General features: G+C 44.8%; 16 protein-coding genes across 27 annotated transcripts in view; 9 read left to right on the top strand and 7 right to left on the bottom strand.

Moving 5' to 3' along the window:
• LOC142893603 (chymotrypsin-like protease CTRL-1) overlaps positions 1 to 5,980 on the bottom strand; it is a 6,050-nt gene extending 70 nt beyond the window's left edge. The window contains exons 1-6 of the mRNA XM_076034358.1: positions 5,871 to 5,980; positions 3,196 to 3,210; positions 2,675 to 2,852; positions 1,828 to 2,096; positions 818 to 966; positions 1 to 600 (exon numbers count right to left, since the gene is read on the bottom strand). The exon at positions 1 to 600 is cut by the window's left edge and continues 70 nt beyond it. Coding sequence (XP_075890473.1) covers positions 292 to 600; positions 818 to 966; positions 1,828 to 2,096; positions 2,675 to 2,852; positions 3,196 to 3,210; positions 5,871 to 5,937 — 987 coding nt within the window. The 5' untranslated portion in view covers positions 5,938 to 5,980 and the 3' untranslated portion in view covers positions 1 to 291. The remainder of the gene's footprint in view (positions 601 to 817; positions 967 to 1,827; positions 2,097 to 2,674; positions 2,853 to 3,195; positions 3,211 to 5,870) is intronic.
• A 2,797-nt stretch (positions 5,981 to 8,777) lies between these two features.
• On the bottom strand, positions 8,778 to 10,904 carry LOC142894302 (testisin-like). The gene is made up of 4 exons (XM_076035565.1): positions 10,720 to 10,904; positions 9,717 to 9,997; positions 8,997 to 9,123; positions 8,778 to 8,847 (listed from the first exon to the last, which is right to left on the bottom strand). The coding sequence occupies exons 1-4, from the start codon at positions 10,902 to 10,904 to the stop codon at positions 8,778 to 8,780; spliced, it is 663 nt and encodes a 220-aa protein (XP_075891680.1).
• Positions 10,905 to 12,871: 1,967 nt separating this feature from the next.
• Positions 12,872 to 21,814, top strand: LOC142893601 (uncharacterized). 4 transcript variants are annotated; one of them, XM_076034353.1, is made up of 13 exons: positions 12,872 to 13,088; positions 15,264 to 15,575; positions 15,681 to 15,977; positions 16,188 to 16,493; positions 16,683 to 16,793; positions 17,237 to 17,398; positions 18,285 to 18,599; positions 18,683 to 18,733; positions 18,815 to 19,069; positions 19,177 to 19,536; positions 19,680 to 19,949; positions 20,335 to 20,610; positions 21,498 to 21,814. In XM_076034353.1, the coding sequence occupies exons 1-13, from the start codon at positions 13,037 to 13,039 to the stop codon at positions 21,527 to 21,529; spliced, it is 2,799 nt and encodes a 932-aa protein (XP_075890468.1). In that variant the 5' UTR covers positions 12,872 to 13,036; the 3' UTR covers positions 21,530 to 21,814. The 4 variants fall into 4 exon arrangements, with proteins under 4 accessions (XP_075890468.1, XP_075890467.1, XP_075890470.1 ...); XM_076034352.1 differs by having other exon boundaries at positions 12,873 to 13,088; positions 16,680 to 16,793; XM_076034355.1 differs by having other exon boundaries at positions 12,874 to 13,088; positions 18,369 to 18,599.
• A 1,158-nt stretch (positions 21,815 to 22,972) lies between these two features.
• On the top strand, positions 22,973 to 29,727 carry LOC142893599 (uncharacterized). The gene is made up of 6 exons (XM_076034351.1): positions 22,973 to 23,288; positions 25,541 to 28,798; positions 28,893 to 29,082; positions 29,194 to 29,237; positions 29,321 to 29,415; positions 29,504 to 29,727. Exons 1-6 carry the CDS (start codon positions 23,235 to 23,237, stop codon positions 29,565 to 29,567), a joined length of 3,705 nt encoding a protein of 1,234 aa, XP_075890466.1. The 5' UTR covers positions 22,973 to 23,234; the 3' UTR covers positions 29,568 to 29,727.
• A 1,422-nt stretch (positions 29,728 to 31,149) lies between these two features.
• LOC142893595 (uncharacterized) lies at positions 31,150 to 36,475 on the top strand. Of its 3 annotated transcripts, XM_076034345.1 has the most exons (9): positions 31,152 to 31,310; positions 31,747 to 34,608; positions 34,704 to 34,746; positions 34,918 to 35,067; positions 35,200 to 35,289; positions 35,412 to 35,525; positions 35,613 to 35,729; positions 35,985 to 36,053; positions 36,195 to 36,475. In XM_076034345.1, exons 2-9 carry the CDS (start codon positions 31,840 to 31,842, stop codon positions 36,227 to 36,229), a joined length of 3,387 nt encoding a protein of 1,128 aa, XP_075890460.1. In that variant the 5' UTR covers positions 31,152 to 31,310; positions 31,747 to 31,839; the 3' UTR covers positions 36,230 to 36,475. The 3 variants fall into 3 exon arrangements, with proteins under 3 accessions (XP_075890461.1, XP_075890460.1, XP_075890459.1); XM_076034344.1 differs by having other exon boundaries at positions 31,152 to 34,608; XM_076034346.1 differs by lacking the exon at positions 35,985 to 36,053 and having other exon boundaries at positions 31,150 to 34,608.
• Positions 36,476 to 36,696: 221 nt separating this feature from the next.
• eif3c (eukaryotic translation initiation factor 3, subunit C) lies at positions 36,697 to 45,457 on the top strand. 2 transcript variants are annotated; one of them, XM_076034347.1, is made up of 23 exons: positions 36,697 to 36,857; positions 37,940 to 38,057; positions 38,150 to 38,215; positions 38,296 to 38,485; positions 38,585 to 38,710; positions 38,970 to 39,021; positions 39,120 to 39,235; positions 39,342 to 39,469; positions 39,687 to 39,837; positions 39,999 to 40,102; positions 40,229 to 40,370; positions 40,450 to 40,575; positions 40,742 to 40,835; positions 41,934 to 42,121; positions 42,233 to 42,457; positions 42,547 to 42,738; positions 43,341 to 43,512; positions 43,601 to 43,760; positions 43,893 to 43,958; positions 44,069 to 44,156; positions 44,258 to 44,423; positions 44,561 to 44,602; positions 45,053 to 45,457. In XM_076034347.1, exons 2-23 carry the CDS (start codon positions 37,960 to 37,962, stop codon positions 45,151 to 45,153), a joined length of 2,793 nt encoding a protein of 930 aa, XP_075890462.1. In that variant the 5' UTR covers positions 36,697 to 36,857; positions 37,940 to 37,959; the 3' UTR covers positions 45,154 to 45,457. The 2 variants fall into 2 exon arrangements, with proteins under 2 accessions (XP_075890462.1, XP_075890463.1); XM_076034348.1 differs by having other exon boundaries at positions 36,698 to 36,853.
• On the bottom strand, positions 45,455 to 50,392 carry prodh2 (proline dehydrogenase 2). Its single transcript, XM_076034350.1, has 10 exons — positions 50,158 to 50,392; positions 48,907 to 49,097; positions 48,541 to 48,667; positions 48,218 to 48,289; positions 48,046 to 48,126; positions 47,797 to 47,940; positions 47,510 to 47,676; positions 46,996 to 47,106; positions 46,486 to 46,574; positions 45,455 to 46,335 (listed from the first exon to the last, which is right to left on the bottom strand). Exons 1-10 carry the CDS (start codon positions 50,383 to 50,385, stop codon positions 46,160 to 46,162), a joined length of 1,386 nt encoding a protein of 461 aa, XP_075890465.1. The 5' UTR covers positions 50,386 to 50,392; the 3' UTR covers positions 45,455 to 46,159.
• Positions 50,393 to 51,648: 1,256 nt separating this feature from the next.
• On the bottom strand, positions 51,649 to 55,939 carry tbx6 (T-box transcription factor 6). The gene is made up of 8 exons (XM_076034349.1): positions 55,448 to 55,939; positions 55,006 to 55,228; positions 54,599 to 54,866; positions 54,360 to 54,503; positions 54,169 to 54,239; positions 54,036 to 54,094; positions 53,617 to 53,917; positions 51,649 to 53,083 (listed from the first exon to the last, which is right to left on the bottom strand). The coding sequence occupies exons 1-8, from the start codon at positions 55,515 to 55,517 to the stop codon at positions 51,877 to 51,879; spliced, it is 2,343 nt and encodes a 780-aa protein (XP_075890464.1). The 5' UTR covers positions 55,518 to 55,939; the 3' UTR covers positions 51,649 to 51,876.
• A 2,343-nt stretch (positions 55,940 to 58,282) lies between these two features.
• On the bottom strand, positions 58,283 to 61,517 carry nif3l1 (NIF3 NGG1 interacting factor 3-like 1 (S. cerevisiae)). Its single transcript, XM_076034342.1, has 6 exons — positions 60,912 to 61,517; positions 60,566 to 60,722; positions 59,944 to 60,067; positions 59,592 to 59,730; positions 59,235 to 59,318; positions 58,283 to 58,703 (listed from the first exon to the last, which is right to left on the bottom strand). Exons 1-6 carry the CDS (start codon positions 61,507 to 61,509, stop codon positions 58,519 to 58,521), a joined length of 1,287 nt encoding a protein of 428 aa, XP_075890457.1. The 5' UTR covers positions 61,510 to 61,517; the 3' UTR covers positions 58,283 to 58,518.
• A 2,486-nt stretch (positions 61,518 to 64,003) lies between these two features.
• cabp5a (calcium binding protein 5a) lies at positions 64,004 to 67,026 on the bottom strand. The gene is made up of 7 exons (XM_076035505.1): positions 66,753 to 67,026; positions 66,018 to 66,067; positions 65,693 to 65,723; positions 65,420 to 65,563; positions 65,193 to 65,302; positions 64,924 to 65,071; positions 64,004 to 64,831 (listed from the first exon to the last, which is right to left on the bottom strand). The coding sequence occupies exons 2-7, from the start codon at positions 66,063 to 66,065 to the stop codon at positions 64,803 to 64,805; spliced, it is 510 nt and encodes a 169-aa protein (XP_075891620.1). The 5' UTR covers positions 66,066 to 66,067; positions 66,753 to 67,026; the 3' UTR covers positions 64,004 to 64,802.
• A 1,875-nt stretch (positions 67,027 to 68,901) lies between these two features.
• On the top strand, positions 68,902 to 94,798 carry taok2b (TAO kinase 2b). 3 transcript variants are annotated; one of them, XM_076034341.1, is made up of 20 exons: positions 68,902 to 69,536; positions 72,714 to 72,854; positions 73,323 to 73,394; positions 73,481 to 73,582; positions 74,537 to 74,582; positions 74,667 to 74,763; positions 75,089 to 75,202; positions 76,992 to 77,083; positions 77,272 to 77,365; positions 78,210 to 78,291; positions 79,506 to 79,673; positions 81,637 to 81,843; positions 82,666 to 82,874; positions 83,039 to 83,216; positions 83,794 to 83,922; positions 84,045 to 84,248; positions 84,833 to 85,072; positions 90,203 to 90,415; positions 92,489 to 92,671; positions 93,675 to 94,798. In XM_076034341.1, the coding sequence occupies exons 2-20, from the start codon at positions 72,723 to 72,725 to the stop codon at positions 94,635 to 94,637; spliced, it is 3,525 nt and encodes a 1,174-aa protein (XP_075890456.1). In that variant the 5' UTR covers positions 68,902 to 69,536; positions 72,714 to 72,722; the 3' UTR covers positions 94,638 to 94,798. The 3 variants fall into 3 exon arrangements, 2 of the variants coding, with proteins under 2 accessions (XP_075890456.1, XP_075890455.1); XR_012927723.1 differs by lacking the exons at positions 90,203 to 90,415; positions 92,489 to 92,671; positions 93,675 to 94,798 and adding an exon at positions 86,724 to 88,749 and having other exon boundaries at positions 68,912 to 69,536; positions 84,833 to 86,691; XM_076034340.1 differs by lacking the exons at positions 90,203 to 90,415; positions 92,489 to 92,671; positions 93,675 to 94,798 and having other exon boundaries at positions 68,913 to 69,536; positions 84,833 to 88,749.
• A 3,668-nt stretch (positions 94,799 to 98,466) lies between these two features.
• On the top strand, positions 98,467 to 106,625 carry mazb (MYC-associated zinc finger protein b (purine-binding transcription factor)). 2 transcript variants are annotated; one of them, XM_076034338.1, is made up of 7 exons: positions 98,467 to 99,668; positions 99,882 to 100,032; positions 100,682 to 101,088; positions 101,585 to 101,832; positions 103,414 to 103,477; positions 103,638 to 103,809; positions 104,326 to 106,625. In XM_076034338.1, the coding sequence occupies exons 1-7, from the start codon at positions 99,636 to 99,638 to the stop codon at positions 104,673 to 104,675; spliced, it is 1,425 nt and encodes a 474-aa protein (XP_075890453.1). In that variant the 5' UTR covers positions 98,467 to 99,635; the 3' UTR covers positions 104,676 to 106,625. The 2 variants fall into 2 exon arrangements, with proteins under 2 accessions (XP_075890453.1, XP_075890454.1); XM_076034339.1 differs by having other exon boundaries at positions 98,473 to 99,668; positions 100,682 to 100,788.
• A 4,254-nt stretch (positions 106,626 to 110,879) lies between these two features.
• tlcd3bb (TLC domain containing 3Bb) lies at positions 110,880 to 118,344 on the top strand. 2 transcript variants are annotated; one of them, XM_076034336.1, is made up of 7 exons: positions 110,880 to 111,357; positions 112,856 to 113,055; positions 113,250 to 113,333; positions 114,074 to 114,299; positions 114,796 to 114,891; positions 115,920 to 116,029; positions 116,211 to 118,344. In XM_076034336.1, the coding sequence occupies exons 2-7, from the start codon at positions 112,931 to 112,933 to the stop codon at positions 116,488 to 116,490; spliced, it is 921 nt and encodes a 306-aa protein (XP_075890451.1). In that variant the 5' UTR covers positions 110,880 to 111,357; positions 112,856 to 112,930; the 3' UTR covers positions 116,491 to 118,344. The 2 variants fall into 2 exon arrangements, with proteins under 2 accessions (XP_075890451.1, XP_075890452.1); XM_076034337.1 differs by lacking the exon at positions 110,880 to 111,357 and having other exon boundaries at positions 111,375 to 113,055.
• A 570-nt stretch (positions 118,345 to 118,914) lies between these two features.
• On the bottom strand, positions 118,915 to 121,870 carry pagr1 (PAXIP1 associated glutamate-rich protein 1). The gene is made up of 5 exons (XM_076034334.1): positions 121,717 to 121,870; positions 121,150 to 121,392; positions 120,296 to 120,629; positions 120,109 to 120,191; positions 118,915 to 119,463 (listed from the first exon to the last, which is right to left on the bottom strand). The coding sequence occupies exons 2-5, from the start codon at positions 121,352 to 121,354 to the stop codon at positions 119,228 to 119,230; spliced, it is 858 nt and encodes a 285-aa protein (XP_075890449.1). The 5' UTR covers positions 121,355 to 121,392; positions 121,717 to 121,870; the 3' UTR covers positions 118,915 to 119,227.
• A 123-nt stretch (positions 121,871 to 121,993) lies between these two features.
• Positions 121,994 to 128,971, top strand: kif22 (kinesin family member 22). 2 transcript variants are annotated; one of them, XM_076034333.1, is made up of 13 exons: positions 121,994 to 122,016; positions 122,808 to 123,003; positions 123,093 to 123,220; positions 123,336 to 123,487; positions 123,636 to 123,845; positions 124,193 to 124,589; positions 125,045 to 125,165; positions 126,175 to 126,292; positions 126,415 to 126,592; positions 127,036 to 127,130; positions 128,087 to 128,287; positions 128,374 to 128,433; positions 128,797 to 128,971. In XM_076034333.1, the coding sequence occupies exons 2-13, from the start codon at positions 122,816 to 122,818 to the stop codon at positions 128,824 to 128,826; spliced, it is 1,878 nt and encodes a 625-aa protein (XP_075890448.1). In that variant the 5' UTR covers positions 121,994 to 122,016; positions 122,808 to 122,815; the 3' UTR covers positions 128,827 to 128,971. The 2 variants fall into 2 exon arrangements, with proteins under 2 accessions (XP_075890448.1, XP_075890447.1); XM_076034332.1 differs by lacking the exon at positions 121,994 to 122,016 and adding an exon at positions 122,423 to 122,582.
• A 500-nt stretch (positions 128,972 to 129,471) lies between these two features.
• LOC142893589 (trafficking regulator of GLUT4 1-like) lies at positions 129,472 to 133,877 on the top strand. Its single transcript, XM_076034335.1, has 5 exons — positions 129,472 to 129,646; positions 131,358 to 131,646; positions 131,754 to 132,049; positions 132,147 to 132,276; positions 133,643 to 133,877. The coding sequence occupies exons 2-5, from the start codon at positions 131,415 to 131,417 to the stop codon at positions 133,657 to 133,659; spliced, it is 675 nt and encodes a 224-aa protein (XP_075890450.1). The 5' UTR covers positions 129,472 to 129,646; positions 131,358 to 131,414; the 3' UTR covers positions 133,660 to 133,877.
• The last annotated feature ends 244 nt before the right edge of the window (positions 133,878 to 134,121 follow it).

The raw sequence follows: 134,121 nt of genomic DNA, 5'->3' as shown, positions 1-134,121 counted from the left end.
AACAGCGAGGAAGTCAGGTGAGCGAATATGTTTCATTGATAGACCATTTGGACTGTATGGACTGAAAAATCTAAAATAAAGCAAAAAAATCTCACAACTTTCAAACATTCCTTCACATGTACAGTATCTTGATTTGACATGACGCAGCCTCAGTTTGCAGGAACTGAACTTCAGTGAGTCACTGCGCTGAGTTTCCAATTGTGACTATGTGACGTGTACGATTATGACATATTATCTCTTTACCTGATTGTGTTTGTAAGAATCAACTGATCATTTCAGACAAGTTCATTGCTACAGCAGCAAAACATGGTGCAGGAGCAGTGTGGCCAGCACGACAGCAGACACCAGCAGATTTGAAGTGTTTGCTGGTGAGGAGTTGAGACACACAAAGCTGCTGTCCGGATCGGTGCCAGTCGAGTTGAAGGTCACAAAGTTAACTGTTGTCGCGCTCACTTGATCAGTGATCCACTTCTGGTACTCAGACACTCGAGCATAGACTTCAGGGTGATTGGCCGTGGCACAAGGTATTCCGAAACTGGTTATGCCAGCTTGGATCCACGTCGAGCCTTGTTTGCATTGCAGCGGCCCACCTGAGTCACCCTGCGTTTGTTAAAAGAAAAGAAAAATTGCACGTGATGTAAGCCTGAGGCGTCATGCAAGGAATTTGATTTTCATCCCTGAACATTAAGCTTTGTTAAGGCTGGATAAAGGGCGGACAAGAACTTTCAACCTCTGCGGTTTCGTTTGAACGTTTGTTTGAGGAGAGAAAAAGTCTTCAGTGCAACTTAACTCCAGTGACAACGGGATTCGTCCTTACCTGACATGCTCCCTTGTTCTCTTGGCCTGCGCAAATCATGTTGTTTGTGATATCTGCATTTTCCACCAAGAAATATTTGCAGCTGCACTGCCGGTTGCCGATGACAGGAACTTGAACCTCTTGCAGTGGGACAGCGTTTGGCAAAGAGACTGTGGAGAGTGAAAATTAGAATCCATGTGCCCCAGGAGAAATCAAAGTGTGTATATACAAGGGTAATTATGTCTTAACAGGAGCTACAAATCATAAGGCCTTAAAGATAATGTAACCTACTAAGTATATAGTGGTCAAGCCAGGGTCATGGTGTGTAAAAGTACAAATGCAGAATATATGCAGAAATGTAAAAAGCAGATGTAAAAGACATTTTGAGTACCGGAAGGATAAGTTAGTATTAGTTAGTTTGCTGGTCAGTTCGCTGGTTAGTTAGGTTTAGTTTGCAGTGCACCACCTGATCCATGGCTGAAACTGCTCCTGTGAGGTTTGTGTGAAGTTCGATTTAGATTGAAGTTTGACTTGCAAAGTTTCTTTCTTTTCTTTTTTTTTTTCTTGAAATGCAAGCACACGTAAAAGCACACTGTTAAGCCCCCAAACAATGATGTTGCTGTTAGAAGCACATTGTTAAGTGGTCATGCTCGGGCTTGGTGCTGAATACAAAAATTATGCAAGATATTTGGTGTTAACCAATGATGCCGTGATGGGATGCCATTTAACTGTGTATGACGGTATGACAGTGTAGTACCACTTCCGACGAGTACAAGTGGAGCATTAAATCTACAAAAAAAAGTATTTATTTTTAGTTTGGGTGTGTGTGTGGGTGTGTGTGTGTGTGTGTGTGTGTGTGTGTGTGTGTGTGCTACCAAAAAACGTACCAGTGTTTATTTTTGTTTGTTTTTTTGTTTTTTTGTTTGTTTTATTTTGCTTGGCTTTCTGCTGCATTCCGTGCCAGTACGTCCCTTGAAATGTATGTATTTGGAAATTTAATAATCACATGGCCTTAGATAAAAGACACTCACCATTCTTATTGGTGTCTCCCCATCCGCTGGCCCAACAGGTAGTGGCGTTGTTGAACAAGCTGGAGCTGCTCGCCAGGCAGATGGGTCTGATGTAGTCGTTGTAATTGACGGCGCTGCTGAGCTTCATCAGCGCGATGTCGTTGTTGAAGGAGATGTCATTGTAGTTGGGATGGACGATGACCTGGCTCACAGTGCGAACTACTTCGTTTGGATTGGGACCACTCTGAGTCTGCCGTCCTAGGTAAATGGTCCATTCACCTGCATTGGTTCTAGATTGTGTAGCAGAACATAAAATAAAATTTGCCTTCAGATAGGCATAACAGGTTCAATTTTGATGCACCACTGTCAAAAACATTTCTGTTGTATTAGCAAGTGACCAATTGGTTGCATTCATAAAGTTCAAAAAGTTACTTAATGTTCTTATCAAATGATTTAAAAAAAAACACCTTCAACAGCAGTGAAGCTCTGTAGCTGAAGCTCTCACTTATTACTCATTCATTCATTTCCATTTTTGGACGGCTGCTCACAAATGTATTTATAGGTCTCTTGATTTTGGTATTCAATACTATAAGATATTAGTTTTTGTATTAGTGTCACATATTTTGGTTTAGAAGATGGATTATATGAATTTAAATTGAGTCTGCAGCCTTGTGAAAGCTTACAATATTTTATCTTTTGAAAATGTAAACATAGTGTGATTTTGTTTTGACAATGTTAAAAATGAAAAAATAAAGTAAGCAGAAATAATGGATTTACCAGCATCCTTTGCCAACAATGTAGTTCTGTGGACACTTACTGATTTATGTTTGTAGTAGTAACGTAATGAAATTACATGACTGTTCCTTACGTCAGTATGCAGTGAGCTGCCGTAAGGATCCATTCAGTATTGATCAGCGTTCCTCCACAGATGTGAAACTGAGCGGGATTGTAGTGTATGCTGGCCTGCCAGGGCCACGAGCCTGCTGTGGCGTTGGAACCGCCCACTATCCGTCCCTCCCGATTGTTGAGAGGTGCCACACCACAATCTGGCATCGCACAGAAAGCCGCATGTCAGCACATAATGAGTTCATCTGCTCGTTTTAAGCCCCAACAGTAATCCCTGCCCTCTTGCTTGAAATCTCGTCTTTCTTGCGTGACTTGTGATGTCACCTCGTCTCCTCACAAGTGGACAAATTCTTTTTCAGGGAACTATAAATGTCTATGATCAGACAATGAAAACACATAAACAGTATTTTATTTTTCTTCTCATAATAACAACCTGAAGAGTATGTATATATTTGTTTTTAGTGCTGATCGAGATCTCTTAAATGACACAAGCTGAGCCTTTTATCTGAATCCCCTCAAACATGGAATAGAAAATGTCCTTACCCTGAGCATCAGCCCCTGTGGGATAGAAAGAGAGGGAATAGTTAATAATGTAATTAAGTAAGTAAGTACATTTCATTGATATAGCACTTCTCACAGAGAGGGCTAAGAAAGTGTCATTTCAAATGCAGAATAAGAAGGAAAAAAACGAACATACAAAAACATAGTCAATCCACCGAGACAATAAAAGGATACAGCAACACACATGATAATATATCATTGCTGGAACGCAAGCCTAAACAAATGGGTTTTTAACTGCTTTTTAAAAATGTCAACTGCAGAGGCAGCTCTCAGCTCATGAGGCAGAGTGTTCCACCATTTTGGCGCAACAGCCATAAAGGCTTTATCACCCTTTGTCTTCCACCTTGTGTGTGGAGCAGTGAGAAAAATGCCTTCAGCCGACGGTAAAAGGACGCAAGCCCTGTCAAGTATGCGGGTGCCTGATCATGGAGGGCTCCTTTAGGTGGTGGTTGAAATGTTGTACTGTATCCTGAAATGAATAGGAAGCCAGTGCATGGATGCTAGGACTGGGGTGATATGAGTGAATTTATGAGATCTGGACAAGTTGGAGGCGGTCTAGTGAACATTTGTTGAGACAGGTGAAGAGAGAATTATAATAATCGAGACGTGAGGAAATAAAAGCATGGATAATCATTTCCAGCTCGGAATGGGATAATACGGATCTGAGTTTGGAGATGTTTTTGAGGTGGAAAAAGCAGGAGCAAGTGACACTTTTGTTATGTTTGTCAAAAAGCATTTCCTGATCAAATGTGACCCCAAATTTCGTGACTTAGGAGGCACATTAGCACGAAGGGACCATCACAAGCCGGCCACTTTGGACACTGAGACGACAATTTGATTGATGTTGATGCTATCCGGGTTAAAAGAAAGATATAACTGGAGTTCATCTGCATACATGTGGTATGAGAGACCTTTAAAATTGCTGATGACATCTCTGAGAGGGAGCTTGTACAACGCAAAGAGGACTGGCCCAAGCACGACCCCTGTTTTTATTGTTTCTTGTATTGTTTCTTTTTTTTGCACTGACGGTTTTAGCACTTCAATTAGGTCACTTTATTGTGACCAGGTGAATACAATAAGGTTACAATGACAATATAATATATCTAGTATCTGTTATCTATGAACATAAAGACTGGATGATTTACACAACTTGGGGAACTCTACAAGAAAGGCGGACAGACTCTGAAATATGAAGGCCAACAGCCACAGAAAATGATCAGATTGATAGGATTTAAACCAATCGAGGGCGGTCCCTCCCTAACCTGCCTCTTAGCCTATTGAGAAGGATGTGGTGAACCACAGCGTTAAAGGTGTGTGTGTGTGTGTGTGTGTGTGTGTGTGTGTGTGTGGGCGTTGCTTTTTTATACCTGGCTGGTACAAGGGTTCCTTCTGGCTGTAGACTTATGCACAGTGGGAAGAGCTAAACATTTGTCCACCAGCTGCCAAAAAACGCAAGCCAAAGACAGTTTTTTTTCCCCATTAGTTTGTTTTTTAAAAACTACACTTTAATCTTTGTTTGTTCAGGAACTGTACATGTTATTTCTATAACCCTGCTATTACACACAATATACAACATATAATTGTCTTCTTGCTGCTGGTTACATTAGGAGGTTTACAACACTGCTTCTTTGTTCCATGCAGTGAAGTCGTTGATGATGTCATCCCTGCTATCTGTCACGTGTATGTGATATTTTGACAAATGAGAAGTTGCTCATGACTAATCTCTGAATGTTCAAAAGGAAATTGATGTCCTGATAGTTTTATTATTATTCTCGCAGCATTTGTCATATTACCATTTGAAAATAAAAACTCCAAAAAGTGTGAGTGTGTATATGCTAACTTCTTTGATTTAGATTAAATCGGGAAACACTTTTAAAAGTCCCTAAAGAAAAATTATTTTCTCATATACCCTATTGACAATCAAAGATTTAAGTTGAATATTTCAAAGAGTGTCTTGTAATAGTTAACGTTTTTAGAAACAACATTTGATTTCTTTTCCTAGTTAAGTTAGGCACTTAGTTTATTACTTACTTTCTAGACAATACGTAACTGGTACATTTTCCCTTCCTCTCCCCTCTTTATTAAGGAAGAGTCAAAGTGATTGTTATACTCACAGTATTGATTATTATTTGCTGTGGAACAAAGAGATACTTCATATTTTTACCTTAAAATCAAATGACCACGCTTTATGGTAATTTTAAATCTCCGTTGTTGTTTTTTTAACGGTCAGTATTTGTGTTGTAAAAACAAAATTTAGCAAAAGATTAATGTCTATTAAAACATGTTTGTTTTTTTTATTCTACCAGCTTGTGCGTGTGTTTGCAGAATAGTTTGAGAACAATGAAGGTTTATCAGGAAAATCCAAAATGTATATTATTTGAATGTACAATACAATAGAATAACATTTAGTGAATGAATAACAATTTATCATCAAAGTAAGTAATCTTTGTCAATGACCAGCTCAGTTTCTAATTTGTCTTGCTGGAGAAAAAGAAAAACCTTTCACTTTGCGGCCCAGGTTCCAACACCTCTTTCCAAGTCCTTTAAACCTGTTCCACTGCATAACCCATAACAAACTAAAAATAGATTCTTCTTTTCTTTGTCACTCAGACGCCATTTCTCTGTAACCCAGCCGACTGCAAAAGCAAAAAGCTCACCTTCTCCAAGGAGACTGACACACACCAGGAGAACACACGCTGTCCAGGATTCCATCTTCAGTGCCATCACCAAGTTCACACACAGCCTCAGAGAACAAACACGTTGGCGTTCAAACCCAACCCAACTTGTTTGTCTTGAAACCTCAGGCAACCTTTGATCCTCATGCTCGTTAAGAACGAGCACGTTGCCGACATTAATCAGTCAATTGACTAGTAGCACACCCAGTATCAGACGGTCTTATCTTACTGGTTGACAGTGAGTCATGGTAATAAATTAGATTTTTCTAAAGGACTAATGTCGCGAATCGCCAATTGCGATATGTGGACCTTGCTTGCTCAGATATGTATTAGAGTCCTTCTAGGAGGGGTCACCAACGTGATGACCGCAGGTAGCCACCAAGGACCACATGCAGGGGCGGCGTTTGCGGACAGGCAAGCCAGGCAGTTGCTTGGGGCCCCGGCCACTAGGGGGCCCCCTAGGGCTGCCAAAATGTACACCACAGCAACGACAACAATGCGCAATTTGCAATGACATGACACCGCAGCAGCAGACCACTACCCCCCCCCCCCCCCCCCCCCCCCTTGTAGGACCCCGCCCCATCTGCCTTCAGCCTGCACCTGAACACGTACCGCGCGACAAGCGATACTGGTCACGTCACACTTTTGGTTACAGTTTGCAAACTTGCCAAAACTTGCTTCTGCAGACAACACGAAGAGGAGTTATTGTGGGAAATAGCGCCGAAGTCCCGCGGACCCGCCGAAGTATCTTCGCGACTCTGTCTCTCCATGCGATGCAGGCAAACTACCTTCGCGATCGACCGGTAGATCGCGTAATTTATGACTGCCTCACGCGGGCTGGAAAGGGACACAAAGCGGGCCATACTTTGCCCAGGTCTGCTGTAGGGGCTAACACAGCTAACTAAGGTAACAATTAAGCCATGATGAATCCTATGAAGGCAGGCAGACTGACAGTCAAAGAATAATAATAATAGCCTAATGATAATAATCCTAATAAATTGCTTGTATGAAAAGCTATACATTTTTTTTTATTTCATATGACAATATTTATTTCCACTATTTTATTTCCACCATTTAAATGTTTTATATTATATATTGTGGCATTTTTTTTCTTTTGATTTGACCTGAACTATTCTATTTACTCAGGTTAGCATTTTTTTTGTATTTAAAGTTCAGATAATTTGCATTGCACTTTTGTAATTAAAAAAAATAATCATATTTTATATGTGTGTGTGTGTGTGTGTGTGTGTGTGTGTGTATATATATATATATATATATATATATATATATATATATATATATATATATATATATGTATATATATATATATATGTATATATATGTATACATATATATATATATATATATATATATATATATATATATATATATATATATATATATATATACATATATAAAAATAATATATATATATATATATATATATATATATATATATATATATATACACACACACATATATATATATATATATATATATATATATATATAAAACAACAATAGGCATAGACTTTTGGGCTTTCTGTGGTCCTTGGACCTCAAATGTATTCATTCATTCATTCATTCATTTTCTATACCTGCTTCTTCCCGAGCTCAGGATCACGGGGGTCTGCTGGAGCCTATGCCAGCTGTCTTAGGGCGAAGGCAGGGTGACACCCTGGACAAGTCGCCAGTTCATCGCAGGGCCACATACAGTCAAACAGCCATTCACACTCACATGCACACCTACGGACAATTTAGAATGTTCAATGCACATGCATGTTTTCCAAAAAACGTGGGACTGTGGGCCCACAGTCCCATTTGAGAAATATGAGAAATTTCAGACTCACTTATTTCTGGGACATTTGAGAAATTTATCTCAAATGTCCCAGAAATTGTGCGTTTAGTTGTGTAAAAATCTATTTTTTCGGCGTGCACTGGTAAGGTGGGGCCCCAAGGTAACTTCTTGCTTGGAGCCCCAAGAGACCCCAAGAGAGATTCTACGATGTCTTTGTGCAACTGTTACGTACCCAGCTTGAGTGAACAGAAAGGGCCAAGTTGAGTTCTGTCAAATCAATAAACAAATATAACCAAAAGAGGACACCCCCACCACCACCACCACCACCTCCCCACCCACCCACCTCAAAAAAAGGAGCTAGGTCGCACGTTGTGATTAACACAAATATAGTCTCTAAGCAAAAGAAACCTACTCTAACGAGAAACTGAAATACAGGGCGATCAGCCGTCTTAAACCCAAGTGTGAGCTAACAAAGGGAAAACTAACAGTGTGTGAAAACGAAAATCTGTATTTTAACTCTTACCCTTCTCAAGCCCAAATCTGGACACAAGCACTAAGACCGAACACAGGTTTTCAACAAACTGGTACAAGTGGTGAACAAAGGTGTCTGCCAGCGTCTGCAGAGCACTAATGCCTTTTGTACTTGGCTCCCAGGCAGGCGCTCTCTGATTGGCTGATCCCCGCCCAATCAGCTTCCAGGGATTTTCACGTGTGTCGGCAGGGCCCATCAGTGGGGCAGGAATGGGCAATAATAAAGACAATAAAAAGAAGTGTGTGTGTGTGTGTGTGTGTGTGTGTGTGTGTGTGTGCGTGTGTGTGTGTGTGTGTGATTATCGTGGTTACCCGTGAAAAGTCGTGCTACAATGCAAAAACTACTGAAAGTACAAAAGCACTGCACAGTGCATCAAACAGTGCATTTGCAGTGTTTGCTTCTGCCGAGCTTGAACACACAAAGCTGCTGTCCGGGTCGGTGCCGCTGGAAGTGAATGTGACAAAGCTAACATCTGCTGTGGTCACTTGATCAGTGATCCACCGCTGGAACTCAGACACGCGGGTGTAGGTTTCAGGGAAATCAACCAGGGCACACAATGCTACAAAATTAATTCCAGCCTGGATCCACACTGAGCCTTGTTTACATTGCAGGGGTCCACCAGTGTCGCCCTGTAGAAGGAAAACAAAACACAATCAGACAGTGTGCATCAAAATTGGTTGTGTCTCCAAATTTGAGTGAGAAAATCTGCCATGCAAATCTAAATTAGCACAATAGTATGTTAACCAGGCATAGTTCTCTGCCATCTTGTTGTGCACACATCATTTCGTCTGTGATCTGGGTATTGTTCAGTAGTGCGACGACAGGCGTATATTGGCAGCGGCACTGGTTTTGTCCGATCACGGCAATCTCAGCCTCCTGCAGTGGGTACGAGGCTGGCAGAATCTCTGTGGGAGAGACATGAGAGGAGAACATGCACCAAGTGAGAGTAGGCCATGTGATCATTATGGATCCACAGAGGCAAAATGCTGATGCAAACAGGGGAGACAAGCTATTTAGTTGGCCCTGATTTTTTTTTTTTTTTTTAAATCTATTGAAATTTTTCTTTTCTTTGTTTTTTTTTAAATTACCATCCATGATTGTCGATGACTCCCACCCCATGAGGACATTCTAACTACACTGCAGAGCTCCTTCAGCGACACATTGCTTCACCCAAAGTGTGTGAAGGAACGCTATCGCAGGTCCTTCCTTCTTGCAGCCGTCAGACTCTACAACAAGCAGTGCCCCCAGTAGACCACACAATCTGCCCACGCACTTTAAATTGTTCATATCTTCATATTTTAAATTTGATATATTTGATTATAAGCATAAAGTTGGCAGTGGGCGACACGGTGGCGCAGTGGTCATCGCTGTCGTCTCACACCAAGAAGGTTGAGGGTTCGATTCCGAGCTTGGGGCCTTTCTGTGTGGAGTTTGAGTTAGACTCGTGAAGCGCATACTGTATGTGGCGTATGTGATGAAAGGCCTGCACCATACTCACCAGTAAAATTAAGTCTCCCCCAGCCAGTGGCCCAGCAGAGGGTGTTGTTGCTGAAGCGGCTGGAGCTGCTCGCCAGGCAGATGGGTCTGATGTAGTCGCTGTAAGTGACGGGGCTGCTGAGCTTCATCAACGCAACGTCCTTGTTCCAGAGTGTGTCCTGATAGTCGGGATGGACGATGATCTGGGCCACGTTGCATTCCACTTCGTTTGGATTGGGACCACCCTGAGTCTGCCGTCCCAGGTAAACGGTAAATTCTGATGGTGAGGAATCCAGTGCTGCACTGTAGGAAAAAAAAAACAAAAAAACAATAACAATGGTTTGAATCAGTGGCTACATTGTTTTAAGTGACCAAGTTTAAAATTAAGTTTAAACTGAGATTAAATTAATTTTTGTGGTGACTGCCAAGATGTTTTTTACGAACTATATTACCTCAGTAATTTTTCTATCAATATATTTAACTAATATTTTTTTATGGTAAATTATCCTAAACTATAATATCATTCATTCATTCATTTTCCATACCCGCTTAGTCCTGAGCTCAGGGTCACGGGGGTCTGCTGGAGCCTATCCCAGCTGTCTTAGGGCGAAGGCAGGGTGACACCCTGGACAAGTCACCAGTTCATCGCAGGGCCACATAGAGACAAACAACCATTCACACTCACATGCACACCTACGGACAATTTAGAACGTTCATTTGACCTCACATGCATGTTTTTGGACTGTGGGAGGAAGCCGGAGAACCCGGAGAGAACCCATGCAGACACAGGGAGAACATGCAAACTCCACACAGAAAGGTCCCAGGCTCGGGCCCCGGAATCGAACTCACGGTGGCAGCACTAACCACTGCGCCACCGTGTCCTAAACTATAATATTCTGCACAATTTTGTTTGTAAGGATTTTACTTCTTTTGTTTTTTCTACTTTTTTGACACCTGAAAAAGCTTCTTTGTCTTTATTTCTTAAAAATGATTTTAAAACTGAATAGTTGATGACTGTTCCTTACTTCTCTATGCACCATCCTGCCGTAAGGATCCATTCACTGCTGATCAGTGTTCCTCCACAGATGTGAGACCCAGTGAAATTGTGGTGTATGCTGGCCTGCCAGGGCCACGAGCCTGCCGTGGCGTTGGTACCGCCCACTATCCACCCTCGCCCAGTGTTCAGAGGTACCACACCACAATCTGGCATCGCACAGAAAGCCACATGTCAGCACATAATGAGTTCATCTGCTCATTTTGAGAACACCAAAGGCCCAAGATTTAGCACCGTCTAATGGCCGGAAAAGCATATTGCAATCAGCCCCAGCAATTTGTCTCATAATGTGTGGCAAATTTGAAACAGATACAACCACCAGGTGGCACTATATTATACCCTCCTGATTTTAGAAATGGAACGATGTAACCATTTAAAATTCATTGTTTATTATCACTTTCATTAAGATCACATGTTTACTATCTACTCATGATTTTTTATTTTTTTTTCAAACCAAAAGTGTTTAAAGAAACACAACTCATTAAAATACCCATCAGCCAGACCTCTACTTCACCGCTAACAATTTTGGGTTTCAGCTCACCTTGTCCACTGACTGCAGCTGCTGCAAACATCAGAAAAATCCAATGGGACCAGGTTTCCATTGCGTGCTGCTGCCACTGCTGCTGCTGCCAGTAATGAGATAGGTCTTTTTTGTTTTTTCGGAATTGTCTCACCACTTCAATCCATCTGAATCTGAATTTCCTAATATGCTCCACAAACCCCTCCCCATCCACACCCACAAGCAGCTCAGATAACATCAGACAATCCTCCCTTGCAATGTGACAGTTGAATGTGGGTGAATGTAAAAACATGCTAACTCAAATTTAATTTTGAGGTCTGGCACACAACAAAAACACTGGTGGTGGTGGTGGTGGTGAGGTGTCGCTAACATGATGAAAGTGCTGTTTGTTATGTCACAAAACTGTGTGTTTTTGGTACATGTTTTGTGGAAAAATTGACAGAATTTTTTCTTTGTTAAGTTTGAACTGAAGACTGAAACATTATTGTCAGGGAAGCACTGGCGAAGTGAATTTTGCACAATTCTGCCTCGCCTGAAAGCACTCAGTCTAACAACCCAATGAAAGAGTGTCACCAAGACAAAGAATGGCAAACAAGACACTGGATGACAGAGAGAGAGTGGTGCGTGAGAACAAACGAAGGACATTAATCACTGACTTGGAATCGTTTCACTCCTTACTTGAAGCGACACTTGTTGCGTTTCTTGACAAACGTTAAAATCAATACCATTGCTTATGCCATTTACTGGAGCACTTGACGTAAAGTGCTGTGAAATGTGCGTGCGTGTGTGCGTGTGTGTTTAACCAGCATATATAATACATATGTGTGTGTGTCTGTGTGTGTATCCTGAGAGAAGTTAATAGAAAGGGATTATTTAAAAGGATTTGAAGCTACTTCTAATACATTTTAATTTGTGTGGGTACACTGGCCTTTTTTCGTATTTGCTGTTCTTTTTGTGCCATTATCTTGAATACCTCCATCACCCTGACGCAGCAAACCCTGTGTCCTGGCTTGCTTTATCAAAATAAACAAGTCCCTCAGGCAAACTTGTGATTGTCTCCGCTGAGAGTCAAAGGAAAGGTAAAGACTTGAACGAGGTAAAAGTGCCTTGTGTCGTCTTTGAGTTGATGGCTGGAGTAAATAGACTTATGTTCATTCCATCAATGGATGACACAAAATAAATTTGTTTCCTCCAAACATTAAGCTAAAAATTAACCCCAATCAGAAGAAGCAATCATTGCTGGTGCAACTCAAGGGTGAGATAGAGGGAGTATGTGCAACACAGAGGCCTGCATAGAGAAAGAAAGAAAGAAAGAAGGAACCATTCCACTGCTTTTTAGTCTCTTTTCCCCTGCAACGACATACTAACTTTTTCCTCTGAAAAGAAAAAGGCTGTAGTCTTGCTTGAGTGTTTGCCCACATAAGCTCAGCGTGATCGCCCTCTCCGTTTGTTCACGGCAACACTGCACCAATGTAAAGTAGGTCCACAACCTTGGCCGGAGGCCCGTTTGAATTTTAAGTTTGCCCACTTGTGTGTCCCCCTGCACATCCTCCTCCTTCTTCTTCTCCCTTCTATCGAGCCCCGGCGCTCACTCTTCCAGGAAGACACACATATCAAGGGCCTCCTTTCACTCCTGCCAGGCCCGTGGACAATATATCTTATTTCCGACCCCACCGGATAAGCCCGCCCACAGTTGCCTAAATGCTTGAGCCTATATAAGACGGCGAACGGGCTTGATGATAAGGAGTTGGTCTCGACAAGCCTGACCATGAGGTGTAAAGTCCTCGCCTGCGTTGCCCTACTGACACTCATAAAGCACGGTGAGTATCGCGTCTTGACACAAGCTGGCTTGGAAATTGCCTCACCTGATTCATTGGGTGGATGGAATCTCAGCTATATAGTGATTTCCTGGAAGGGCTGAGACAGGATTGTTTTTGCCAGTGAAAGAGTTTAGTGCAATTTTATAGGTCTCTCACATGTGGGTTTACTGACTGCGAGTTTGAAATGTTTTTGGCTTGTGTCAGTGCATCGTGTCACTGTAACCACGATACGTTAGGCTTTGGACGTGTGTGCGAACACTAACACGCCAACAGTTGGGTTTCTTGGCTAATGTTCAAATGATTGGTATTTATGCCGTTGCTTGCTGGAATAATTTGTGTCAAGCATCATGATATGTAATGCAACTGATTCTGCTGAATAGGTGAGAATTTATTTAAGCAAATTGTTAAAGAAGTTGAGAAGTTACCCTTTCAAAGTTACCCTTTGAAAGGGTAAAATATGAAGAAAAAATGAGATAGACAGTATATACACTTTACAAACTGACCATTCTGCGTTTTAGCAAAATCAGGAAATAATGAAATCAATATCAAGTGCCTCAGCTGAACTTGATGTTAACACTCTTCTCGTGTCTTTTTAAACATAATTTGGACAGTCAGTTATACATTTAGTTAAATATGTAGTTTTTTGTAGCTCCAGCCAGAGAACTGTGTAAGTATCAGATAGCGACAGACTTGTCCTAAATCAGAGCTTCATTGTGATTTATCTCAAGTGCAGAGCACTTGCTCCGTGACTCTTTATTGTCTCTGCCATGTGGTGTCAAACTTCGAAAATAAATAGGAACATTAGTCATGTCCTTATAAGCGCTTGTACTTTTCCCTGTGCGATCGGCACATCTGTCAGTCTGGACCTGCAGCGCAGCATAAACAACCCACACAAAGCAAGTTTAGAGGCGGCTGTCTTCAAGTGTCAGAGTGTTTGTTGTCCTGGTTACTAATTAATCTCTCCAGATAAACACACCTGACAGACCTGCTTTCTGTGTGGACTCATTCAAGGAGGCTTTGCCCGCATTATTTATTCAAGGCTGTGCGACTGAAAAGAAAGAATTTGAATGTGGAAAATTTCAAAACATGGACGCTTCATTCCATATCAGCGCATTGTGACTTATCGTCAGTGAAAGTGGTGCTGGCTGCATTTGCTTTGCCACAGACTGTTTAGTTGGTTTGTTTTAACAACGTGACAAGAGACACACTGCTGGCTGGATAAATAGCTGTCACAACAGCTTTGGTACCTGAATAGTTTACATTAGCTCAAGCTGGGGCCAGAGACTGGGGGAAATTCATGTAGAGAGTCAAGGATTGCACAGTTATGTCAACGGCTTTTAAAGGGGCCTTCATTCTCGAGCATTCATAGCGAAGCGAGGCAAGGAGAGAACTTCAATGTCCTGGTGGGAAATATGTTTTGTCTGCATCATAGAAACAGTAAAAACAACATGGTGCAGACATCCAAACACAAATAATAACAACAATCCCCAGTTCCCTTCAATGACTTCACACCACAGTCCCGCATATTGCAGTAATACCATAGTGAATGACAATGGCTTATCTTAAGGTTACGTTATTTTATCATATAAATGCAATATTGGATAATTGAATTATTGAACTGTATGGTCTGGTTTTATGTTTGGTGTATATTTTGTATTGTACTGCAACATTCAGGATAAGCCCAACTGGCTACTGGAGTTGTGATAGCATTAGCTATAAAGTCTACATGCATCACATCAGCTGCGAGCTTGTATGCAATGTACCTGTCAAATAAATAAATATGATACATTTGTGGCGTCTCCACATTTTCAGCTGAGATGGCTTTGATGACTTAAGTGGACGTTGGGGAAAAGGAATTTTAGTACCAGTTGTTAGTTTGCTCAGCGGTACTCTGTGGGTCTGCCGTAGAGGGGGCGTCTGGGATCAGTTGGGTCGGGGATGAGCATAATGTGGATGGGCCAACCCATCATCTTCGAGCAGGTTCTTTTTGGTATGTGACTTTGGGCCTTTGGCTGGATTGTCAGAGAGCAGCAGGCTCATTTGTCAACTTTACACAAATCACCAAAGTTTAAAAAGTCTCCCTTGGCTTCCTCCCTCGTCCCTGCTGCAGCAGAGACCTCGGCTGGATGCTGATTGATAAAGGCTCTGTATTTTTCCTCCGTCCTCTTTTTACAGTGTCCCCAAGTGAAATACAGGCCGGCCTCAATGCAAGTGCAACCCTCCCGTGTAACGTGACCCTCCCGGGCCCTACAGAGATGTCCCTCATCCAAGTCAGCTGGACAAGTAATGGCTCCAGTGTCGCCTCCTTCAGTAACGGCATACCGAACACAGAGTCAGGCTTCAGCTGGAACGCAAGCCGGTTTGACAACGGGGAGTTTTCACTCACCATCCTAAGGACCAGCTTCAACCTGCAGGGACTGTACGAGTGCACAGTCAGCAACAACTCCACGATGTGGCACTCCAGCAACGTTACGTTTAGCATTCTGGGTGCGTTCGCTTCTTTTAGTGCACGTCCGGATGTGAATGCATGAACCTGCCATCAATTTGTCTCATTTTATGACCCTCCCACCACCCCTCCTTGCTCCTATTTAGTCCCCCCCACGTTGGACGTGCCTCGGCTGTGGCTGATGTTGGAAACAGAGAGCCATCTGACGTGCCGAGCCGATGGCTTCTACCCTCCGCCCATCGCTTTCTCCTGGACCAGAGCTGGTATTGAAATCCAGACTCCCACCGACCAAGTTCAAGGTGAACCAACTCCAAACGGGCTCTACACAGCCACGGGCAACCTGACCATCTACCCGTCGCGTGAGGACCAGAATGTGACCTTTGGTTGCAGAGTGTTGCACAGTGGCCGCTACCAGGAACTGGAATTCAACATCAATGTAACTTGTGAGTGATACAAGGAAGCACCGCACATGAAATCAATCTGATCTGATAGACCTGGATCTGTGTTTTTTTCATGTATAGCTGGGGGGGATGTTTTCCATGTGTTACTGTATGTATGTATTGACAAACAATAAAAACAAATTTCCCTGCCAGACAATAAGTAAAGTCCTCCTTACTATCAATATTTAAGTATGACCTGGTCTATCTTCTCAGATCCCCCAACGGTTAGACTTTCCGCCCTGCCATCGCAGGCCAACAACGTCCCTGTCACCCTTTACTGCGACGTGGACGGTTTCTACCCAGAGCAAGTTTCCATGTCCTGGCGTCAGAATGGATCCGTCCTCCCCGACCTGCCAACCACTGATCAGAATCTGGACGGGACCTTCAGGACCAGACACTACTACACTTTGAGCCCCGCACAGAGGGAGCAAGGTGGTATGGTGGAGTGTGCTGTGCACCAGCCTGGTGCAGCACAGCCAGTCATCAGCTCAGAGGACCTTGCAAAGCTGGATCCAAGAGGTACATTTTGAATAGGCATTGAACTGCAAGATAGCCAGCTGGATAAATATTGACTGAGTAGAATTAATTATTTTGATGTTGTCTGAGGACAGTTTCGCCTCCTTACACTTTTTTGTTTTTAGGTGCAGATGTACATATTTGTCTTTTGTTCTCCATGCCAATGTTTGTGGTTTCGGACTGGTTTAGCAGGTGAGCCACCATTGCTGACTAACTCTGCCAAGGCGTCCGTGGCATTGATGTGCATTTCACTGGTGCTAGTCATCCTGCTGTGCTTTGGATTTTCCTGGAGAAGGAGGGATGGTGAGTCTTAATTGTTGGCCAACTGGCTTCTACCAAGCTTCTGGCTGACTGTTAAAACATTTGAGATGTGAAGATTGGGGAGGAGATACTGTAGCAGCCTACCTGGAATTTGTGCCTTCAAAATAAATCAATCAATAAATCACCAACTAGCTTAAAACACAACCATGCACAGCAACAAAACGCCATCAGTTGTGGGTGCAGATGCACAGATATGACATTTCTTGCTATATTTATTTTTTTCAAGAAAAGTTTGGTTTAATTCAGTTACAATTGTTATCAAAACACCCATGTGGATCCAGCTCTGCAGTCTCATGCAGTCTGCTTAAAAATATGATGACAATGTTTGGATGGGGTAGCCCTCGAACCGTCATGTGCATCAGAAAGTACCTCCTTGGTTTTTTGTAACTGCCTATATTAACCTCATTGTTTCTGTCCTCATTTAGAGAAACAGAAGTCTCTGAATGTCTCCGGGATCATCCTCCCTCCACGTGTGACTGTGGGCCAAAAAGGGAGGGTCTCACTGAGCATTGAGGGCCGCAGGGTGGACCGAGTGCTGACCACTTGGTTCCTCAATGACATCCCCATATCCGACACCTCACTCATAGGTAGGAGATTTAAAATAAAGACATTTTTGTTGTTGTTGTTGTTGTTGTTGTTGTTGTTGTTGTTGTTGTTGTATAGACACTACCACCACCATTAGACCCCATTTCAACTTTAAACTTCAGGCTTCAGACTCACTTTTAAAACATGTTCGTCCATCTCTTAATTGATAAAGTCCTTCATATCCCTGAGGGCCACATCATTTTCCAAAAAGTTTCTTCATTTTGATACGATATTATGATATTTAGTTGCTTATGAGAAACATGTTACTTGTGACTCATGTCACTAACTAGCAAAACCAAACATATTGGCAACAAATATTTGGCTTTGACATCAGCATTCTCAAAACTGAAAACCATAATACTGCGTTAGCTATAAGAAGCAGTTTTTTTTTCCTTTGTTTAAAGTATAAAAAAAGTTGACAATTAAAAAACATCTTTTGTTAAAATACCCTCAAGCATTAAAACTAAATTATTAATTGATGGACAAAGCTGAGTCTAACCTGAAGATTCAAGTTAAATGGGTGTGTTTGCAGTAGTAGGGCAATTTAAATTCCTAATATCTAAAAATGTTAGTAAGTGAGCTATTTGACCATTGTTGTGACCACATTAGCCCAAGTAGACATAAGTGTTTTATTCTCAGACAGTGTAGCTTTGGCTGCAAAGGGATATTACCGGAAAGTACAACTGTTAAGCAGAAAAGAGGGAGGGAGGAAATAAATGCAGAAATGTCAGATCTTTTCTGTCTGTCAAAAATGCCCGGGCCTCTTTTTGGCGCCAGTCTGTCACTGGGTTGTGTGTGGTGTTATCTATTTTAATATTTGCATCGCATCTATACCAAACATGGCCTGTTTCTCTCCTCTGCTAACAACCTGTTCCCTTACACACATAGGAACCTCTAGAGCTAACTTTAACTGCCTATACAACCCCCTAACCACCATCCATCTGCCCTACGGTCTAACTCTCACCTCCCCAGCGTCAGAGAAAGGGCCTCTCCTGACCTCCAGAGGCGAGACGGGTTACTACAAGATGCGCACTCAGGGGCCGCTGCACTCATCCGGAAGTGGCACCCAACAGCTGATCTCCTCACTCACCTTCGTCCCGCAGATATCAGTCCACAAGGGGGCGGTGTTTAAGTGTCAGGTGTCCTACGCCGGCAAAGATAAGATCGTGGCGGAGAGGGTGTCGGAGAAGTTCACGATCCTTTGTGAGGCAGCATTTCCTCTTTTTCACGTTTGAAAATGGCTTTGTCCTAGTTGTGTGAGCCAGACTGTGAATTTTGCCTTTTAGCTCCTCCAGAGGTGTCCGAAATTCAGCTTGCGGAGACCCAGAACGACTCGGGTGAGACTTTGCCCATTCGTTGAGGACTTTCAGAAACACACCCTGGTGCGCATTCACGACACTGAACATCCTCTCTTCCAGATGTCATCAGCATGACTGTCCGCTCCTCGCACTTTCACCCGGATGTCATCACCTTCCGCTGGTTCTGCGAGGGAGGCGAGCTGAGTCCCGTTGCCTCGCAGGCCTCCTCCTCACCCAGGCCCAACTCCGAGGGCTTCTTCTCAGCCTTCAGCCAATGCAAACTGCACAGGAGTGAACTGGAAAAGGGGAGTACAAAGGTGTGGGTCAGCGTTCACCACATTGCCCTGAGGCAGCCCATCACCAGAGAGACCAGAGGTGAGAGGGACAAATCCCCCCCAAAAAAAGATTCAAAATTGGCTTCTTCCTTCATAAGATGCTGGTGCGTCGAAAGATGGCTGACGTGTTTACTCGTATATTTACAGGCTTCCTGAAGAGGCCGAGCGTGTCCGACGTGATCAGCTCCGCCTCTCCGCTGGATCAGACCGTCATTCTGGGCTGCCAAATCACAGACTTCTTCCCTCCCAACATATCCGTCACCTGGCTGAGGCTCAGAGAGGGTGAGCGGGACGACAGGGAGGAGGAGGTGATTGAGGGCGGAGAGATGTGGGGCCCCATACAGACTCAGTCCAGACTGTACAGGGCCACTGCCACGCTGAAGAGGAGGGCAACAAGTCAGGAGAAAAAGGAGAAGGGGGGATTCGGAGGTGGAGGGATTATTTGCAGAGTGGAGCACATTTCCCTCCAGGAGCCGATTGAAAAACACTGGAAGAGCATTGATATTGGTATTAATCTTTTTTCTTACTGCTACATGACTTTCAAAATGGTGATTTTATTAAAATGTTAACCGTTGGAAGAAAGAAAAACATACAGATCCAAAAATGTAGGACTTTTATTCAATTACACTTTCATTTTTGCCCTCTCTCAGCCACTCCCTCCATTCCACCTTCAATCTCGGTGTGTTGGAGCAGCGAAGGGGTTGGTGTGTTCTCCCTTGTGTTCAAGGGAGGTCACCCCAAGGTCAAACTGCTGTGGGCAGCAGGAGGACGAACCCTCACGCCACTGGTGTCCAGCGAGACAGAGGAGATAGGAGACGACGGCCAGAGGGAGCTGAAAAGCGTGTGCGCCCTGGAGACGTCCACGAACCTACCGAGTCCAAGCAGCAAACAGCAGGAGAGGCGGAAGAATGGACAAACAAGTACCGTGAATGATTCAATAAGCAGTCCACTTTTCTTTTTAGTCTTACGATTCACTTCTGATTATAAAAACAATTCCATAATTCATAATTCCTAAATGTATTTTGTTTCTAACTTAAACATTGAACAAACCTAAAGCGAATCCTCTCAGCTGTTCCTTTAGGGGTTCAACACAGAGAATTGATTTGCAAGATTAGTTTGGCTGAGCACTGTGACCCTGAGCTCAGGAGTAAAGAGGGTATTGAAAATGGATGGATGGATGGATGGTTGTGCAGAAAAGCTTTCTTCCCTCAATTTTCACTTCAAGTACAAAATTTCACTTTTGAATTGCCCCTTACGCGTTCATAATTTGTGGCGTCCTTAATTCCAACCGCTGTTATTGTGCAGGGACAAAGGCTGCCGTCATGGACCCAGACACTGAGGGGATCGAGTACATCGACGAAGGAGGGCACGAAGAGAATAACAACGTGGACAGGGATGGGGAAACAAGGTCTGAGTTTTGTGACGACAGCGACCGGGACAGCGTAGAGCACCCCGGTGCGCTGCACATCAACAAGGTCAACTTGAAGCATGGAGCAAGAGAAAGGGAGAGAGGCCGTCTGAGAGTGTGTGTGGAGATAACGCACCCTGCCCTCCAGCTTCCGGTTTATCGAACGTGGACAGGTACGCAAATTCTGTTGTCTCTGATTTTATGCAAGAGATGCCGGGGATAGCAGAGATTTTGAGTCATCACCTAGAGATTATAATAATAATAATAATAATAATAATAATAATAATAATAATAATTATAATAATAATAATAATAACAATAGATTTTATTTATAACGCACTTTACATCTGCAGTCAAATCTCAAGGTCCACAGTAAAAACAGTAAAGACAGTAAAAACAGTAAAAGAGAATAAAAAGACAGTAGGTTTTTAGTCCAGATTAGTCCAAACTGGAGATAAAATTTGTATTTATTTTTTTACTTATTTGAATAATTTAAAATGGAATGTTTAAAAGGACCTAATGTCAAATAAATGGGATAGTTGAGTCCAATTGGACCTCACTTTAATCTTCAAAGCTACTATAATCTGAATGACAGAGAATTTTCACTGACAAATATGGGAAAGAATATATATGTATGCTTTCCTTTACTTAATGTTAAATAAATAATGTTAAATAAATAATGTTAAATAAAGTTTTCACAGTTGTACCAATAACTATTTGTTTGTCGTAAAAAGTGATCTGTTATATATACAGGATCAAAGGATGTGAGATCAAGTGGGAAAACAGAAAAAAGCTGTGAACATTATTTGCAATATGCTTTCTTGCCAGTAGATGGTACTAGATCTTCCACGCTGGGGATTTAACTGAAAACTGAAATCTGCATCTGAAAAAACACATTTATCACTACTAATAAGGCAAAAACGCTGCTGAAAGCAGCCTGATATCACACTGTACAAACCAATCACAGACGACGATGCCATGGCTGTCGTTGATTTTAACATGGCGGAAAAAATGACACCAAGCATCAAGTTTGTTCCTTTTTTTGCTGTTTCCTTTGCAGAACCCAATAAGGACATTTCATCATCACCGTGACAGTCAGCACAAGCGGAGACACGGAACCATATTTCATGTATCCCACAAATCAAGCGTACTGTCAAATTATAAAGTAGTCATCATCTATGGATATCCAACTGTCTTTTAAGGGATCAATAGGTGTGGTTCAAACACTTGATTATTTTTTTTATTTATTGCTCTTTACATCTTCTTAGGCATTATACATTGCTCAGATTGATTTTTAAAACTTCATATTTTTGTATAAAAAAACTTCAAAACTTCCAAAATCAGCACTGATAAATAAAATTGTATTCATACAAATAAGACTCTTGTTTTTAATCATCAAAAAGAGTAGACAGGCTTTTCGGTGTTTTCAACCACGCAGAGAAGTCTCATTCGGAAAACAAAAACAAAACAATTTTTTTCTTTCAAGTTTGTTTTTTTTTACACTCTGACCACAGCAGTGTCACGTCTCTATTTTGAGAGCAGAATGTTCTGCAAGGTTGTGGTCTTTAACATGGCGTTTAGAGAGCTTCCTCTTAAAAGATTACACAGCCAGTGCGTGCTGCGCTCTGTTTGCAAATTTTGTTTGCGGTCAACTGTCAATCAGAATAGAATGGAATAGAATAGAATAGAATGGAATACTGAACAAAGGTAACAGACATTTTCCTTTTGCTGTGTCACACAACATACCTGCAATCACTCAGGTGAGAACAAACATTCATACAGTGCAACGAGGTGAGATTGGGTTGGGATTAGCATCAGCTGCAGAGTTCATTTGTTTAGAAGGTCTACTGCCGAAGGGATAAAGGTTTTCTTTTAAAAGTGTTGCAATTGGAGAGAATGTTGCAGGGGATGTGAGGGATCCGCTGTAATAATCCGCAGTTAAGAGCTTCAATAGCCTATAATGTATGACTCACTTTAAAAAACAAAGAAAAAACTCACAAAGTTTTCACAGGATGGATCATTTAAAGGAAATGCTAGATGGTTCAAATCTGTCAAATGGACTTGTTGCAGAGGCTCTTCTCACACCTGCTTGAATTGGCTGATTTGAAATTGCTTCGTGTGTGTGTGTGTGTGTGAGAGAGAGAGAGAGAGAGAGAGACAAGAGTGTACAGAAGTGGCATCAGGGGAAATAAATTAAGAAATATTTCACCAACAGTTAACATTTAAAATCATTCTAAACAATGACAACTAAGCAAACTGAATGCATGTCCAAATTGTACTGACACGATTTATTTACTATTTAGGCATACTTCTACATTTCAATCTCATTGCTCCAACGTGCGTGGACTGGGTATTTCAACACCGGTTCGATTTCTCATAACTAACAAATATAACTATTTTTTACAGAACTTATCCCTTATTTGTCACTTTTTTATCATTGTTTACCACTTGTACTGCTTCTTCTCTCAGCTGTTTGTGTTGTGACAGCGTTATTTCTGACTGCACCGCGCTGACACCCGCTATATTTGCACATCCGCAAACAGTGTGCGTGCGACACGTAGGTCTGAGTGATGCAGCGGCCGCGGCGTTCATCAGCAGCAACCTCTTCCTCATTGCGATGTGCCGGTCAGTGATACGCGGAGCTGCGGAAGCTGTCGGAGATGTGATGTTGTATGAGATGGTCGGACGCTGAGCTCCTTTTTGACGGCGCTGCCTGGTTAAAGCGAGACGGGAAAGCAGCTGTGCTAAGGAAAAACAGTTTGATGGTCAGAGAGTCACACATCAGGAAGTCACTGCCATGGATCCCGACAGTCCCGCTTCCAGGGTGGGGAGGTCTCTCTGGACGGTTTGGGTGAGTCTTGAGAAAGGCTTGTGTGAAATTTGGTTGCAATCTCCGCGCGCGCGCGCGCGCGCGCGTGTGTGTGTGTGTGTGTGTGTGTGTGTGTGTGTGTGTGTGTGTTTCACTCAAACAGGCGCGTACGCACGCACACACACACAACTTTGATCTCTCATTTCCTCCTCTCTCTCTCTCTCTCTCTCTCTCTCTCTCTCTCTCTCTCTCTCTCCCAGGAAGAACTTGAACAATGGAAATGCATATTTTTTATGCATTTCCATTTTATTTTTGATATGTAATGCCTAATAATATACTTATTTGTTTCTTTCCGTGGCCTTTTGGTTGCTTTTAATTTCCAATTTTTCTCAATAAAAAAATACATTTTATTATTTCCTACCACCTGTGGGGGCGTCTAGTCAAGTCAACAAAGCAAAGAACACACAGCTGTCACTTTTTACACAGAAAACTAAACAACACTTATCATAACACACAATACATACAGTTGAGGTCGATTTATACAGGTTGATTTAAAAATGTGCTGTACTTTTCAAAAATGTAGATGTCAGATGGTGTATATATTGCCTCTTGACAACAATACATTTAAGTGCAATCATTATTGGCCGTACATGAATAGAATGTTAATACTAAGGTGAATGTGGTTCACTGGGAGTGAAAGAAAACAAGCCCTCATCTTCACATTTCATGTCTGAATGTGGTCAGAGCACATTTCACCTCCAAGCCTCAAACACTAAAGTCGAGTCATGTCTTTGAAATGGCAGTTAACACTGCCTTCCACGAGGAGGGTTTATTAGGGTTCTGTACTCATTGCTAGACATAAAAACGTGACCCAAGCTATTAAACATTTATTACTTTATTAAATTTCATACTTAAAAAAAACATGTTCTCTGGTCTTAACAAGAGAAACACTGAAGACCATTAATGACTTCACTGCATTTGGAGGGCGTCGCGTTTCATTTCTCTGCTTTTATTGTAGGCTGGCCTGTTTGAAGGCCTTGCTGCAATGCTTGATGCTTTCTAAATTATCGAGGGATCAATTGCATTAATGTGAAATATGATGACCGCTACCATCAGCAGCTCAATAAGGCATTAACGTCTCAGAGTTTCCGAGGTGCCTTGGCTTAACTGTTTGTTTAATACGGTCCACTTCCTTTTCTGACATTCATCCCTTTCAAAACAGAAGCTGATGTAGATCTTGACCAGAGTTAAAGGGATAGTTCACCCATAATCTGAATTTCACCCATTTCCTATACAGAATTTTGGCAACAGATGCTGCAGTCTTGTTTTCTCCAAAACTCATTCTATTAAGACCCATTCAAGACTGTTTTTACAGACAGAATGGGCGGCCACAGTAGTCCCAGATTAAAAAGGCAACCTTATTTCTTGTGTGCCAAACAGGTGTCCAGGAGGAAAGATCTAAATGATGTTGATAAAGCCATGTTTTAGATTAGATTATATTAAATTCAAAGTTATTGTCATTGTGTAATACAACACAATGTCACAAGTATAGAGCAACGAAATGAATTAGCATCTGGCCAGAAGTGCTTGGCATTGAAATGAATACAGATGAATTTTAAATTTTAGTTTGTATTTTAAACAAAATATTTACTGTGTATCCACTATGATCATGCACAAGTTCAGCATAAACATGTCAAAGCTGTATGTGTAAACATGTTGCTGGGTGTAGGAAGGTTTTGGATTTTTTAAAATAAATAAATAAATAATTAAATAAATAAACACTTTCACCGTTTGTGGGCCACATTCCACGTGGAAAGTATCTACAGAGCCTGTGTCAACTAAGTGATGAGTAACCAGTGTTTGAAAAAAAAAAATCACTTTTGGGTGAACTCTCCCTTCAAGCACTTTACAAACCACCAAGAGAAGTAGGTGGAAAACCAGCCTGTCAAAGCCCTCTGCAACATGCTTGGAAAAACAATTGCGGTCTTGGCTTTGTCTGTGTGGCCATTGTCAGGTTGTAACAGGAAAGGCACTTTCCCAAGTAGGTACTACAACACTCCAAAGGCACGATTGTGTTCAAACCGTCTCACTGTAAAATGTTTTCTTATCTGGAAGCAGGAAAGAAGAATCTTTCAGTGAGATTGTTTTTTAACCTGACATAAAAATAGACTTAGGAAGTGCCTTTGATGTTAATACAACACTTTTCATATATTGTGGACTTTAAAATTAAGTTGTATGCACAGTGATGAAGAAGGCAAGTAACGTTCTCCCGTTTCTTTTCTATCCCTCGGCAGTCTTACATAACTGAAGCTGTGAGCAGATTCTTCAGATCAGAGTCCACAAACATCAGCGAAAATAATCCGGGCTCCGATCAACAGAGTGAGAACCTGACGGCGAACACAACCTGGCGCACCAAGTGTGATGCTGGCAGAGAGGAAGTCAAAGAGGAACATGCTCTTGCCTCAGTCTGTCAGCTTCCTTCTCGGTCGGTTGTTGAATGGGAACTTTGCGTCACAGATGCTGACGCCCAGGCCCACGAAGGGGACGCCCAGTACAAAACCCAGCAGGGCAAAGACGATGAGAGTGGAGACTCTCAACAAGCTCAGGGCAGCAGAGAGGGCGAGTTTGCCCAGGCAGTGGACAAGAATGCAGGCGTTGTCACTGCAGATATTGAAGGAAAGGGGGAATGGGAAGACAAGATGTTGTGCAGAAATAGAAGAATTGAGGAAGCACTGGACAGTAATGAGTTTTTACAAACTGTATATACCAGACTGACACATGGTGCCATGACTGAAGATGTAGAGAAGGATGGTTCCACAAAATCTGAGGAGTCACCTGAAGAGGATGCTGTTGCTCAAGGAGAGGATGAAAACCTGCTTGAGAGCAGTGATGCTGAGGAGAAGGATGAAAGACACCTGGAAGATTTGACGGCAGAGGACAATGAGGTGGATCTGAATATGGCGGCGGCTCTAAATAAAGATAGGGAGCTTATTGCACTCATGAAAGAAAAAATATTGCAGAATTTTGAAGAAGGAACACCACCACTGCACAAGAACGTCTACGGAACAGATGCTGTTTTGTTTTTCGACTCAGGAAATGATGGCGCAAGACAAGGTGGAAATCAACTTTTATCCAGTGAAAAATCGCCAGAAAAGGAACAAGATCAAAGTATCCCTGAGGCTTCTGAGACTGAAGGGAAGCCGGAAGTCATCACTGAGAGAGAAAATGCGACTGAGCAGGAGGAGGACACTGAACCAGTGCCGGAAGAACCTCAAAGTTTTTCAGCTGATAAATGCAGTAAGGAATTGGCTATAACAGAGCTGGAAAGAGTTGAATGTACGGATGGAGAGCAAGTGGATACAAGTACCTACTCAGAAGTGCAAACCAAAAGGAAATCTGAAATTAAAATAGAGGCCAGTGATGAAGAGGAGGATGAAAAATCTGACCTTGACACAACAGACTTCGAGGTAGAAGAGGGGTGTGTAGATAATGTTCAAACAGAGGAGGTGGAACCTTCAGGTGATGTCTGCAATGACGACAAACACACCGTGGATGCAACATGTGTGCCTACCTCAAGTACTCTTAACTCGGAAGACGAGGGGGTAAAGGAAACAAGTGGCAAGTTTAAAAATATTTCCTCATGGGTCTGCGAAGGCCAGCTTGTTGTGCCGCAGGAGTCTCCATTGTGTGAGGAAGCACGAAGGGGAGTTCCTGAACACAACAATGAGCCGGGGGGAGATGAAAATACGACACAAAGGTTCCTGGAAGAACAAGACTCCAGGGAAACACACACCATGGAATTACCAGAAGAGGTGGAGAGCGCTCACAGTTCTGTCGGCAGCCACAGTACAGACTATTTATCGGAGAAGGAGCGTGTGGCTGAAGAACAAGACAGCTCAGGCGACATCAGGTGTGGCTTTAGCTTAGACGCGGCAGAGCACATTGGAGGACCTTGCCTGAATGAAGCCGAGTTGCCACGAAATGTAGAGACACCACAGGGGGAACAAGAAATCCAAGAAGTACCTGCTGGCTCATGGAAGGCTGAAGATACTTGTTCAGTGCTCGCTGGCGAATCGCATCTGACTGATGGCACAACCAAAAAGCAACCAGATGAAACTGAGGAGCTGTCTTATGAGACTCAGATGGATGATTTGAAAGAAGCTGATGCTGCTGGACGTGAGGAGGGCACAGACACTGAAGCTGCAGACGAAGTGGTCCAGTTTGCTGATGAAATTTTAAAAGCCCTGGAGGTTGAAGTGCAGAAGATGACAGAGATAAGTTTCCACAAGGAGTATGACAGTGTTGTAGACCTGGAGCAAAGCAGCTGCAGCGTCCCGAGTTTACAGGAAAAGCCGTGCGAGTCAACGGAGTGTGCGCTATTTGAAGACCGTGGCGAAGACTTTCACAGTGTGGAGACAAAACAAATGGAAAAAGCAAAATACGCAGTAGAGGAGGATACACAGGAAGATCATCTGGAGAGAAAAAAATCCCAACAGCACATAGATATAACCACAGAGTGGGATGAAATATTAGAGAGACTATCTGCAGAATCTGAGACAGTGGAGACACAGAATCAACTGTGGGATGAGGCACAAGGGTTGAACAGTGAGGAGGACGAAGTCGAGCCCAAAACCAAAGACAAGCACGTGATGCCAACAGAGGAAACGGACGTGCATGCAAAACATATTGAGGATCCATTTGTGGAACCTGACGTCATTGATGATGAAATCCTCGACTTGTGGCTACAGACCACGTTGTCAGAAGATGCTGATGACATCATAGTTGGAGAGGGACCCCAGTCTGGTAAACAAGTGGATGGGGAAATAAAGCAGTGGGAAGAGGAACCAGGTGAAATCTCTACTGTGCTGACAGAGAAGAATGAAGAGCCTCTTGTGGAGTTCAGTTCAGGTGACTTTAACTCTTCAAATGATGCAGAGATGCCCTTGGCCACAGTTGAGTCAGGATCTAGGGACCCTGAGCCGATGACATCAACAGAAAAAGACTCGACGGATGAAGTGTATCACATGTCGGTTCATGCACCACAACCAGCAGACCCCTCTGAGCCGACTTTACCACAACCAGACTCTGGATCTGAAGACACAGTGAGGGTGACAACTGCTGAGAAAGGACAATCATACGTGGGAGAGGTGGAATCAGTAACAGAGGATGGACTTCACTCTGATTCAGGTCTTAATTCACCAACAAGACTTTTAAATGAGGACCTGGAGGAAACAGACGAGAAATCAGCTGAGGAAGGAGGATCAGAAAACGTGGATGTTGAAGATGCAGAGTTGCACTTGTTGACAAAACCGAACCCTTTGTTCAGTGTAGAGGACCCAGCAGTTGAAGATGAGCGTTTGTCAGACTCTCTAGATGAAATTGAACAGCCGGAATCGGACGAATATGAAAGTGGTCCAGAAGAATCACAGGAGGCTAATGTGCTGGATACTGAATCAGCGCTGCCCGAGTGGTCGGATGGAGAGTTTTTGTCAGGGTCAAACAGGACGGATGTGGAAGAAGAGCTAACATTAGAGTTTGGAGATCTTATCGAGGTACTTCTTACATTGTTTGAGAACAATTTTATACTACAAATAATTCACGACTTTTAGAGATATTGTGATTTTTCCTTGTTTCACTCAATTCCAGGGTGATGCCTCTACACTGGATTGTGCAGCTCAGAGGTCAAGGATTTTTGTGAAAAACCCTCGAGTCAGGCCCCCCAAAGATCCCCGCACTCTGTTGAATATGCCCTCGTTGGAACCCACACCACCTCCACAGCATAGAGTCCCTGCAGGGTTGCCTATGGGGGGATTGGGCCTTGGAATAAAACTGCCTGGTGGGTCATTTGCAACAGATGGAATTCCATCACCATTCCATGATTCCACAAAGTCTTGAATTTACACACACACACTACCATTCTGATAATGTCACAATATTTGTTTCTTAGGGCTTGGTGCAGGTTTTCCTGTTTTAAAAAGAGTGGAACAGAAGGTGAGTTCTGTATACTGAGTTTTTTGTATATTTCTTTTTTATGATGGGGTGTTGAAGACTATTTTGAAAATGTCTCCCATCAGCATGAACCAGAGACGAAGCTTGATGAGATGGATGACAAGTCCAAAGAAGATGAGGCTCAGCATAAACCAAAATGGATGCCTCCAAGACATCCAGGGTGACAGCTTTGTCTTTGACATCATATTTATCATGAAGGTATTTGGTTTATGGATTTTGTGTTTCTCACTTTTCTCATGTCTCCCCAGACTTGGAAATCCCCTGATGTCTGAGCTGAAGGCCAAGCTGAAGAAAACCCCTCCAGATAATTAATTGTAATAACTTCTGTTGATAATGGTGTTACATAAATTAAAAAAAAAACAAACAACTGTGTGTGTGTGTGTGTGGCATTTCAAAATAAACGCTCATTATAATTGCCGGCCTAATGTTTACCTATTGTAATGAACAGGAAATAAAGGATATTTTAATTTACTGACTGTGTTTTTACTTCATACTTAGGCCCTGTTTGCACTTGGTCACTTGTAACTGTTTTGGGGGATTGGATCACGAGAACGGATCTCGAAGCATCTGTTCGCACGTAGCATTAACATGCGTCTCGAGCGTGCCATTTGTGATCGCATTGCAGACTATATCAAGTCACTTGTTTTAATTCTACTGCAGCTCGTATGGATCCGAACGAGGAGTAACGACTGGTGGGACAGAGTGGTGACGACTTTATTTACGGATCAACAGTGGCTGGCAAATTTTCGGATGCAACGTTGCACATTTAATCACATATGTGGGAAACTGCGACCGCTGCTCCGCTGACAAAATACGCTAATCCGGAATGAAATTTATTAGCATGCTAATAAACGAGTAACAAAAATGATTTCTTTTCGCTTCTTGTTTGTAACTTTATAATGACGACGCCGGGAGATGGGGCGCCGACCAAGTACGTACACGGGAGAGGTGAATGGAGTAGGTGGTCGTTAATGTGGACTGAGCTCGCATTCTGTTCGCACGTCCGTGACGAATGTGTTTTTATGCGATGCGATGACATCGCATATTCGGATGACAAAACGGATTTGGACTGTTTGCGCTTGGTTACTTAATGTGTTTTTTGCCGATCGGAATACGAAAAACGCATGAAATGACCAAGAGCAAACAGGGCCTTATTCCTGTCCCGTCTTACCAAAACACTGCATTTGTGGACAAAACATCTTCCAACATGCATGCATTTTTCTGAATTTTTTTTTTTTTTTTTTCAGAAGTCCCACACTGACCTTATCATTTATTGGCCGGATTCCCCAATAGAAAACTGCGGGAGGGTTCGGATTTCAAGTATTACATGACCACAGATGTCAGGGCGTCAGGGCTATGTTTATTCTAGCACATATACTTCTCCGCCAGGGGGTGTAGAGAGTCGCAATGTGTGGGTAGGAGGTGTGAAACTTGTAACAGAAGCTGTTGAGGTCATCAGCAAGCCTGATTCCCCTTTCGAGCGGAAAAGGATCAGGTTGGAGGGTCTATGGTAACCAGGCAGCGATATGCTGCAGATTCCTCAAGATCGAAGTTTGTTTTGTTTTTTGTTTCAAATAGAATTCGTTTGAAAGAAACAATTGATCCAACACACCACCAGATATAACAAGAAGATACATATTAGATCAAACCCACACATTTAAGAGGAGTAAAATATTATACAGTAATGCACCACATTGAGGGCTTGACAGATGATAGTGTTCTGGAAAATGTGCAAATGATAGCTAATAATAGCAGGAAGACCTCTCTTAGCTGGCTGTCAAACAGTAACGGCGCGTTTTAATTTTAGCTTGACAATAGATGGCAGTAGTGAGCAACAACTCAACAGCTCGCGTCCAAAATTCAAGAAGAAGACACTCTCCGCTGTGATTAGCTGTACTCGTCCAATCGGTGGGAGGGATACTGACATTTGAACCAGAGCGGCTCTCATTCTTGGACTACTAAATGTTGTTTGGACTGTGATTCGACCTTTGAAGATATTCACAGTTTTGTCTTTTGTACAGTAAACGTACAGCTATCTTCTTTATTTTTTTCTTCGTCTTAGGTAAGTAAAACCAAGACCAACATTACGGAAGCTTACCTTAGAGTTGCGTTTACGTCCTAATCGCTGCACGCGTACGGGACTTTTTGTTATTACTATTATTATTTATAAGGTTATGATTACTACAAACGTACTATGTACTTTATCCATACCTCAGCAATCGTTGTTTACAGTTGTTGTGGTTTAATTTAACGTTTTTATTTCTAAATATGTCAGTTCAAACTGACGTTATTGTGTGTCTGTGCGTGTGTGTCAGTCTGCATGTATCTTAAGGTCCTTAACTGTTTTAATGAGTGGATAAATTGAAATGTAGAAACTTGTTAGCACCTTTTTGATGTTAGACTGATTGCAACATATTGGAACCATCGATATTATTGTCATCTTGTACTTAAATAAATAATACTTTGATTAATTCAGTTCTCCAATTCACAGGCAGCCAACAAGGAAACAAAAAAAAAAAACCCTGGGGAAAGGAAAAAAATGTGATGTGATGAGTCAGAGTAGAGTCTTCTCTTTGAAAAGTGAATGAATAAAACCCCTTGTTACTCTGAGGAAAGCAAAGACACATCCTCTGGCATGGCCAACGCAACCACAGTAGAAACATCATATACTCAGGAAAATTCTAAAGATGACGAATGCCGTGAAAATATTCCACCTGGGATAACTTCTACCAGTCAGAGTCTAAAGCTTGAGGTACACATAGACGACACAGAGGGATGTGCCTCCACACAACAGGGGGCGGAGTTTGAGAGTTGTATCTCTTCGACCCCAGCACCTGCAAATAACAATGTGAAGGCAAAGTCCCGACTCTCTGGTATCCAGTCTGCTCTAACACCAATTTTGAAATACTTGAATATTGGCAATAAAGGGTCGTCCCCAGAGACTTTGACAGAAGGAAACAACTCTGGTCGCTCTGTCAGTACGAAAACAGCCAGAGCTTTAAGCCAGCGATCTAATTCAGAACTTACCAGCAGCTGCTCCAGACAACCACCAGGTGACACTGAGGTATGCTGGCTCGCTGATGAATGTCTGCCCGACATTACTCTCCTTGACGTAACGTGCGATACCACAATGCTGCTCGCTAAAAATGATTCCGCTCTTCCCAACAGTTTACCTTCTACCCCTGTAAGAGCTCACCCTGTGCAAACATCCATCACTCCCAAACCTTCTCCCAATATTCCACAAATATGCCTGCTAAAAAATACTCAAAGTCTTCTTCCTCCAACTGTTGGATGTCCCACAAAGGAGAGTGATGCTGCAGGGAATGCTACTGCTTCGAAGAACACTTACCTTATTTTAAAACAAAGTAGTTTGGATGCTGAGAAGGGCAGTTCGTGTGCCATGCAGGAAGTCACCTTTGACAAGCAGGAGTCAAGTGTCACCGGTCCCTCGACTATTTGCACTCTTAGTTCAAACCCTCCCAAAATGGAAGTCACATTAACTATGTCAAATACAAGCTCACATGACAGCCACCACTCTTCCTGGGAAAAGCTATCTTTCTCTGAGGTCTGCAGTGGTGATGGTAGCCAGGTTCAAGCAGTACCGACTGAAATGTCAAAATATGATGGAAACTTGCCAAGTAAACACCCGACCACCAAGATGGCTGACTTTCCTGAAAGCATAGATGCTCCTTTGTGTTTTCTCGATAGCAGATTCTTCCCTGAAATCACTCTTCTTGATGTTACATGCGATACTGTTTTTTCGCCACAAAGCAAAACACCGTCCGTTAAGGTTGCCCCGAATATTCCATCAAAGGAGACCTTGAAAAAAGGACGTCTGTCCTCTGAGAAAAATGTAGATGTTACACAGGAGCTCAGCACATCAAACTTGGTACAAAACGAGGACTCAGCAGGTCCAGTTGATGGCAATGCTGACAACAAGCCGAATTACTGTGGTGAACAATCTGGCAAGTGTGTCGGTGAAAACATCCCCAAAGCCCCCTTGGAAACAACTCGAGATATTTCCATGGGGAGTTTTCTGGAAAACAGTCGACCCTCGGCAGAGTCCAGTTCACAAAGTCTGGAGAAGACGCAGACACCAGTGGTGGAGGCAGTTTGTGGGAACCCTGCCAATCTTACCCATGACATCAGTTCTTCTAGTATCGCATCTGCTCCCTCAGACACACAATGCAACATGAACACAAAGAACGCCACCTTTGAGCTCCACGAACCTTCGACCAGCATGAACGCTGTCAGTGAAGATCGTCCACAGAGCCTTGACAGCGACCTCAGCAGCAAAGAGAATCAGTTAAATCCAAACGCACCTGAGTCAGAAAACGGCACATTTATAATTGCTGAGCAAGCGTCTGATCTGAGTGCAAACGGCGCGACTCCGATGCCACGCTCTCAGAATCAGACACTCGAGCTTCCATCCGATCCCAGAGCAGAGAGTGACACCAAAGATGAGCCTACGCCAGCCCGTAACGACACTAACAGAACTCCTCCTGCTGTCAGTCACAACTGCCCACCGGTCGAGCCGAGTGCTCCGTGCGCTGCACAGAATGTGACTTTTGAGAGGCACTCGCTACAGAGATCCACCAATAGCATTATTATCGGAGAAGCAGCCGCCGCGACCTCTGACCGCCAGAACAACACTTTCGACATAAAGTCTTCCAAGCAGAATGCCACGATAACAATATGTGAAACGAGCTCCAGCGACAGTCAGCGTCGGAGCTCTTTGGAGAAGCCGTCTCCTCCGAAGGGTTGTCCTGCAACGGGCAGCCCCAAAGGCAACAACTCGGAGGTTCTCCTAGCCACAAAACACAATGGGACAAAAAGCGGTGCGGTCTCTGAAGCCAAGAAAATCTGCACTCCTGAAGGTAAGTGCAAGTCAGATCCATCCATCCATGGTGACTCTGATGTGTCAGTCCATCAAAGCATTGGTGTAGAGGAAAACCGAGGCGGCACTTTCTGTTTGGACGAATCCTTGGATCTGAGAGAAGACCGTTTGATTACCTCGACCCCAATGGTCGACTCCAAGATGTTCAATTTGAACGCAGAACGAGATCAGGGTAAAATCATGCTGGCGCAGAAAAAACTCTACAGGGACCCTCCGGTCATGTCGAACAGTCAGCTGTCATCCAACATTGTCTCTGACCGGAAAACGTTCCTCACGCAACCAGCCACTAAATCGCTACAGCCTCCTTTGAAAGCTGCATCACAGCTTTTGATGAAGAAGCCAACCTCTGCAATCCCAGGGAGGCCCGAGCCGCTGGTGTCAGGTGTACCCGTGACTAGACTGAGAAGCCAGGCGGAGGCCTTGAGAGCCACTACATCTGACGCAGCCCAAGTAGCAGTAAGTTTTGTTATTGTTTAAAATGAGTGATGTCATATTATTGGACACAAGCACTGACTGTGGGATTCGCGGATGTCTTCTCTTTTGTGTTCCAGACTAAAGGAATGTCATGCTACAACTTGCGTACCACAACAGCAGGTAAGCTGTGTGACCTCTAATCTTAGAATCAATCATGAAAATCACGAACAGGTCAGAAATGTCTAAATTGAGAAGAACTTGTTTGTCAGTCTTAGTCTGAGCTAAAGTCATGGTTTAAGCCAGAATTCATCATAGATGTGGTTTTTCCACGCACTTTTCTGCTCACTCCAGGGTCCAAGCATCCTGTGTCTGGCATACAGAAACCGCGCTCAAATTTCTTGCAGTCAGGCATCCAGAGACCACCTCAAGCTCTCAGGCCTCCAGCAGCAAAATACGCCCCGGCAGTTTCTGCAAGCACCGATAATCCTCAAGTACCTGCAGGTTCTAAAGCAACAGTCTGACTTCAGTGATCGATTCTTTCATCGCAGACACATCATGCACTTGTGTGCTTGCTATTAACTCAAACATGATTTGTGAATGCTGGTTTTTTTTGTCTTTCTTTGCACATTACAGCTTCAAACCCTGTGATGAAAATTTCACTTGCAAAGAAGCATCATGTGTCCAAAGCTGAAGTGTTGCCTATAGCCAAAAAGAGGAAAATGGGTAAATGAAAAGTTCATTTAAAAGTCGTAAAACATCATTCAGCTCATTAATTTAGCAGTTTGGACTCATGGTGGAACTTTGTGTGCATAAATAAACAGACTTGTTTCACTTCATTTTCTCAGATGTCCCTTTACCATCTGAAACATTAACATCCTGTGCATCTATGAACGGAACCAAGAACCTCAAGCGGCCTGCAACTTCACACAAACCTCTGCCGCTTAAAACTCCAAGAGTCGGTGCGTTGTAATATTCCCAAATTTCTCTGAAATGTACACCAAGGGAAGCAACCCACAACTTAAAGCTTTTTACCACATTTTTTTCAGATGTGCCAGCCAACACCACTGAAATGCCCACTTCTGGCAATGATGTTAGCAAAGTCAGGGCACTGAAGCAGCCGGCAACCAAGCAAATAAGTCAGCTGCCAAAGCCACAGGGCAATGGTAAGATTGGCATGACAGGATTACACTATTAAAGAGAGTTCCACCCAATTAATACACCAAATGTTTCTTGTGTAGATCACCGCTACATAAATATTGGTTATAGGAAGTAGCATTAAATACGGGAAGCTGAAAATATGGAAGTTAAGTTGTGCTAGACTGAGTTATGATACACTGGTGGCAAAAAATAAAATGTGGCAGACAAAGCTCAACAAAAAAACACTCTTGAGTAATGTAATAATTGTTATTGTGTCCCAGGTTGTGCCAAGTGTACCATGCTTGAAGAGCAACTTGAAATACAATCAGAAGAAATAAGAAGACTTAAGGGTACATCTTTTTTTTTTTTATTGTAAATTGTTTAGGTAACAACAGTTAGCAATACTATACAATTTGTAAATTTTAAAAAATACCCAATTTATGTGCTGTAAATGTTGTTGTCTTATTAATGTAATTTTCTTTCTCTTTCAGAGCTGCTAAAGTACACTAAACCAGCTCAAGACTGAATGAGAAGAACCCACCATCATTTATAACTGAAGTATAACGATTTAGTGTACTTCCACGAATACCGTGTTGAACTGCTGCTGGTCTTTTATGACCTTTAACTTACACCCTAAGTGCTTTAGTAAGGTAAATAATATTTAAAATAACATTTTAAATGCTACCAAAAGTATTTTTTCCCCCGCTTCCAGTCTTAACAATAATGTATGGAATTGCAAATCAAATAAAGATGAATTTTCAGCTTCAGTGCATTTGGCTGCATGTAATATTATAATGTAATAATGTACTTAAAATAAATATCCATTTAACCTTGAAATAATATTGTGTTTGTTTTGTTTTTGTTTTTTGATTTTTACGCCTCCGCCTCGTCTGACGAACTAACCATTTGTGACCGCTAGGGGCGATATCACGTTTACTGATCATTTGTGGATGACCATCTTTGAGCGTCGTTTATCTTGCGACTAGCTTTCCTTCCTGACGTCAACGCCCGGCGAGGGAGTCGCACTCACGCACGCCTTCTGTGGCTTCGGTCGGTAGCCCGTCTTCTCTTGCGGCTGTTGTACTGCAAAACTGGATTTTACAACACCCATAAGTGTACGGACACACCAGACGACAACTTTTAAAAGGACGTAGGTAAGAATATGACTAACAAATCATACAAGGAGACGCTATTCATCGTTTCATCTGAATGTGACTGCAGCTAATCATACGAAGGGGCCTAGTGCTAACGTTAGCTTAGCAATCACCCGGCCCGCGCCACGTTAGTTCCTGGCTCGTTCCAGTAGAAAAACATCGCCAATACACGGTTAAGTTTGAGTTTTGCACGTTTTGTAACGAGGCAGAACTGATTCTGGCTATCGACCATCACTCGTGTTGATTGTTTTTTGCGTATGTCTCAATCTTATATCGTTCCAATGCATCTTGATTAGCTAAGCGACAATAGCAGCAGGCGCAGTTTCGTCAGATAATGTCCCATAGTTGTTCCAATCCATCTCAACGGCCAGCGGGTCGGCTGGTAACACTGGCCTGTCTGTTTGGTCCTCCCTGGAATAATGTTGAAACGTACTTTAATCGTGCCATGGTTTTGTGTAATTACTTTTTCAGTAAATATTTTAGTTGTTCCAATCCATCTCTGCACTCGGGATGTGCTGGAGATGTTGAAACTCAATCGTGTCGGTTTTTAACCTCTTCTTTTTTAAAAATGTCTTTTCATCTTTTCTTTTAAAACTCGACATTTCTCGTGATGCGTCTACATTTAGAGTGTGAAAATGACCAAACAAGCACCACTTCAACACTCCTATGGGCGTTCCCTGCTGAGGTTCAACACTTTGTGCTCCCAAATCTATCCTAGCATCTGAAAGAAGTCTTTTGGATGAAAGAAAACAAAAATAAAAGTCCAGTCGCCTCCAACTCGACTCCTGTAGACAATGATGACCTGGTTGACTGTGAAACTACACAGACATTCTGTCCTGTAATATATATGGCTCTTTGCAGTACATGACCCCATGGGGCCCTAAGCAAAACAGATTATAAAAATGTTATTCTCAACCTTCTGAGACTTATCAAGCATAACAAATGGTTGTATTTCATAGTTTTGATAAACACAAAAGAAACTATGCACAAAGCAAAACTTTCACAGAACATAAAATACATTTCATAGCTGGGCTTTTCCTTGTTTCTTTTCAGCCTCTCACATGAATCTTTTGTTTCTGCAGATTCACATCTTCTTTCAACAATGTCGCGTTTCTTTGCCACCGGCTCTGATAGCGAGTCAGAGTCCTCCTCGTCGGCAGATGAGATCACCCCCAAAACCACCGGGACGACGTTCAAGCCGTCAGTACAATACAGATACAAAACATCTCAGTGTCGGTCATGATTTCAAGCTTTTGTTATGAGCCTCACCTATTGTTCCTCCCCCCCCGCAGGTCCCTGCTTCTCAGCGATGATGAGGAGGACACCAAGAGAGTGGTGCGCAGCGCCAAAGATAAAAGGTTGGTGTGGTTCGATTTCTAGCAACATTTCAAGAAACTTCCTCCGATTGGTCGCTTAATGTCCTGCACTTGGATCATAGGTTTGAGGAACTGACCAACATCATCAAGACCATTCGCAACGCTATGAAGATCCGTGACATGGCAAAATGTCTGGAGGAGTTCGAGCAGTTGTGCCGAGCGTTCCTCAAAAGCAAGAACATAGTGGACAAAGAGGGGGTCCCCTCCTTCTACATCCGCATTCTGGCCGACCTTGAGGACTACCTGAACACGGTCAGTACCTCACGGTGACGCTTCACCTCTTAAAATGCTGTCATGTTCCTGACACGTACAAAGTCTTGTGAAACGTAAACATAATGTTTTGTTTTCTAGCTTTGGGAGGACAAAGAGGGCAAGAAGAAGATGAACAAAAACAATGCGAAAGCTCTTAGCACTCTTCGTCAGAAGATCCGCAAGTACAACAGAGACTACGAGTCTGAAATAGCAGCCTACAAGGAGGTAATTCCAGGCAGCTTTCTCAGATTTTTTTATCAGTATTTTTGTTATTACCAATAGTAGTTTGTCATTACTGTTTTTCTATTTGTTAATTAGAAATGTGCGGTGGTAGTTGTTTCTGTCACATAGAGTTTAAAATCCATGGTCTGTGAAGATTAACATTTTAAAAGCTGATTGTCAGATTTCGTTAAGAGTTCAACTGAATTCGAAAGTCTATATTTCGTCCATATATTCCATAAAGTTATGTTCCATCTTTTTTTAGAATCCACAGGAGTCTGCGGACGAAGATGAGGAGAAGGAGCCAGGAGACTCTGGTGAGTCACCTTGAAAGTCTTCAATATGTTAAAGATGCGTGTGTTCTTTGTCAGTGATAGTCACAGCAAAGACCAAAGAAATTTTATTTCCCCTAAAGGTTCATCCGACAGCGATGATGACGCAGAGGAGGTGACAGCCAAGTCCTTCCTCAAGAAAAAGCCGGAACCTGCTCCAGATGCCAGCAAGTTCCTCAAGTCTGCCAAAGGGTCTGGGGTAGGTTGGAGCAACATTAGATCATGCAGAAGAAAAACAGATGTAAAACACCAATCTTCGAATGTTCAGTATCTCAAGGTCATCCTGTTCTTTCTCTCCCCAACAGGATGAGTCTTCTTCCAGTGACGATGACGATGATGAAGACTGGGGCTCAGACACCGTGGAAAGTGGAAGTGAGAGCTCTGATGAAGGCGATGAAAAGAGTGCATCCCTGGCCAAGGTCTTCCTCAAGAAGTGAGTTTTAGTCAGTCCTGAAAAGTGTATAAACAAAATGTAGCTACTTTTTTTATAAACTAAATTGAGCCCAATTTCACATGTTTTCAATGTGTTGGTTGTACTGGAGCAAGTGTAATAGTTTATTTTATTTTGAAAATGAATTTATCATTGCTTTTTAGTATAATATTTGTTTTAAAATCATGCACAATTCAAAACAAGTTATTGTTGCCGTCAGAACCACGGACACGGATAAACCTGAAAAGAAATCTGAAAAGAGAAGGAAGGACAAGAAGAAAGAGCGTCTGGAGGAGGAGGCAGAAGAGGAGGCAGGCGAGGAAGTAGAAGGAGGTTGGGAGAAGGTGAAGGGAGGAGCCCCTATGGTGAAGGTAAAGGAAGACTCAAATTTTCTTACTTAGAGCCCCAAGAAGTGGAACTTTATTATATAGTTATGGGGGCTTGTGTGTTCATAAAACTTATAAAGTGCATTTATTCTGAACAGCAAAGACAAAATTTGAATCCACAAAATGCCACTGTTTATTGCCACCAGGAAAAGCCCAAGATGTTTGCTAAAGGCACCGAGATCAACGTGCCCGTGGTGGTGAAGAAGCTGAATGAGATTCTGCAAGCCAGAGGCAAAAAGGGCACAGACAGGTAAGACCAACCAGAACCACTTCAGTCCACATCCATGATTGGCACATGAGACAAAAAGGATTTGCTTCAGTACTGAAACCATTCTTGCTCTGTAACAAACTATTTTCCCCTCCTTTCCCCTCACAGGGCCGCTCAGATCGAACTGCTGCACGCTCTGGCAAATATCGCCGCTGAGCACAACCTGGGCCAAGGAGTCACGGTGAAAATAAAGTTCAACATCATCGCCTCCCTGTACGACTACAACCCCAACTTGGCAGCCTTCATGAAGGTACGAGTTGAAACGACAGCCTCCACAATATCTTCTCTTGTGAGGGTTGTTAGAAATTCACCCATTTGCTCCTCTGTAGCCTGACATGTGGAAGAAATGTCTGGACTGTATCGACGAGCTGCTGAACATCCTGTTTGAAAACCCAAACATCTTCATTGGAGAGAACATCGCCGAGGACAGCGAGACTCTGACCACCTCTGACCAGGTAGTTCACTGCTTTTTTTGTGATGGCCGGCTTTTCTCTGATGTAGCTTTTTAGTGCCTCTGCATTTAAAGTCTTTATTTTAATGGCTTTATTAGCCAACTACAGCAGTAAATCTGGAGTATAATTGGAAAAAATATTAATCGCCTTCATTCTGTGTATTTTCCAGCCTTACAGGGTTCGTGGCTGCATCCTTACGCTGGCTGAGAGGATGGATGAAGAGTTCACCAAGATCATGCAGAACACTGATCCCCACTCCCAGGGTGAGAATGACCTTTATGTTTGCGCTTCAAGTCTCAGTCAATCAGTATATGATGTACATGTTCATGTCTTGACTAGTTATATATTGTTCATTCTGGAATAATAACGAACAGGCCAAAATTTATTTGTTTTGCAAATCAAAAATCCAGTATCTCAAAATATTGCAATATTGTTCAATATTTATCAGTGAGGGAAAAGTCTTGTTCTGAATGCACAAATAAACATGCTCATTTAATATCAGCATTTCTGTTTTTTTTTTTAAATTATTTTCTTTTTTAATTGATCTTTTTTAATACATTATCATTAGGATTGATACATTAAACTAGTGGTTCTCAAACTTTCTCTGTCACGTCCCACCTTGGAGGAAGGCTAGAAGCTCCAAATTTGACGTGGCTGTGTCTTGAGGGATCCCGATGAACCTGCAAGTGGCCCCATGTCTCTTGGACAAAGTTGACTTTTGACCCCATAGACTTGCATGGCATTAGGGCAGTGGTTCTCAAACGTCCTCTGTCACGCGGAAGAACATTTTTCACAACTTTAGCAAATCACTCTTTATGACATCAAATTCTGAACATCACTTTTTAAACAAGAATACTCCTTTCACTTTTCTGCTGTGCAAATAACTTTTTTTGGCAAACCACTTTTGTAACATCCACCATCCTGGCCTCGCTGTGAGACAACACAGCTTTATGTTGTGCTCCCATCTCCTCACAAAGTGCAGAGAATAGCCGCGCTTTCAGGGGTCTTGTTTTGTTTAAACTGACCACATCAACAACATCGGTAATGTGAAAACATCACATTTTCTACCTGCCACACGGGATGACGTTGAGCGCTGCGTGCGCTAAGTCATAATATCGCTCCAGTCGCAGCGCAGATCACGTACTGATGCAAAGGGGTTTGATTACGTTCTATCAGCGCTCGAAAACTCTTCATTGTCCTCTGGCTTTTTCGCTCGCGCATTAGAAAGAAAATAGAGCAGACGGCAAACCGAGCGCTGCGCGGCGCGAGCCGGCCGCAGAGGTGCACCCCGCTTCAAGTCTGGCGTGAACGACACCATCGTTCCGCAGCCACAATAACTTTTGTTTTTTCCCCTCCCTCAGAATATGTGGACAATCTGAAAGATGAGGGCCGCGTGTGTGGCATCATCGACCGCCTGCTCAACTATATGGAAGGCAAAGGCTCCACCGAGGAGATTTGCCGCATCTACCTGCGCAGAATCATGCACACCTACTACAAGTTTGACTACAAGGCTCACCGGCGCACCCTGGGCCTCCAGGGAGAGTCAAAGGTAAAAAAAACAAAAAAAAAACATCCAAGTTTCTAAGGGATCCCACCATGATGTCAGTTGTCTGCCTTGACTTTGCCTGCGTGATTTGCTGAGTTGTTTTGTGTGGTCCAGTCGGAGCAGGACCAGGAGGAGAGCGAGGCCGAGGACAGCGCCGTGCTCATGGACCACCTCTGCAAGTTCATCTACGCCAAGGATCGCACCGACCGCATCCGCACCTGCGCCATCCTCTGCCACATCTACCACCACGCCCTGCACTCGCGCTGGTACCAGGCCCGCGACCTGATGCTGATGAGCCACCTGCAGGACAACATCCATCACGCTGACCCGCCCGTTCAGGTAGGCAGGCAGGGAGACGACGAGTAAAAAAGGACGATGACCAACTCAGTAATAACCCACAAAACACTTTGTTTTTCTCTCTCATTTAGATCCTCTACAACAGAACCATGGTTCAACTTGGCATTTGTGCCTTCAGGCAAGGCATGATTAAAGACGCCCACAATGCCCTACTGGACATTCAGTCCTCTGGCCGAGCGAAGGAGCTCCTGGGTCAGGGCCTGCTCATGAGGAACATGCAGGAGAGGAACGCTGAGCAGGAGAAGATCGAAAAGAGAAGACAGGTGAGTCCTGCAAACGCACCACAAACTCCACAATCCAAGACCATAGGACTCGCTCTGCACATGGCATTAGAAAATCCATCTGGCTGGTCTGACTTTGCTAGAGCATCTTTAGTTTTTGTTGAGTGGAAGTCAAGGTCATTTTGTCTACTGCAGGGTTTTTCAACAGCTGTGCCACAGCACACTAGTTTAGCGTGAGATAATGTCAGGTGTGTCGTGAAAAATGATCCAATTTAAATATATAATTTTCCTTGTTTTGCACTGTTGTTGTGATTATGCAAATGTCCCCAATGTGGGATTAATCAAGGCATTCTATTCTTAACACGTTTCACACTGAGTGAGTCTAAATCAGTTCAGAGACTAAGTTGTCATTATGAGGCTAAAAAGTGTCATTTAATAATATTTTTGCTTGGTGGTGTGCCATAGGATTTCTTTTAATTTAAAAAAAGGTTGAAAAACACTGGTCTACTGTATGAAATGTGTCATCGTTGCTGCCATGCTTGACCAGATTAAAAAATATCTAATCAAAAATGAACATAATCTGACCCCTTGGAGAACGAAGTTGCTGCAGCATCCCCCTGACATTGCACTGTTGACCTTGGCAGGTGCCCTTCCACATGCACATCAACCTGGAGCTGCTGGAGTGTGTGTACCTGGTGTCGGCCATGCTGCTGGAGATCCCCTACATGGCCGCGCACGAGTTTGACGCCCGTCGCAGGATGATCAGCAAGCAGTTCCATCACCAGCTGAGGGTGGGAGAGAGGCAGCCTCTGCTGGGTAGGTCGCCCCACCCGCCTCTCGGCTCACTGCGCCTCAGCTCCGTCCGACAAAGCGCCAACTTTGGTTGTGTTTCGTCTTCCCCCAGGGCCCCCAGAGAGCATGAGGGAGCACGTGGTGGCGGCCAGCAAGGCCATGAAGATGGGAGACTGGAGGACCTGCCACTCGTTCATCATCAACGATAAGATGAACAGTAAAGTGTGGGACCTGTTCCCAGAGACGCAGCGCGTGCGCGAGATGCTCGTCAGGTAAATGAACGCAGTCCTGACGCCCTTTCCAAATAATGCTGTCTTGAGTTTTGCACTGTAGCTGAAAGCTGAGTTCTGGCAGCATTCTGATCCGAGTCCTGCGTAAGCATCTCTTTATTTTTTTCTATGTAGGAAGATCCAGGAGGAGTCACTGAGGACGTACCTGTTCACCTACAGCAGCGTTTACGACTCAATCAGGTGAAGAAGACGAAATAAAATGCAGCTTTTTAACGACGACATTCAAAAATGTGTGTTCAGACTCTTGGCCTCCAGTCTTAATGACATCTGTTTAAACCACCATCCTTCAGCATGCAGACACTCTCCGAAATGTTTGAGTTGGAGATCCCCACCGTTCACAGCATCATCAGCAAGATGATCATCAACGAGGAGCTGATGGTGAGTTTATTGCCTCATTATTTTTCCTCCGTGTGTTTGCAGGAGGGTAGTAGAGTTTCATATAATTCACATTAACCCCCCGCAACCCACTTTCTCATCAGGCTTCCCTGGACCAGCCCACGCAGACTGTGGTGATGCACCGCACGGAGCCCACGTCCCTGCAGAACATGGCCCTGCAGCTGGCTGAGAAGCTGGGCAGCTTTGTGGAGAACAACGAGCGCGTCTTCGACGTCAAACAGGGCGTCTACGGCGGTTACTTCAACAGAGGTCCGTCAAGGGAACACACTCAGCTGCATGCCGTCTATATTTACTCACTACATATGCGTTTTCCTAAGTCTGTTAAATGTTGCATCAAGCTGCGGATTTGTTTTTTAAAATAATAATGGCTTATTTTTCCATTACAGACCAGAAAGGCGGCTACCAACAGAAGCAGTCCTACCAGAGAGGTACGTTTTCTGTTTTTTCCAACACATGGTGGCTCTCCCAAGACTGTCTCACTCTTATCCTGTTCTTGCCAACTATGTTTACTTAATCAGTAACTAACTGGTAATGTATTTAAATGTTAGCTAAGCAGAAATGTTGCAGTGCACTCCTGGATGGAAGCCCATAGGTGCCTGCTTGAGAATATTCACAACACTGCAGTTTTTTGTTAATAGTAACCAAAAAAATACAGATCTTCACGTTTAAAAAAAAAATTCCAAACAAAAAATTTTGATAGACGTAGATAGATAATCATAATTTATTATGCAAGGTTACATTTCAAAACTATTGGATACAGATGGATGCACTGCTGTGTTTTCAGCATCAATCGATCCTAAATGACCAAAAGTAGCAGCATGCTCCTCAGTCAGTTATTAATTGCTCAGGCTAAATGCATTTTTCCTCCTGGTTCACAGATTCGAAAGGAGGCTACCAGCAGAACAAGGGCGGCTACCAGCAGAACAAGGGCGGCTACCAACGTGGCGGCTACAGAAACCACAATCAGGGCAACTACTGATCTCAAAGCGCGTGGGGCTCCGTCTCTCAGTCTCCAGCAGTCTTCATTCCAAAACGACCACCACTGACGCCGTACTGACGCTGTTACTCCTCCATCTCCCTGCAAAGAACTGCCCGTGCTCTAAAGCCGTCACCACTCTTAGTGACGTGCTTTTAAAGTGTCTAGTTTATGAAGTCACCTGCTCAGGTGTTGTGGTTAATAATGCTCACACACAATATCTCACTTGTTCACTGCAGCACAGTCTGGAAACAGGTTTGTTTGCATTGTTGATTAAAAAAATATTAAATACACAATGTTGAACAAATATTTCCTGTTGGCTTTTATTTTTCCTCTTATTTGCTAATAAACTTAGAGATGATGCAAATCAAACATGGAAAAACTTTTTTTCATTTAAATAAAAATATTAGCTCTACAGCCAACTTCTGTCAAGGCTGGTCTGCTCAATATTATTCATTGTGTCCAGGTAATAACTTGTTTCATTTAAGCAACAAAATCTTGAGCATAGGCATCAATGTGAAGCGGTTTTGGGAGACTGAACGTTCAAACTTGACTGCGCACTTAAATTACCTGATGATGAAATTGGGTCAGTTCAGCTGAGGTATAAGTGAGAGTCTGATATAGACTAACTCCTGTTTACTAATTACACATGCAGCCTCTCAGGAACATTTGTGCATCATGTACTCTGGTGACTGATTAAAAGTAGGCTTAGTCCAGAATCTGGTATGTTCAGAAAAACAAGGAATATTTCTTATTCTTAGTTTTCAGAAATTCAGTATTTAATACCAACCTTTTTTTAATTACGTAATTGCAATTTTAATCCATTCAGCATCTGCATCTAATGATGCCATTGCTGACCATAGATTTCTGGCATACTTGGATTAAAATAACTAATATTCTGTCATTATCAGCACGTGTGATAAAAGCAAAAAATGAAAACTTCCAAACGGTACATTGCTGGACCCTGTTTGTCCCAGCAGCTCACATGCACCTGCACTCGCTTTCACCCTCAGCCGCCTCGCCTCAGACTCAGCCTCCTGTAGAGCTCTTTCCTCAGCAGGTCTCTCTCTTTGCGGATCCCCTGCAGCACGGTGCGGTTCTCCTGGGCTCGCCGCAGCAGGTACGGCAGAGTGTCGTCTATGGAGCCGTAGGGTACGGACTTGTACACGGCGTAGCCCTCTTTAGCTGAGTGGGTGCAGGGAGACATTGTTGGACTGCATGTGTGTCATCTTCATAGACTAAGATGAAAGCCATTCTTATCTCAAGAAATCAGTTGGTGGAACTGATTTCTTCCTAGACACCACTCAGTAGCGGTGCCGAAGTGCTGCAGCTCACCGAGTGTGAGGGAGACGTGGTCGCACATTCCCAGCAGTTGGCCGAAACACACCGAGCCGCCGCCCTTGTTAATGCCCAACTCCTCCATCCTGAGGACGACAAACACAATCACTGCACAGTAATAACGATGGTGTTAAAACTCAGGTCAAAGTTTCCAGTGGCTGAGCGGTCACAGGTGGTGTCCAAGCCCATCAGCTGACCTGTTTATTTCTGAGTGCAGCATTGTGCTGGTTCCACAAGTCTACTTGATACCAAAGAAATGTTGGTGACTTTCTACAGTGAAATTTCCAACTGAATGAAATTCTTTCCCACTAAATAAATAACTAAAGAATAGTGAGTTGGATACAGTAAAGTTGCCAAAGCCTCCATCAGCACAAGTGTCAGTAGAAAATGATTGAAATTTCAAATTGGGTGAATTTTCTTTTATTTGTAGAGATTATGACGGCAAACAGATGTTGAATGTTCTGTTTGATGTCGTTGTTTGAAGTTGATGTTATGTTCACTACTGACCATTTGGCAGCTCGTCGCACCGAGTCCTCGTTGTGGGAGGCAACTATGATCCTGCAGCGCTCTGGCTTCTGCGATATGACCTCCAGCATCGCACTCAGGGAGCCATTGTAGCTGCGTAAAACACAAGCGGAGGAAGTCACCAGAAATGATTTATGCCAAATTCTTCGAGGAAATTTAAGCGATCTCTTCTAGCGAATAACAGCGGAAGTGGGAAATGTCCATTCTTTACTTCCTCTGCTTGCTTGACATCACACAGGGAACGCAACGCTGACTTCCCCCTCAGATAATAACAACAACCACGAGCCAGGTGTTTGCTTCTGCCATCTAAAAAAAAAGCTGCAGTTTGCTAAAGCTTCTGTTTTAGCAGGAAGTGAGCACCCAGCATTATTGCAAGAGGCTGCAAAGAGAGGGCTAGAGAGATATGTTTAATTGTTTGGTGTTTTTTTTTTGATGGTGAATCACATGAGGCTGCTGGAATCTGACCAAACAAAAATGGGATCTTTCTGGGCTCCACCTGTCATTGGTGTCCTCCCAGCTCTGGTTGACGGGATCTTCACGTCCCTCTTCCTTTGCCAGCTTCCTCTCCTTGTCCATGTACGCTCCTCGCACCAGCTTGACTCCGAAGCAGAAACCCTCCTCCTGGGCCAGACGCAGATCCCCCAGCAGCAGCGACCTGGACTCCTGAGGCACACACACGGCGAGAGGACACTGGTGTAGTGTGTAGTTACCCCGTCAGCCGCAATTTTTTTTAAGCACTCAAAGTTCAAATTTATTCCATTTGGAAAAAATGAAGAGATTTGCCTTCAGGTAGCATTGATATGTGTTCCAAATCCATGCGCCATCCTTATTGAACTTCTTCATCATGGCCATGGTGACCAGAGTAAGGGCTGGGTTCAGATAGGTGTACTCGGCATCAACCAGAACACGCACCTTGTTCACACTTGCCTTGGGGGAAAAAGAAAGAACAAACAACGCTCGCACGACAGCCAAACCCAGCTTGCCAACTCAGCTCATCCTCCAGCTTGTCTTTGTCGTGCTTCATGGCTGTACCTCTGCTATTTTGTTGAGTCTCCTCAGGCCACAGAGAAAATGAGCGGCTTCATCCTCGTCTAAACCGGAGAAGGCGACCGGCTGAAAGAGACAAGACCACCGGAGATTCTCTGCATTCAAAGCTGTGCATTGTTCAGGTGAAACAGGGAGGAGAACATGGAGGTCGACGCACCTCACCGTCCATGGCTCTGACAAGGTCGTTCAAATCAAACGTCTGTTTTGCTAATAGCTTTGTGACTTTCACCTGAGAGCAAACAGCACAGACTCAGATCGGAACGAAACACCAGTGTTACAGTCAAATGTGCGCTCTTATCTTTTTTTCCCACAGTATTGACCTAGTTACATTCTGCCTAGGAAACCTCAAATGCCTCGCTTTTTTTGCAAAACAAATGTATCTGTGGATGCTTTTTTATATATATAGCTTTAGCTTGTCATTCTAATGACTCAAGATGTGTTTATTCTGTCTTTCCACCAGGGTTGTTGATGCTGCCTTACACACAGCTCGGGGCTGAGCAGGGCAGTGAGCTTCAGCTGCATCATGGGGTCTTTGCACCAGGCGTTGTTGTGGGAAATTCGCACGCACTCCAACATGGCCTCCATGTTGTCGTCGTATCTCTTCTCCCTGCGAGTGAAGAGACAAAACGCAGCATCATTTTGTGATATGACGATTTTGGATCATTTGAATTGATTTTGTGTTGCAAATCTTCACTTCAATTGACCTTAATTTTGCTTCCAGCACTTGGTGTTTTTCTTTTAAATTCCACTCTTTTACCTCAGGCATTTTCTATGTGAATCAAGCTATGTAGTGGTATTATTTATTTAATTTTTAATGATGAACTGATCCCTGGAACCCAGTCGCACCCTGTGCTTTCTCCCAGATCCTCCTCCATGGGAACCGCCAGCATGGGTCTCATTCCCAGCGAGCTCATCTTCTTCATGGACTGCGAGATCTCGCACTCCTTCTCCCCGGCCACGAACTGAGAGTACACAGTGGGCCGCAGCAGCATGGAAAACCCCCGTCTGCCCAGCAGCGTGCGAGCGATGGACATCAGCTGGAAGAAGGCCAAGGTGAAGAAAGAAGAGTGAAGGAGAGGAAGTTGGGGATTCGTAAAGGTCAATTAACAAAACATCTACTTTCACAAACCTTTTCCGTCTTGAATTGAAATATACAACCGATTGAACTTCTTCACTTATTACTTGCAGAAGTTTCACCTATAATCCTAAAAGGCTTTTTCACTTTTTGAAAACGGTTTAGGGAGTCCCGTCCCGGTGAGGAACACACGTAGGACAGGACTCAACTGTGTACCTGCATCTAAAGGAGATTGACTGTGCTGTTCACATCCTGTCAAAGGGAGGACAGATGTTTTGACAGAGATGTAACAGCCGTGACATCCATGCCCAACTGGCACCACCCTCCCTGAACAGAGCGGGAGGTTCTGCAGTAGCGACCAGCAGCCTGCAGGTCTCCGTCCTGACTGTTTAACCCCAAAATTAACACCACAGCAAGTTCCAACAGAACTAACCACTCACATGGTGGCAGAGTGGGGTAGTCACCAGGTCGTTTGAGTCATGACTCACTTGGGTTTCACCCTATCAATGTGAGAATTGGACAGTAACGTGCAAGTTTGCATGTTTATTGTTGCATATAGTTTTTCTTCTTTTCTTTTTTTTTTACATACAAATGGAGGCCGGCAGAATTTTAACAGGGAAACAAACATGATTTATTTCTCTAGTCCAAGGAAAATAATTGTATGTGATGTCTGTAATTTAGTAATATATTGTTGGTGTCCCACTGAACCAACCAACACCATCCCACAGGTAGAAGTACTGTAGGTCCAAATGGCGCTTGTAACCGAGTTTGGATTCTGAGGGCAACTATTCCTGAGCTACCAATAATCCCACATTGCAAATTAAAGCATAAATAGGAAGTAGACTTTTGCAGGGATTAGAATCACACTAACAACTCAAACTGTGACCAGATCAGCAGCTTTTTTGGATGAGAGATGAAACATCTTGCTAGTCCAGTCGCCTGCGACACCGCAATGACCCGCAAAGACCCAACAAGCTCCACCGACAGAGATAAAAAAAAAAAAAAAACAACTCTTTCCTCACCTTCCCAGAGTTGTTAACCAGCACGGGGAAGGAGCAGAAACGGAAGACTCCCAGAGCTCGCAGCAGCTCGGGCCAGCTCTTCACCCTGAAGGCGCTGGGGTCGTCAAAGGCCAGCGTCGCCGACAGACGGTCGGCCGGCTTGTCCACCGCCGTCCTGGAGGCCACTGTCGCCACCAGCCTCACCGGTGACAGGTGAGCAGACAGCAGGCGCATGCGGGAGCACATCATCGTCGTCCCAGAGGTGTGAATCCAAACACACTTGTACGATGACTCAGCTGTCACTAGGGAGAATATACCCTGCGGCAAAGAGAACTTGTCTTGTTGCGCTAATATGATCCTATCAGAACCTGTTGAGGAACAAAAAATTCTTTGTTGAGTTTGAGGACAGCTGGTATAGAAACTGGCGATGACACCTCACCCTCTTCCTGAAAACAAGTGACGCCCGGCTTTCCTAATGTGACGGGGAGCTCAGCAGCAAGACTGCGGCGGTTTCCAAAAATTCATCATCTTTAAAGCTCATGCGCTGGTTAATAAGTGACTGTTTGGAAATTCGGGCAAACATCAGGCTGACCCTTAGCATTGGCAGCCAAGTGACCCCCGTCGGCTGCCCACCCGCTGCTCGCTCTCGCAGTTTTCAGACCCATTGATTGAAGTTGACCCTGGAGGGAAACTGTATCAGCTGCTGTTGGTGATTTCAGCAAGAGGGCTGATTTTCTGTGGCACAAGCAGAGGAGCCGAAGATCGTCGCATTCTACAATGTTTTTGTTGTTATGAGGGAATAAACTTGAGGTCAAAATTGGCAGCAGCTCCATTAGTTAAGCCGGTCTGTCAGCTTGCGTCTGTCAGTTGTTCATTGTTGATGGCGAGAAATCTTGAGTCCCAGCGTCAAGTGATGCGAACACTAAAGGAAATGATGGAGTGCTGCTGTCAGTCTCCTTCTTGGCAGGCTGAGCCACTCATGGTTTCATGTTTTTGGCACTGAAATACTGATACATGTTTACTGAGCTGTTGATGTCATCGCAACGAAAGATTAGAAAATTCATGTGATTATGCAACAGGGAAGCAGGCCCAGAGACAGAATGCCAAAAAAGACAGTGTTCTCTTTTTGCTTTTCAGAATTGCCCCCAAAATCAGTCCATTAAAAATGTTCCCAGAGTGAAATATTTATCTGACAAATAGCAAGTCAATGTCATTACATTATCATTTTTGCGAGATTTTATTTTGTGGAAAAAAACAGTTTTATGTTTCTACACGTATATATACATGTATATATTCATGTCTTTTTTTTTTTTTTCCTAGAATTTTTAACACATGTTAACCTAATGAGTAAGAATTTTTCTTTCTGATCACAATTAAAACCCTTTGCCTTTAATTTTATTCAGGTTAGTGAGGCCCACTTTGAGTTCACTTTACTAAAAATGGGCTGAACTCTTTTTGCTGTTTTTTTCTGTCAGAAATAAACGAGTGGCCTGACATGACTTTAAAAACAAATTTATTACTTTTCACACTGGAATGGACATTTGCAATAAACATTTCTGACAAATATTTACAGACTTCAGACTACAGATCAATTTCATTCCTCTGTTCATCAACTATATTCCCGAGTATACACACACACGTGCAGTACATTTAGCCACTGGAACTAACTCTACCATCTGCCAAATCTATGGAAGCGCTATCGAGGCTTTTCATCTCCACACAGAAAAGAAAAGCTTCACGTTAATATACAGCTCTTGTGCTCACATCCAGGTAGGGCCCTTGCGAGTGGGTGTGGCCGTGCTGGTGCTGTCTGTACAGATGCCTGAAGGGAATGGAGAGGGACGAGCGGGGCTCCTGGCAGAGCCGCAGAGGGTAAGAGGGAAAGGCGGGGTAGAGGGCCTGGGCGGGGGCGGCGCTGGGAATGGAGGAGGGTGCAGCTATTCCCAGCTCACCTCCGAGCTGAGGGAGGAGAGACGGGTGGTGCAGTGCCATCTCCGGCCGGTAGGGGGCTGCAGGATTGAACTGGGGGACCGGTTGGTAAGGGGCAACAGGGGGTGAGGAGGTGGGGGGATTCTGCAGGTTCTGGTGGTACTGCGGCGCTTGTGGCATTGCCGGAGCTGGCTGGGAGAAGGAGGAGGGGACAGCCAAGCAAGACGAGGGCTGGAAGGACGGGTGGGCGAAGGTGGACGGAGGGAAGGCAGGAGGCAGGGCAGGAGCTGGCGTCTGGGCCTGGTGGCCCAGGTTGGGGAGGTGCAGGGCGGCACCGCCGGCGGCGGACACGTTGTGGAAGGGGAGGCTCTGTGCGTGTGTGGGGACGGAAGGGAAGGGAAATGAGGCGTGGCCAACCAGAGAGGATCTGGAGCAGTGGAGCCCAACGCCAAGCTGGCTTTGGCCGGCGAGAGGATGAGCAGCAGCAGCTGGGGCAGCAGGAGCAGGAGGAGGCATGCTGGGGTAGATGAACAGTGAAGAGTTTGGATGGGCGGGTTCTTCATGTCCTGTAGTAACTGAGGTCACCTGCAGGTCCAGAAGGGGCGGCGCCGACATCTGGTTCGGGAGGTCCGGCTGACACGCAGCTACAACTTCAGGGAAAGCGTCGTCCACGGGCGTGTGCGGAGGGATCGTCTCCACCATGGCGTGATAGGTGTTGGCTGAAGGAGGGGAGGCTGAGGAGGAGGAGGAGGAGGAGGAGGAGGAGGAGGGCAGCAGCGGCTGTGGCGAGGAGGAGCTGGACGGGGGCGGCGTGGGGAAGGTGAAGGAGGTCTGCTGCAGGGAGGGGGTGGTGGTGGCGGAGGTGGAGGAGGAACAGGAGAGTGTTGGGGAGGAGGAGAGGATGGGGGGGTAGCTGACAGGAGGGAGGGGCCCGCTGGAGGAGTCTGGGACAGGGAGGTCGGAGAAAGAGGCGGAGCTCGGCTGAGCTTGCGGGAAGGTGTAAGACGCCGCGTCCGACCTGTGGGAGAGAAAGAAAATGAGTAAAACAAACATTTTTTTTGCTTGAATCTGTAAAATCTCGTCCGGCGAGATGTTACGACAATTACGGTTTGTGCGACGTATCACTCAATGGAAACACCTGCAAATCGCCAGTGTACTTTGTCGACATTTTAGAAATATCGCTTTTTATTTTGCAAAAAACTAATGGAAACGCAGCTATAGACAAGGATCATAATCGGACGAAGGCAGCACCGCGTCTATCCAGCCTGCATGTGAATGCGATAAGTTTGTGTGTGTGAGGACGGTGATGGGATTTAGAGTAAAGACCTTGGAGAGCTGGGTGCTATATAAGTCCAGTCTAGTCCATGAATAAAAATCAGAACAACGGTTATGAAACTCTTTCTCTTTCTCTTTGAATGAGTCAATTTTGGTTTCAACATGTCGAGATTATTCAAACACTGGAGTTGAAACCGGAGCGTTTGTTTTTAGCACCAACGAGCTGGATGGACAATTTGTGTAGCCACAATGTTTGTGCAAGGTGTAGGAACCCACCGCTCCATCAGGCCGGTGGCCATGTGGCTCCCTGCGGCGCCCTGCACCACGCCGCTCAGGGTGATGCTGATGTCGGTCATGAAGGCCTGATCGAGGTTCAGCGGCTGCTCCGGGACCAGCGCGTCCTGGAAGGGGGCCTCCTCCGGCCGGAACCCGCAGGAAGGGTTTGGCAAGGGGTGCAAGGAGGCCAGCGGGAGGGCCTGCAGGTCTGGGCCGGTGGCGGTGGCGGTGGTAGAGGTGATGATGGTGGTGGAGATGGGCTGTGACAGGAGCTCAGCGGCGTCGCACGGATCACAGTCATCTGGAAGAGGCAGAACAAGAGGGAGGTTTTGTTTTTGTCTTTTTAAGTCAAGATTATTGAAGGAGACGGAGGAAGTTCCTCCCAAACAATGTGCGAGTGGGCGTCGCCTCCTTCTCACCTTCCTCCAGGTTCTCCGTCAGGGCAGACATTTTGCGCTTCTGCCTGGCATCCCTCTGTCTGCAGGAGGAAAAATTACAGTGAGCGTGAATTTGTCAGGGTAAAATGCCCACGTGTGCGAGTCTCAAAATGACCTTTTGCTGTTCATGCCGTCTTCCCGGAAGCCTTTGGCGAAGGGGTTGGAGTTGATCTTCAGTTCTGTGATCTGAGAAAAGAGAGAAAAAAAGACACACAGCTTTACAAGATGGTCAACTTTTAAATGGTTGGGACCCAATCAGTCATTCAATATTGCTGTCCTCTGCATTAGTGCATACACTTTGCGCACCTTGTTGTTCTGGTAGGCGGTCACTGTGATGAACTGGGTCTCGGGGAAAACGAAGGAGTGCTGCCCTCCCCCCCACCTCAGCACGTCTCGGGCCTCGATGACGTGGACCCTGGGCTGGTAGCGATGCAGCGAGTGCAGGATGATCTGGAGAAATGAAAAGCGCAAAAACATTTTTCTATTTGCCCGCCTCGTCCTCGATTCTCCAGGGGTTCGACTCGGCTCGTGCTGCAAACGCTTACATGGCCCTGACTGTCCAGCGTGTTGTTGGTCAGCTTGGCGTAGTGGAAGGAGATGGTGCGGCTCTGCCAGTGGGCCCCCGTGGCCGGCGAGTCCGGGTGGATGAAGACCCGGTCGGGCAGCCTGGCCTCCGCCCCGCCCACCGCCTGCCAGCCGCCGCCTTGGAAGCGGTAGCGCGAGTTGTCGGCCGGGACGATGTCCAGCAGGATGATGTAGCGGAGGGAAGTGTTCAGGCCGGTGACCTTTAACCTCATCCCCGGGAACATCCGTCTGAGAGGAGAGGAGAGGAGAGGAGAGGAGAGGAAAGGCAGGTTGGTCAGATACACGTCTGCGTGACATCACAGTGGGGGTTATCGCTTTCTAGGAAGGGTGGGGGGGGATCAAAGGTCACCTCACTGTTTCCTCTCACCTGCCCTTCTTTGTGATGATCATCTCCGTGCCCACCGAGCTGAACTGCTTCCACAGGGAGGAGTTCTCCAGCTCCACCCGCACGTCATCCTTCGGCGGGGCCGCCGCGGCCGCTGCGGCCTCTTTGGGGATCGACGGGGGAGCCAGCAGCCTCGGGGGCGGGGCTTTGGGCGGCACGTCACAGGTGGCGGGGTAGACCGGCATGTGGTTGGAAGCCTGCCGATCTGTGGGAAGGCAAACATGGAAAATGTTGGAAACGGTGCGAGTTACATTGTTTCATTTCTAGATCAACAACCATCTCTGTTGTTTGAAGTTTATATTGAGTGTCATGGCAGCAGGTGCAGATCACTTTGACAGTGTACATTGTGTTCAGACAATAATCACTCTTTCTTAAAGGAATCCCAACTTCTCCTTTGCTCTCCTTTGCTCTCCTTCCAGCTTACCTCTGTAGAAGCTGTCCGCCATCCGCTGTGGTCCCAGGGCCAGGGTGGGGTACATTTCCATACTCAGCATTTTTCCTTTGGTGGCCTTCAGTCTTTATCTGTCTTCTCTTCACCTGCCGCAAACAGACATCTCTGTCTTCAAAGCTTCTCTTCTCCTCTCTTTCCTTTCAGGGATTTCTCCTTAAGTTTCAAAGTCGTCCTCTGTTTTCCTTCGTCGTCTTCTTCTTCTTCTTCAAAAAAAAGGATCCAGTTCCTTGCTCTCTGCAGTCCTTCTCTTCAAATGCCCAACTTGCTGGCTGGCCCCTGTTAAATAGGTGTGTGGAGCCTCACGCGTGAGGCCAAATGGTCCCTGTGTCTTTTTTGCCTGCCCATCACATCACATCACACGCTGCCTTCATCTTTCCTTCTGTTGCCACTCGTCAAAAGACAAAAGGCATCAAGAGAGGATTTCATTGTGTGTATTTTTACTGAGTTCATGTTAATAGCGATACGTCTAAAGCAGTTCTATTTAAAAATCTTGTGGCTCCTGCTAGAGCGCACGTTTCTGTCCATTTTTTTAAATCAAATTAAAACATGTCCGCCTTTTTTTTTATTTTTTTTATAGAGCGGTCACAAAGCACTTTGAACATGTTAATTATAGCAAAATATCTACAGGACGCATTGATTAGGATTGACAGAGTAATACACCGAGCAATTAAAATGACCTAGAATTCTATAAACATGTGTCAATAATTTAAACAAATATTGCTCAAAAAAATTAGTAAAAGTACTTCTGCCTGTGTTGGTAACGACACCACACATACGAGACTGTGTTTTTCATTTGTTGCTATAAGAAAAAATAGACATGTTTTGATGAAATGAATTGCATTCTTCAGCCACTGAATTTTGGGCTCAGGTGTTTTCATTCCCTCTTTTGATCCTCATGATCAGTTGATTCAACCATTGGAGGAAATGCTTCTCAAGTTTCCAGCAGCTTCTGTCTGTCTGCGGTCGCAGGCCCTGCAACCCCCTGCGGCTGTGTGACGACTTGATGACATGTTTCTTCCTCTCACCGCTCTGCTTATTGGTCTCTCTCAGCAGGAGGGAGTGTGGCTCAGTGCGGGTGGACCGGGGTGGCAGTTTGGCCCTCAGCTGCAATTTGGCCCCCCAGCAGAAGCACGAATGTCTAGAGAAGAAAACCTCCTCTAGAAGGTACGACGGCAGAGTGACGACGGATTAACTTTCACTTGGTTTAAATCAGGGGCTACTTTTTTTGGCTTCAGTAACCTAAAAGGGTTTTGCGCTTGGTTTTAATTATGTAACCTGTTCCATGTAGTTTCCTGTTGGGTTAAGAGCGTTTTACAAACTCAAACACTATGTTAGTTTTAGGTCAAATTATTATCACCAAGAAGCCTTTAAATATATTATTGCCCTTAAAGACGGAATATTTATACATTTTACCTGTGTTTTATAACGCACATACAAATTTTATGCGTCATTTCACCTGGGCATTGAGACACATAATACAATGATATTTATTAACCTGGCCAAAAGTGCCGACTGACATTTAAAAAGAAAGAAATTATAGTACAAACGTTTTGACATTTTTTATGTGCAAACCAGTTGTTAGAGGTCAACTCAGATGCGTCTCCTCTTTTTAAAGATCTTGATCAACTCAAGTTTGTAATCCTGCTACTGTTGCGAAACTTAAATTCCTTGAACGGAACAGAGCCAAAAACCAAATCCTCAGAGGAGATTTTATTATGCAAGAGCTGGTAGTAGTAGTCTTAAAGTAGGGGTGGGTTTTGGGTTTTTTGAGGGCTCATAAACAGACCATGGAGGGTCTTTTTAGCCGAGGATTAGCGTTGCATCATCAGATGAGCCAGAAAGAAAGTATCAGACAGGATATAAAAAGAAAAAAAATTTGGTGAGGGGTAGGGGGCACCGATTTACAGAATTACAAAAGGAGAAGAAGGAGGAGCAGAAACAGGCCACATCAACCTGCCCTCAGGCTGCGAATATAAACCGAGACAGCTGGGGTCACTTTACAAGAGCAAAGCCTCCGTGTTGTTCTAGTTGTTGTTTTCCTTCTCCATTTGTGTGTGCACGTACACGCAGGGAAGATGAAAGCGGGCGAGGGAGCCGGAGGAAGTGGAGGTGTGAACGCCACACCGGCAGGAGAGAGGTCATTACCTCGCTAGCAGCGGGCGAGGGGGGGGCAGCGAGCCCTAATGTTTTTGCGAAGGGACAGGTGTGTCAGCACGCACTGCGGCCAGCAGACTGCGTGACAGCCACTGATGAGGGCCGTTACTGGCTTTGCTGCTTTATCACTTGAAGTGTTCCCCGTTTACAGTGGCATTGCATTGCATTAGCATGAGCCTGCTCTTTGACATGCAGGTGCTAAGTGGTTTGATTTCATCCTATTATTTGCTCAGTGAGGTCTAAAGGTCAGAATTCCACCCAAATCACCTTCCTGGAAAACAAACTTCACTTGCAGACAAAGACTTAAAGTCAAAAGTTATCTTTTTTTGAAAAAAAAAAAAAAAAAGTCTGCCTTTGCTCATAGATTGGTGCAGATGTTTCAGTTGGATGTTCCACTTCCTGGAAAAGGAAACCTTTTAATCCTCTGGTCACAGGATGGAAACGTTGAGGGAATATTTGTGGCTGGTGACTTTTGTTTTTTTGTTATGTTTTTTTCTCAGTCCTTAATGCCTCTGGCTGTAAGGATTAAGACACACTATGTGTCATCTGTAAAATAAATCCACTGCATGCAACCTAAACATACATCTAAATTCCAGATTATGTTTTTTTTTTTTAATGGTCATTTGAGAGTGCTTTGTCGTATTCAGAATTCCATTTTCTGATCAAATCATGACCCATTTTTATTAAGACCCTCCGATACATATTACATGTTACAGCATGGAAAATGAAGAACTTTTCATTATTAGAGGTTGTACACGTCAAGTGAAAAACTATGAAGCAGTCAAATCAGTGGACCTCATTAAATCAAACACAATTCGCCCTTTTGGCAAAACTCGACTCCATTGTCTTCTGTTGTCATTTATCCAGAGGACTTCCTGTACAGGAGGCCCTTAGACCACCTCCAGAGGGTCTCTGTCTGCCTTGGACACCACCACGGCTACGCTGTCAGGCAGACGCACAGCCAGCCTCTCTCTGAACACCGTCAGAAAGCCTCGCTCACTGTTGCTGTGCTCGCTCAGGATGACACTGGTGCCCTTCGCCACAGCGTCCAGCACTTCATGGTGGGACATTTCACCTGAAACAGAGAAATTGTATTAAAGGTTCCTTATCATAGCCATGTACCCAACATTCCACACCATTTTTGCATTACAGAAACAGTTGGGGCAAAGCACAATTCATTTTACAAAAGTGCTTCTAGATCTTCCGAGGACAACCCTGTGTTTGCAGCCTCCAACAAAAAAAGTTATCTTCCTGCTAGCACTGATGTTTGGAAGGGGGGAACAAGGTGTAGGAGTCAGCTGGCAGTGTCCTCTATGACATCACAAAGCACTTATTTCCAGATCTGCATTTTTTGGGACACACTTTTAGAAAAGTGGAGCCAGCAAAAGATGAAAAAGATTAACTTTTGTATTTCCGGTGGAGCTGTCCGACAACAGGGTAACCCAGAAAGCTGGTTAGCAAATTCACTTTACCATTAGGTTCACAAATGGGTAAAGTAAAAACTTTAGTTTACAAGGGAACCAACTGCCACAGCGTCAGACAATAAATGGACAACAATTCACATCAGGTATCTAAAAAAAAAAAAAAAATGGATGTGGCTACTAACCTGTGACATAAAGATCTGCCTTGACACCATTTAATACTGAGGATCCCGATCCAGCACACACAGCCACTGTGCACACTGAGGACTCTGAAGAAAGCATAATAATAACAAAAACTATATCAATCAAAATATTGATTTAGCAAAATGTAAGGTTCACTTTAAAATCATTTAAAGCTGTTCTGCAAAATACATTGGTTAACTGTTGTTTTTAAATGTGCTACATAAACAGATAGATTTCTATGTATAGTTTGCTGTTCAACATTTAGAGAAGAGTTTTTCAAACTTTAGAGAAGGCGGACGACACTTTTCAGAGACCTAGTTGTTGTCCTGTTTATGTAGAACCAGAACAAATGGCCTCACCAAGGGTCTTGGCCTGTCCCAGGGCCAAGCGGAGGTGAGTCAGTCCCAAGTGAGCTTTCATTTTCTGGACGGCTGTCGACACGGTTACCGGCTGTTCCAGAACACTGAGTCGCCCTTGGCCATGGCCTGGTAGAGGAAGCTAGAGGAGGCAGCATGTTAAAAAGTCAGTAAAAATTGATTACAGAGCAAACTACAACGATCTGTTCATGGTTTAATTACATTTTAAACTAACCTATTTGCCCCCTATTGTTTCTGGAATAACAACACATTAGTTGTAAGATTAGATTGCCTGAGGTCATTTTACTGGTCTGGCTCTTCAATCCTTTGGTTAACAGTCATGTTTAGTGCATACCTTCTCCAGTTTCGTGATGCTGAGGGACAAACTGGGAGCATTGTGTCTTAACAGAGCCTGGACACTAGGGGTCACTGCTGAGTCATAGCAGGCCACACTGACATGGATCCCATCGTTGTCCGGCCTACCAACAAGGTGAATAAGACATTTTCCACGAATGGAAACACAGCAGTGTTGTCAAAAAAGCTATTTAGAACTGGCTGCTCAAACAAGGTTCTGGAACTAAACCCTTTGTGATGTCACAAACACATGTCTATCTCGGCAAATAACATTTGGTGCTTTTGTTCTGTCTGGTGAATGAATGTGTCTGATGGCCACTTTGCTTGTGCCTCCTTCCAAACATGGTACAGTGAAGGTGCAATGAAGCATCATTTCTGGCAAGAGGCCAAAACATTAAGTTTGTGAAGGAGGTTGTAAAAACAGGGTTACCTATTCTGTTTACCAAACAATTCAATTTGAATGATTTATTGTGGAGCTGCTACACTGGATTCTAGAATAAAAAATGAAAATCTGAAAATGTGTAAAAGATCAGTGTGTTGAGGCATTTTGTCAATGGCAGTCTGCAGTTGTATGTTTGTATGTTGTGTGTATGTTTTGCTACACATTTTGACTGAAACAGAACCTGCTGACTGAATTCTGTAGAGTTGTTCCGCTGTCGCAAGCATTCAGTTCCTCCATCACAGTGCCTAGTTCCTCGGCGCTCCTGACTGTGAATTCCAGTCTGTGACTGTGGGAGGCGCCGATCAGTGCCTGACTCAGCACAGACACCTGACCGCTACCTGAGATTAAGACACCAGAGACGGAAAACAAAAATCAGCCAATGGGCTGCAGGAAGCTTCAGGTCACAACGGCTGGACAGTGGGTCAGTGTCATGTAACACAACATTTTAGCCTTGTCCCTCATTAAACTTGCAAATATGTGTGTGTGTTTGTGTGCTGACACAGTTTCCATTTAGAACAATCTCTTACCCAGTCCGCCCACCAGCCAGTCGTTTACTCCCCCTTTAACACTATCCCACGACGTGTGAGGGGAGAAGACGGCCATCCCCGACTCTACTGCCCGCACTGCTAGTCGCTGCTTCCAGTCTCTCTGAACCAAACGCTTGATTGGACGAAAAAGAGGAGGGTGATATGAGATGATGAGATCGCAGCTCATCGCCTCGGCTTCGTCCATGACAGCATCAGTGAGGTCGTTGGTCAGCAGTATGGACTTGATAGGCCGGGGTTTGCTGGGCTCAACCAGCAGGCCCACGTTGTCCCACGACTCGGCCAGAGACAGGGGAGCGAGTTGCTCCATCACTTCCAAAACCTTTTTCAGCTCCATCTGGCCTGAGCAGGTTGCAGAACCAGAGGAGGAGCGATTGGGAGAAAGGAAGGTGGGCAACTGAGGGGGGTAAAGGGTGCAGTGGCTCAAAAAGGGGCTGTGACAGTGAGTCAGTGCAGGGAGCAGCGTAGTGGTGGATGTTACAGAGGAGAAGCAGATAATGTTTGCATGTGGGGTCCACTTCCTGCTGATATGAAGTCTTCTGAAGGCAGCTGGAATAAGATTCTTAAATCTGGTCAACATCAGCGAAGACCTGTATGCAAACAAGGACATGGTCATTCAAGTGAGACCCTAACAGCAACAACAGCAACGACAAAAAGGGGGAAATGAGCATAATACAGAAGGTGGTAGATCCTCAGGATTTGACCTGTCTTCTGCTCCCACTGGTCTAGTGACAGATCTCACAGATATTTCTGCTTCACGCTGATATAAAACAAAGTAATTGGGCTGCACAGTGCAAACCCATCTGCAGTTGGTCACCCAATAACTGATTTCTTTGACAAATGCAAAGTTGAATTGTTTAGTTAATGTAGTATTGAAGCGCTGTACTGCTGCTCGAAACTTTAACAGGTCCAATGTGAGCTGTCACTGGCAATGAGCATGCGGCTAAGCTAGCAAATGTGTTAGCACTGGCTGTAAAAACCATTTACAAAATCGAAATGCGACACTATGACTAGAGATACAAAGTCAAAGACATCACTGTATACGTGAGTCGGTTATAACGACTTGCCTGTTCCTTCAGAAGAAAACGAAGGCTGTGTTGGTTAGTTTAAGTTAGCTGAACAGACGAAGCGTTCGGTTGTTAATTTGTCCCTCTGTGGCTTCCGTCAGTTTGGGTCAGCGTTTTCTTATGGAGCCATATGACGCTGTATTGTTTTGAGTTTTTTGTAGGAAATTATGTGAACCAAAAACATGTAAACATGGTGAGTGAATGAATGAATGAATGGATAGATAGATGAATAAATAGATAAATAGACAATAAATAAATAAACAAATAAATAAATAAATAAATAAGAGATAATAAAGTAGTGCAAACAGATATTTTAAGGTCTTTATGGTGTCTGGAAATGCTAGCAAAGTAATTCTTGTATAAAATGTGACCTCTAAGCAGCTCACGGGGCAACTCTGCATTCACCTTAATTAGTAGACAATATGTTGATCCTCAAGGCAAACCTATACAGCTGCTACATTATGTAACGTTACTTGTGTCTAATGTTATAAAACAAAATTAAAGAGGGATGTAAACAGGACAGCAGATGACTTTGATAGGCAGTATTAACTCCCACAAAACATCTGGCCCTGCACTTGATACCATGCAGCATCGGCCACTTCTCAGAAAGATTAACGGGAATTTTGCAATGAATAAACAAATCTAATCCGCCAAAAAAAAAAAAAAATGAACTGAAATAAAATAAAATATACTGGCTGCGATGGCTGGTGTGGAGAGACCTGCAGTTGTGTAGGCCGGGATGGCAGCGGTAGCATTGCTGCCTCAGAATGGAGTCAGAGAGCAACCAAGGGGGAGATTACTGTGGATTAATCCAGCGCTGGATGTTAGCAGGATCAGAAAGGGATCAGGGCAAAGTCCAGTCTCACTGAGCATTACATCATCAGACTCTTCCTTTAGTCACTTCTAACCACACGCCAACCAGCCCACCCTCGCCAGAAACATTCATACACATAAGAAACTGACAAGAGGCATTCTGCCCTGTGGTACTTGAGCTGAGCAGGAGCAGATAGCTATAAATTGACCTCCACTCAATCCATCCCACCTTGGACCTAATCCATGACACTGACAGATGTGCATTTGGTTATTAGGTCTATGCTGTGAGGGAGAGAACAGCTTCACTTGTGTTAATTGGTACTATATGAACCCTGTGTCCCCATCTGTCTGGTCATTTGAAGTTCTGTCCTGTTCTGTCCTGTGAATGACATCTGCCTGGACAGTCAGGGTGGCCACTCTGACGGTTTTCTCTGTCGTCTGCATCCCTGAATTTACCCTTGCAATATACACAGGGTAAACCAATATTCTGGAGTGAAAATCACTGTGTAAATGTATTTGTTCGTTTTTGAAAAAAATAAATAAATAAATAATAAAAAAAAAATATATATATATATACATATATATAAATACAAATTATTTCATAATTTTGAAACCTTTGTGGCCAAATTTCTATGAATCTTACTCATATACTCAGGAAACAAATTCCCCAATGGCTCTTTGACAGCATAGATTTAGGGATTTAAGCAGCTTTTTTCCCCTCTATTTTTTTTTTTTTTTTTTTTTAGCTAATGCCTCAAAATCTGTTAAGCATAATGCCATGATGTCAACATTTTGTGATGATGACCAGCACTCTTATGAAATCAGTAGCCTGTTTTGATCACACAATCTCTTTCGCCCGATGTCCATCCAAAGCCAGCGCAGCGCTGTCACTCAATCCTCAGAGTTTCTATTAGCAGCGCCAGAGCATTACTGATGTTTTTGGGCTACAAAGCCTCTGTTTGGCACGCATAATCCTCAGACCGCTGATTTACTACGCACGCAACAAGTTGTGTTTTATTACACAAGTTGATTTATTTGCAGAGATGTCCTGAGAACATGCTTCACTTTTGGGTGAAAGAGACATCGGAAATCACAATATTCTATCATAAATTTGTGCACCGTAGATAAGTTTGTTTTTAGCACACTCTGTCTTGTTTTTCCATCACTCAATTAACATCACATATTCATCACAAAAAGATTTTTTCCATCACAGTTTTCCCAGCTTAAAAAATAACGTCTACACTCTTTTAACAAACAATCAAAAGTTCGAAAGCAAACAACTCAGCCTTTTCTCTGATTAATGAATAAATATGTCTTGAACTATCAATTTGTGGTCAAATATTACAATTAAGAGTGTCTCACTTGACTAACAAATGAAAGACTAACTAGTGCAGTTCCACTGTAATATTTGCAATATAATAATAGTATGAGTCAAACTACAAGTGCATGGAGTGCTGCAGGGTGTGGGAAACAAAAAATGTGCTTCTGGTGCTCTTCGGCGTGGTTATCTGAAAACAATTCACAGAAACCGAGGCACTCATGAAGATTGAAAAATATAGAAAGCTTTTATTTGATCGTGGCCTTGTAAAAGCTAAAAATACCAACATGTTTCGGCCACGAAGACCTTCTCTCCTGAAGTGCCTCGGTTTTTGAATTGTTTTTCAGTCTTAATAACAGCATAAATGATACAATCTTTTTCATAACAAAGCTGTAAAGGGTTCAGAGTGGTGCTGTTTACACATACAAGTGGTGTTGCTGTTTATGCATACAAGCAAGTATTGTACTCATCTATAATACTGTTCAAGTGGCTGTCAGAATAGTGAAGTAAAGATTTCTGATGATCTTTAAAAGTAGAAATGTGTTTTAAAATATGATCCCCTCAGCCCACCCTCAGTACAAACAACAGAACTGGTCAGAGATGTTGTCAGGGAGAAGTGATAACAGTAATGCTGATGTGCCGGTGTGCAGACGTCCCTCACTCGATCCCTGGCTGTCATTGGTGGGACATCATTCTGACAAACTCTGTGGAAGAGGAGAGTTCCGTTAGTTTGGCTCGTTTTGTCACGACATCTTCTGACAGTCTTACAATCAGCAGCCCCGCAACCTCATCATACCTTCAAAGTCTACTGTGCCGTCCCCGTTGTCGTCCGCTTCTTTCACGATGGTGTCAATCTCCCTTCGAGTCATGTGCTCTCCCATCAGCTTTATCATGGCAGACCGCAGCTCCTCTGTTGTGATCTCCCCGTCACCGTCCATGTCAAACTAATCAAAGAAACAAGAGGGGAGGCAGAGCTTTAAACCGGCTGGGCCGTGAGTGGTGTGCGAGGTGGACACATGGGAAAACTAGTCGAAAAGCTCGGCCAAGTTCACGGAGAGCTCTCACCTCTTTGAAAGCGTCTTTGAGTTCCTTCACTCCGATCATTCCGGCTGTCTCGGCCAAGAGCTTCGGGGTCATGAGGTCTACAAAGTCCTCAAAGTCTACTCTGCCGCCAACTTCAAAAGCAAGAGGTGACAATGCAACCTTCAGTCTTTGCCATCGACATTTTGGCATCTCTGCATTCTTAAAGGTTTTCTCCTCCTCGTCCTGCTCTTCCAAAAAAGAATACTCACGGTTCATGTTGATGTTCTGGCCCAGCTCAATCAGCTCCATCTCTGTTGGCATGTAGCCCATCGTCCTCATCAGATTGCCCAGGTCCTTACAGCTGATAAGCCCATCCTTGTCTTTATCAAACTCATTGAATGCATCACGCAGCTCTTCAAGGGGGACAGAAAAAATACTGCATTTAGAATATTCTGTGCGTTCATGAACATACTCCATACACAACGTGTGAAAGGGATGCTATGTTTGATATTTTTTCAAAAGAAGGACGTAATATGACTAACCATCAATCTCATCATCAGCCAGCTGTCTTGACTGCACAGAGAGGGGAAAGTGAAAAAGACGGGTTGGTGAGTTTCAGAAAACAACAGCAAATGCTATTGAGTAACACCGTGAAAATTTGCCTAACACCTCATTTAACACTCAATCAACAAATTGGATTTTATGGCACCGTGTCCAGGAGATTAAGGTGGATTAAAGTGTAGATTATTTCCTATACGATTTCACCAGTAGCATGCAGTGGCAATTCAATTCAATTTTTTTTAGAATCAATTCAGCAACAACTGCAAAACCATTAAAAGTAGGAACAGCTGTAAATGTTATACTTACAATATTTTTCCCTCCCCGCAAGAAGATGCATGCAGCCCCAAAACTCATGTCTACCAAAGGGAAAGAAAAGAAAATTAGAAAAAAAGTGAAATATCTAAAAAGCCTGTGTTAAGTTAGATAAGTAATTGATTTTCCAACAACATATTTTTTTCTAAGAGCCCGAAATGTCTCTGTGTGTGTGTTTCATTATTCAAAAGGATTTGGATAACTTTTTTTTTTTTTTCTTCAAATTGGTGACATGTTTTAAAAACAAAAAAAATACTAAGATAAATAGAAGCAACTGGAAACCCAGTAAGTTTATCTGTATTCTTTATCTAAATAACATAATTTCACTATTAAAAATAAGGTATCATTAACATAACATTACTACTACAAGGGATGAAATATTTCTAGTAGATTTCTCAAAAACCTTATTTTAAAAAACGTATGAATAAGTGGAATGCAATGTTTTTCATGAGAAAACTGATTTGATAAAAGCAATTTTTTCTAATAACAAATTCAAGTGACTTGTCCAGGGTGTACCCTGCCCTAATACAGCTGGGATAGGCTCCAGCAGACCCCCATGACCCTGATCTCAGGAAGAAGTGGGTATAGAAAATGAATGAATGAATGAATGAACAAATTCAAGTCTCTAATAATTAGGACAACAAAATTTTTTTTTTTTTTTAAATATCCAAAATGCCACAAAATAGCTTTTGTGGAAGAGGTTAAAATGAATGGAGAGTTTGCACTCACCTTTGTCCGGTTGTTTCTGCGCATCAGCCAATTACATCAGACACAAGAGCTGAGAGTCTGCAGGTGAGCTGTCCAGTGCTGAGCAGGGTCTTTATCTCACAGAGGACGGCACCTCTCCCCTCAGCGCCTGATGGGATGCTCTGAGGTGATTTGAGGGGAGGCGTGGCTTATTTAGGGTCGTTTGCCTGGAGGGAGGAGTCTGTGGGAGTTTGTGTGGTGACGGGCGGTGCGACAGGAAGCATCTGTATGAGCTCAGGAGCATGACATCATCCTGTAAATTATATAGTATGAAGCGAAGGTGAAGCTGCTGCTGCTGCTGCTGCTGACGTACGAAACAGAATACAGACCATACGGGGTGCTAGAGTTGCATGTTTACGCTGTATTTTGCTTACAGCAGTGCTCTTAATCACAGCAGCTGTCCAACTGGCTGCAGACTTTACACGTCAAGTGTTATGGAGTCATTTGCCGGAAGAATATGAACTAAGGCTGTAAATAGTTCTTCTTTGTTTTCAAATGTGATATATAATTTTATTCCTGATATGTCTAAAATACAAAAAGTTACATTTAGCAAGGACTTTCACATGCAAATAAAAATTGATTATTTTCATATTTTGCTAGGCCATCTTCCAGAGTACCTCGTGAAACTTGGTTTGATTTAATATCATTTAATTTAAACATGTCCAAAATCTTTATTTCTTCTTTATGAAACTGAATGATCCTTATTAGTTTATACAGTGCTTCATACAGTGGCGCAGTAATGTAGTAGAGAGTGGTAAGTCTTCTTCTTCTTCTATTCTAAATGTTTTTCACTAATCCGATGGAATATTTATTCTGTACCAGGACACACACAAACATTTACATACACGAGATCAACTGAATTACTTGGGGAATTGTTTTTTTCCAAGTCAGATTATTACAGTACACTAATAATATATCAAGCTTTGTTGTTAAGGTTGATCCGTGGCTCCATAATCTCTATTTAAAGAAATGCATACGTGCAAGGTAACACAAAGACAACAAAGGCTTCTTTGAAATCTCTTACTGCATCAGCTCATACCGTTTTGAAAGCCATGGGAGTTGAGCAGATGCTATTATACTAGTGTGTGATAATCCTCAAAAATTCCAGCTACATTTGCATAAAGGAAAAGGATTATGTTTTGTTTTTTTTCTGGTGATATTCTCTGGAATTGAATTCTTCTGGTATTAATACCCTCCCGTGGGGCAGGTTCAATTCCGGCTGCGAGGATGTAAACGTTGAATTAACTGTCTGAGCTGAAGCACTGAGTTTAGTAGTGTGAGTCCTCTTCTCTGACCCTTTACCCTCTGTCTGCTCCATTGTTATGTAAATTCATCAGAAATCTGGTCGCCTAAGAGGCATAATCCGTTGGGCTACATGGCACGAACCCATAAGGATTTTATTATCTTCTTTCTTTCTCTTTTGCTGCAGGACAGCTGAAGGGTCACGCAAGACCACAACTATGGAAAAACAATTTGGAGAACAGACGGGATATACCTGACAACAACAACAACAAAATTAACTATAGGGCTGAGGATGACAAGACTTGGTTTTATATTCAAAAGGGACAATAGGAACAGGATCCGCAGCTTTTCTTCATTCTGTTTTAGAGTGTAATAACTCATGACAGTTTAACCTCACCAACTAAAAACTGAAAAAGTGACAACAAAGACTAAAAATACTTGTTTTTGTTGTGTATTCACATGTGAACAACAAAGAGATTATGCTGAGTGGATTGTGAGGGCATCTCTGGCCAAAGACACAGTGAGTTGCGCCTTTGTGTGAGAAGAGATCATACCTGCAGGCAGAGGGAAACCTTCCAATCACACGAAAGGACTTAACATTTAGAGAGATAGGTCAATTTTTCCTTTGCAAGAAACATACAATCGACAACCCTCCAAAATCCTACATTTGATTCTTACATTGTTACGATTTCATATTATTTTTTGCGAGATATATGCGATTATTTTATCCTGCTTTCTTGCCAATTGCTTAACTAGCCTAAAATACACATCGAACACTGACATAACTCTAATATTATACAGCGTTATGATAGTTTCCCCTGTCGATTTTACACGGATGGGACATATAAAAACGATTATTGACAAATCGAATATTCATAGCCACACGGGGGCAGCGTTGCAGTCAGAGAGTCCGAGTTTAAATCGTCGAAGAAGAGCGCTTCCGTTTTCCTTTCGGCTCCCGCCCCGCTCCGCCATCATGAAGTCCTGAACAAAAACGGATGGGAGTCGAGCAAAATGGGGATAACACGAACTGCAGATGAGATCCGCCGACAACACTAATGTAATGACAGCACAACGTGAGACAGGGAGCGGACCCGTGGAAATTTACACATTGATTTCCCATTGACAACGTCGCAGGCAGCCTCTGGCTTTGCGTTTTTCGGTTTTGCGGCGCAGCTAACCGCCGCTGGAGCTAGCCCGTGATTTTCTTGGGAAGAGACAGCTCCGCTGCCGCTAGCTGACTGGCTCGCTCAGTTAGCTGGCAGGCGTCAGTCAGAGAGCTGCTGTCACTGTAATTGACTGCCACTTGACTCATGTCAAGCCGCGCACACCCGCTAGCTTTCCAATCGACTGGGGGCGCGAGGATGGAGAGGCGTTTGAGTAAAAGCATCGACAGACAGAATGTGGTTCGCTCGTGTTGAATAGGCACTGGTGCCGAGGAAAAGGGGGGAGTGAGACCAATATTTTCCAACCAGGCCAGAGAGCTAGCCTCAGTGCTAGCTACAGTGGATCCCAAAAGCCACGGTAAGACACGTTATAAATCATTCAGCACGCTGAAGCAACCCAATGCGCTTTCCGTCTCTGGTTTGCAGTGTAACGGCGCGCCTGCCATCAGTTATTATTACCGACATTCCCGGTGAGGGAGACGTTGACATTGACGCGTTGTCTTGTTGTTGGCCTGCAACCTGGTCACCCAGTCATTTAGGATTGTTGTTGTCCACTGTTGGATGCGTGTCATTCATTTCTTCGGCGAGCGAGAGCAAAGATAGCCTAGCCTAATTGCCCAGCCAAGTGCGAAAGCCACCTAGCTCGCTCAGCTGAGAGGCACAGTCAGTGAACGTGACACTAATGACGACCATTGCGTTGCATGAATATCTCTGTCACACCACACATTAAATACATGTATGTATTTTTTTTTTTTTTTTTTTTCTAAAACGGGTTGCTCAGTGGCTGAAGTATTTGCATGCTGGACGTTAGAGTTTATTTTCTTGTCAAGCCACATAATTGCTGCATCTGTTGTTTCTCGCGTGTCTGAGAATGAAATGGACGGCTTCTTTAAAAATAGATTGTGAGGTTTCCTTCTCGGTGGCACGACTCAGAGAACTTGTCATTTGCAAGGGAACCTTGTTTTTTCCTCTTTTAAAGAACTGTCTCATCTGATGCATAGCCATTTTGTTTTGTAAAATGTGAGTTGCTGTGAAGGTACAGACTACATCATGGAAGTGGTTCACAATCCCACGTTAGACTTTGGCATGAGATTTGTCACAAATGAAAAAGAAAATGCTAGTAAGACAATGCAAGTGGTTCAAGTTGTATATTTTGTTAGTATAGCTAACTGCTTCTCATTTTACTGCTGCAATGGAAAAGTGTGAAGGAAGTCAGATAGTATGTAAGCTGTATTGTTGAACATCATCTTTTTCTTTCCTCTCTGTTCTTAAAATGGGTGACAGGTAGACAACTGACCTCATGTCATGAACAGGAACCTGATCAATATGTTTTTGCTTCTATAACTGTTCCTTCTAGATCTGCTGTTCTGTTCACACAAGACATCAGATTTTTATTTATTTATTTATTATTATTTATTTATTTTTTTTTTGGGGGGGAGGGGGTCCACTGTCATTGTCATGATTTCAGAATTCTGAAAAGTAGAGCGTTTTGAAGAAGTAAAGGATAAACCTTTCTCATCCCTTGGATGTTCATTGACAGGATTGTTACCAAAATGTAACAAAGTGCAGTTTGTAATCCGACTGTTGCAAAATTTGGAACATTTGAAGATTTTTTTTTACATTGCAATGTGTTGCAAAAATGAAATGAAATCCTTGAAGAAACATTTGTATTCTTTTAACCATTTACTGCCCGCAAGTTGTCTGTATTTAGCTTTGAATATACAGTCTTTCAAATATTCAAATTTATTGAGATGCCCATGAATATTAAGGACATGGTTGAGTAGTCATCCGGATGATGAGATCAAGTAATGAACTACAGTTTATGGAATTCAAATGAAAAGGCCTTCATTTTGCCATAACAGCCTACAACACTTAACAGTTTGTGGTTCTACGAACATGCTGCATATTCAAGACGACACCAAGTGACGACACCAAGCGTGTAGATCCCTGCAACAAATGTATTTTGATATTTTCCTCAGTAGGGCCGACCTGAATGCTTTGATGGTTTCCCTTTTTTTAGCTGTGTTCTCGTAATGCTGATGTTGTCTGCTTGGAGAGGCAAGAGAATGATAATGAAGAGCACGAGCTCCAGTCGACCACAGCTGCTCATAAGTGTGTCACAGCCTCCCATTTCTTCACCAATGGCAAAATTTGGAGCCAGTCAGTGGTCGTGTGGTATACAGGGTTTTCAGTGGCTGATGTTGACACGAAGAGAGCAGGTTGGCTGATCACTCTGATGTCACATCAGTATCAAGTTAGGAGGATGAACATGTTTTTTGGGGGGACCATTTTGGATAAAAATCACCAAACATTTCATTCACTGCTTTATTAAACTCACTATGAAACTTTTTTTTTTCTCTAAGCTGGTTTGTTCATTGAACTCATAAAATCTGACAGGTAATTAATGTAATAATTAATATGTAAAATGTAACCACTGGTAGTTATGATATTATTATGACAGCTCAATTGTTCATACTAAATATATATATTCTCAAATTGGCTTGTGTACCTTTTGGTAGCAGGTGAGTTTTATTCTCCCATAAACTCTGTGAGGTGGAACTTGGCCCAAGGATGGATTTTGAAAAACATCACACGCACCGCACCACCTGTAAAGCATGTAAAATGTACATTGAATTTTGCAATGGTAACTACAAAAATAAATGCTTGATATGGTGTCATTAGCTTTTTGCTTTCGGTTTGCTGGTAACTCGACCTCATTTAGTGAGCTGACATTAAAAAGAAGGAACCATTCATGAGTTGAATTCTCACAACATGTTTTCTGAAGATGAAGCTCCATCCCTGCAGCTGATAATGTAACAGTAAACCATTGTAGTGGCACGGCAATGTAGTTTCTCCTTTAGAATATTTCAATGCTTCCCAAAATACTCCTAATGCCCTGAACCTAATGGTCCCATCACTGACCCGGCCTTCCAGCCTCTCACTGGGTGGCGGACATCTAGGCCACTCAGGCTCCCTCTGTTTTACCACATAAGTTGTCATGCAAAGCGGGAACAGATGCTACATTGTATATAACTTGCACTTATTTGCAAAATGTATTTTTGCACATGCTGATAAACTTCAGTGACTGTGTAGCATGTCTGCAGCCCTTGTACATCTAAATCTTAAACACTTGGACCTGGCATTTCCTGTTTTTAATTTCTTGAAGTGTTTTTTTTTTTTACAATATGTTTCCTTCATGAAAATGCACCTGGGTTTCTAATCCATGCAGGGCACAAACTGGCTTTTCATTCAGCGAGTCTTGACAGTCAAAGATCATTCTGTTTGCCACTAACACCGCAACACAAACAACGGGCCGTGTTGCAGACACTAAAATGTTGGAAAATATTTGTATCTAATTTTGTGGCTCATAGAAAACCACTTGCCTGTCAGTCTTTTTTTCCCATCTCAAACATCTTAAAGGCTAAAAGCTCTGTGAAAGGGAATCAACAAAAGTATCCGATCAACCTGTTAACCTATGTTTAAGAAAAACAAACAACAAGAATGTCACCCTGCTTGTGTGATGTGCACTGTCCAGGCGCTGGCCATGCCTTCGAGTGTGCGGGCCGGGAGCCTGAAGGACCCGGAGGTGGCTGAGCTGTTCTTCAGGGAGGACCCTGAGAAGCTCTTCACAGACCTGAGGGAGATCGGTCATGGAAGCTTCGGAGCAGTCTACTTTGTGAGCCATTTCACCGTTTTTAAAATGCATACAGTGCACAATTCACTTTTGCATGTGTATTATTACATTGTGAATTTTAGTTTCCACAAATTCCTGTTCATTATTTCACATATTCTGATGTTTGTGTTTTGTTTTGTTGGATTTTTTTTTTTTTTTATCTGGAAATAATGTGTTGGAAAATGGGAATGTTGGTCTGAATAAGAGCCGGAGCCGGCAGCTTCTCACAAGTCAGGCAAAGATAGACGGGGAGAAATGAAAGAGGGAGAAGTAAACTGATGCTGTATGTCAAGGCCAGGCTTGGTGGATGAAAAGGCTTGTTTATTGACTGGAAATCTGCAACTCTGGCGGGTCACTGTGAGAGTGGAGACCGGCTGAGGCTGAAAAACAAAGTGTCATTCATGTCTGCGGTTATGGATATTTCTGGTGAATATTGGAGATGATTTCTTGCTTCTGTCGTGTCTCAATCAGGCCCATGACATCCGCACCAATGAGGTGGTGGCCATCAAGAAGATGTCCTACAGTGGCAAGCAGTCGAATGAGGTAAAAACCTGGCAACCTTCTCATCCTTCACCCGCACTGTGGATCTCACATCAGTCGCATTTACTCATCTTTTTATTTCTCTTCAGAAATGGCAGGACATCATAAAGGAAGTGAAGTTCCTCCAGAAGCTGCGCCACCCCAACACAGTGGAGTACCGTGGCTGCTACCTGAGAGAGCACACAGCATGGGTGAGTCTCATGCTGTTGCATTCCTTTCAACATCGCTAGTGTCGCCATACATCCTGCTCTGACTTTTTGTATCCTGCTTAAAGGAAGTGACTTTCATTTTCTGTAACGGCCCTGGACTTCAACCTGGTTTTGTAACAGCGAATTGCTGACAAACAGTGAAGATGATGTTTTGTCACACACAAACCGAAATGCACAGCGCGACAGTGTTGGTGCCTGATATACACGTGGCACCGTTACTAGAATTATTCCATGCATTTTTTAATAGAAACAAACGTTTCCGCTGCCTCAACAAAAGGCTGTTTCATGAGCTTCTTTTATTGTCTGGCGCTCCAGTGGCAAGTTTTAACAGTAATAAAACACTGTGTTTTTACATGCTTTTCAGAGTGAGCATTTTTACTGGTCTTGGTGACTAGAGATGAAATACATGTAAACTGATTTGTAATTAGAATGAATTTGGAATTTTAAAGAATGTGCACGTGAAAGCAGCCATGGAAGGTTCCGTGGGTGTTATAAACAGCAACAACCCCTTCCATTTTTCCTCTTACTTACTTTTTCCGTGACCCTCCACAGTATGGAATATCTTTTGTCACTGTATGGAAACAATGACAACGAAGTACATTCTTTTATTGCTGGAAAAACATGCAATAAAAAGGCATTTAAACATAAAGAAGAGAATAAATAAAATAGGAAAAACATAGATACCTGCCTTCAGTTATTTCTTCAGCAAAACATTTTTAATGCACAACAGACAGAAGTCCACAAGTTTTGTTGGCTGCACCTGACTTTCAAATCAGCTTTCAAGCCTTAACGGTGGTCCTGAATTCTCTTTCGCTTTAAGTTCCTTTCATCTTTGTCGAGCACGGGTGAAAATGTCCTCAGTGCTCAAGAGCATGCAGTTTGACTCTCTCCCCCTCTCTCTTTCTCTTTCTCTCTCTCTCTGTACCTCTCCTGCAGCTGGTGATGGAGTACTGTTTGGGCTCAGCTTCTGACCTCTTAGAAGGTTTGTTCTAAATGGACCAAAACATATTGCAGCGTTAATGTCTTCAAACGGAAGATCAGTGAAGAAATCCCTCCTTTCTTTCAGTTCACAAGAAACCCCTCCAGGAAGTGGAAATAGCTGCCATTACCCATGGTGCTTTGCAGGGACTGGTCTATCTTCACTCACACAACATGATTCACAGGTAACCCTTTTCAAGGCAGCTGTATCCACTCTCCTCGCCCACACATCCGATGAGAGACAAAACTAACAGCAGAGAGCACAAACTGTTCTCTGCCTATCGCAGCCTTATGCAATGATGTATGTGCTCGCACGCTGCTGCAGAACATTTCAGTGCCTCATGCTGCTTCTAACGACATTCTTTAATGTACGCTTTATTTGTTCCGTAGGCTGTTTTGTGTTTTTGTTTTTTCAATTATCATTTATTTCTTTCTGGGTTTTTTTATGTTTTGACAAGCAGTAACGTTCTCCTCTCTGTCCACCCCAACCCACCCCTCCTCCCCTACCAGGGACGTGAAGGCTGGAAACATCTTGCTAACAGAGCCGGGGCAGGTCAAGCTGGGAGACTTTGGCTCCGCCTCCATCGTCGCCCCAGCAAACTCCTTTGTGGGAACTCCTTACTGGTAAGAAGTCAAGTCTGCTCAGACTGACAGCCAAAATCCGATTTCTAGCCCATCCAGATTGAAACCGGACGGCTCTTTTGTAGTCTGAACAGTCACAAACCACGTGAAATACGATTTTTTCAAAACGGATTGAAACAACCTTCAGGAGGTCGTTTGAAATGGCATTTGGACAGGTGCGTCTCAGTCTGAACAGCTCCAAACACAGCGATGGGTTTTGACTGTCTGTGACGTCCCTCTGCGCAATGCAAGAGCCAATGCGCCAGACCAGAGAGCGCAGGTGGAGGTGTGGAGCTGTAACGTAATGGAGCAGACAGAAGAAGTAGGAAACAGCTGTGCCTGGACAGAGGAGGAAACTCATTGGCTCATCAGTCTGTGGAGAGAGTCTGTCGCTCCAGTCAAGCCAAGCTCCAGGGCAGGGATCAACAAGTCCATTTAGTTTTTGCTGCCGTCGCAGTTATGTGACGTCACACACTACACGCGCCGCTCCACGTCGTTGCTACAGCAAGGTGTCAGATGAGTCAATAATGTGGCCCAGTCTGAACAGAGCCAGATCCCATTTGGACACTGTGGACAGTCAGCCCTGAAAATGGGATTTGAGAAGGAATCTGATTTGAATCAGATTCACCTGCAGTCTGAACGCAGCCCAGGTAGCTGCCCTGAGGACTCAGTCTAACAAATAGTGACAATGGTGAATTATGGCACAGTAGACAGCAACACACACACACACACACACACACACACACACACACACACACACACACACACACCCACGTGCATGCTCCTGATCGCTCTAGAGGCATTTTCTATTTGATTTTTTTTTTCACCAGCTCAATTTCAAAACAAATGACTGCCTGTGTTTCCAGTGACTCGCCGCACACTCATCTCAGCTCTTGAACGTGTTTAATAGAAAGCAGCAGTGACAAATTGCCACCGGCTCTGACTCTATAAATACAATCGGCGGCTAATTAAATAAAGCTGTTATCAAGGCGATGAACACTGACACCTCACATGCGTGCAGATTCTTGTGACAGTCCCTCGTGTGTGTAGTCGCTGGGATTAGAGTGAGGGAATTTCCACCGTGGACGCCGCGGCTGACAGTTCAAACAGGAATGTATAGTCACTGTGCTTAATCACTTTTGGAGGCTGCACTGCTGGGAGTTCACCTGATTTAAATGCATTGTTTAGCTGCTGCCAACAGGAGTGGAGTTAAAGAAGAGGGAGTTGATTATGTTCAGGGTTAGAGACGCAGTGGTAAGAAGTATTATTCCCCCCCCTGTTGGGAAGACTTCCTGTTTTTCTTGCACACTAACCTTAAAGGTCCCATATCTTGCTTTCTAACAAGTATGTGTGTTTGGTCAATGAGCTCTTCAGAAATTAAGCAGGGGGGGGGGGAATAATATTTTACTTGTTTTCTAAAAATGTGTGCAGACGGACGACTCTCAATATGAGTGTCGTTCTGATGCATTTAAAACAAAGAGCAGAATGAAGCTTGGGCTTAAACCCTGATCAACTGCATATCCTGTTTGGAGGATTATGTTAGATTTTTTTTTTGATGACGAAATAATATTTTCATCGCAAACTGATGATTATTCTACACGTTGATTCCATATTCCATTGTGAATCGCTGCAGCCTCATCCTCCTCACATTGTTTCTGTCCGTCGATGTGGTCGTTTAGAGGTCGGGAGGGGCTGCAAAGCCCGAGGTGGCGCCCCCTGTTGTCGGTCCACCTTTAGAGAAGCCACAGAAACTGGTAGTGGCTGAAATGCTGTGTCGTGTCCCCTGATGCAGGATGGCCCCCGAGGTGATTCTGGCCATGGACGAGGGTCAGTACGACGGGAAGGTGGATGTGTGGTCACTTGGCATAACCTGCATAGAGCTGGGTAAGGACTCGGCCTGGCCTGGCAACGGCCCTCGCACACGTTGAAGTTTTGCACACAAAACTGAGAACGCTCAACTGTTTTCTTTTTTTGTCCTCCTCTCTTCTTCCACGGTCTTTCTGACACTGCCGCGGCTCTTTATCTGCCACTCTGTGTCTGCGTCACGCTGCGTCGTGATTGCAACTCCCCAGCGGAAAGGAAGCCTCCTCTGTTCAACATGAATGCAATGAGTGCCTTATACCACATCGCCCAGAATGAGAGCCCTGTGCTGCAGTCTAATCACTGGTGAGTCCCTCGTAAACATTGTTCATGGGGATGGTTTTTGTTTTTTACTCTTTTTTTTTTTCCTGCTTCTGCTGCTCAAGGGCTTTTTTTACTCGGCCGAACACAGTCTGTGCAACCAGTTTGAACACAGCAACACCAGTGGACTCATTATTTCAAGTGGTCACTGCAGTTTGTAGGAAAAATTGCTAATTCTGCTGATTCATTTTGGATAACTGACATTTTCTGTTAGAAAACAAACTCCTTTTTCCTCATGCAGAAACACAACTGGTGATGTTTGACAAATGAACAGGTGACAATAGACATTCTTGATCTCAGTGGAACCAACCTCGATAAATAAATGAAACAGTAACTCATACAGAGGTTTTTATTCATTGATTTTGGTGCAGTTAACTTTTTGCCGTAGTGACATGAAAGGGAGAAAGGGGCATTTGCACCATGTCCCCTACACTTTGAAGCAAAGTTGTTCTTTTGAAAATGCTTCAAAATAGTTGGCAAAGCAGCAAAATGTTGAAGAAAATTAGAAGATACCGTGCTGAAAAGAGATGTTGCTCTTGAATTTAGAAGAAAACTTGAATTAAAAAAAAAATCCTGGTCATTTTTTTTGGTTTGTTCTTATTTTTCTTTGTTATATAAAATCTTGGTCTTATTTTGGTCTTGAGCACCGAGTGTCTTGGCCTTGTCTCGATCTCGATCCTCTCTAGTCTTGAAAACGTCTCGGTCTCGGTTGGTGCGGCCTTAACACTAAAGGCTATTGGTGTGAAAAAATTAGGTTATTGCCTGATACAGCTGAATTGCACTGTGTGACAGTTTCTGGCTTCATGATAACACCTCTCATTGTCACCAGGTCGGACTATTTCCGCAATTTCGTGGATTCCTGTTTGCAGAAGATCGCCCAGGACAGACCTACCTCTGATGTACTGCTCAAGGTGCGAGGCATCAAAAGGGCCGTTTGATGTTGAACATGAGAGCGGGCAGAGGCGTGCCATTGTCTCTTTGTTGGAGTGCATCTCTCTGATCATGCATGAGGAAAGCTGAAGTGTAAATATAGCGCAGGAGGAAGGAGAAAACCCCCCCCCCTTTTTTTTTTTTCTTTTTTTTTTTCCTTTTCAGCCCCAGTGACATGCAACCAGCCGTAAAATAGCGGTCTCCTTTTTGGTTTCAGCAGCTGCAGACATAACAGGCTGGTCACACATCACTGCTCTTGAAATAATTTGAAGAGCATTTGAACCACAAAGAGCACCATCAAAAGGAAGCGTTGAATAGAGATTTGATGTGAGAGCATCAGTTTGACCAGTAGCAAGTAGGAAGAGTGTCTGGCCTTGTGCAACAAATGTGTTGTGCAGTATTTGTACATTTATCAGTCAGTTAAACAAGTCATCTTTTTTTAAAAACTGTAATAAGGCTGGAATGATGGAACCTTCACCTGTGCTGGTATATTATCTGGACAAAATGCCCTCCAAGGCACCAAAGCCAACAGATCAGAAAAACATTTGTACACGTCATACAGTTGTAGAAAAGGGCGGAGGGTTTTTCAGGCAAATGATTGGTAGATTGGTGAGAAACCAACATAAGATTCAAGACTTTTATTGTCATTCTACAGTTCCCTGTACAAGAAAACTGAGAAGGCAATGGCATGAAGGTGCAGTCAAGAGAATCAGTATTAAATATAAAAAAAAGTAAAGGTATAAAAAGCATCAGGTGTCATAAGAGCAACAGGAGGGGGAGTACACACAAGTGATAATACAACATTGCAAAAATAATACAATAAATAAATAATAGAAGTAAAAGAGCTTTGCACTGTGAATTGGTCATTGTCGTATTAACGTTGTGGTGCTACTTTGCTTGCGCTACACCTGAAGGTAGATGGGAGGAAAACTGAGCTGGAGTTGAACATGTGGGAAGAAGTCTGTGAAAGAGCAGTTTCCTCTCGTCGCTGCACTGCGTAACAACAATCTTGATGAAAATGACACATAGTTTGTGGTCAGTGGCGGTTATGTTCAAACTTGCACGTCTAAAAACAGACTGTGAGTTCACTGGCCAAGCAGAGCCTGTAGCTCTGGCTCCTTTATTTCTGTTTTTAAACTGGAATTGTGCTGCTCACCCACTCTGACCTTTCACCCCAACCTCCCTGTACGCACAGCACCACTTCCTATGCAGAGAGCGGCCAATGACTGTAGTGATGGACCTGATCGCCCGCACCAAGGACGCCGTCCGTGAGCTGGACAACCTTCAGTACCGGAAGATGAAGAAAATCCTCTTCCACGAGGCCCACAACGGTCCTGCACCAGAGGGAGGGGAGGAAGAAGAGGTGAGGAGGAGGAATGAACGAGTGCAATGGGCTCGCCGTCCTCTGAGGCCACTCAGCAGCTGTGGTGCTGGTACTAAATAGCAGCTTCACTGTAAATGAGGAAGAAGGATCAGTCGTTGAAACGGGTTTGCTAGGAGGGCCAGGCAGACTCTGTGTTAGTGTTTTTGAGAAGTCTGAGGTACCATCACTAAATTATGTCAGTCACCCTCTAGAATGGCCTAATGCAGTAAATGTACAATATCCTTGAATGTTCCATGTGTCAGGAAGGGCATCTGACATAAAAACCCACTAAAGCCAAATCAAATTTGCAAGTCAGGTCTATACGATCATTGTTAATGTGTTTGCTTGCATTGCATGCATTACAATCTCCTTTTTTTGTCCTTTTTTGAAAAAAATAATATTCCATTGCTGCAGTACTGATTGTATTGCTTATATTAGATAACCCACTATTATTCCTGCAGACGTGTGCAGCATATTGCAATGCAAAGCAGCTCGTGCAGGTGAATTTCTCCTCAGTTTGGTTGCTCCTCTGCAAAAACAGCATTCAAGTTGTGTACCTTCATGGAAACCCCTTTCCTAGCACTCGCATAATCATGTCTGCAAGCCATTCTTTTTGTGGCTGCTGCTGCTGCTGCTGCTGCTGCCACCACGGACCACACAGTGATTTTGAATGTGGGTGTGTAGCAGCAGACTTGCGGGAGAGAAAAGAAAGGTCCAGAAAGTGTAGATAGATGCAAGTTTTGTTTGTCATAAAAACTTGACTTTTCAAAATGGACTGACCACTGATGTCAACCCGTCCTACGTGGCTCAGTCAGAAAATGCTTTGGGGAAAGACCGAATTCCACTTCCCACCCGGGATATATTATTCTCAATGAAACTGTGTTGCACCTCATGCTTTTGAATATGAGCTACTAAATTCATTTCCCTCAAGCTGCTGTTTGAGGTGTATTAGAGATGAGCTGATTCTTCAAGTTGTATCACACTGGCGTTAAGCAGCAGTCCTGTAATTGACCCATTTATTCATTCTGGTTTTCCACAGAGTTCTGGTCACCGCATCCTAACAGATGTGACCTGAGGATACTGTTTTTGTTTTAATAGCTTTATCATTGCTGATCCTTTAAAATAGGTCAGCACTGACACGACCTGAGCTACCGTTAGTTGAGCTCTCGTGATGCTAAATGCTTCAATGGTCTCTTAAAGCATGAACTACTTTGGCCTGAAAACCTTCTTCTGCTGTTGGAATGTGGAAGATTTGTTCATCCTGTTTTTGCTGGATACGTCCTAATGTAAACATATAGGGATTATAGGTCATGTCACCTTAAACATTTTTCTCTCGCACCAAAGGGAAGAACGGGAGGATGTGACATTGCACTCGGTCTGCTTCACACCAAGCTCACACTTCCTGAGTTTGATATTTCTGACTGGTTTTTGTGCCACACACGTGAAAGGGAAAAATACATCTATAAATGTTGAAAATGAAAACAGCAAATCTTTAAAAGAAAGGTGGATGTTTGATGGTGGCTCACAGGTAACCATTATTTTTGAGCTCTGGTATAAATGGCACCTACCTGACATCTCCATACAGTTCAACAGTGAACATAAGGCAAACATAAGTGCTACTATTTATATTTATTATCACAAGGTTTCTTAATGAGTAAATATTCTAGTCTGACCAGGCTGAGGTTGCTTTCCTGATTACCGAACTCAGGGCCACATCTACACACACTGGAGGTGGACGGGCTGCAGACACAAAAATCCACAGTTGCTCCATTGGAAGCTCTGGCATTATCACCTCCTCCCAGTTGGTTGTAGTGTGTTTGCTGCGGTGCACCTCACTGGGCGACAGGTGTAAATGGAACAGGGAGCAGGTGGAGGCGCCGTCAAACGTTGCGATTCGATGAAACTGCTGCTTTTTGGCTGTTTCTGGTCTCCTCACCTTCCCGTCGTCCCTCTTCCCCTCCAGGACATGGAACAGTACATGCTGCGCACAGGCACAGTCAACAGCATGGAGAGCTCCCACTCGCTGCCCTCCATGTCTATCAGCGCCAGCTCCCAGAGCAGCTCGGTCAACAGCCTGGCGGACGGCTCGGACGACAGCGGAGAGATGGCCATGATGCAGGAGGGAGAGCACACGGTCACCTCCAACAGCTCCGTCCTGCACAAACCCCTGGTCAGTGAGCCCTGCACCTGAACTTCATCCGGCTGTCCTCCGTAGGGTCCAGCGGAAATCATTTTAATAGCAGTTGTAACTACATTATCTTCTGCTCATGATCTTCAGTCAGTCAGTCTGTCAGTCAGTCAATCAGATGGATATTTCATGAATATGTCCTTCACCAGTCCTGTTTAAAGCAGACAGCAAACAACAAAAGGAAAAGGAAGTGGAATCTAGATCATATTAAGTTAAGAACAGTAGAAGCCAGACCGTCCAAGTCTTCAAGCCATGTTCAGGTCTGTGTGGTCCAGTTGTGCACCCCCCCACCACCACCCCCTTTTTTTATTTTAAGCATTATTGCTTGTGAAACTTACTTTAACAAATAAGTCTTAATCATTTTCATTTGCCAGGATGCTCTGCCGTTTGACCACCTAAGTCATGACTTTGGACAGTACAATTTGGAAAGGAAATGTCCTATAGTGCATGTCCAGCTTTAGACTATAAACTCTCATTTCCCCAACAAGTCTTTCACAATTTTTTTTTGCTGTTGCTGTAGTAACTTCCTCCTTGGAAGTTGCACTCCTTTAAGTCACTTTTGCACCATTGTAAATTTGCACCACCTACTGTGTATTAAGGGCAATTGCAGCAATACAGCTGCAGGCTAGCAAATGAGCCAATGCTGCCTTCCAGTACCCACTGGTCAGTCAAACACTAATCTGGGAAACCACAACTCTATTTTCTTTGTTTATTTTTTTTTTTTGAATGGTGTTTTTCTATTTTTATCCCCTTGAGAAACTCTACTGACTCTCCCTCCATTCCGTTTCACTCCCCACACTTTAGAGCCACGACAACATCTACGATGACCCCTATCAACCAGAGGTCGACTCCCAGCAGGAAGTCCCTTCTGCAGGCGGTGGCGGCGGCGGAGGAGGAGGAGGAAGGCGCCGTCGAGGCAAAGACCATTTCGCCACCATCAGGACGGCCTCGCTGGTCACACGTCAGATCCAGGAACACGAGCAGGGCTCGGCCCTGAGGGAGCAGATGTCAGGGTGAGCTGGTCGGCCTTGTGAATGCGTCACGTCGAGGGAAACGTGCCTGTCGTCTCGATGTATTCAGCCAGTCGTAAAACTTGAGCAACATGACCGTCTAAAAACGTCCATAGCAGGAGCACCAAAATCAGAATGGATCTGAGAGCTTCAACTCACCTCTCTAGGTACAAGAGGATGCGGCGGCAGCACCAGAAGCAGCTGATGGGCCTGGAGAACAAGCTGAAGTCGGAGATGGACGAGCACCAGCTGAGACTGGACAAGGAGCTGGAGAACCAGAGGAACAGCTTCTCCATGGAGGGAGAGAAGCTGTCCAAGAAGCACCAGGTCATCATGGAGAAGGAGGTGAGCCCAGGAAAGATTTTCAACCAGGAAAGGGTTCAGTAGGGATGCAAATTATCGATTAATTAATTAATCGTTAGTTGATTGACCTTAGCAGCGATTTTTCCTGAGAACCTAAATTTCACAATAAAAAATGTGTCAGGAACACATTATTTAACCTTTAAATTATGTTGAGGGTCCAGTGTGACCCATTTTTACATTAGAGAACAGTAAAAACACCCCAAACATTTATCCTCCTATCCTTGACTTCTAATGGCTCACATCTCAACTTTTTGTTTTGTTTTGTTTCGCTTAAAAGTAACTTGTTCTAGGTATATAACAACCATCACATTATAATGATATTAACTACCTGTGTAAAAAATGTTCAATTAATTGGGACTAATTTCATTTAATCGATTGAATTCTGAATTGACAATTAATTGATAATCAATCAATTGTTAGCATCCCTACTGTTTAGTATTACTGCGACGGCTCGATCTCAGGCTGCCAGAATTTTAAACTGGCCCCAGTACCCGGAGCTGAGTCGTGCCATTCTCCCTGTAATCACCAGACTGTTTTTTCTTTTTCTCCGTCCCTTCAGACAAAGGCCGTCCTGACGGAGGAGAAGAAGTTTCAGCAGCACATCCTGGCCCAGCAGAAGAAGGAGCTGACCAGTCTGCTGGAGTCTCAGAAACGGCAGTACCGCCAGCGCAAGGAGCAGCTCAAAGAGGTTCAGCCCGGACATCACGCCAGAGACAAACACACGCAGCGCATCTTTTCTCACAGTGCTTCTCCAGGCAGCACCAGCACCAGCGCTGCACCTTCAAGAGTCCCGTTTGTTCCCTTTTGCAGGAACTGAACGAGAACCAGTCGACGCCAAAGCGGGAGAAGCAGGAGTGGCTGGTGCACCAGAAGGAGTGTCTGCAGCAGCTGCAGGCGGAGGAGGAGGCGGGCCTGCTGCGGCGGCAGAGGCAGTATTACGAGCTCCAGTGTCGGCAGTACAAGAGGAAGATGCTGCTGGCGCGCCACAACCTGGAGCAGGACCTGCTGCGAGAGGTGAGCAGGGTTCACACCGTCGAGGAAAAACCTGGGAAAGTCATGGAATTTACACATTTATGGACCCCCTTGAAAGATGATCAATTTCAAGGGGCTAATCCGAATGAAGAATTTCCAAATGTCTTGTAAAATCACTGGAATCAATGGAAAAGTTGTGAAACTGGCCCGTTTCCCTTAAGAGCTGGTGGTATTCGTTTGTTGTCCTACTCCAACACAGGTTACTTGCAGGACAAATGACTTTTACTGTCCTGCGAATACACAGTTTTATTAATGTATTTATGGACAGTATGTTACATAAATACAGTAATAACAGTATTTTACCAATATAAAAAAAACATAAATCAGACCATATTTTACGCACCGGACCTTCCAGTAGGAAAATTCTGCATTTATAGGTTGCGGTAAGGTCATTTGAAAGGTCATGGAAGAGTTTTGAAACTTTGTCAGTGCAAATGAGCAGGAACCCCGGGGTGAGATTCACCAGAGGTGGGAGAAGAGACCTGGCGCAGCTTCCTGAGTGTCTCCTCTCTCTCTCTCTCTCTCTCTCTCTCTCTCTCTCTCTCTCTCTCTCTCTGCTCCTGCAGGACCTGAACAAGAAGCAGACCCTGAAAGACCTGGAGTGCGCCATGCTGCTGCGCCACCACGAGTCCACGCAGGAGCTGGAGTTCCGGCAGCTGGGTCTGGTGCAGCACACGCGGGCCGAGCTCATCCGCACGCAGCACCAGACGGAGCTCACCAACCAGATGGAATACAACAAGCGGCGCGAGCAGGAGCTGCGCCAGAAGCACGCCATGGAGGTCCGCCAGCAGCCCAAGAGCCTCAAAGTGAGTGCGGGCGACCGGGACCAGGGGTCTCCCGAGGAGCATGAGCAGGAGGAGAGCCAGGCCGCAGCAGGGGGGGTGGGTGGGGACGGGGAGGTGGTCGAGGGGGGGGGCGAGGTGAAGCCGGGTGGGATCGTAGTCGACTCCAGAGACACGGAAGCAGAGGGTGGGAGTGTCCCGGCGGCAGGAGGAGGTGGCGAGGGGGCGGAGGTGCAGGACGACCGTGAAGTGAGGGGGGAGGAAGAGGAGGTGGGAGAGGAGGAGGAGGAGGAGGAGGAGGAGAGGCCAGAGTCGAGGGAAGTGGAGGGAGTTCAGTGGGAGTTTGAGGAGGAGTTTGAGGAAGAGGAGGAGGAGGAGGGGCGGGGCGAGGCCGACGGCTGCCCCTCCCCCTTCCCCTCTCCCTACTACTCCCCCTCCACCTCCCCGGCGAAGCGGCGCCACCGCCGGCGGGAGCTGGACGAGCTGTCCGAGTTCTACTTCCTGGACACGTCTGAGGAGCTGGAGGCGGGGCCCGGCATCGGCCCCTCCCCGGCCCCGCCGCCGCCGCCGCCACAGCAGACCGCCCTCCCCTCGCTCTTCTCGCACGCCATCTGCCTGCTGCTCTCGCTGTCGGCCGCCGCGCGGCCCTCGCTGCTCACGCTGCTTCCGCTGGCCGTCTTCCTGCTGTCCCTGCGGCGCTCGCCGCCGCTGCCGTCGCTGCCGTCGCTGCTGCTGTCGGCCGAGCTGGCGCTGCTGGCGCTCTTCTTCGCCTACCTGCTGCTGCGCTCGTGCTGCTCGCTCTCCTTCGCCGCCTTCCTGCAGCTCAGCCTGTGGGCCAGCGGCCTGTTCAGCCTGGGCCTGTCGCTGCGGCTGGGCCTCTACTACGTGCCCACCGTGCTGGTGTCGGCCTCCTTCCTCAGCTCGCCGTCGCTCTTCCTCTCGCTCTACCTGGCCGTGGTGCTGGTGGTGCGGCCAGCGCGCCGCTTCCTGGAGCACGCCCCGCGCCGCCTCAACCGCCTGTGCATGCGCGCGCTCTTCCGGCTGCCGCGGCCGCTCTTCGCCCTGTGCCAGTCGCTCCTGGGCAGCGTGGCCGAGCGCAGCCTGTACGAGATGTTCCCCAAGGCGGGCCGCGACTGCGGCGCGCGCAGTTCCAAGATCCCGGTGCCGCTCCGGAGCCTCCCACCGGAGCAGCGGGCCAGCCGCCGTTGCGGCGCCTCGCCGCTCGCGAAGGCCCTCCTGTGGGCGCGCCACTTCACCCGGCGGCCCCTGGGCCTCCTGGCCGACCTGGCCAACTCGCTGGTGCTGGCGCTGGCGCGCCGCCTCGTCTGCAAGCTGCCGCCCGCCGCCCGGGCCGGCCTGCAGTCCGCCGGCCTCCTGAGGAAGGAGGCGGCCAGCCGGCTGCCCCGCCTGCTGCCCGCCGAGGTCAGGGAGAGGAGGCAGAGGGAGAGGAGGAGGAGGGAGAGGGAGATGGAGAGGAAGAGGAGGGAGGAGAGGGAGAGGGCGTTCTGGGAGGAGGGGAGGTGGGAGTGCGGCCTGAGGAGAACCTCGTCGGGGAGGTTCGTCCGGGGGAAGCTGCGGCCGTGGAGGTAGAACCAGAACCAGAACCAGGCCAGTTCAGTGAAAGGCCTTGTGTGTCTGTGTGTGTGTGTATGCGCGTATGAGTGTGTGACCACAGCCATGATCCATTGACCTTTGTCCATCATTTTGTTTGATTGACGCTCAGGCGTCTCGTTTGTCACATGATTCCCTTTTTTTGTTTGTTTGTTTTTTTGGTTTGGTTGATGTTTGTGTCACATTTCATCATGACCAAAACGTGCACACGTGTCGCTGAAAGTGATATTTTTTAGCCGGTGAAGCACTTCCACGCACGCGCACACACACAGTTTGTGATGTCAGAAAGATGCAGCAGGACTGACGGTTGCTGTTGCCCAAACACAGTGAAGTTTCATTATCGTGCTTTTTGTAAAAGTTCCTGGAAAGTTTCTTTTGATTTTTGTATTATTTTACTCTTCGTTTGCAAGACAAATGTTTTGTTGGTTATTTTTTTCGACCATTACTGTGCAATCTTTATTTTTGTTTTTTATTTTTATCTTAAGGGGGTCTTATTCCGTAGGTGGCGCTAGCGTCATAGTGCCGAGAACAAAAATATTACAGTGTTCAATGGTATTTAATTTGACATCCCTTAGTGGAATACTGTGAATAAAAGGTTCACTTCACTAACAGCTCCCTAAACACTAGCTGTCAATCAGTCAGATGTGCAATAGGCAGCAAAAGCATCTTGGACCACAGTGGAATGTTTCATTTCTTCAAAGCACAGTTGGTGTGTTTTAAATGAAATAATCAATAGTTAGCTTGCTTCCATGATGTGATTTACAAAGAATGAAGTTTTGGGCTCTTCTGCTGAAACTCTATATTTCTATATGTCCTGGGTCTCATTCAGTGCAATGAACTGAGTTTATTATATTCCCAGTTAGTGACATCTTTATTTTAGAAATAATAGATAATAAGATTTTAATTGCAATATATGCACTAATACTAATAGTTGCTATTTAAAAAAAATATTATCCCATTTATAACTTTTATGATCCTATAAACTTTAAATGACTCCAGTCGAGTGCCTAGTCAGAAGGTGTTTTGCACAAGTGTGAGGTGAAGTGACATATCTTAGGTTGATGGTAGAAGCAAGCTTTGGAGTTCAAGTGAAATACAACTATTTAAATGTAACTCCATACATATGAAGCCATAGAGACAATCTTTTGAGATACAATCATAAGAAATACGTCCAAAGATTGATGCAGGCTACTGAATGTAGAAGTTTTCAATTTGATCGTATGAAGAGAAGATATCTGAGCACAGCCGGCGTCTCATGTTTTGCACTGTCCCCACCAAAAAAATAAAGGACAACAAATGGAAAGGGGGATGAACGGCTGGTTTTCAACCAAACCGCTAGTCTGAAAAATGAATGGGAAAATGACATTTGACCATGTGGAATGCAATGTGGCGCATTCTTACTTGAACCGGTTCAAAAGTTGCCCAGTTTACATTGTCCAAACAGCTGATTGACCTTTTGGTCCAGCGCACTTGCAAATTTCAGGACTTGAAAAGCAAAACCCGCTTCTGAAGTATAACGCCTGAAAATAGATGAAGTCAAAGGAGCCAAATATCGTTTTCTGAAGCCTTAGAATTTGCAGTCTGGGGATGATTAGAATGAAAATATGCTCCGCTGAATGGAGCCGTTTATGTGGGGGATTAATACTGAACGGGGGAAACTCAACTGTGTTTGACCCCGAGGGAACAAAAAAGTAGGGCACTTCTTTATTTGCGTCCCACATCCAGGACGCCTCGCTTAAAAACCACATTTCAGTCATTGTTTTGTTTGAATGTACCTTATTGCCATTGATATATGTTCCAGTTCCTCTGTGTATGTTTACATGTTTGTATTCTGTTTCGTTGTGTCACCATCAAAGATTTTATATCACTCTTGAGTTCTTTTTATATCAAATTATTTAATATATGCAGTATTTATTAGGTTAGTACTGCATCATGCCTGGCAGCCATTTTGTTGTCCATTTATTCTCATTTTTAGCTGCATGAGTTTCGGCATATCGCTGCATGCATGCATGGAAATGAAAAAGCAAAAAAAAATTGTCCAAAAACGTTTCTTTATATACAAAAAAATAAATTATTTTGTGTGAAATTCATTGTCTTGTTTGTTTTTATGATTTTTGTCCCCATTATTATGTGTCTTGGTTTGTTTCAATTCTTAATTTATTGGACAATTTTGTAGAGACAAAAATCCTCCCTCCTCATTTTCATCGTCATTCCTCCTCTATCATCACACTTGTCGTCTTGTTTTGCCCCTCCCTCTGTGGAAAAGGCAGCAAGCTCCTGTCTTTTTTCATTATTATTTTTAAGTCATATTTTTGTAGGTTCGTAGTTTAGAACCTTTATTGGCCTCACATCCTCGGTCAAATTAAAATGTTACACACATTACTGACACTTACATAGTACGTTTGAATAATGTTTCTTGGCATTCAGTTCTGTTTCAGTAACTGTCAGCTATATTTACAAAAAACAAAAAGTCATTTCAGTGGGAGGTCTTGGGCACGAAGATGAAATCGAGAAGTTGTTGTTTTCATTTTACGCATTTTCTTCAAATTGTCTGAGTCAATACTCCTCGTCAGGCTTTTAAACATTGCATGCTTCTCTCTTAAAAATGTTTGCAGAGTGCAGCCTTGAAGTCACACACCAACTTGCACTGTGAGGTTATTCACATCTAATGTGGGGATGCATTTCGTAAAGAAACACAGCGCAGTTTAAAATAATGAATGGGTGGTAAACTGCAGCTTTCATGTTGTCACATCCAGATGAAACCCAGTTTGATGCCGTTCATTCATCCAAGTTGTGCAGCTGATCAGCCTTTATTGAAGCAACATGTGACCAAATTATATTTAGGATCTTCTTATTTTCACACAGTGACATTAGGGCCTCATTTCTTTCAAGTGCTGACTGCAAACTCCCGTCTCCCTCAGAGCATCATCAGGCCTGTCGAGCCCAAAAATACTAAATATCACTTCCAAGAAGACAGTATGGACCTAGTGAATCAATCAAATTTTATTTGTATTGCACCTTACAGCAGCCAAACGGTGCACAAGGTGCTTTCCACAGTAAAACATCATAAAAGCAATTCTAATAAAACAGTTCAAACACAAAATTACAGCGAATGCGCAATTATAAAACATAATTAAAACACAAATGTAAAACCAATCTATGTGACCAGAGAGTATTCTATAACATAACCCTTTACTTTGACAGTTTTTTCTTTTCTTTTCACACTTTACCTTCTCAGAAAGCACAATAAAAATGTCCTGCAGATATTAGGAAGTCGATTTATTTTCTGACAGGGTCAATTCAGTCGTAAGGTAAGTAGCTAGTACTAGTAACTGAAGTGGCTGTCGGTCAGTTCAGGACCTATTTAAACTTTCCGTTTTTGTTCACAATTGTGCTTTTCTAACATATCAGCTAGCAATTATTAAGTAACATGTCTCAATAATGACTGCGTTTCTTGGTAAAAGTGCAGCAGAATTTCCCCCTCTCCCAGCTGTTTGATCTCTCTCCTCACACCCCCTTCACCCTCCCCCACCCTTCTCTCAGTCCAAAGAGCTGCAGATAAAGCGGCAGTTCCAGGACACCTGCAAGATCCAGACCCGCCAGTACAAGGCGCTGCGCAACCACCTGCTGGAGAACACGCCCAAGTCGGACCACAAGGCCATGCTGAAGCGGCTGAAGGATGAGCAGACCCGTAAGCTGGCCATCCTGGCCGAGCAGTACGACCACTCCATCAATGACATGCTGTCCACACAGGCTGTGAGTAAGGCAAGGAGACGTCGTCCACTTTACACCCGCACCACACCGCCGACTGACCGACCGGCTGGCGTCCCGTCCCTGCCTTCCTGACTTCCTGCCTTCCCGCCTTCCCGCCAATGAGCCTCCTCCTGGCCCCACACTGTCTTCTCTGGTCCTGAACCCAAAGACCCGGTGGTTGCAGTAGCAGCTGATCCCCTGCGCTCCCCTCCATGTATCCAGTCCTGTGCAAGTCCTCTCTCGGAACACCTGCACCCCCAACCCCACCAGAGTTGCTGAAGCAGATGTCATGGTGGTGCACGACTCAAGCGGTGCATCCTTTTCCAGGGCAAAGAATAGAAGTGCGTTTTTAGAAAATCACAACAGGAAAAGAGGAGAAACTTATTAAAGCTCCCATATTGTGCGTGTTCACATCACCAACTCAACCACAAGTGAGAGCGGAGAAGTACATCCTTCACTGCTTTACCCCTACTATTTTGGCTTGGTCCACCCCTTTTTTTCTGTCCTCTTCCTAACATGTGGAAGGTCGAGCACAGCGTCAGACCTGGCAGGAAACTAAAACTCAGCGTTATGTGGGAGGCTGTAAACAAAGGGCTAAATTTGCTGGTTCTGTAGTTTGTTTGTATTTTTTAATACATATTTTTACATTTTTGTGATATAGCGGAGTCTACAACGACAAGTACAAACCTTAGAATTGGAATATTATGGGGCCTTCGAGGATGAAAAGCACGATATTCCACCCTCTTTTTTGCAACGGCATCTGATTGTTTTAACAATAACAGGAAGAAATGTGGTTTTTCACAGCTGGTCTGTCCTTAATATTTTAATGATGATGCCAAATTACATTAATACTATGCTGTTAGTGGGGGGAATAGTACACAGTCAGCTGCTACATCCATCCACCTCAGTTTAAATTAGCATCTCTTTTGTCCCTGAAACAGGGCCTCTGTGTCGTAGAAACACACACACACAGTAAAAATAAAAACAACAAACCAGCCCTTCAAGCTTTCAAATGAATGAAACATAGAAGGAAAAGGATTTGCGTGTATGACATAACACACTGGGCTACTTAAATTGCCTCACATGGCAGCGAGCCACGGAAGCCCAGTAAATCCCTGCTGCCCTTGTCCATCCGCACATCCTGCCGTGCTGTGTTTAAAAGTCTCTCCTGGACGCCGTCCCACTCGCTGATTAAACGTGAGCTCTCGGCTCAGAAACGTACACCTTTGAAATGAGAAGTTCTTCAGAGGCAAGTTTTAATCTGTTTTCTGGAGCACCACAATGCCCCCCCCCCCCCCACACACACACACACACACACACACACACACACACACACACACACACACACAGGTAAAACCTTTAACACATTCATTCATTCATCCTTCATTCATTTTCCATACCCGCTTAGTCCCGAGCTCAGGGTCACGGGGAACCTTTAACACAATAATCAAAAATAAAATAATCGATTATCAATTTATAACCTGTTCACAAGTCAGACTGAGATGCTTTTGTTCCTCAGTGTAGAATTTTGAAAGTGCTGCTGTCAAAAGTTTACAATAAACATCTTAAAACAGTACGTAAAAAAAAAATATCTTCCATTTAAATGCTCAGTATATATTTGCTTTTATTTATTTATTTATTTTTTGGTTTGCTGTGAATTTCTGGTGCTTTTCTACTCCTAGTAGCTCTCATTCAACCTGTTCAAGTTTAAACAACTATTTCTTTTGACATTTTCTCTACGGATTTGATTTGATCAACTTCATCACATTATTTTTTAGTGCACAATGTGTGTAATTTGGTGATTCTAATGACATTTTAATTTACTTAAGCTATTCTCTGTGTTGCTAATTAAATAATATTACAACTAGTGAAACAGTGATTAAACCAAATTGAGAGGGGAAAAAAGAACAACAAACAACAGCCATCTCTGCTGAGCATCTCCCTGTCTTGCCCTCCGTCTTACTTTCCAAGTTGATCCTCTTCTGCCCTCCTTAACACAAGATTCAAATTCATCGATCTTCAAAGACCTGTCAGAACCTGTTTTCATAGTGTTCTTCTTCCTCTTCTCCCTCTCAGCTGCGACTGGATGAGACTCAGGAAGCGGAGTACAAGGTGCTGCGGATGCAGCTGCAGCAGGAGCTGGAGCTGCTCAACGCCTACCAGAGCAAGATCAAGATCCACACGGACACGCAGCACGAGAGAGAGGTGAAGGACCTGGAGCAGAGAGTGTCCATCCGCCGGGCCCTGCTGGAGCAGAGGGTGGGTGTCCTACACTGCAAACACACTTCAAACACCGGAAGCTCTTCTGGTTGTTTTCAGGAATCCCGGTGGGCATGAGAAGAGTCAAGCCTGTAGCAACTGTCCCAGCCTTTGTTTGCAGGACTTTGCAAGAGTAACCGCAAAGTTTGGTGATTTAATTTAAACCTCTCCGAGCAATTTTGTTTTAACTGTAGCACCTATATTATCTTTTTTTGGGGGGATGCATGTGTCATATTGTTTAAAAGTTGATGACTCCCTACAGGACTGAATTTCTGCCATACAAAACAAAGAAAAAGGCCTCAGTATCACGTAGCTATGTGAAAGTTTCCTGTTTTTACGTGATGATTTTCGCATTTTTACAAGATAATTTCTGGTTATTTTGTGATAATGAAAGACTGAGAATTATGTAATTACACGAAAAGTTTCCAGTTTTTACTAGATCATTTAGATAATTTTAGTTCATGACAACAAATCAGAAACGAAATGAGGCATGAGCAAGGCACTATGACTTGTTTGCACGATTCAATTACACTGTCCTTGGTTAGTTTGGTTTGAGACGTGGTAGGATCCTGAACTTATTGAGCACCATTAATGACATTAATATTAGTATGTGCAATGTGAGGAGGATTTTTAAATGCATGGGCTTGTACCATAGGAAGAATGAATTTGACCCTATTGAAGCAGCTTCGTTCCTCATTGATCAACTGGTCAAATTATTATTTTCACGTTATTTAAGGGATACTGAGCCCTTTTTTTTTAGTATGGCAGCAATACAGTTCCATAGCGAGTCATATAAGTAGAGAGTTTACCAACAAAGGTGCTTTTTTGAACTTATGACAAAACTAATAATATGGGTGCTACAAGTCAAAGAAAAATCTTTTTTCAGTATGGCACCAATACGCTTCCATAGCTCCTCAAAACTGATCTTTTTTTCTTTTTTTTTTTTGCAAATTCTGAGGTGATTCCATATTTAAAAATCTTGCTTGTTGTGTTCTCCTGCCAGATCGAGGAGGAGATGCTCTCCCTGCAGAATGAGCGCTCGGAACGCATCCGCACCCTGCTGGAGCGACAGGCCACCGAGATCGAGTCCTTCGACTCGGAGAGCCTCCGCCTGGGCTTCAGCAACATGGCGCTGTCGGGCATCCCCAGCGAGGCCTACCCCATGCAGGGCTACTCCAACGTGCCGCCCTCCGGCTCCCGTCCGGCCGCCGGCCACTGGAGCCACGGCCTGCACCCGCAGAGCGTGGCCCCGCCTCCGCCTCCGCCGCAGCAGCAGCAGCAGCACCACCACTCCCGCCGCAGCCACAACAGCAGCGGCGACCGCAGGAGCGAGTCCTCCTCTTCCTCCTCCCACGCCCTGGGACTGGCCCTGGGGCTGGGGCGAGACGGCCGCGAGCTCCACCACTCGTCGCGCTCCTCCGCCTCCTCCGCCTCCTCCTCGTCGTCCTCCTCCTCCCACCACCAGCGCCACCACCTGCCGCAGCACTACCACCACCAGAGCACGCCGCAGCTGTACCGCGAGCGCGAGCGGGATCGCGACCGGGAGCGGGAGAAGGACAGGGAGCGGGAGTGGGCCGGAGTGCGTGGCTCCGGCGGCGACCTGGCCCACCCACACCCTCTGCCCTTCTCCCATCACCTGCCCTCACGCTCCTCCTCCCAGTCGCTGGCCATGCTGCCGCCGCCTCCGCCCGCACCGCCCTCCATCTCCGGCCCGTCGTCCTCCTCTTCTTCCTCGTCCTCCTCGCAGGGGGGCATCTACGGCGGCGGCGGCGGTGGCGGCGGCGGCGGAGGGCTGGCTGTGCGCGGAGCGCCCAGCCTGATGGCCCTGAGGAACAGCCCCCAGCCCCTGAGGAGGACGGCGTCCGGCGGAGGTCCCGGAGGAGCCGGGGCCGGCGACGGCGTCCTGAGCCGCAGCACCTCCGTCACGTCGCACATCTCCAACGGCTCCCACCTGTCCTACTCTTAGACGGGCGGCGGCGCACGACGGGGTTGGGGGGAGGCTGCGGGAAGGTAGCTAACACAGGGCGCATCTCAATACTCTCAGCTTGACGCCTCGCTTTTGCGTCCTGATTTCTTCTCTCCAGCTAGAAATAAAAATACATGTGAGTAGACGGCATCCAGGGGGGGTGGGGGCGGGGTGTTACCCTTCCCTCTTAATGCACAAAAAGAAAACGATGAAGAAAGGCTGCAACATCAGAGGTGGGGGAGGAGGAGGGGTGGGACAAACTGATAATATTGAGCTGCTCCCTGCTTCTCTAGACTCAGGGTGGGAAGAGAGTTCTCCTCCCATTCTCACAGGTATCAAACAGAGGTGTCGGGAGGAATGTATCTGACAGTAATACCACTGAATTACGGTGATATTCAGAAAAAAACAAACAAAAAAAAACCTGGCGGTTTGTCATTCATGTTTTTACTTTTGGTACCGCTTGTACAAAAGTGAGACAGGAAGAGTGAATATGTGTGTGTGTGTGTGTGTGTGTGTGTGTGTTTCGAGGGTGGGTTGGTGGGGGGGTTGGCGCTGATATTTGGCCTTCTTTGATTTCTCCCGGGGCTGCTGAGGTGAGGGGACGGGGGCCGCGTGCGTCTTCTTCTATGATGTTCTGTGCTGGAATGGAGAGAGGCCGAGGACGGGGGGAGCTAAACGAAAAGGAGAACAGTTGTTTTGCGTTGTGTATGTGCTTGTATGTATCCTGTGCCGTCCAAATATACTGTAACGAGCAAACAGCTGTAACTCTGCTCTGGGAGGTTCACCCGATGGATTTCTTTCTTCTCCTGCTGGAGGATGGGGGGAACTTTTTATTGATTACAACAGCTGATGTTTGGTTGATTTTTCTTTTTTTAAATTACATGTACAAAAGTTTAAAAAAACAACAAAAAACAAGTTGCTTGGAACATCACCTATGCCTTTAAGGGGTTCTTAAAGGGATGTCGTGCCATCAGAAATTTTATTTGATGACTGCAGGATGATGTGTGATGTGCAAAAGGCAAGAGACTCCGTTCTAAAAAATTAAAAAATTACAAAAAAAAAAAAAAAAGGTCCGCTGGGATCAGGAGACACATCCCTGTGGACATGTATAAATATAAAAGAAAAAATGCATTCATGACTTAATGAGTATCTAAACAACATAGGTGTCTGAGAGGGTCACTCCAATGCATGAGGTAGATGTTTAAAAGAAAATAACAAAGGCATTTGTAAACTTGACCAAACACATTTGAAATGTACCGTACCTGTCCAAGTTTCACCGGCATCCAGGAAGGAAAAAAAGAATCACTCGTCCCACATTTTTGATCTTTACTGTACATATTTATGGGAATATTAAAACGATACAGTCAAGTCATTGGTTTTATAGCGTAACGAAGATACCGATAGTAATTTTGATATATTCAAATGAAGTATTGGAACCAGATTTAGAGCAACTTCAACTGCATTTTCTATAGGTGTCGATATTACCATAACTAATCCTGAAGTAATTGTTGTAATTGTAACCATGTTCACGTTTTTTTCTCTCTGGCGAGAAGAAAAGGGCCCACTTTTAATGTACAAAAAATAGATGAGTACAAAAAGCTGTTCTATTGTCAGGTATGTTGTGCGTTCAAGGTATTAATGATTATTAATAAGGGGTTGTTATTAATAATTGTTAATGATCACACTGTATGTGTGTGTGCGTGCGTGGGTGCGTGTGTGTGTGTGTGTGTTGGGGCGATCAAGTCTGACTATGAAGCCACATTTCTTTTTATTATTATTATTATTCAACATGGACAATTTTAAAAGGCACTTGGAGAGCAACACCCCACCGTTACGTGAACTCTGACCTCCTCCTGGACTCTCAGAAAACTATAATTGTACAATCGGGCACTGGAATGTAAATGCTGGTTCTCTCTTTTTTGTTATTAATATTCTTGTTATTATTGTTATGATCATTATTTATTTGTTTGCTCGTGAAGGTTTCCATACGCAGCCTCTTGAAAGGGAGACATGCACAATACTGCTGACACTCTGACTGACTGACTGACTGAGTGAGGACCCAGCAACACGTTGGATGTGTGTGAAAAACAGAAAGTGGGAGGAAGGGCGTCAATCAGGCTGCCAGGAAGGAGCGGCGCCTCGTGCCAACGCAGCAGCCCGACCCTTCACTCAGTGTTTTTTCATGAGATCCTGCTGGTTCTCGTTTCCGTTTCTCTGGCTCATTTACTTGAAGGGGATCCAAACTAACCGGACTCTTTTTTCTTTTCTTTTTTTTGTTATTGTCGTTTTTTTATTTAATTATTAGACAAGAGGAAAGAAGAAAAAAAGATAATCACCCTGCTGTTTGTATGACTCGGAAACACCAGCTCAAGACAATTCACTGTATACCCTACTACTTTATGCTCGGTTGGAATCTCAGTGCATGCATCTAAACTCCTTGTATAAACTAAGAGACTGGGGGGATTCGGGGAGGCCTTTGTGTTGGGGAAATCAGTGTGGTAGTGTTTTAAGACGGGTTGTTGTCAGTTACAGAGGTTGTGGCGGGAGCAGCGGGGAGTCCCGGCTCCTGCGTCATCGCGCCCACCACCACACATGAAGACAAAGAAGCAACACAGGATCGTCTGTGTTTTGCAGAGTTTTCGGGGTGGGTTTGTCGGGGTCGATTCCTTGTTAAATATTTAAATCAAGCAATTCCAAGCTGAAGGAGAAGGAGAGGGGAGAAGGGGTTTGGAAGCGTATTGGAAAATAACAAAAAGGGATGCTTTAAAAAGTAATTTAAAAACTAAAAAGATAATAAATTGATATTAACACTTTAACTTGTTTTGATTTGCTGTCAGATGAGACAAAATAAGAGTCAGTGATTTCAATGAAATGTTGAGTGTTCTTAATGGAAAGCAGTGTTTGTGTTGTTTTAAATTAAGTACATTGCATAAGTGCGATGCCCTTTATGGAGGTTGAAATTAATGCTTAAGCTTTAGAATGTTGTCTCTGCAATAACTGCAATAGCCCACAGAGCTTATGCCAAAAAGAAGTGATATATATTGATTATTTGTTTTATGGCTTTATGGCCCCATATCATGCAAAAGCTTTAAAAAAAAAAATCATTGGTTTCAGCAGGAGGCCAAATCAGTAGATTTAAGCTGTTTGTTAGACAATTAAGTGTGTGACACGGCTCCACTGTGAAATGGATTGAAAATGGGTATGAGAACTTTTTAACTTTTTTTAATTATATGATTTGCATTCTATGCTAAAAAGGCATATAACCTAATCTCTGGTTCCCACTTTCGTTATTATACCAGCAGTGATATTATTGTTGCTAATTATGAGCAAATTACAATACAGAAGTTAATATTTTTTAAATAATTTTGTGGAACTAGAAACGTGAATATGCATTCTCTGTTCCAGGAAATACATTTATTCTGGTAAAATGCTACTAAAAATGAACATTTTGTCCATCAATTTCTCGTTTCAAAAATATTGTAGTCAAACACGAAAATTGAGACCACATTACTTGAACGGTACACGATGTAGATTTTCACATTAGAGTTTGTCTTCTCTATCAAAATTATTATATTATTAACAGAATTTCCGTTCGTGAAAAACACGACGTACGTGAGTCGGTGTGAGTGACACTGACAAATCTTGTTTTTCATCCATTGTGTGGCGCCCTCAGAGTTGCGATTTGCCGTGTTCAAAATGTGGCTCTGACGTCATCATTACTGTCGGCCGACGGGCGGCGGGAAGGAGGAGGAGGAGGAAAGTCTGCGCGCGCACTCCCCTTTAAAATGCGTCCGTCATCATCTCTCGGTTAATGAAAAGTGGTTCCGCCTGCTTCCTGCGCCGCAGCGGGGCCTTCATTCCAGCAGGCCCGGCCAAGGAGGAGGAGGCCATGGAATAGAAAAAAGGAAAGAAAATAATAAATAAACAACTCCGTGGTGCATTTTTTTTTTTTTTTAAATGTTGTTGGGGTTTTTTTTTTTTTGGGCCGAGAAGACAGACAGGAAGGGGCGAGGACCCGCCAGCCGAGGGAGGCGGAAATACGAGGGGGGGTGTTCGCCGCCCGGAGAGGAAGCCCTACCCCTTTAAGAGCAAGTGGGACATAGCGGTGCGAGAAAAGGAGAGGAGGGGGAGAAGAAAGAGGAATTAAAAAAGAAAAGGAAGAAAGAGACGGGGAGGGAGGAGGGAGCGCGGGCGATAAAAAAAGAAAGATGACATCCTCGCGGCGCAACGGCCGAGGTGGAGCGAGAGGCTGCGGCCGGGCGAGAGCGCCGCTCGCCGGGGTCACGGCTTGAATCCAACAGCGAGGCTTCGACAAACACCCGATTGGCCTGTCGCGGTGTTGGAGGGGGGAAATCGGCAAAACAGATCCACAAATTAAAAACAAAGCATGGCCTGCTATACAGTCAGATACGTTTTATAACCCACGTTTGTTCTCTTGCGTATTTTTATATCTTTTTTTGGGGGGAATGCATTTTTTTATTCCAGGTAGACGGTTATTGTTCAATGCTAATACTGTGATATGCGCTCTTCTGGGGGGCTGCTTCTCGTTCGGATCAGATGAGTTTTCACACTGGGATGTTGTCGTTTTAGCGAGTTTAGTGTTTTAGGGGGCGAATTAAAGTTGGGAACCAAAGTAAGTGAGAAGCAGGCCATAATTGGACCTGGCCTGCTCCGCCGCCGCTGCTGCTGCTGCTGTTGCAGCTCTGCGTCTCACAGCTGCGTGCATGTTAATGGACAGCGATCCGGCTACCTCAATGAGGAGATAGAGAACACGGCCTTTTTTTCTTTTGGGAAAAATTTGCATTCCGCTTTAATCCACCACTTTCCGCGGGAGGGGAAATCCGGGGAGCCTCGTCGCCTTTTTTTTTGTCCGCCTGGCGGGCGGGCGGGCCGACTGTCCGCGCTTCGACCAGCGCCGATCCGAGCCATGCGAAGGCTGCCCTGCTCGGTCTCGACCAGGAGCTGACTGCATAATCTCCGTCGCCGCTACGCCGCAAAATGGATGCTGCTTGGAGCAATTTCCTCTTCCAGGTAGGCTGCTGGCGGCGCCGTGTCTTCTGGACGCAGCCCTCGCCAACGTGTGTGTGTGCGCGCGCCCCCGCGGGAGTCAGTGTGTGTATGAATGTGTGTGTCAGCGCTGCAGCCTTCCCTGCGAGCGTTGCTTCGTGTTGGCGGCGCAGCACCTTAAGACAATCCTGTGACTTGTGTTTACATTTGGTGACGGCCTTCTGCTCGCTCCTCCAGAATACTCCCACCCAAAACCAAGTGGATGGGAGCCTCCAATCAGAGCTCATGCCCGTGCACACGAGCTCTCCCCAGACCCCACCCACGGAGCACATAGCACAGCCTCCCTCGACTGTGGACACCGCTGCCCTCAGCGAGGATCCCCTGCCAGGTGAGGGCACAACACACCTGCTGGAGACACCTTGAGGAATTCAAATGCGCCAACACTTGTTGCAGTGCTCGTTGCAGAATGAATGGAAAGTGAACGTGATCCCCAGTGTAAAGGGCCGCCCGGAACATTAGACCCCTGTGTGTTTTCCTATCGGGGAAGTGATTTGTATTTTAACTGACAGAAGAAATGTGAATGTCAATGACCACCGAATGTCTTACTAGCATCTCTGAAGCCACGGTCACACTGCCAGCCAAAATCTGGTTTCTAGCCCGTCCAGATTGAAACTGGACGGCTCTTTTGTAGTCTAAACAGTCACAAATCACACAAAATCCGATTTTTGCAAGATGGATTGAAACCACCTTCAGGAGTTAGTTTCAAATGGCATTTGGACGGATGCGTCTCGGTCTGAACAGCTCCAAACACAGCGATGGGTTTTGACTGTGACGTCATTCTACGCGACGCAAGAGACAATTTAAGCAAGAACACCAAATAATTTTACCTGCAAATAATCATGAGCAGGTGGAAGTGAAGGTGGATGATGATTAAATTTGCAACTTGCGTATTGTTTTAAACATTTTTGAAAACCTCTTTCTCTCTCACTCACTCTCTGTCTCTCCCCTGCCCCTCTCTCTGGCTCCTCCCTCCCCAGTCAAGCCCGTGTCCCGGCCGGGCCGCGTCGCCCACATCTGTGCCATCTGCAACAAGCAGTTCAAGAACAACTACAACCTGCGGCGGCACCAGTCGGTCCACACTGGGGTACGCATGAAGGACAGGGCCAGGGAGCAGGCGGAGGGGGCAAAGGAGGGAGCGGCCGGCCAGGTGGTGATGGCGGTGGGGGGCGGGGGGAGGGTGGAGAGGACCACTGTGCCCCTCTCCTTGCTGCACCTCTCCGAACCTCCCCCTCTGGCTCCTCCCGGCGTGCTGCTGGCGGCCCAGCGGGCCCCCCTGGGTAGTCAGGATGGTGAAAGGGTTGCCCTGCCAAACATCATGGCTAGCGTTAACCCCCATGCTCCGCCTCCTGCTGCTGTCGTCATGGCCACAGGGGCGACAGTACAGGTGGGTTAGGGCCGTGTGGAGATGGCTGTTGTCAACCCCAAAACCCTTCAAGCATGTTGTTTCTTCTGCCTGCCTGCACGCAGGGACGGCGCTCCAGGCCGCCGCCCTGCGTGCAGAATTTGGAAGTCCTGTTGTGTTGTGTTGTATTGTGTTCAAAACGTTGATATGTTTGACTAGAACATAATGTCCTCAGCCACCGGCTGAGTTCCAGTCTGGTATCTGGCATTTGTAAAGAAACAGCGTGCTAGAAGAAGACCCCGCTCTCCCTCCCTCCCCCACGCTCCCCTGCATGTTCTCTGTGACACCAACGTGGTGCAAGCACGCTCCAGACCCACTGCGGCGAAATGAACCCGTATTGCAAATCAGCCGTTTAAAAAGGTTGAGATGGGGGCTCTGATGTCTGCGTGCATTTTGCAAAGTGCTAACAGTTGGAATGCCTCGTGTTAGCATTGGTAGTTGACCTGCTTGCTCTTTCTCTGGTTGTCTCCACACACAGCGGCCCTCCAACCCCAACCCCAACCCGGTGAGGAAGAACCACGCGTGCGAGACGTGCGGCAAGGCCTTCCGGGACGTCTACCACCTCAACCGCCACCGCCTGTCCCACTCGGACGAGAAGCCCTTCTCCTGTCCCATCTGCCAGCAGCGCTTCAAGAGGAAGGACCGCATGAGCCACCACGTGCGCTCCCATCAGGGCGGCGTGGAGAAGCCCTATATCTGCCCCCACTGTAGCAAGGCCTTCTCCAGGTGCGCCACTCATCACTGCGCCGTAAAAACACACCACAGGTTCAAGTTGACTTGGTATCACTGCAGCACTTTTGTGGCTGTGTTCAGACTGCAAGAAAAAATTATTCAAATCAGATTCCTTCTCAAATCCGTTGTCCACACTGTGTTTAGCAAGTGTCCAAATGGGATGTGGCTCTGTTCAGACTGGGCCACATTATTGGCCCATTTGATAGGTTGCTGTAGCAACGACGTCGGAGCGCAGGCATTGTTCCATGTGTGTAGTGTGTGACGTCATATCACTGCGACAGCTGCACTTGTTGTGATACCTGCCCCGTTAGCGATAATGCTGGAATTAGGGTTAGGGTTACTGCTGGAATTAGGGTTAGGGTTTCGGGGTTCCACATGGGCTAGAAGCCCCAAATTTGGCTGTGTCTTGAGGGATCCCGATGAACCTGCAAGTGGCCCCATGTCTCTAGGACAAAGTTGACTTTTGAGCCCATAGACTTGCATGGCATTAGGGCAGTGGTTCTCAAACGTCCTCTGTCACGCAGAAGAACATTTTTCACAACTTTAGCAAATCACTCTTTATGACATCAAATCCTGAAAATTACTTTTTAAACAAGAATACTCCTTTCACTTTTCTGCTGTGCAAATAACTTTTTTTGGCAAACTACTTTTGTAACATCCACCATCCTGGCCTCGCTGTGAGACAATACAGCATAATGTTGTGCTCCCATCTCCTCAAAGTGCAGAGAATAGCCGCGCTTTCAGGGGTCTTGTTTTGATTAAACTGACCACATCATCAACATCAGTCATGCGACAACATCACATTTTCTACCTGCCACACGGGATGACGTGTACTAAGTCATAATATCGCGGCGTAGATCACGTACTGATGCAAAGGGGTTTGATTACGTTCTATCAGCGCTGGAAAACTCTTCATTGTCCTCTGGCTTTTTCACTCGCGGCTCGCACATTAGAAAGAAAATAGAGCAGACGCCGAACCGAGCGCTGCGCGGCCTACTGAACACTTTTTGTTAATTGTTCCGCCATGGAAACATGAGTTCCCCCGGCCGCCTCGTCTCCCTCCTGCCCGGTGTTTCGCCCTCCCTCCCCAGACGTGACTCTGCGTTTCAATCTGGATGGGCTAAAAATCGGATTTTGGCTTGGCAGTGTGAACGCAGCTTTTGCTTCATGTGGAAGGTGGTGCTGCTGTTCACAGTGACTCTACTGTTACAACTCTGGTGTAGAAGATAAGACATTACAACATTATCACAAAACAGCCATTTAGATTCTGAGAACAGATGACAGATTTATAGCCTCCCAGGTTGCCTGGTATTAACTTAAGAAACTGATGGTTATGTTTCTCCATGGTAATCTCTGTCGTCTTTCCTAAAGGTTGAAAAAAAAAATACAATCTTTGGTGGAATTGAAGCAACATTGAAGCTTGTATTGTTTGTTTGTTTTTTTCATGGCTGTGGCATCACAGTCGTTGCACATGTACACATATACTTTATTGTACGTTGTTTAGAAAGTCTTTGCAGTTTTTAATAGTGCTGATTGTAATGGTGCATTGATTTGATTCCTCTCTCCTCTCTCAAGGCCTGACCATCTGAACAGTCATGTCAGACAGGTGCATTCATCAGAGCGACCCTTCAAGTGTCCGGTAGGTCATTAATAAAGCACAGCAGTACAATAATAAAAACACACTGCTGGAGTTCACACTTGTGTAAAAGGATTAATTCCCAAATAGTTCACCATCAAAGGCTGAGTTTTTGATGTGGAGTCTGGTGGAGGACTTGCTAAGTTCGTGATATTGTCCGTAGACTTGCGAGTCCAGCTTCGCCACCAAGGATCGCCTGCGTGCGCACATGATCCGTCACGAGGAGAAGGTGCCCTGCCACATCTGCGGCAAGCTGCTGTCGGCCGCATACATCACCGATCACATGAGGGTGCACAACCAGTCGCAGCACCACGTCTGCCACCTCTGCAACCGCAGTAAGTGCTGACGGCACAACTCTGTCAATGATTGCTCCTGGTTTCCCGTCGTCGCGAGTCTCCTCTCAGCTGGAGGCTTTAACAGCATCTTACGGTTCCTGCTTCTGCTTTTATGGCCACGTGATTTTAGAATCCTGTGGTTTGGAAGGGGATCTGTCCACTGTAAATAGCTCCCTGTGTCTTTCAGTGTAAAAAAACAACATCTGAACATGAAGATGTTGCAGATGGATTATTACTTCTATTTTCAAGTAATTTATTTCTCTTTGACTGTAATTATTTGAGTTTTCAAATCCTAAACGATGGTTCAACTCACTGAGTGCCGTTATTGAATGAGGTTTTCTTAATGGTTGTTGCTGATGTTTATTTCCACTCAGATTTTTCCAGTCACTTTAAGAAACATTTAGCGTTGATGTGATACTCTTTCAGTTGATTGGCCAGGGGCTTTTGAAAAAAACAAAAACAAAAAACAAGGCAGACCTTTTTGCCCTCACACTGTCCTTGCACCTCCTCCACCAGGCTTCACCACGCTGACGTACCTGCGCGTCCACGCCCAGAAGCACCACGGCCAGGAGTGGAAGGACAGCCCCGGCGGCTTCGGCGGCTCGGCCTCGGGCGGCGTGCTCGTCTGCCACCTGTGCGGCGTCCACTGCAAGACGCCCACGCAGCTGCAAGGCCACATGGGCACTCACACGGGCAGCCAGGCCGCCGTGGTGGCCAGCTCGGTCAACTCCAGCGTGGCCGCCACCAGCTCCGTGTCCCTCAGCAGCATGGTGGCGGCGCCGACCGTGTACGTGACCGGCAACACGGTGGTGGACCTGCTGGTCACGGACTGCTCCAGCATCGCCGTGCCGCAGTCCCACAGTTAACGGCGGAGAGCCCAGCAATAATAACCTCACTTAGAGCAACGTTTCAGGATGGAGGGGTTTGGGGGAAGGGTGGGCGGGGGGCGGGGGGGGAGATTAGCACCAGTCAGTCAGCATCCAAGGGCAATATCACCTCAGAGGCGAGCAGAGGAAGAAACCAGCGGAGTTATGCAATGAGGGACTTTAGCGTGGCCGCAGCAGGTTCAGCCACACGAAGCGACGAGCATGGATGTGTTGCGCGACTGTTCTCAAGTGGCGCCAGTCAACTGTGGTACTGTACTACAACAACAACAACAACAACAACTACTACTACTACTACTACTACTACTACTACTACTGTATAACTCTCCCCTCCCCCTCGAGTCAGGGCGTCGGCTGCTCTCAGCAAGTGCACCAAGTACTGTATATCTCACACCAGCGCTGATCTTACCTCCATTTTGCTTCTCTCTTTCTCAGTATCCAAGCGGCTTTTGAGTTGAGGGGCAGTCGGGTAGAATCGTTCAGACAAAATAAAATAAAAAAGAGAGAAAATCCAAACGGAAAAAACCCTGCGACGAGGAGGCGCATTCAGACGGGAAGCTGCGTATCCAGGAGCTCAAAAGTCGCTGCCTCTTCTTGCGTGTTGGCTCGTTTGCTAGCACTAAAACCTACTCTAGTTCTTCCGAAATGTCAGGTCGTGTCTGCATCTTCAGGGGGTCCCTTATGTTTAGGAAATCAGGAGGTCACACTCGTAGTGAAACTCGGTATGAAACTGTGGGATGTATTTGTTTCTCCGCAGTACAGCGACGAGAACAGAGGTCAGAGGCTTCAAGCACCTTAATCGTTATGGTTTGACTGGGTTTTGGAGTTCTTGGATGTTCCTTTCTCTGAGTGAGTCTTCCTCTGTGGTCTCTGAGTCATTTTAGTTTAAAGGTTCGAAAAAGAGGACATGTAATTCAACGACTAATCAACACTTAAGCTTCTGACATGGCAGTTCTGGCACTTAAAAAGAAGGAAAAAAAAGACTTTTTTTTGCATGGAAGCTAGCGAGCCATGTCATGCTTATAATTAGTGACGTGACAAAACAGAAATCCCAGCAGCAGTTGCGGCCAGTTAGCGTGCCGGAAACAACACTATTTCTAAAAGGTTCTTCTTTTTTTTTTTTTTTTTTTCCATTTTTAACTGAGAAGATTTTAACATTCTTTTGATTGTAACAGTCACTGCCATTTAGCCCTTTGTTTTCTCCTTGTACCTGTCCATCATGTGAAACGTATGCATTAGTTAGATTTTAGTCAGTTTAACTTTGTATAGCACACAAATGTTCCTGATGCAAATAGGTTTTCCATCCACGTTTTAATCTTGTGACGAGTCGCTTTTGATTTCTGACGTTGGTGATGTGGTGTGAAGAAGGGCTGATAGTGTCACAACTACGACAGGAGTTTTCACAGCACCACGCTGTGTGACGTAAACAAATCCCGGTTTTATACTGGAGTGCATTTTCAGCTTTGTGTTAATACATTACCTTGAATTTGTAGGTTTTCTTTTTTCCCCCCTCTTTTTTCTTTGTTATTCCCCTTCCTGTTGAGAAAAGTAGTGATTTATGGAAAAGGGTTTTTTTTTTCTCTTCCTCTTGACATTTAGAAAGAAAAAAAAAAAGTAATACCTCTACTCTAGGATTCTGTACAGCTCGTGATACATCTTAATGCCTTATCATACTCAACTGCATTTTAATTCTTTTATGATGAAATATTTCAAATCATAGTCATGGATTCATTAAGAATATTAATGGGATGTATTTATATTTATATTTTTATATTTCTCAACAGTATGCATGTCTAAAGGTTAGAGCAACAAAAAAACAAAACAAATCAATGACGCTCACTACAGTCATAAATATGTTATTTTGTAGATGAAGTAGAGATCATGTTATTATTTTGTAATTTGGGGGATTTAAAGTAAAAAGAGTAAATGGGGTATTTTGTTGTGTGTGTGTGTGTGGGTCATTTCACACTTTCGAGCACATCGTCACATTTTGCACCACACCTGTAACTGATTTTTTTTTTTTTTTTTTTTATTCACAAGAAGCTTTTTAATTTTTAATCTACTGCCTCAGTAATAGAATTAAAAGTGTACAAATAAATATACTCACGCCCTGCTTATTACTTCAGTGAACCTATATTTCAAAATTGAGAACATTTTCTATAGAATAGTCTGCAGTCTGATCCTAATAGTGTCTCCTTGTTCAGTGTGACAACCTAGTCGTCAATTTCTGCCAGTAACGCATATTGCTTGATAAAGCTCCATACACAGTTAGGACAACAAAAGACTGAAGAGAGCTTTTGTCACATCTGAGGACAAATGGCGCAAAACGAAATTGTGGACTGATGATGTTAATTACAAGAATGTACTCAGTCATTACAACTAAGTGATTATACAATCTAGACAGCACTATCTTTCAGAAATTATAGCCAACCGGTTTTGTTTCGCAGTTACAGAACTTTGTCAACCTTGACAAATCAATACCTGCTAAACTCCTCAGAAAAGTGCCATGAATTTGCCTTTTATGTGCAACTAAAGATTACCAACTGTAGCAGCATTGTGTTGTATATTCGTAATGATGCAAGTCAGACAGTAATAAGAGAGAGGAGTTAACTCAAGTGTCCGTCAGAACAGTGTTATCAAACTGTGAAGTGCAGCAGAAAATCATTGAGGGCCAATGCGAATTTGAAACCGTCAACGGTGTCGGCCTTTACCCCACTGATCGTTTGTACAAATGTAAAAGAAAAGAAATGTGTATGAAGGAAACTACAGAGTAAGTATAAGTTTATCACGTGAATGTTTTCCGGGATAAACAAAAGACCATTTGAAAATTACAGTTAATGTACATCCTCTTTGACTTTCTACTCTCATGTTAAATTTCTAGATTGACCTATTTCTAGGCTGAACTGAATATAAGGTGTTTTTAACCGATAGGTTAGAGAGGCAGACTCATCAATGAAGACTCATTGAAGGTGCCCCCAGGTCTTTGATTAGGTTGATGCAGAGCTGCTGGTGCTGGTCGCTTGCGCTATGTGACAGAATTCTGGACCATTTACTTCTTATGTGTTAGGAGACTGGACAGAGGTGAACTATCTGGACTGCCTCTACTAGCATGCAACTGTATGATGGAAGTTGATAGAAGAAACCTTAAGCCCTGTTCACTACATTTTTCATTTTTTTTTAAATTTATTTTTCATGTACTTATCAACAAGTAAAAATACAATTCAAACACATGGCTTGGAGAGACGGAATAATGTGATCATGTGTCAGAAGGGGGAGCAGCTGCTGCAGGGTTTGGAAGGACGGGTGAGTATGGCCACAGGTTGGTGTGTGGCTGAAGATTCTTGAGGAAAACAGGTAGATCACAACTGTGGACCTCTTACCTCTCTGCTGAATCACTGAATCAAATGTGATGAGGAGGTGGAAGGAGGGCCAGCAGGTTACCAGCAGGTTGTTCAGCTGAGGCACCGAAGTTGCTTTGGAGTCTCAAGAAACTGTCAGGGTTCAGTGGCAGAAGACTGAAGTTCAATAACTTCCCTTCAACAAAAAGTTTAAGACCCTGCTGATTTATCAGAATTTCAAAATTCTGATTCTCACATATGAAATATGAAGGAGCCTCACATGATGAACAAACCGGACATGAGCCATAAAAACAGGAACTTACTGGTGTTGCCTTCTGGCCAGGACCTAAGCCACTGTCTCTGTGCCTCCAGAGTGATTGAGCAAAACAGGTTGACAGACACGGTGAGGAGAGCTGTTAGCAAACAGTCCAGGAAATCAGTTCCGTTCATTATCATCTAAACAGTCCAAGTATGGAATTATATGTAATTATTGATTTGTGCTGTTTAACCACTTCAAATATTTGCACTGGCTGTTAGTAATGAGTAGCAGCTGAAGAGTGGGAGTCAAAAACAAAACAGTGAAATCCAAAAAGCAAAGTTATTTGTGAAGTATAACCATTGATCCTCACGTAACACGGTTAAATACATTTAAATAACATGATGTTATATTCATATATTCTAAAATATAAATTGAATTAAAAAAGACTGATTTCTAATTAGTTTCATTATTTTGTTAAAATGTTTACAAGACGTTTTAAAGATTGGTTCCATGTTTGTTGTACCGTTTCTTTTCAAGCCTCATTTAGCAATAACATTACCAGATATTCCAAATAATCCATTGTCCCAGTCATGCCGCAACTAAATCTTACACGTACACTTTTTCCAGCTGGTTAAGAAATCACATTTCCGTTTATACCTTGCTCTCATTATTCACTTTCTTTTGTACTCCAACTACTGTTGGTAACCCACAGTTTGAGGTAAATCCATTGCACTTTCCCGAGGGATAGACTCCAGAGGGCGTTGATCTGACGGATCTGCTCCATCTCCCGCCACCCGCAGCGGGACGGAAGAGGACAAATACAAGACCCAGTGATGCAGTGTTGAGCTTCCACGAGGTAATGCGCGTGTTTATTAGCCAGCATTTACTGATTGTAAATCAAGACGCGCTGTTTTTCCCATAGTATCAAAACTTCCAAGTTTCAAGCTAAGAGATGAAGCCGGTGCGAGTACATTTATACTTAATGCAGGTCTTTATTTCTGACGAGGCAGAATGAATGAGTAACCGTCAGACTGTAATGCTCGGACTACACCCCCTCCTGGAGAAATACAGACATGGCAGTGTTGTATTCTCACCACACACACACACACACACACACACACACACACACACACACACACACACACACACACACACACACACAGGCCTGCGCCAAATGAGAGGTGGCTCTCCTTACAGGTTGAATAAATGGAAGTAAACAAATATGACATTAGTAAGAACACTGGTTATCAAAGAGATTTATTTTATTTATTACATTATACATTTATTTTAGGTCATTTCTTTTAGTTTTCCTACTTTCCCAGAGTCAGAACCCAATAGTGGCCCGAGGACAGGTACTGTTTATGTATTTGGAGCAGTCTGAAGTTTCATCAGACAGTCTGAGTGGAGGTACACAGTCTCAGACTTTAAAAACCTACAGCTTGCAGTAAATTTTTACACGAGCGTATGACTGTAGTGTCACGTAACGATTAGTCATATATTTCCTTTCGTGGCACCACATTATAAGTTTCAATGTTTCTCTATTGACAGCATTGCCAGCAGTGTACTGTGTGCTGAACTGCCAAGCTGTCTTGGCCAAATGAGCAACAGCCTGACTTCCACCTCTCCAGACCCACGGTGGCCCACCTCATCTCCATCCTCCCGTCTCCATTGAAGCATTGCTGGGGCCGTGATCCTGAGGTTCTCCAGTCCCCGTTTTCACAGGCGAGTGCAACCTTGACATCATTCACAGGGCTGCAAACCAAATCATCCGAATAAAAAGAACCTTGCCTTCCACCACTGGATGGATGATCTCCCAAGAATCCCAACCTGGGATCACACTGTGTGTAACTCAACTTCCAGCAGTCCCACAAAAGCAGCGATCAATCCACCAAAAAAAGGTTAAACAGACACCGCAGTGACCGATTCAAACGAGATCAAGCCTTGTGGAATGTGCATATTTCATTTAGTCATGGAAGATGGTCTTCATTAGTTAGTGTTTATTTTTATTTTTTTTTTTTTTACAGTGTTCTCATTTTGCTCTTTGAGGTGTTTCGTGCAACTCAAAACTTTCAAAATTATATTTTTTTATTGACATCACAAGTTACTAAACCCACAAACAGAGAAGATGGTACCGTTCAATGCCACTTTGACCTTTGATAACTTTGAATTTCTAATAATGGAAACCCAAATATGGTCTGGGTAATTTATCAGATACACAATGTTGATTTTACTTATTACATTTTTAACCAAAATAACCATTTTAAGCTGCAGTCCTCAGCCTGTGTTTCATCAAATCAACTGTTTGGCTGCAAGATGTCCAACCACCGAGCAAGGATCAATCGGTTATTTTGAAATCCCGACTCATTGAGTTTAATTTATAAATAACAAATATTTATTTATTTATTCAAAGAACATGACAGGTCGTGTGTCTCTTCTCAGTCTTTCGTGGTTGTAAACACCGGCATCACGTCCCAGAACTCTGAGGGCGGCTTCCTGGATGAGCGATTCATTCAGTCTCTGCGCTGCATAAAATATAACTAAATACAATTTGCGAAGCGCAGCACCGCACTGTGACTGGTGCAAATTCTCTCGTCATGTCATGAGCCGCTGCTGGCCGGACCTGTAGGAACTAGCTGGCGCAGCGGTCCACGGCGTTGACTCAACGTTGCACCTGCGAGGAGGAAGGTTGAGGCATCACTCGCTCCGACCGTCCGATGACACAGCGACCGAGGACCCGCCAATCTAACCTCGACGCGTGGATTAAATCGTCTCTTTGCTGCACCGTTTTAGCGCAATCTGTGGCTACTATCACCTAGTTGGTATCTGAACCCGACTGCATCGGCGGGCTCGTCTGCAGCCTGCCCGCACATACATGTCGGTGGAAGTTGCTGCAAGCTAGCCGTTAGCCGTCGCCGCCGCCGCTGCTGCTCCCCTTCACGCGACGAAGTGGCCAAATAAACATGCTGCGGATCATCGAGGCGGAGACCCCTGGGACATCGCTAACGTTAAACGCTCTCTGCGGGACCCGCGTTTCGACTGGCCGCTGACTGGACTCCGCAGAATATCTGTAAATGTCTAAACATTTTTTAATTATTTTTTGGAGGTGTCCTAAACATGTGCAACTACAATCTGCTAGCCGCCGCTGCTAGCCGTTGACGCCAGTTTATTTGACACCGCTACAGGCTACAAACAAACAACAAGCTAACGAAACGGTTGAACGTCAGCACGGGGAAGCCATTAAGGAGTCATTAACAGGGGCTGCATCGCATTCCGCCAGCTGTTGTCCACCGTACGGGTGTCATTGTGTTGTCCGAGAAGCGCCACAGTTTGTTCAATGTGGGTACGCAGCAATGGTTGCTAGGCTAAGCTAACGCAACTGTCTGCTTTCGCGAGAGACGCTCACGGTAGCGTCATTGTTAGCAGCCGCTTCCAGAGTGCAGACAGTTGGTCATGCTTACATATGCCAAGGATGGGACCGCCACAATAACAGGGTGTCGTTCGTTCTTTTGTTCAGCCTTTGCTAAGCGTGTGCACGACGTTTATATATATATATTTTAAAAAACAATGTTCAACGATTTGCAATTTGCGTTGTCTGTAACTGTCAGCTGTTTGGAGCTTGTGCAATTTGTTGAAAGCGGTATCTTTAATGTTGGGCTAGCGTACTACTAGAAAGCCGAGCCACGAACCTTAATCTCACACAAGGCCTTTGAAATTTTAATGCCACGGGGTAAGCATTGAGTGGCCGAATCTGCTTTGGCTAGCATTTCAATCCCGACAAATCAATGCAGGAAAAACGACCGGTCTCGATTCACACCTTTTTGGAGCGCAACCCGGCTGGAAACGGGCTGTTTTACCCCCTTCAGCCCCAGGACGGATAACACAAGCAAATGTTATTGTGCAGAACCACTAACACATGCAAACCGGCCTATTTTTTGCTGTTTTCAATATGTTCAACGTTTCGTGCTTTTTCTTCTTTCTTTTTTCTTTTTTTTTTAAAAAAACGGAGAGAAAAAAATAGCGCATTGCGTATTTTGCTAATGGACTTGAACTTTTTAATGAGTCAGCTAGTCTGGGTGAGAGCGAACCCGAATCGCGTGTGAAAGTGAAGCACATGGTCGCCTGAGGAATAATGGATGGGAAAAGTGCGTAAGGCTCGACAGTGTCGTCACATCGCGCGGTGCACTGGAGGAAGGGCCCTCAAAGTGGATTTATGCGCCTGCATTGATAGTCTGTCTGCTCAGCTTCGCCAGTCGCGCGCGCGCGCGCGCACACACACACACACACACACACACACACACACACACACACACACACACACACACACACACACACACCGAAGTTGTCCTGTGTGCTGTTCCCTCCTCCCTCTGCTGTCTCATGTTTACCACGAACGCTCCGACGGTTGAGCTCCGACCCTGCGCTGCCACATGTGCTGGACTTTGATTGCGGTCTCCGTTTGTTATCTGAGTCTCGCAGCCAAGCGCGTTCTCGTGGGATGCGACGGGGCAGGGGATCAATGAGGTGCCGGCCCGCCTCAAACGCCGGCTGCTTGTGGTGTGTTTCAGAGACGGGGCGGTAGAAGGACGGATCTCCAGGTCGCCCAGTCAACTTCTCGCCTCTCGGACAGCTCGACGGTGAACATGCTGACCATCCTGGCTGCCGGCTCCGTCTTCTTCCCGGGCCTCTTCCTCCTGTCCAAACAATGTCTGAAGTGGATCCCGGCGCTGAGGTGGAGCGAGCGGGACGCTGTCATAGTGTCTGCCAGGTGAGACGCCGTCACAAATGTGACCTTTCCCCATTTCCTAGTTTTACATATCTAGAGGTGTAGTTTCAGGAGAGCTGCTCATCAAACAGGATCTTGTTTGAGACGATTCACTGAGTTGCATGATTACGTGTTTGTTCCTTTACTTCAGCCGAGCTGCAACATTGGTGTGTTGACTCCCTGCTCTGTGCTTCCAGGCTGGTGTCCTCAGTTCAGGCCGTCATGGCTTCCTCAGCCGGCTACATTATTGCTTCTTCCTGCGAGGACATCATCGAGGACCAGTAAGGAGTCTGTTGAGTCTGTGAAGTGAATGAATGTTTGCCGTGCGTCAGACAGTCAGACAGTTGGACAGACAGACAGACAGTCAGTCAGTCAGACAGACAGACAGACAGTCGGACTCACTTCTTCTCTGCATTCTGTGATTGGCTAAGCTTCCATCACCGTGTCCAACAGCAACAACATGCAGGTGTTTCTACCTCACGCTGAGAGTCTGTGTTCTGATCCCGTGTGGTGCAACCGAGTGGCGCCGCTGACGTTGGACTGCACGTACGGCCGGCCTGCTGCAAGACTGTGCGATTTTGGTTGCGTGCCCAGCACCTCAGCGCCGGGCCAGAGGCATCGACGCCGGCGCTGGTCCGTAAGCTTTACGCAGCAGTTCCACTGCAGGCCAGCCGGACGTGCTGCGTCAGTGACAGCGGTGCTGCTCACTCCGTCACGAGTCGGCGACTGTAGAACCGTCAGCTCCGATTGAAGGTCCACAAACTGCTTCCCATTTCTGCCAGTTTGTTGAATTGTGTGAAGAAATGTCGGCACAACTGTTGTCAAACTTTCCCCCGAGCATCGTGTGAACATTTGCTCTGCAGCTTTAAACCAGGTGAGAGTCGAGGTTCCTGTCTGCAGCGCGAGGCGGCAACGGCCTCGCTGAAGAGAAGCACTCCCGTTTTGCACTCTTTTGTTTTGTCAATCTGCTCTGTCTGGTGTACAACCCTGAAAGGATTCCATGTTTCTCCCGTCAACACAGGCACTGGCTGACCTGCAGCTACATCATGTTCGCCGTCCCCTACTTTGTGTACGACATCTACGCCATGTTCATGTGCTACTGGTACAAGCTGCAGGTGAAAGGGCACGAGGAGGCCTCGGCCGTCCCCCGGCACATGAGCTCGGCGCTGAGCAGCTACCTGCGCCGCGAGTTCCTCATGGTGCTGCACCACGTTGTCATGGTCACCGTCTGCTTCCCCGTCTCTGTGGTAACTGTCATTGCTCTTTCGGTCGGGCGGAAAACCAAAGCGGGCAAATTGAGGGCGTGCAGTCGACTTTGCTCCTCCGCAGGCAGGAAGTCGAGTCGATCGTTTGCATTCGTGTCGCCGGTTTGTCTGTAAAGATTCTCCGAGCGTGAGGGAAACGGGCGCTTAGACACCGGTGGTTGTGGTGTTTACGAGGCGTGCGATGAATATTGTTCATCGCGTCGAGCGTCAGTTTTTTTCTACCGTAAAGCCGAGCAGTTTGCCTGCTGCGCTCTCACTGTCCTCAGCGTCCTCCTCAGACTTAAAGCAGCAGCTTCAGTTCAGATCTGAGACACTTAAAGCTTCCATAGGATTCTCACTGTGGGCTCGTCACTGACGCGGGAAAGCTATGACCTCTCTTTGTGACATCACAAAGGGTTGATTTTGAGTGTTTTTAGCATGCAGCCTTTGCATCGGTACTTCCTGTGTGCTGACGAACGCTGCGACTGTCCTCCTGCAGTTCTGGCGGCAGGGGAAGGGGGATTATTTCCAGGGAGTCATGTTCATGGCCGAGCTCAGCACTCCGTCCGTCTGCTTAGGAAAGATCCTCATCCAGGTGAGTCTCCGCCGGGACCGTCCCACCCGCTCACCGTACGTGTCGCATGCCACCGGGTGCAGTCGCGCACTCTTCACCTCTCTTTCCCCTTCTTCCACCCGATGGGAAACACGTGCGCTCTGCTCCGTCCGTTCCCAGCATGCAGCTTGTTCACGCCCGCCGGCCGCTTGTCGCTCGGCGGCTCCGTCACAAAACCTCATCCATCGGTAAAACAGTTTTAAGTTTGTAGGAGCTGCACCACCGCCACCCACCGCTCCACCAGCTGTGTTTGTTTTAGCTTTGTAAGAATGTGTGTTGAGTGATTGAGTGTGTGAGGTTGCGCCGCCCCTCCCCCACGCCCCAGTCGTAGGCCTCCCGCAGCTGTCATCCTCTGAATATAGTCTTTAGTGCTCAGACCCCTCCTGCCACAGCCGCCTCTGTCCTCCATGACAACAATGCATGTTGTAAACAGCTCGGTGTGTCCTTGTATCTGCCATGGTGTTCATTTGTAATGATAGAAAAAATGTATTTAATTTAATAATCTGTTGTAGTAATGTGAAGATTAGGTTCAGTCAGTCAATCTTTATTGATATGCTTTTATTCATAGAGCACTCTGAATCATTTTAAACAGCAAAGTGTTTCACAAAAACAGCCATAAAATGAAATAAAATCAGAGAAACTAATCATAAAATCTTTTCATTTTAAGAGAAACTGCATTGTTTTATTCTATTGTTGGAATTAAAAAAAACAGCAACAGTGTTCCAGCCATGAAAGTTGAGCCATTGGCTGAAACAAACAAAAAAAAATCTTCATAAATTCCTGCAGAAAGCCGGCTGTGTCTGACTAGCGGCATGGCGCCCTCTGCTGTCGTCTCCTCTCCACTTCTGTGTATCAGGTGTTATTAACAGTGTTGCCATCAATGGTGTAACAACGCCGCGTAACCTGGTGAGCTTTTTCACCAAACTGGACGGCTTTGCTTCTCTGCTCTCAACCTCTGTCTCTCGACCTCTCCCTCTTTGTTTGTCTGTTTGTTTTGTTTCTGCTCTCAGTACAAACAGCAACACACTCTCCTGCACAAAGTGAATGGGGCTCTTATGCTGATCACTTTTTTCGTCTGTAGAGTCCTCCTCTTCCCTTACCTCTACTACGTCTATGGAAGGTATGTCTGTCCTCCCTTCACTGCACTCTCACATTCCGCCGTCTTTCGCGGAGCCTTTGCTCGCTAATTCCCGACCCCACCTGGTGTCCCGTCTCGCAGCTTTTCTCTACGGTGAAAACAAAGAAAAAAAGCAAAGAAAAAAAAACCCAAAGCCCCTCTGGTTGTCTCTGTTGGATTCTAGATACGCATCCATTCCGTTCCACATGGTCCCCCTGGCCGTGCCCTGGCACTGTAACCTGGGCGCTGCTCTGCTCATGGCTCCGCAGCTCTACTGGTTCTCCCTGATATGCAGGGGCGCCCTGCGACTCTTCAGGGGGACGTCCCGCTCCCAAAGACCGCACGGCAGCACGGCCAAGGAGCAGCAGCAGCAGCAGCAGCAGCAGACTGACGGCACGGCGCTGCCCCAGCCTTCCAACGGCTACAGCACGCGTCCCACAGAGCCCGAGCTGGCCACTCACTGAGCGGAGTGGTCGGGGTCGGGGGTCGTGGATGGGGGAGGGGGATGAGGGAGGGAAAGAAAGTCGAATGTACCAATGAGTATGTGAAGGAAAGAAGGCTTTTCTTTGTTTTTGCGAAGACTTGAAACAAAGTAGCAATATGATACAAAGCTACGGACGATGGCCTCAAACCGGGGCTGAAGTGCTCACTCCCCCCCCCCACCCCCGCGCGGCGCCCCGAGCGCTTCAGCCCCCCCCCCCACAGTTCATAGGAGAAAGGAGTGTTAGCGCACTCTGTATTTTATGATGTCATCACGCACTGTGACAGACGGGATGGTGCACTGACTGGAGAGGAAGCTGCGGGGACGCACGGCATGCGATGCGATGTGGCCAATTCCTTTCCCTCACATAGAACAAAACAAAACAAAACAAACAAACAAAAAAAAATCCAGTCCTCTGCCTCGCGGTGTAGGGCGAGCAGGCAAAAAATAGGAATGTATTATATTGTATGTTAGAAGATTTGCTGTAGACGGAGGCTCCCATTCAGTTTAGTAATGAAGACCCTCGCAAAGAGAAAAAAAAACTCCCGGCTAAGCAGTATTTTGACTTGTTAGTGTTTATTATCTGTATCCTCTATGTAGTCACTGTCACTCTAACAAAATGTAACCAACCTGCAGACTGACTCGCCTTTAGAAGGGGGTCCTTCTCATAAGACTGTATTCTGCTGCCTTATCCCTGTTTCTTTACTTTTCTTTCTTTGTTTGGTTCTGTTTTTCAAGCTGGGAAGTGAAGGGGAGCCCCTCAGACTGAAGACAATGTGACCGGTGTACATAAGCCATGTAAAATTGTCCTGATTTCCCTGTCCGTATTAGATCAGATTTCTTATTTTCCACCCTGTCGTGTTCTGCATCTGATTTCTGCCTTTTCACTTTGTGTTTTTTTTTTTTCCACCGACGACATTTGAGCGTGTAAACAACACATTTCACCCATTTCCCTGCTTCGTGTGTGAAGACCCCCCCCCGACCACTCCCATCCTAAATGTTACGGCAGCACTTCTTGTTTCAGTGTAGATATGATCTCATTCCATTTTACAGGTACCACAGAGTGTTAAGTTTTTTGTTTGTTTGTTTGTTTTCCACTCAAAGAAGTGATGCACAGTAGCAGCCACTTGTGTTCTGTTTTTTTTTAGTTCTATCGGTTAGGTGCTAATGCAAATCCTGACGTCCATGTGATTGGCTGGAATATATTCACCAAGGGTTCTGTGACATTTCAACACGTCTAGCGTTCGTGAGAGGACTTTTATTCCCGCAGTCTGAAGGGAAACAAATGCAGGCATCGACCTGCAGCACATTTGTCCATGGGAATCAATTTGTTGTACCATTATTCTGTCAGCGAATTGTTTAAACCATTTTAAAAATGCTTTTATCATAAATGTGAGTTGCTTTGAACCACTGGTTCCATGAACCTTTTGGCTGGTTGCATCATTTTTCCGTCTCTTTTACAGCAGCTTCCCTGTCTCGAGAATGAATTGAGGAAAAAAAGAAAGAAGAAAAAAAAAAAGAATTAAAACAAAAAGCTCTAAAACCGCGAAGACAAGGCAGCTTGTGCCAAAACGTAGGACAACTGTGGGCATGTCGAACACAGTATCCATTCCCGTGAAACCATAAAGTACTGCTTCTTGACAATACAAACATTTCAACTGATGTACTGTATATTCTACAAAATGCTTGTTATTTATTTGTAAGTATTTATTTATTTATTTGGTTTGTGGTTCTGAATGCATATTTATGCATACCTATTATACTATATGCTTCTGGGCCTTATGTGAAGGCTGTATTGTTACTCAGACTTAGCTCAAATATAATTCTCTGTCCTCAACCTGCCTCTGCTCTTGTGTTTTTTTTTCTCTTTTTGTTTTGCAAATAAATAAATAAGAGTCCCCAACAATATTACTATATTATAAAAAACTGTAGAAGTTAAATCTACAGTATACTGTCGAATGGTTGAGTTACTATTGAAGCTAGTATGCTAACCAGCGGCCCCTGGAAAAATGGCCACAGTTTTTAAAATATTAATTTGTTTAAGGTGCTGCTGCATGGAATTCACAGCTGTTTTAACTCCTCATTGGCTGAACATAAAATGAGTCGTAAGATTAAAAAAAGCTAACCAAAAGAAAAACAAGGCAACGATTAAGTAGGAGGCAGGGCAAGAAATCACATCAGTGGTGTCATCAACAGTTGTGCTGCACTACTCTGGTTTCTTTGTTCAGGCTTCTGCCTTGTTAGAAATGTTCAGTATTAGACAGTGCAGTGGATGTTAAATATACATGCACGTGCATACAACCTTACACACTGCCCTTAAATTGTTGATCTTCTCTGCAATAATGTTTCCGTTCTAAGCTCAGCGTTGGGTGGGGGATGATGGGGGGTGAAAAAACACACAAGCAACTCTTAGTCCAAGTTTATTTTGAAAAATATCAAAATTTTAAAAACGCCAGATTTTGACTTGGTGTTTGTCAATCGACAGATTTTGGATAAACTTCAACTTTACCACCACCTTGAAGTACAGACACGTTTTATCCATGCTGCCGACATCACTGCACACTAACAGGTAACATTCTTTTAGGGTAAAACCATTAATTCCAATATACAAAACGCATAGAAAACATATGAAAACTGGTTAATTTAGAAAAATTCAAGTTTAGAAAATGCATTTGAAAGCCTTTGATTTGCTTGTGGGCCAAGTCCTGTTAGAACAGTAGTTAGTATCTCCTCTGTCTCGGGGAGAAGATGGTGTTGGGGTTGCTGTCTCGCTCGCGCTCCTTCTCCCTCTCCCGCTGGCTGTTAGGAGACAGCGCCTCCTCCACCTTCTTGTCGCTCTTGAAGAGATCTCGGCCCGTGCGCATGATCTGCTCCTCCATTTTTCGGTGCCGCTTCATGTCAGACAGCACTTTGTCCAGCCGGGCTTCCCTCTTCACGCTGGACCGGGCAGAAGATCCTGCCACGCAGAAGAGAGCAAATACTCACAAAGTTATCTTTAAATATTCGCCTTGTTTCCTCCTCAGTGTGAGAAAAAAATATTTTAAAAACTTGCCAATAGAGGAAAAAAAAAAAAAAAATGACATGCATTTGGAACAAATGAAGTGGTCCAGTTCTGTTTTGTAGACAGCAGCGGACCATCTCAGGCTACAAATGAGCAATAAACTGAGTGCTCACTCTGGCTGTGGCTGTGTTTCAACTGGCTGCTTGATATCAGGGTTTATCATTCATTGCTTTTATTATATTTTTAGTTGTGAGACTGAGCAACATTTTGCTCTCAAGTCAACACATTATCTGTTGTGATTGAGACATTTGTCTTGCTACAGGGATGGACAGACACCATCACTGTAAGAAAGTAATTGCATGAGCTGAACTTCACTTTGCCAAGACTACTGCACAACATGTGGTTCCATCTCCCAATTTGTGCATTCAAAGTATTTCGCAAGACAGAAACTTCTTCATGGAAGTGCCAAAACATTTATGTGACAATTTTTTTTTTCATTTGATTTTGGTAGACTCACTTCAGCTGCACAAACATGGACAGGAAACGTGGCTACTGTACTGTGCACTAAACTCTCCAGCCGGCTTAAAAGTGGCTTTTTACCTGGTGTTCTACGTCTGTTGATGAAGGAGTTCTTCGGCGTGGCGAGTTCATCGTCAAAGTCAAACTCGGTCGGGGTTGGAGGCCTAAGAAACAAGGACATTTGTATCTCACACACTTTTTCTGCCGTTGATGCGGAATAATAATAAAACTGCGGAAACGTTCCAACGAGGTGGAAGGCGATACTGACTTGTGCTCTTTTTCCAGCCTCTCCCTTTCTTTCGCGGCCTCCTCTTCCTCGTCCCGTTGGGGGGACGGGGTCCGTTCAGGCGTGGGGGGCCTCCGAGGCAGAGCCACGTAGTTCAGCTCCAGCATCTCCCCTTTGGCGAGCAGCTCATAGAGTCTTTTGATTTCAGCAGGAGGAGGCATCCAGTTCTTGGGGTCCTCCATCTCCTCATCGCTGTAGGGAATCTCCCAGTCGCCGTCTGCTTCCTCGGCCGCCTTTCCCTCCGCTCCGGCCACGCCTGCGTCCGACTGGGGCTCGTCCTTCTGTCTGTCTCCTTCTGCTGCGTCTGTGTCCGTGCCTGAGGTGGAGGCAGAGATGCTTTAGTGAAAGCTGACTGTTTTGTGCCCCAGACAGACTTAACAAACTCTTCCAGCTGTTAGTAAATTGCTGTTTATTCAAAGGGATTTTTTAAAAACATGCTTTGAGTTAAATTAAATCCCCCCCCCAAAAAAAGTTGTCCTTTAACATTGATTATTGCATTTCAGTTTGAAAAACAAATGTATGGGTTGCACAAATTCATATTCAGCAAGAATGATTTCTTCCTAATTATCTACGTATCAAAAGTTCAGTTTTTCCTTTAAGATATTTTGGGACACTGAGGTCACAACAGTGACCTAAAGAGTGAGAATTTGTTTAATGAAATTGTTCATTCAGTTTTCCTGACTTTTCTGATTTCTTACTATCTTCTATGCTCCTCTTTAAACTAGATGAACGTTTTCCATGTCTGATTAGAACTTTCTTTTTGACGAAGCTGTTCTAGTAGCTGTAGCAGACTCAACAAAGACACAGACAATGAATCTCTCTACAAATGTGATTACTCTTTTCATCTTTAGCTGACGAGTCCTCTTCTGTGACATCAGTCATCGCCACATCCCGTCGCTCCGTGTTCTCCTCCTCCTCCTCCTCCTCCTCCTCCTCCTGCTGCTGCTGCTGCTGCTGCTCCGGTGCGGTCTTATCCGCGTCCTTCACCTCCAGAGACTCGATGCCCTCCCGGAGGGACGACTCGGTGGCCTCAGCCTGCATCGTCCCCACTGCTGCCGGTCAACTTTACAGCCACAGATCTGCCACACAGTTCGAGATTATTAGTGATCGGTTTCACCAGCAAGCAACCGTCATTGAAAATGAGAAGAGAGCAGGCAGGTGAGCCGAGGCGTTCATCCGAGAACAGAGAACCGAATGATAAGCAACCGATAATCAACAAGTGACCACTTGTGCTGAGTGTTAAATAGTCGTAATGATATTCAGAATAATGGAGAGGGGACGGGGGGGAACTAAAAGCAAATAATACACAACCTCGTATTCAGTTTAGTTATAGGCTAGCTCACATCGTCAGGCTCGCTCATACAGACCAAAATATGAGATGCTATTCATTTGAAAATCATTACCGAATGTCCAGGGCGGCCCTGGTCACTGCTGCAGCAGCAAATTGCACCTGCCCAGTTCTTTAAAACCCTCCATAAGACTTTCTATGGTCGAAGACGTAAACATTGCGCCATTTTGGACTCAAAAAGACTTGCGTGACGTTGTGTTCCGTTTCCTGCGCGAGGCGGCGCACTCCCGCTGATTCAACAGTGCGTGGGGTTGGTCAGGAGGCGGCGCTCGGTTAGCGGTGTGTGATAGAGATCTGCGCTTAGCACGACTTCCTGCGCAGTACAGTTCATTTCGAGCGGGATATGAGGGGGACGGTAGGAAACTATCATCGTTCAAATATCGTTATTACCAAGCGTCGTTCTTTTACACAAGATATATAAACTTTAAGTCGCGTGGGTCTGTGTTTTATTCTAAATATCTCTGGGTGTTCGTATTTTTATATAACCGGAAGTTGCCATTGCCGTCTCATGTCACTGCTATCGCTCATAAGACCTCATTGTCAAATGAGCGTCTTTTAAAAAAAAGAAAAAAAAGAGGAACATAATTTGAGTATCGGTATCAGAGAGAAGGTATTGTTGTTATTTATTTTCATGAATGCGTTTTTATTATTATTTTCCCAACATCGTCCTACAGATTCGCCCTTTTGACCACTTGGTGGCAGTAGCGACTCATTACTTTTTTTTTCGACGAAGAAAGAGAAGAAGTCAGAAGCATCCGCGTTTCCGATTGGTTGGCAGCTGCGCTGTTCGTTTGAAATGTTGCTCTTCAGTTAGTTTGCCAAGGTTTTTGTCCGCCATAGTTGGGGGACGTCCGCGATGAGGCCAAAAGCTAAACTTTGAGAATAATAAAGTCTTTACTCTAGTACTATTCAGGCAAAACGGTAGGTGTATTCTGAATTAATATTATAAGACCGATAAGACGGACTTTTTCTGGTCTACTTTGTTACAGAACACGTTGGCAAGATGTTAACCAGACGTTAGCTAGCTTGTTATTAGCCACTAAGAGTTCAACGAACGTAAAGGGGAAATCAAAGTATATTGCTGTTGATCGTTATAAGTAACCATCTTAAACGCGCTGTTTCTATCCCTGTGTTTTGTTTATAAAGAGTCAAGCATGGCTCAGCGTCTAGCAGTTCCGGATGGAGGGAACAAAAAGACGTCCAGGGTTCGAGTCGCAGTACGTCTGCGGCCCTACATGGCCAAGCAGGAGGAGAAAGACGAGGGGCCTTGCGTGAGAGGCTTGGATTCACAGAACCTGGAAATCACTAACTGGAGGAACGCAACAGAATCTGTCAAATACCAGTCAGTATATTAAGCACCACTCAAATGTTTAAGGTGTTTCTACTGTTGCAGAATTTTACTGTAACAGCGTTCATTTCTGTGTTTCTCAGTTTTGATGCTTTTCATGGTGAGCAAACGACCCAACAAGAGGTTTTTCTAGCATCAGTGAAGCCCATTTTACCACACATACTCAAAGGTCAAAACGCCAGTGTTTTTGCATATGGACCAACAGGAGCTGGTATGTTATATAATTTATATTGATCTAATTCTACTGGTTCACATGTTTACTTTAAAATTCTGAGGAGGCCATTTTGTGTCATAATAAAACGACCTGTTTGTGTACTGTTCCTCAGGTAAGACCCACACCATGCTGGGCTGCCCAAAGCAGCCAGGCATGATACCCCGAGCTGTCGGGGAGATCTTCAGTCTGGTGACCGCTCAGGAGGATGGAGAAGAATGGGAATACAGCATTGGAATGTCTTATTTGGAAATTTACAACGAAAAGGTATTGAGGAGTTGATGTACCGAAATAGTAGAGATCTGTGACAAATGAAAGAAATGGGACCTGTGAAAGGATATCAAGCAGATGCTTTTCCTCGCTGCTTTGTTTTTGGGTTTATGTGCGTTTCATCATCGGTGCTTCCCTCCCTCAGGTTCTGGATCTTCTTGCACCAAACTCCCACGATTTGCCAATCAGGGAGGACAAGGATAAGAACATTCTGATCCCCGAGCTGACGCACATCACCATCCCGTCCTTCTCCGACTTTGACAAACACTTTGTCCCTGCCAGCCTCAATCGCACCATAGCATCCACCAAACTGAACGAACGCTCCAGCCGCAGTCACGCCGTCCTCCTCATCAAGGTTGTGTTCTGAGAAAGATTGGCAGCTTCAAATGCTGTCTTTTAGAGCTGCTCCTCTTTGTTTCCCAAGCACCTTTTAACAGGTTGTGGCTTCTGATCAGTAGGCCATAATTTGGAAGCGGGTGCGACATCAATTCTCTCTTGCAACTCTCCTGCTAGCATTCTGTGGGCTTTCAGGGACTCCACTGGGAGAGAAACAAACTGTTTTTGTCTGTGCTGATGCTGAACTGCATCTGTTGCTCCTGCACTTCTCCCCTACATCTCCCCCATCAATGTATCACACACTTATCGTTCCTCCTTTGTCTCGTCCGTTTCCATTTTCTATGCCCCTTTGCGATGCCGACCCAGGTCGTGCGAACGCAGCGCACGCTGCCTCGCAGGCAGCAGACGGGGAAACTCTACCTGGTGGACCTCGCCGGCTCGGAGGACAACCGCCGCACCGGCAACCAGGGCATCCGTCTCAAGGAGAGCGGCGCCATCAACCTGTCCCTGTTCACGCTCAGCAAAGTGGTCGACTCCCTCAACTCGGCCACGGCCGTGCGGGTGCCCTACAGAGACAGCAAACTGACGCGGCTGCTGCAGGACTCTCTGGGCGGCTCAGCGCACTCCGTCATGATCACCAACATTGCGCCAGAGTACAAGTTCTACTTTGACACCTTCAGCGCTTTGAACTTTGCTGCCAAATCCAAGCTGATTGTGAACAAGCCCTTCACACGTGAAACCGTGGCTGTGCCCGTCTTACCAGGTCAGTGCAGCCGAATCAGGGCTGCTTTATTATAATAATAATGATGATAATAATTGTTATTATTATTATTATTATTATTATTATCATCAATAGTTTTTTTATTGAATTTTTTTATCTGTTTTTTTAATATATATTTTTTTCATCCATTTGGACATTTGTATTACCAGAATCGATGACAGAGTTAAATTTATGACCATTAGGGGGCACTGGTGTTTCATTATGGCTCTCCCACTGGAGCAGCTGTCTCCGGGTGAACCAGCCTTTTTGTAATTCAAGGCACTGCTGCTCTAACATGCGATTTTCCCCCGAACACGTTTGTGTGTGTGTATGTTGCACTGCAGTTTCTGACAAGTTCCACGTCGCTTCCCTCTGAAATGCTGTACTCTGTAGAAACAGTGTTGCTTGGGCGCACTGAATACTAAGCTGTGGGTATTTCCTTCTTCCTGCCTCTCCAGTGAAGCGCAGCAGAGAGGACAACGAGGCACACGGCTCCGGCATTGAACCGCAGAGGAAAAAGCAGAAAGACGAGCGGAAGACTGAACCAGATGGCTCGTCTCCCTCTCCAAGTTCTCACAGGTGGACGATGCACACAATTGATCACGCTGTTGTGACTAGTTTGACTGACAATGGAGCTGTGTTATACAAATATTCACATCCACACTGGCAAACTGAAAATCGTATTCTTAAGAAATTTTAACTGTTGTAGGTGCGTCAAAGTTTTAAGCCACAATGGAGGAAATCCCTGCTTCTGGACCAAGTATAACTGAGTTCAGCTGTGATACCATTAACAGTTAATTCACTGAATATGTACACTTTATCTTTGCGGACCAGTTGGAAAATTAACCATTCTTGTATGTAGATCCGATGCATTCATTAGTGGTTTTCCTTTGCCATTTTCCATTTTCCACCGGGGGGGGCGGGGGGGGGGGGTTTAACTGCATTTTGTTTGAGGAAAACATGGCCTCTCCATCGGTGGTGGGTGGTGGTTCTAAAGCACCTTTTAACAGGTTGTGGCTTCTGATCAGTAGGCCATAATTTGGAAGCGGGTGCGACAGCAATTCTCTCTTGCAACTCTCCTGCTAGCTTTCTGTGGGCTTTCAGGAACTCCACTGGGAGAGAAACAAACTTTTTTTCTGTGCTGAGCCTACCTGTATGTTTTGTATGATTTGCATCTTGCGAGCCTTTGTTTTTATACCAAAGCCTGGTTTGGTCAGCCGGCCACGCAGACTTTATCAAAGCTTGAAGGTTGCGCAGTTTAATTTGTTATGCAGAGTCCTATTGAAGCCGCGTGTCTTAACTCGAGGCAACTGAAAACTGTCAGACGAGGAGCTTCAAAGTGGTTACCAGCCAAGATTTTGTCGCCCAAGCTGCTCTCTGCATAACTCCCATTGGCCACAGCTGCTGCCTCCACTGGGAACGCACAAACACAGCTCCCAGCCATCTGTTAGTAGCTGCACGGCGCTGTCTCCGAGATCAATCCCCACATCCCAACACTGCATTTTCTCCTGTGTTTCAAAGCCCCCGAGCCTTCTGACAATTGTTGTGCGTGTTTTTTTCTCACCCTTGCTTCGTTTGTCTCTCTTAGCCCCTCAGAGCCATCAGTGATGGACAGACTGGTAGCTTTGGAGAAATTGATGAATTGCCAGGACAAAAACGGACTCAGCATGCGGAATAATGTGGCTCGGTATCGCAAAGAGATCCAGGTATAACGAAGCTCGGCTAAACTAAAGCGCCGTCTCGTCTTGCGGTGGACAGAAGGTTTCACCCTGCGTGCCGGTCGCTCTCCTCTCGCTCGGTATTTGATTTGTCTCTTCTGCGTTTGCAGGAGCTGAAAGAGAAGCAGAAGGAGTTGGAGAACAAGGCCCGGCTGTTCAGTCGCATGGCTAGAGAAAAGTCCAGTGGCAAACTGGAGGCATTCAAGAGCAACACGGCTCCTCTGCTCAGGAAACAGCCAGCTGTGGGCAAACCCAGCAAGCAGCAGGCTGTGGTTCAACCCCTGCAAGGTCAGCCGCAGTCAAGTGCATGCGTGCATCGTTACTAAGAGGCTTTTTTTTTTTTTTTTTTAATGTTTTAATGAATTTTCATATTGTGCTAAGCTCTTTGATGATCATAGCCACATTAGAAAGCCCACAATATAACCCTGTACTGTATTTCACACTGTGGTTTTGCCCTCTTAAATCCTTCATCAGTATACGGCAACGTCACAGACTCCAGTCTACAAAACAGGAACCGGAAAATGTATTAAATAATAATGATGTGCAGGATATTTTTACTTCTCAGCATTTTTTTTTTAGAAGTGACTCAGACGAGTTCCCATAATGGCCGTCACTTCTGTTGGACTCTGCAACAAATAGAAAACTTCAAACAGACACCACTCTTTGAGTCCTCGGCTTCTTGTTTAGCCAGCGCGTTCATCCTGGAAAATGTTTCTGTGTTTTCCTGTCAGTGTCGTCACTTCAGATTCGACAGCAGGTTGACGCACCGGTCAAGAAACAATCTGTGTGTGTCAAGAAGGAGAAGAAGCTCTCAAGCAAGATTGAGGTCGGTATCCAAGCGCACGCGGTCCTGGTCTGGATTTGTGACCAGTCCCACATCGGGATGTTAACAATGAATTGTTTCGATTAAAGATTTAATCAGTTAAATTAAATTAGTCACAATAAAATTAACATTTAGTAGTTAATATCATTATAACAGTGTAGTGGCAGGAAAGAGCAATTCACCTGTAGATACTGTGATGGTCATAATATACCTCGAACAAGTTACTTAAAAAAAAAAGAAAGTTGAAATGTGACCCATTAGAAGTCAACTTAAAGTCAGAGGATAAATATTAGTGCCCCATTACATCGGCCCCAGAGTGTTGTTACTGTTCTAATGTAAAAATGGGTCACGTTGGACTCTCAACAGTATTTAAGGGTTAAGTAATGTGTTCCTTACACATTTCATTATGAAAGTTAGGTTCTCAGGAAAAATCGCTAATCGATCGATAAGGTCACTCAACTAATGATTAATGAATGAATTAATAATTTGCATCTGCTGTGGTAAATGTATTAAAAGCATAGAATAATTAAAAACCAGTAAAGGTTAAAGTGCTGGCTGCACAGCAGAAATGTTTCCAGTGGTCTGGGTGCTGTAAAGGGGTTTGTCAGCAGCGGACAGGAGCTGCTCATGGCACCAGAGAATTTCTCATTATGTGAAGACTTTGTGACCTGAAGTCAGCGGCGTAGGTGGTATGGAGGGATGGTGGCAGCACAGTGTCTGGTGGTGGGTGTCGGACGCTGCAACACTCGGCTCTGCAGTCTGTCAAACTGCGCTCTGCCTTTCAGGCGCACAACAAGTTGAAAAAGAATATGCCGACTATGGTGTTGGCTCTGTCCAGGGAGACGTAAACCCCCCCCACAGAGGATGCACCATTGCATCGCCAACCCCTCTCTCCCGCACACAGGCTCTTGCTACGCATCCACCTCCCACCAGTAAAGTGTTCCGTCTTTGCCCCCCAGCCTCCAGATGGTAAAGAGAACGCCATGACGACTGGATGGGAGTCCCAGCTGGACACCTCGGTGCTGGAACAGTCGAGACAGAAAATCCTGCAGATTCTCAATACGGGCTCGCTGAAAGATCTGAAAGGTCTCCAGCAGATCGGGGACAAGAAGGCCAAGCTCATCCTGGGCTGGAGGGAGATCCACGGCCACTTCACCAAGGTGGGTTTGGCCACTTAATTCAGCTTCTGTAGAGCTGCTCCACCTTCATTAACTAATGCGCTCTTCGTGTTTGTGGCGTTTTGCAGTTGGACGAGCTTGTAAAAGTGGAGGGAATGACGGAAAAGAGGTTTTCGTCCTTTATGAAGGCAAGTATTTGTGTTTGACACTTTTTCTACAGTTTCATGTTTACTTCTCATCTACAAAAAGTGTTAGTATAATTGGTACTATTATTAGTGATACTGGAAAGTACCTTATCATATATGATGTGGATTTTTCATGAATCTGTCGGGTTTTGACTTTTTTTGTAATTGAATGCTCTTTATTTATCGTCTTTAAATAATTCAACTAATTGAATTCATATTTGTATAACTTCATATCATATTGCCCTAATGCAGTTAATTGACAGTAATCTGTACCTTATTTATTTTATTTTATTTTAAATTGTAACGTGCGTCTGGGTGCCTTTGCTTGTTTGCTAATGTTGCTCTGTTATTTTCCTTCTCTTTCAGGCCAACATCGTGAGTGCTGTTGGAATGTGACTTTTATTGTTTGCCATGTCTGATGTATATAATTTATGTGAGAATCCTATCGTGTGTGCTTGTTTTTTATATTATGTTTTTGTAGTTGCATCTGGGCACCAGCTAGTGGCGCACTGTCGCTTTTTATTAAATGCCTCACATTTTACTGACGCTTCCGTGTTTATTTTTTTACGATGTGGAACTCGTGTGTCGAACCCTGCCATCGATCCAGTCAATGTGTACTGACGCATTTGGTCGTGTTTTTATCTTTATGGAACTAGAGGATGTATAAAATCAAGCCTTTTATTTATTATATATGCATATGTATTAAAAAAAAATCATCTACCAGCCGCTGTGCTTGCAACATCATTGGAGGGACGCTTGCCTAAAGATGCTTCCTGGTGGGAAGGGAGAAAATGATGCGATAATCCAGCGCTTTCATTCTATCCTCCTTTCTGCACCGTCACGTCCTCTGCTTGATTTCACTTTTACACACACACACTCTCGCTCTCTCTCTCTCTCACACACACACACACACACACACACACACACACACCCCTCCTTTCCCTGATTCTCCCTGCCTTCATGGAGACTCCCCATCCATCCTGGCACACTGCGCTGCTCAAACACACGGCAACAACACTGCTCTCCTGTCCTCCCTCCGTCCGTCCGTCCGTCCTCGTCTCTGTCTGGAAATACTGCGCGGCCTGATAATCACCTCGCTGCACCTAACAAATGCGTGAGTGGCTCCATGTGAAAAGCTGCTGTGGGGGGGCTGTTCTTTGCGCCGGAGAATCAACCGCTGCAACCATGTCAACGCCGGGGACGCAGCATTGAAAAGGTCAGTTTCAGCTTTGAACACCGGAGACCTTTTACTCCTTTTATTCCAAAACTGTTCTTTTTTCTTTCCTTCTTGCAACCGCCGAGCCCTGATTTGCATCCTTCTCACGAGGCTAATTAACGAGCGGCTGCCTGCTTCCATCCCGCTGACGCCTCCTTGTCCATGTTTTTCTTCTCCTCCTCCTCCTCGTCATCCACCTTTTATTGTTGTGCAGCCTGACAGGCCTCCTGTATGTACACACCTGCACGCTAGATGGGGAGTCCATGCGGAGGTTTGAAAGGGACGCTGCCTTTGTGCTCCCTCGTGTCTTTGTGCGACCTGCTTTTCATTCCCATGTTTTCTATTTTTTTGTGTCATCCGATCCGGTCCCCCCCGCCGCTGTGACGAGCGGACATGTTTACAGCGGGGACGTGCGTGTTTTTTTTTTTTTTTTTTGTTTTTTTTTTTTTTGTGTGTCTTTGCCTCGAGGCTGTTCAGCGATGCATTGGATATTAAGGGACCGCGTGCAGGTTTCCACCAGGGAGCGGTGCTGCTGGTGGCACATTTAGAAAGAAATTAACGATGGAACTAAGCCGATAATCATAATGTAACTTGGTGTGCGCGCTCACGGACGGCCAGAAACACGTGGTAATAATAATAATAATAATAATAATGCACCGCAGAAAATAATTAAAAAAAAATCCCTTTATTTGTAAAAAAAAAAAAAAGTGTTTTAATTTGCAAGGTGACATAACATCAGCCAGTATATACAATTTTTTAAACACATGTTAATATCAAAATATCCTCATTGCATACTATGAGGTGCAAACGCGAATTGAGATTCATGCATATTAATTTATATATAAAGAAAGAGCTGACCGGAACAGACCGCATTTATTGACCTTTTAATAAGAAGAATGGCACACTGGCATTGTCTGAAACCCGGCTCACTGATTGGTCCGATGGGGTGATGTTTTTGTGAAGAAGGTGCCAGGCAGGCAATCAGGGTGTAGTCTACTAGCGGGGCAATCAGGGCCAGTGGGTCAGTGGCACAGGTAGCAGTCACATTCCCATCACTAGTGAATTGAAAAAAAAAAATATATATATATATATATATTTTTGAAATGATTATTTTAGAGTGAAAAGAATGCTGGATTCCTTTATGATTGGAACCTGCGTATTCAACCTGAGGTCTGGTAGAAATTCCAAACTTTACACCTCCAAATATGTTATCTTTTCTCTAATGTGATGTAGTAAAATTTGCTTTTATCACTTTATTGCTAGTACCAAGCCATGGCCTAACTAGCCCCTTGCTAGAAAGAGCCTCATTAAACCATTGTGGCCAGTGTCAGTTTGTTGATGCAGGAGGATTTAGACTTCCCTTCATTCGCCACAGTGGGGAAACAACAAACAGCTTTTCGGCCTTTAGCGCAGGATCCACACCATTAATCCTGCCATCAATATCATTTGAATACAGAGCATCAGGTCAAGGTTACTTTTTAACCACTTTCTGTGCCATGGCCTGATAATCAATATGCAAAACCTCTGTGAAGAATGCTAAGAGTGTTCTCAGTGTTGCATTATTTAGAATGAAAGACAGAATGAAACTGGGTGAATGATGATGGACCGTTAAATGGAGCTACTCCCCGAGGCCATTTTTGTGTGGCTCCTTAATTATTGCTTGGGAAGATAATTACTAATTGACATATTTTGGATTTCTTCTGACCCTCAGGTGTGACTCCAGGCAGCTTAAAGAGGATTTGAAGACTTTTTATTTCTCGCCGCCGGCATGGCTGCGAACATGATGGCATGTCCCAACATCTGGCCCGGGGAGGAGCAGCCGTCGCTGCTGGACCAGGAAGCATCTCTCTCTCTGTCCAACCAGGCGGCCGACTCTGAGCCGTGCCTCCCCGTTAGCGCCGAGCAGCCGGCCCACGGCAGCAGCCCGGCCGAGTCCAGGCCTCTGCGCAGCAAATCCAAAGGCGAGCTGGTGATCGTCATCAACGAGAGGCTGAAAAACGGTGAGTGTGACCGGCGCGCTGCCGTGACTGCCGGACAGGCAGCCATCACAGCTGCTGAATCAGCTCAGCTCAGCCGCCCTCCGTCCGTTTTGTCCTTCACGCGTCAGGTAACGGGATCCACTCCGCAGCGGGCGACGGCTCCTCGCCGGTCATCTCCTCCCCCCCCAGGAGGCAGCACTCCATCTCCTACCCGCACCACGGCAAGACCAGGAAGGGCAGCAGGGCCAGCTCCATTGGCTACACCGCCTTCTCGCCGCGGCCGTCGCTCTCGCGCCACTCCAGCATTGCCACCAACCCCCCGCTGGACCGCACCAAAGTCAAGGACTACCTCCTCCTGTCAGTGCTGGCCTGCTTCTGCCCCGTCTGGCCCATAAACATCGTGGGATTTGTCTACTCCATCATGGTAAGACCCAGGAGGGGGAACCCACAACCCGGCTTTAGCCTATTGTTGTGAGCGTAAGGCAGCTCTGACGTGGCGGTTTTGGTTCTTTGCCTCCTAGTCCAAGAACAGCCTGGAGCAGGGCAACCTGGACGGCGCCGTGCGTCTGGGTCGCGTGGCCAAGATGCTGTCCGTGGTGTCGCTGGTCGGGGGGACGGTCATCATCGTCGCCTGCATTGTCAACCTGGCCAGTGAGTCTCCCCCTAATTTTGACCTTTGAACTGTTGTCCTTGTACCCCCCAAAAAAACCCACTGCTGTTTTTTTGGGGCTATTTTATTTTCAGTTTTATATATGCAATGTATACAAACCAGTCAATATACCAACAGTATACAGACAACAAACTATCAGAGAAGGAACCTTTCACCACCCTTTCTTAATTACTTGTTTATAAGATTATTATTATTATTATTAATTATTAGATAATTATGGCTGCTAAATGTTATTTTTTCCCCAGGGGGATGCAACTATTCATTTCAATAGACCACCTGTCAATAAGAAGAGGGAAATCAGATTTCCAGATATCGCATTGCACTCCTTCACTTGCCCCACATCAAGCAACTTCCTTGAATTTGAGTTGTACATTGTTTAGCTAGCCGCAAACACGTATCAAATTCTCCAGAAGACACAATTACACTGCAACTTCAACTTCAGTGATCTTGGTTACAGTGGTGCTGTTCTCATGCTCGAGAGGCTTCACTTTAGTACAGTGCAAAAGGAACCAGATTCAGTGTCACATATCTGTTGTTGTTTCTGACTTTGCCACATGAGAATATTTAGCTGTGTTAGCACAATCTGCATCTAGCTGATGACGCTACGCTACGGCTAACTCCCGTCGCACGCACGTGTCTTTACGCGTTGCAGCACTTTGGGAGCCTGCGTCGACGTTCCACTGCGCTCAGAACATATTAGTTGCACTTGTGCCGGTCACATTTGCATTTTCCGACATGTGATTCCATGTGCACGGCCGGCCTCCGGCTGCAGCCGACTGCGTGACTCAGTTCAGCGTGGGTCCGTCTGCACAGCGACGCGTGTCATCCGCTCTCTGCACAGAATGTGAAGTCTTGTTCTGTCCTTGATTTGTCTGTATGCATATCAATATATAGATTTCCATAATGCATGATGATGTGTCAGACCTGCCCACTGGACTTTTGAACGTGCATTTATTATATTCAACTGAATGAATTCTGGTAAAATGTCAGATGATCATAAGGTGTAATATGAAGGGACTAGTTGCGTTTTTTGTCTTTCTGTCGATAGAATTCACCAACAGCATGAAGGCTCAGGCAGTTTCTCTCTTTTGGAAATTGCATGTTCCTCATCTGCCCAAGGGTTCTGAATGCAAACAGTCACAGCCTGTTGGTTCTCATCAGGCTGAGAGACGCCTCAATCAACCTAATTACCCCGGCAGCCATCGCTCACACGAGCCGAGTTTCAGGGCTCTGGGACTTCTCTTCTCCCTATTATATAAGTGTCCTCTGCGGTCTGCGGCGAGCTTGATACGCCCACAGTGAGTCGCAGCTCCCTCCTCTAATTTGCTTCCTTTTCCTTTTTTTCAGTCAACGTGAAAACCTGATACCGGACACGGCAACCGACCGCCTGGCCCGCACCTGCACCACCGTCTTTACTGCCTAGTCATTAACCTGGATGTCCGAAACAAAACACGCACCCGACATACAGTGCTTACTTCAATTTCTTGCGATCTCTATCAATCCCCTCGGCCAATGGGAGGAAATGACATATGCAAACGCTGCCAATTGGGAGTCAAAGAGGGTGGGATGGGTGGGGTGGGTGGGGGATGGTTCTGTCTGTGCACTGTAGGACACGGAGAGGAGGAGAGAAGACGCTCTTCAATCAGCCCCTTTGTATTCTGGGTATTGTGCGCATCAGCGACGGCTCCTCAAAGACTCAACATCAGCCGCAGCAGCGAACTGAACTCAGGCAAAGTGGGGAAAAAAACAAAGAAAAAACCCCCAGAGGAACCACATGAGCTGGCTTACAGGACCACTTCCTCAGCATCAGCAACACACCTGCCAAA

This window comes from Nelusetta ayraudi, unplaced genomic scaffold (genome assembly GCF_046127955.1).
Source record: "Nelusetta ayraudi isolate G7.1 ecotype Tasmania unplaced genomic scaffold, CSIRO-AGI_Nayr_v1 ptg000042l, whole genome shotgun sequence".
NCBI lineage: Eukaryota > Metazoa > Chordata > Actinopteri > Tetraodontiformes > Monacanthidae > Nelusetta > Nelusetta ayraudi.
The sequence above is the reverse complement of the archived record's forward strand: the minus strand, read 5'-3'. Positions and strand labels throughout refer to the sequence as shown.

Coding starts and splice junctions, on each gene's coding strand:
- kif22 (XM_076034333.1), top strand. CDS start 122,816: ATGGCTCAGCGTCTAGCAGTTCCGGATGGAGGGAACAAAAAGACGTCC. Junction 124,590..125,044: donor GGCTGTGCCCGTCTTACCAG/GTCAGTGCAGCC, acceptor CTGCCTCTCCAG/TGAAGCGCAGCAGAGAGGAC. Junction 125,166..126,174: donor CCCTCTCCAAGTTCTCACAG/GTGGACGATGCA, acceptor TGTCTCTCTTAG/CCCCTCAGAGCCATCAGTGA.
- LOC142893601 (XM_076034352.1), top strand. CDS start 13,037: ATGAGGTGTAAAGTCCTCGCCTGCGTTGCCCTACTGACACTCATAAAG. Junction 17,399..18,284: donor ATCCGACACCTCACTCATAG/GTAGGAGATTTA, acceptor TTACACACATAG/GAACCTCTAGAGCTAACTTT. Junction 20,611..21,497: donor GGTTTATCGAACGTGGACAG/GTACGCAAATTC, acceptor TTTCCTTTGCAG/AACCCAATAAGGACATTTCA.
- nif3l1 (XM_076034342.1), bottom strand. CDS start 61,509: ATGTTGACCAGATTTAAGAATCTTATTCCAGCTGCCTTCAGAAGACTT. Junction 59,319..59,591: donor GGGACAGGCCAAGACCCTTG/GTGAGGCCATTT, acceptor TGCTTTCTTCAG/AGTCCTCAGTGTGCACAGTG. Junction 58,704..59,234: donor GGCAGATCTTTATGTCACAG/GTTAGTAGCCAC, acceptor TCTCTGTTTCAG/GTGAAATGTCCCACCATGAA.
- LOC142893595 (XM_076034345.1), top strand. CDS start 31,840: ATGAATAAAACCCCTTGTTACTCTGAGGAAAGCAAAGACACATCCTCT. Junction 35,290..35,411: donor AGCCAAAAAGAGGAAAATGG/GTAAATGAAAAG, acceptor TCATTTTCTCAG/ATGTCCCTTTACCATCTGAA. Junction 35,730..35,984: donor GCCAAAGCCACAGGGCAATG/GTAAGATTGGCA, acceptor ATTGTGTCCCAG/GTTGTGCCAAGTGTACCATG.
- taok2b (XM_076034340.1), top strand. CDS start 72,723: ATGCCTTCGAGTGTGCGGGCCGGGAGCCTGAAGGACCCGGAGGTGGCT. Junction 73,395..73,480: donor GTGGCAAGCAGTCGAATGAG/GTAAAAACCTGG, acceptor ATTTCTCTTCAG/AAATGGCAGGACATCATAAA. Junction 77,366..78,209: donor GTGCTGCAGTCTAATCACTG/GTGAGTCCCTCG, acceptor CATTGTCACCAG/GTCGGACTATTTCCGCAATT.
- pagr1 (XM_076034334.1), bottom strand. CDS start 121,354: ATGCAGGCTGAGGCCACCGAGTCGTCCCTCCGGGAGGGCATCGAGTCT. Junction 120,192..120,295: donor AGGCTGGAAAAAGAGCACAA/GTCAGTATCGCC, acceptor CTTGTTTCTTAG/GCCTCCAACCCCGACCGAGT. Junction 119,464..120,108: donor CAACAGACGTAGAACACCAG/GTAAAAAGCCAC, acceptor TCTGCGTGGCAG/GATCTTCTGCCCGGTCCAGC.
- LOC142893589 (XM_076034335.1), top strand. CDS start 131,415: ATGGCTGCGAACATGATGGCATGTCCCAACATCTGGCCCGGGGAGGAG. Junction 131,647..131,753: donor CAACGAGAGGCTGAAAAACG/GTGAGTGTGACC, acceptor TTCACGCGTCAG/GTAACGGGATCCACTCCGCA. Junction 132,050..132,146: donor GATTTGTCTACTCCATCATG/GTAAGACCCAGG, acceptor TTTGCCTCCTAG/TCCAAGAACAGCCTGGAGCA.
- eif3c (XM_076034347.1), top strand. CDS start 37,960: ATGTCGCGTTTCTTTGCCACCGGCTCTGATAGCGAGTCAGAGTCCTCC. Junction 40,371..40,449: donor ACTTGGCAGCCTTCATGAAG/GTACGAGTTGAA, acceptor GCTCCTCTGTAG/CCTGACATGTGGAAGAAATG. Junction 42,458..42,546: donor ACGCTGACCCGCCCGTTCAG/GTAGGCAGGCAG, acceptor TCTCTCATTTAG/ATCCTCTACAACAGAACCAT.
- prodh2 (XM_076034350.1), bottom strand. CDS start 50,385: ATGATGTGCTCCCGCATGCGCCTGCTGTCTGCTCACCTGTCACCGGTG. Junction 49,098..50,157: donor TGGTTAACAACTCTGGGAAG/GTGAGGAAAGAG, acceptor GCCTTCTTCCAG/CTGATGTCCATCGCTCGCAC. Junction 47,941..48,045: donor GACTCAACAAAATAGCAGAG/GTACAGCCATGA, acceptor TTTTCCCCCAAG/GCAAGTGTGAACAAGGTGCG.
- mazb (XM_076034338.1), top strand. CDS start 99,636: ATGGATGCTGCTTGGAGCAATTTCCTCTTCCAG. Junction 101,833..103,413: donor TGTAGCAAGGCCTTCTCCAG/GTGCGCCACTCA, acceptor TCCTCTCTCAAG/GCCTGACCATCTGAACAGTC. Junction 103,478..103,637: donor AGCGACCCTTCAAGTGTCCG/GTAGGTCATTAA, acceptor TATTGTCCGTAG/ACTTGCGAGTCCAGCTTCGC.
- cabp5a (XM_076035505.1), bottom strand. CDS start 66,065: ATGAGTTTTGGGGCTGCATGCATCTTCTTGCGGGGAGGGAAAAATATT. Junction 65,724..66,017: donor TGCGGGGAGGGAAAAATATT/GTAAGTATAACA, acceptor CTCTCTGTGCAG/TCAAGACAGCTGGCTGATGA. Junction 65,564..65,692: donor GGCTGATGATGAGATTGATG/GTTAGTCATATT, acceptor TCCCCCTTGAAG/AGCTGCGTGATGCATTCAAT.
- LOC142893599 (XM_076034351.1), top strand. CDS start 23,235: ATGGATCCCGACAGTCCCGCTTCCAGGGTGGGGAGGTCTCTCTGGACG. Junction 23,289..25,540: donor GGTCTCTCTGGACGGTTTGG/GTGAGTCTTGAG, acceptor ATCCCTCGGCAG/TCTTACATAACTGAAGCTGT. Junction 29,416..29,503: donor ATGCCTCCAAGACATCCAGG/GTGACAGCTTTG, acceptor ATGTCTCCCCAG/ACTTGGAAATCCCCTGATGT.
- tbx6 (XM_076034349.1), bottom strand. CDS start 55,517: ATGCTGAGTATGGAAATGTACCCCACCCTGGCCCTGGGACCACAGCGG. Junction 54,867..55,005: donor ATCATCACAAAGAAGGGCAG/GTGAGAGGAAAC, acceptor CTCTCCTCTCAG/ACGGATGTTCCCGGGGATGA. Junction 53,918..54,035: donor GACGGAGAACCTGGAGGAAG/GTGAGAAGGAGG, acceptor TGCCTCTTCCAG/ATGACTGTGATCCGTGCGAC.
- LOC142894302 (XM_076035565.1), bottom strand. CDS start 10,904: ATGCCAGATTGTGGTGTGGTACCTCTGAACACTGGGCGAGGGTGGATA. Junction 9,998..10,719: donor GCAGGATGGTGCATAGAGAA/GTAAGGAACAGT, acceptor TTTTTCCTACAG/TGCAGCACTGGATTCCTCAC. Junction 9,124..9,716: donor GGGGAGACTTAATTTTACTG/GTGAGTATGGTG, acceptor TCTCTCCCACAG/AGATTCTGCCAGCCTCGTAC.
- tlcd3bb (XM_076034336.1), top strand. CDS start 112,931: ATGCTGACCATCCTGGCTGCCGGCTCCGTCTTCTTCCCGGGCCTCTTC. Junction 113,334..114,073: donor GAGGACATCATCGAGGACCA/GTAAGGAGTCTG, acceptor CCGTCAACACAG/GCACTGGCTGACCTGCAGCT. Junction 116,030..116,210: donor CTCTACTACGTCTATGGAAG/GTATGTCTGTCC, acceptor GTTGGATTCTAG/ATACGCATCCATTCCGTTCC.